At 40.8% G+C, this 121,335-nt stretch overlaps 2 protein-coding genes across 3 annotated transcripts; one reads left to right on the top strand and one right to left on the bottom strand.

Moving 5' to 3' along the window:
• Nucleotides 1–360: 360 nt before the first annotated feature.
• Nucleotides 361–2,954, top strand: rasl11b (RAS-like, family 11, member B). The gene is made up of 4 exons (XM_061683876.1): nucleotides 361–635; nucleotides 722–778; nucleotides 1,643–1,719; nucleotides 2,165–2,954. Exons 1-4 carry the CDS (start codon nucleotides 521–523, stop codon nucleotides 2,630–2,632), a joined length of 717 nt encoding a protein of 238 aa, XP_061539860.1. The 5' UTR covers nucleotides 361–520; the 3' UTR covers nucleotides 2,633–2,954.
• Nucleotides 2,955–4,682: 1,728 nt separating this feature from the next.
• Nucleotides 4,683–110,777, bottom strand: scfd2 (sec1 family domain containing 2). 2 transcript variants are annotated; one of them, XM_061684383.1, is made up of 10 exons: nucleotides 110,506–110,777; nucleotides 109,153–109,750; nucleotides 106,941–107,109; nucleotides 91,178–91,305; nucleotides 85,059–85,234; nucleotides 50,850–51,132; nucleotides 17,470–17,615; nucleotides 12,939–13,073; nucleotides 8,572–8,691; nucleotides 4,683–5,328 (listed from the first exon to the last, which is right to left on the bottom strand). In XM_061684383.1, the coding sequence occupies exons 1-10, from the start codon at nucleotides 110,725–110,727 to the stop codon at nucleotides 5,236–5,238; spliced, it is 2,070 nt and encodes a 689-aa protein (XP_061540367.1). In that variant the 5' UTR covers nucleotides 110,728–110,777; the 3' UTR covers nucleotides 4,683–5,235. The 2 variants fall into 2 exon arrangements, with proteins under 2 accessions (XP_061540367.1, XP_061540368.1); XM_061684384.1 differs by lacking the exon at nucleotides 4,683–5,328 and adding an exon at nucleotides 7,393–7,612.
• Between the last annotated feature and the right edge of the window lie 10,558 nt (nucleotides 110,778–121,335).

The following is a 121,335-nucleotide window of genomic DNA, read 5'->3' as shown; positions in this document are numbered from 1 at the left end:
TAAAAGGACTGTAGTAATTGGTGTCAAGGAAGTACACTTACACGTACCACTTTATTAAAAAAAAACTTTTTACATATAGTATACACGTTGGTTTTACATTGTTTAAACTTTCATTGATACGTCAAAGGTCCGTGTACGGGAAGAGGTGTTATTTTGCTGGTGAAAAGCTCAAAAGAAAGCTTGTTTTTGTCAGGGTGACCGTAGCATCAGCTGCCACCTGTCGGAGCAGGAACGGGGAGGTGCTATCCACGTGAGGGCGGGGCCAGCACGAACACGCAACCTCCGCCGTCAGCCAATCAGGAGGAAGCACCGCCGCCTGCCCTATAAAAACCGCGGGCGCCGCTTCAAAGCTGAGTCCACTTGAAGATTTGTTTTTTTTTGGTGTTGCTTCCTTTTCGCAATTATCTTACAAAAAGAAGGATTATTTGTTTCCACCACATGCAGCCGTTTTGCTACGAGTTTTAAAACACTTGGACGGTTAACAGTGAGTGAGGAAGAGAAGACAACAAGAGCGACAAACATGCGTTTAATCCACAACATGACGACCATCGCGGAGTGCGCGACGCCGGACTACTCGCTACCAAACCGGGCTATGAAAATAGCCGTGATAGGGGGAGGCGGCGTGGGCAAAACCGGTAAGCGACTAAATTTCAACTTCACGTCAAACATGACCGCATTACTAGTGAGTGGCATTTAAGGGCCGCTTGTGGTGCGTTTTCAGCGCTCGTTGTTCGCTTTCTGACGAGGAGATTCATTGGAGACTACGAGAGGAATGCTGGTGAGTTCACGAGCACCAAACTGGAGTCGGACATTTGGACACTGCGGAGTATTTCTTTTGGGTTAGAATATTATTTATTTATTTTAAAACTATCAAATACTTATGATTATTATTATTACATATATAGTTTTATACATTTCAATGCAAATGATGCCTTTAAAATAAAAACTAATTGTAATTATAAGTGCATGCATTAAAAATAAAACAAGCATGGTTTTAATGAAATAACACGTATCTGGAAATATTACATTTAAAAAATAAATGCAGTTAAAAGTATTTTTTGATTTTAAAAAAATAATTAAAATAACACCCCAGACCTTCTATTTTATTTATATATATATAACATTACAAATATTATATATATATATATATATATATATATATATATATATATATATATATATATATATATATATATATATATATATATATATATATAAAACATTACAAATATTTTAAAGTATAGTTATTACAAAATTTATGGCGTAATATAAAACAAAAATCAAATTTTTTTTATTAAAAAGGAATGCATTAAAATAAGTCTTATTTTCATATACATTCATTTGAAATTATATATTAAATATATTTTTGTACATTTTAATACAAAAATTAATGCATTACAATAAATTAAGTAAAATCAAACCACTCTTTGTAAATATGAAAAAATAAATGCATTAAAATAAAATGAAGTATAAAAACACTAACTTACAAAAGTGCTTGTAATAGAACACAAAATGCATCGTAGGAGAGCTCAATGAAAACCCAAATAAACTCATACAGTTGAATAAAAGTGTCATTTTCTCTCTCTCTCTCTCTCTCGCACTGTGTGTGTGTGTGTGTGTGTGTGTGTGTGTGTGTGTGTAGGCAACCTGTATTCGAGAGAGGTCCAGGTGGACGGCGAGCAAGTCAGCCTCCAGGTTCAGGACACGCCCGGTGTAGAGGTACGAGCTCCACCCTCATCTTCTCTTTGACTGCTCTCCCAGGGTGCAGAGGAAAGTAGCAATTGGTGTCAAGGGTAGGATAGGGATGTTTTAGGCTTTAAGTCAAATTTCAAGATGACCCTAAATTACACTGTAACCTTTACAGGTGAACTTGATTTGACCTTCTGATCCAATTCTGTGCCTTTCTCATTCTCTAAACCTCATGCTCTGGGATGTAGGCCCGATCAATGTTTGTGTCAAAATTGGAACTAAAACTTTGATTTAGTCCATTTGAAAGATGTATTTTCTCTATTCATTTTTCCACAAAGCTTAAGAATAACAAACAATGGAGTTGGCCCACTCTAGTTCTCAGGGGCTCAGTTGGTGTTAGGATCGGTTGATCAGGTCACCTGACATACCCCCCCCCCCCAAAAAAAACAAACTAACCTGGCTTTTGGTTTTCCAGATGAGCGACAACGGCGCAGTCCTCCCCGACCACGTGTCGTGCTCCCTGCAGTGGGCCGACGCAGTGGTGCTGGTGTACTCCGTCACGGATCGCCGCAGCTTCGACCTGGTGTCGCAGTTGCATCAACGCGTGACACGGTGCGGTAATAGCAGCGGCGGGCCCCCTGTGGTCCTGTTGGCCAACAAGGCGGACCTGGTCCACCTGCGCCGCGTGGACCCCCAGCAGGGCCCCCTGCTGGCCACCACGCTGGGCTGCGCCTTCTACGAGGTGTCGGCCAGCGAGGACTACAGCCGGGTGCACGACGCCTTCCACCGGCTGTGCTGTCAGCTGGCCAAGCAGCGGCCCCCCCAGTCGGCGCCGCCCGCGCCCGCCGAGAAACGGCGGCCCAAGTCGCCCAACATGCAGGACCTGAAGAGGCGCTTCAAGCAGGCGCTCTCCGCCAAGGTCCGGACAGTCACCTCTGTGTGAGGCCTTCCGCTTTGCAGTGGGATTAGTTTTTTTTTGGGGGGGTTTCCGAGAAGCTGCTTCTCAAGTGACGTCCTGAATGAGGAAGCCGGCGACGATTGTGAGGCGCTCTTCTCGTTTTGCCTGTCGAAAGGCAGCAGGCGTTCCTCCAGACTGCTCCGCCACCACACACACGAGGCGGGACACAAATGGCGGCGGGGTGTAGCATGGCAGCGTTGTTATCACTGATGCACTTTAAACACTGTGGGGCCCAAGGGCCTGTTGTTGTTGTTGTTGTTGGTGGTATTTATTTGTCAACGGTTCACAAGGTTTGTGTTCACAATAAAAGGATGAATCCGATTTTGTCTTTTCTTTTTTTCTTTCAACACTCTCCAATAATTATAATTTTTTTTTTGCAGAACTGTTTAGAATATTTTGGCCCTCGTGGCGCTAAACATGGGCACCAAAATATTTGAAACGGCTCAGTGTGGTGCAGTAAAACTACAATTTAAAAAGTTGAAAAGATGACCGTTAATCCCAACTGAGCATTCCTTTATTTGTATAACATTTATATAAAAAGGTACTAAATCCCCATTTTATATAATTATTAAAAATATACATTCTGGAAATATTTTTTTATTTTTATAAAAACTAATTACAATATATTTAAATTACTTTAAAGATGTATTCAAAATATAATTTTCATGTATTTATAAATTATTGTACTGACAATACCAAAACTGTATATTTTGTCTTCATAAAAACAATGTTCTACACTTCCAACTATTTTAAAAATATATAGTTTATAAAAAATATCAATTTGCTACACTGCTTATCCTTAATAGAATTTCAAATAACGTTTAGTTTGCTGTGTCGCTCCAGAAGTGCAGAAGAGCGTTACGAGGAGGCACAGCGCCACGTTGGACGATGATGACGTCTTGACAGACGGCCATTTCACAGCGCTGACCTTGCTTGTTTTGTGAAAGACTTCTGCGCAGAGAAAGGAGCGCTCGCTCTCCAAAGAAGACAAACAGAAAAAAAGTTTTGCCTTAATGCAGCTGTGTTATGACAGCTTCATGAGTAGGTCCACAAGTATTTGCTGAAGGACAAGACATATTATTTGAGACACCACTAAAAAAAAAATTATTTGAAAGTTTCGACATTTTCAAAAAGAAGCTGGAACCCATCCAACTAAATTGTGGCTGTTTTGGTGATTTTATACATGTTTTTAAATTTTCCATTTGTATTATAAAAATATGTTTACAAATATTTGTAGTGTATTTATTAAAATTTGATGTTTTCACTTTATTAATAACTAACCATCACTTTAGTATATACAGTATATTGTAATCTTTATTAAAAATTTTTTATTGCAAGTTATTTTTTTCTTTATCACTTATTTAAAAAAATGAAATTACTATTTTTTTAACCAGAATTTTTGCTTTTTAACTTACAAATTGTACTACTACTATTATGATCAATTCTGTTCAGTGTTTCCTTTATTTTTCATTTATTATAAAACATAATCATGTATATTTTAATTGCATATTCTTTTATGTATCCAATTGTTATTTAGAATTTATACACTATTTTTTATATTTTGAATTGTGTTTTAATTTTAAACTATTTCTTTTTCGTAATTAACAATTATTTCGTATTTATTTTAATTTATACTATTTATATATTTCATGATTAAATATTTCATTATTATAATGAACATTTGAATATTATTGCTATTATTGTTATTCGTAAAAAAAAAAAAAAAGATTTATATGAATAATTAATCTATTGTATTTTTTTGTATGGTCTCCTGAACTGCCATCTTCGAGATGTTTATGTACAAAAATAACAACAACAAAAAGCTGTAATACTATATGCATGCCAGGCTCGTAGTTGTCGATGCCCCAACCACGAGAACACGTTTTCCCTTGTTATGGGTTAAACAACCCCTTTAGTAACAAGTCTTTTTTTTTTCCCGGGGTTGAGGTGTTTCTGACGTGACCGTGACGACTTTTGACTTTTCTCCGCTTTGGTGTGCTAATGCTAATGGAGAGGCCTTCTTTCAATTCCAGCGATTCGCAACCTTTATTGAGCCGGGGCACATATTTCACATTTGAGAAATCTCACGGCGCACCGCCATACAAAAATGTCACAAAAAGTGGATAGACATGTCCATTATGTACTTTTTGCCATCTAATACGTAGATGAGTATTTATTTGTTCTGTCTGTCACTATACATCGCTGACATAGATTGATGAACAAAGATACATTATTTGATGTGAAAAAAAAAATTTCGACCATAAAGTGAAATTTGATAATTACCCACGGCACACCTGAAGAGCTCTTACGGCACCTTAATGTGCCATGGGCACACTGGTTGAGAATCACTGCTCTATTCACACCTTGGCCTCTAATGAGCTCTCTGAGCTGTCAATGCCACGTACAGCGTGCGTGTTTTATTGAAAACTGATGCATCCGATGACATCCCGCAGTTAAAGAATGCTCGGTGAATAATGGTAATTACATTTTAGTTAATCTACAGTTCAATGTGGAAGTCTTCTTTTTTCCCCATAAGTATCTGTAGTTTTACTTAAGTACACAGTGTAAGTACTTCTTTGGCCGGCACCTCATACGCCGATGTCGGGCGTCAATCTTTGGGCGGCGAAGAGCAGCTCGGGAACGTCGGCGGGTCTCAGCAGCCTGGTGGACAGGACCAGAACCTGCGGCGGAAAACACACCAGCGACACACTCGGCGATGAGACGCAATCCAGGTCCCCCCCACCCCACTTGTTCCAGCCACACGGCACAATTCAATTTGCAGTGGCGGAGTGAGAATCGCACTGAGAGCTGTTTTCAATATTTCGGCCCTCTTGGAGCAAAACAAATCAAGGGATTGCTGACAGACCATCAAAACTGAGCAGTAATGGCTTTGTAATATAAAGAAAATGTTTAAAAAAATGATTAGAAATTCTATTTTAAAATAAGTATCCCAATTTGTATTTTTATATATATTCTTAAAATATACTGTATGTATTCAACCTAAAAATAGTTTTATACATTTTAATTCACAATAAAACACCTAACTTCTGGACATTTAAAAAATATGTTGAAAATCAAATACAAAATAAAACATTATGCACAGCCCTAAAAATAAGAAACTATCTCTGCTGCATTTCCCTAAGAAGAGGACAAACTAGCCAGTGTTTTTTTCCCCCTAAAATGAACACAAACGTTCCATGTTTGCACTTTCCTAAATGTTTTAAAAATGTTTTTTTTAGGAAATGTAATCAAAATATGTATGAATATTATGACCACACCTTCCTAAAAATATGCATATTAAAAATACATATCATTCTTACACATTATGATTAAAAATAAAACTTATTTTATAGATTTTTTTAAAAATATGTATTAAAAATACATTTGTTTTAAAAAAACAGCCTTTTTTATTGAATTAAAATATGTACGACTATTCTCATTTTTATATTTCATTAAAAAAAATCTATATATTTTGCAAAAATATATGTACAATATTAAAAATAACATTTCAATTAAAAAATGCATTTAAGAAAAGCAAGATAATAGTTCTTTTTTATATTGAATAAAGTATTGAAACTCACATTCCCCACTTTACACATTCTTACTTTCAGTAGTTGATGGGACAAAAAAAGTATAATCAGAGGTAAAAAAAAACCCAAAAATGTTCTTAAATGCCTTCCAAATGCCGCACAACAAAAGTACAAATTTACCGGCTTGGCTTTTTCATATTGACCAGTTAATTTTTCATATTCAGCTCATATTTGCTCGCTTTGTCACGTCGCGTTGCGGACGTTCCCGTAGCAACGCTGATGTCATTTGCTTTGAAATGGAGAAATCGAGAGTAGCGTTCTGCTGCTGCGCGTGCTCACGTCCTTTTAAGGACAGGTCGCTTCAATCCGAGTTATCGTTTTCTTTTTTTTTAACCCCTACAAAGCAGATGAAAAAAAACCCTCCAAAGATTCATGTTTAAAAATGAATATTTTATGATTGGTTTAATGTTACAAATGTTTTTTTGTGTAGCCTGACCAGGAAGACCTCTTGGCAGCAGGTGTGTAAAATTGGGAATATAGACTACACCCACTAGTACCACAATTCAGCAAACTAGTAGAATGACTAGGGCACACTAGAAGGACAATTACGTGCTACTAGTGAAGCACTGTGCACTAGTTGACATCTGCACACTACTAGTACTCCGAGTGAAGCGCTAGATGTTAACAAGTAGAATTTTAGAATGTCACTAGCACACTATGGAAAGCAATTTGAGCATTTATCCAATAGCCTTGTTTATGTAGTAGTACGCTAGTTGTCCTCACTAATAAGACAATTCAACACTAGTGTAGTAATTTGAATAAAATGACTTAGGCACACTACTAGAACGAACGGCTTACGAATCATTTTTTCCCCCACAAGTCCATGACATTTCTGCACACTCGTAAGACAACCTTGGCATACTAGTAGTACAACTGCATGTTACTAGTCATATTGAATAAAAGCCGTTTTTAGGATTTATTTGTTATCCATCTTAAGGTTGTACTCGTAGGCAAAAAGAGGGGGGGGGGGCGAACATTATTAGTAAGACAAAGTCATCGTACTAGTGAGGACAAATAGCATACTAGTACATGGACCTTAAGCTGGACATGAAAGAAATGGAAAAAAAAAACCCTCAAACTGTTTTCCGGTCCATGTCTACGCGGTGTTGGCGCGACGACCGATAAATCAACTTTTGTGCTTTGACAAAGCTGCTAGAGTAAATACTGCGTGAGGAAAAGTTACATAATGTGTATTCTGTGATCAGAGTCCCTAAAGCTTTCAAAGCTCTGCTTGCTACTGGCCGCCTACGCGCTTGCTTGCCTTACAACGAGCCGACAAGGCCGACCTCGCCCCTGCCTGCATCCGTCTTTGCCGTCATCTGCAGCAGGCTCGATACTTGGGCTCATTTGCATACCGCTGGCAGACATCGGCGGACTGGAGAGAGATCCATCTGGGTATTGAGGGCAATGCTATGTGCACGTACTCACGTTTTCAATCACCAAGCTGGGAAATCGGGGCTGCTAGAATGTCACAACATCAGCGAAAATGACTGAAAATGCCAGGCCAGTATTTGGCGACATCTACACTGCCTGGCCCATTAGGTCGCAGAAATGAATACTTTTGTCAGTTTAAAGTTGATGTATGTGAGTAATGTAAGTCTCACACTATTGGATGCCAATCTTGTTTTGGTCGTGATGCGTCGCAGGCTCTGACATGAAACCTTTTTGAGTCCTGTCAGAAGCGCTCTTGGCCCCGTTTATCCATCCATCCATCTATCCATCCTTCCATCCATCCACCCATGCATCCATCCATTTTCTGTACCGGTTTATCCTCCGGCGTGCTGGAGCCTATCCCAGCTATCTTCGGGCGAGAGGCGGGGTAGACCCTGAACTGGTCGTGAGCCAATCACAGTGCAGCCCCGTTTATCCATGATATAATATGTTAAGTTCGTATTCGTATTTAGCATCTTTAAACTGTATGATTTAAGCCCCTTGAAGAAATTCTTAGTACCATTGCAAAAATCAAGGCACAAATTAATATGAATGCTTCAATGAATAAATCAATTACAAAATTATTAAAATATTTACTTAGCACTGATATTCTAAAAATGCACCACTCCAGAAACTCTTTTAAAAGAAGGCAAACAACGTATGCTGCACCTCTTAAAGAGATCCATGTTGCACAAAAAAAGATCGATCTATGTTGCACTTTCTGAAAAAGACGACAAACTACTGAAAATACAATTTCCTAAAACGAAAACTGTCCATGTTCCACTTTCCTAAAAAGAACAAAATCAATCCATGTTGCACATGCAAAAAAAGACATAACAGTATGGATGATGCAATTTCCTAAAAAGAAGACCAACTATCTGGCCCTGAATGTGTTCGGCTCACCTGACTTTCCGGTTTCAAGTTGGCCAAGGTCTCCTTGACGAGGCGGAGCTCCGAGGGTGTGACTCCGCCCACTAGGAAGAGGAAGACCAGCGGGTTGTCGCTGGGATGCGGGCGGCTCACCTGAGGGTGGGGGCGGCATAGGGGAGTGTATTAGTACGCAATAATTAACCAATTGCTACACAAAACATTTAGACCAAGGAAGAAGCAATTTCATTTGGGTGAATTTTCTTTTATTTCCCCCAATTGTCGCCATGTACCCAATTGTGCTAACAGCGGAACCCGCAACATGTACTCGTCCTGCTTCAACGAGTTTTGTGATGTAGAAAACCATTGTCGGGCAGTTCAGACTTCTTTTTTCTTCGGATTTGTTGCCAGATATGTAAAAAATGTCGACAGTCACCAGATTTTTTTGTTATATTTTTCTCTGGTGTTTTTACCTTCTTTTCGTGATCATGTAAATTTGTTTTTGCTGTATTTTTGTCTGCCTTGTCTGTTCTTAAAAAAAAAAAGTTTTTTTGTCATTCATTTGCCAGATGTGTGCACTTTTATGCCAGTTTTGTTTTGTCAATGCCGCCTAATTTAAAAAAAAAAAGTTTTTGAAGTAGTTTTAATAATTTTTTTGTCAACTCCCCCCCCCTAATTTTTACCATATTTCTGTCAGATTTTTGTAATTTTTGGTAAACTTTTTCAATTTGTCAGTTTTGTATTTCTTTTGCCATTTCTTTCAAAATTATTACTATTATTATTTATTTATTTAAAAAAAATGTCATTAAAAAAAAAATTAAATCAGGTTTTTGTCATATTTTAGCATTTTTTTGCCCATTTTTGTCCTTTTGTTTTGAAAACCCCCCTCCCCCAAAACAAACAAACAGATTTGCAGCAATTGTTTGACTTCTTTTTGTGACCCAACATGTACTCCCACGCCACTTTTGACCAGTTTGTTTCGTGTGTTTATTTTTTTAAATTTGTATTTTCTGTATTCTTGTCAGCTTTTTGTCTATTCTTTGTTCGATTTCTGTTTTGATTTGATTTTGTTGAAGATATAGTTTTTGTAGTTTTAATCAGGTTATTGTCATCTTATTTGCCCATTGTTTTGGTCATATTACTGTCATTTTTTGGCCATGTTTTTTTTTGTTTTTGCCAGATTTGTAAACTTTTCGGTTCAAAGTCACCCGAATCTTTACTTAATTAAGAACGCGCCTTAGTTTAAGGGGATAAGAATCAGCCGGTGGTGTTACGCCTGCCGCCTCCTGCCCGCATGCTTATGCGACCTGGGGTGCTCATTGTGAAGTGTAGGTGCCACACAAGGCTGCAAAAAAAAAAACCTTACTCTTCACACCCTGCTGTCATGACACGTGGACGTCTAAGCAGCTCTCATATAACACACACACACGCACACACACGAGGAATCCACAGAGAATCAACGGCACCGTGTGAAGTGGCAATTCAAGATGAACAGCAGGGCCGCTGTGGGCCGTGTGCGATTGGCCGAGGCGGGCGGGGGCGGCGGTACACGTGAAGCGACAGACGGCGGGGATGAGTCGACATGTGTCGCCAGTGTGTTTTGCTCTCTTGCTTTGTGTGTGTGTCAGCGGGCGCTCGACAACACGCAGCAGCCATGTGCAGGCATACGAGTGTGACCATGTGCACAACCATGGGACCTGCAGGGGGCGGAGCTTAGAGGAGGATGCGAGGTAAGGTGCGATATGCTTTTCATATTCTTTCATGCCGTACCCTTGATGTTCTCTCTATAGACAAATGCTCAATCAAATGACAAGATGGATTGTTTTCTAAGATATTATATTTTCTTTTTTGTTTTAATATATTATTTTGGCGGCACGGTGGAAGAATGGTTAGCACATTAGCCTCACAGTTCTGACGAACCGGGTTCAAATCCGGCCTCACCTGTGTGGAGTTTGCATGTTCTCCCCGCCCCTGCGTGGGTTTTCTCCGGGTACATTCCAAAAACTCTAAATTACCCGTAGGTGGTAAATTTTTTGACGTCAGTGTATGTATGTATGTATGTATATATATATATATATATATATATACACATACACACCGTATTTTCACGACCATAAGGCGCACTTAAAAGTCCTACATTTTCTCCAAAATGGACGGGGTCCCTTTTAATGCGGCGCGCCTTATTTGTGCACCGAGTTCCAAAATCTATAAATGTTGTTGAGTGATGATCGCTCCGCTTGACTGACTGGGATCATTTCCTGCCGACACGCTGCTTATATATAAAAGCGGACGTGGCTGAGGACAGCATGCGGACTTCAAGGGGGAAGGGTGCGCGTGAAGGAGGACGCTAAAGGCACGCCCCCAGTAGGTATATATTTTAGCTGTGTGCTTAGGGTCATTGTCTTTTTTTGTCTCATATTTTGTATTCTTCTTATTTTGTACTGTCTAATATATTTTTTTTAATTTTTCATCAAAAATGTTAGTATTTTCTTTCCAATATATGGGTATTTTTTATATAGTACTTTTTTTGTATGACAAGCTGAAAGTCACAAGAAAAGCACCAGATAAGATTTGTGCACACAATATTTATATCAAGTGGTTAACTTATTTCTATACTTGCATGACAGTTAAGAATTATTTCTGTAGTCCAAAAAGGTTCTATGATGGCAAAAATTCCTCCCAAACCAGATTATTTCAATTTCCACTGTATCCACTGGAAAAAAATGAACTGCTTGAAGGTAAAAACCTTAGCGGCGTGCTTCATGGATGGAAATGTAAAAGACTTTTGTGTTGTGTCAGCGTCCGACGCAGTCCAAACTGCGCACAGCGAGCACATAACGTGCTGACAAACGCATTCACTTGGTTTAAGATGACACTTTGAGGAAAGCTCCAGCAGCTCTCCAAGTCTCCGTACTTCATATACAATTGTATACAATATATGATGCTGTAGTAGATCCAGTTAAACAGAGGGATGAAGCAGTTTAGGGTTTACGATAAACCGCGATTACAGTAAGTACTGAAGTTTAAAATGTTCCTTATCGTTCCTACCGTTTTTCGCGTCTCTGAGGGTTGTAGTTGTCATTGGTCGTTGAGCTCACTATAATCGTTAAATGACATTTTTCCCATCGTTTCATCTCTCACTGAGGATGTGGATAAAAAAGAACTTTAACTGCTGTGTTTTAATGGCATAAACTGCCCCAAAGTTCACTTTTCTACCTTTAGCCAGTCTGAGCGGGTCCAAGTCTCTTATTAATTTGCCTAAAATCAGGCCAGAGTTATGCAAGCGCTCTAATTCGTCCTCCCCAAGGGTAATCATCACTTTAAGCAGGCCCAGATGTGGGATAAACACACCGCGGACGGGTATTTACTTCCCACTGGGCCGTAGTTACATGTATATTGCACGAAAACATCAGTGGCAAGAAGAAAAAATATTAACACAACCCACAAGTTGAGGTCTGCGCGTCCGCCACGGAGGAGCTCGACACGCCACGGAAGAAAAGCAGGAATAATCAAGGCGGTGTTTAACGGTGACTCTTACTTAGCGGAACACAATCCCGTTTGGTGTGTGGTCTCGTGTATTTCATCTATTGTACAGCATTATTACAAATTTAAATAGGATTATTTCCTGTTTGTTCATGTTCTAAGTATCTTTGGTTGATTTATGCACCATTCACAGAACTTTGGGGGGGTGCACTAGAAGGAAACAAACAGGTGTCAAGTTTCCATTTTTGGGGATTACTTCCACATCACTTACCAAATACACATTTTCACCTGAACGAGCACAACATTTGGTGAATTTATTTGGAAGGGAAAGCTGTCAAATGTGATTTTTTTGGGGGGGGCTAAGATTAGTACAAAGCACTTTCTAAAGGGCATTCACATCACTAAAATCTTCCTGTGTCTTTTCTGGCATGAGTTCTTGCCACTTTTTTTGTGTCTACTCATGATAGACATGCCTAACAAATTTCATGTTGCTTCGTGAAATTGGCTTTGGGGACTGAATTTTCAGAAAAGTATGGGGGAGCATTACCAAGCTAATTTCTTGGGGTAAATTTCTGGTTGCTATAAACCAAAATGTCAGACTTCCAGTGTCTTTTCAGGAATGGACTTTTTTGTGTGTCTACAGCTGGTATGCCTACCTACCTACCTACCTACCAGATATGTCTACCAAATTCATGTAACGATGTGAAACTGGCTTTAGGGGCAGAATTTTCAATAAAGTTCGGGGTTGCTAACAGAGCTGTTTTTTGGCCGCTTCAAATCAAAATGGCTGACATCCTGTGTCTTTTCGAGCATGGGTTCTTGAGACTTTTTTGTCGGCTAACTCAAGAAAGACACATCTACCAAATTTCGTTGCCAAGTGAAATTGACGTCGAGGACTGCGTCAATGTATATTGTTTGACCTTCATGAACATGCTGAAGCCTGTCTTCAGGAGATCCGCGAGGCCCCCGGACATGTGCTCGATGTCGAGACATTCGTGCCTGTCGGGGTGGAAGACTTCCTGCAGGATCTGTCGCAGGAAAGGGCGATAGGTAGCCTGCAAAAACGACAAATAAAAAAACACAATGAGAATGGGTGTCGAGGACATGCCGAAGCCATAGGTGGCGCTATTTAGATAGCGACAAGAACAACAGCGGCTTATGGATGAAAAGTGGAATCATATAATCGGGGTGATCGTGAACTGGGGTGGCCCAGTGAGCTAACTCAAATTGGCGTGTAAAAAAGGTGAATTAAGTTGAAAATTCCTCAAATCTCTTTAAAACGGCAACATGTCGTGAGCTCGTGTGAATCGAAAGAGTCCGCATTAAAGCACATAGTTAAGTCAAGTTATGGTGACCTAAAACACGGGGAAAAAAGCAAGCGATTCTACATTATCACCAACAATTCAGTGTGGAGGCGAATAATTTTTCCCACAATTTTTGACCAAATATCCCAAGGTTCAAGGATCACAGTACATTTTCTCCCGACTTTTTTCCTGTTTTGAGGGGGTGGTCCTGTCTCATGCAAATGAGCCACTGCTCACCCCGCCTCCCTCTACTGGAGGGCCAACACCAAATACGGCTTTTGTCATCATGATGAGTGAGGGCCGCGCTCGGATGTTACGACAAGGTGAACTCCTGCTACTTGTATCCTAGAATGTGAAGGGTAACGCGAGTACCCATAAGGGCAGTCAAAGCATGGATTGTATTTTCGCTCATGGACGCAGAACTTCATCACCAAGTTGCCCAATTACATGTTACTGTGACATGTTTACAATTGTAAATATACCCCAAGTATCAACAATGACAGCACTCACACTTTAAGCCTCCAGATCTTTTTTTAAGACTTCCCCCCTCGCTGCAAGTATGGTTTTCGTTACCATGACAATCGGGGATAGCGTTATGGGGTTTTGACAAAACGAGAGATTACTCCTTCAGCCCAGTGTGTGAAGGAAAAGGCAAGTACCCATAAAGACAGTGAAAGCATGGATTGAATTTTCATTCGTGGAGGCAGCACTTCCGAACACTTCGTCATCAAGCCACCGAATTACACTTGTCAATTTGTGTAGCAGATCTGTGCATGTGGTGCAGCTGTGCTTAGCTTTTGGTTTCGAGTAGTCCAGCCGGAGGAAATTCACAGTCTTGCTGCCAAGACACGGGCGGAGAAATTATTGAAAACCGACATTACAATTCAGAAAAATTCCGAAGGGCTCGCTCACGGACACTTTTTCAACAATAGGGAGCTCACAAAAGATTGACTTGGTTGGATCATTTCACACTTGAAGGCTGGACAAGCAATGTCTCCTTTAAATCACATCCTTGCACTAAAGTTGTCTGCTTCAAATATTTGCATACATTTCCACTGGACGGACTTTCTTGACACAGGATAAAAAAAGAGAAGTCAGCTGATATTCCTAAAAGGGAATACAGCTCAAGCCCCTGTACCAGGAATGCACCATTTATAGTCTCAAAGCTAACACGGTGACCATTCCAGGCTTTTTTCTCGATAACACCTGACACAGTTTGACGTCCTCGGAGACAGAATCCTAAAATAGTCAGGTAGATGACTCTCTATCTTATGCATGTAATTTACCGTGTTTCCCTTAAATTAACGGCATGTCCCAATTAGTCACAGCCAAATAAAAGCTTAGCTTTTCCTACGAGAAAAAAAATAGCAGTAAAGACGCTATTGTTCACACGTGGATGTTACGAAACAGCAGCACCTGACGAGACGCATAAACAAGTGTTAGCTAACGGCTAACTGGACCCTGGATATAGATATACATGGAGTTGGTATAGTTGTCTTGAGCTTAGAAACAGTTAGCTTCTATGAGCATAATGTCTGACTCCAGTTTCAGACACAATTCACTTCTTTTAGCATAAAGACTCTTTGGAGTTCAAATACAGTTATCGTAAAGATTAGCCAGAACCTTGGCTACAGTTAGCATGCCGAATATATGTAGTGGACATAGTGGTCTTGTGTTCACTTAAAAATTAGCTTGAACGTTTCCACAGTTAGCTTCTATTAGCACACAGACTGGCTGTAGTTTAGACCCAGTCAGCATAAAGACCTGCGAGAACCTTGGGTAAGAGTTAGCTGTTGTTAGCATACTGGCTATGTGGAGTGGCTATATAGCAGTCTTGAGTGCCTGTATACTTAAAAAAAAACCTCAAAAATAATTAAAAATCTTTGCTAAAGTGGGGGCACGAATGATGAACCGCAATATGGCAGGGTTCACTGTATTCCAAAAATAAAGTCCTTGCCTCTTAATAAACGCCTCTGCCCATCTGCGGTTCAGTAAATAAAGCCCTTGGCGGTTAAATGAAGGCAATGGATTGTTTAGATGATGACATATGCATACTGCTCACCGTAGTATGCAGTGCGAGCATCCCACTCGCCAATGGTTTCCATGACTAATTGCATCAACTAGCACTTAGCGACTTTGCAAAATGGGTCAAGTGGGAGGTAAACAAAACAACGGCAACACCACAACAACATCTGTCCCACTTGAATAACATCCCCGACAAAAAAAACCTCTGGCAAAAAAAAAGAAAAAAAAGAAAAAAAACCCACCCACAACAACAGTAACATGACCGACTCCTACCCGTTTCTGCTAGCAGCATGTGAGCGCACGTCCGTATCGCTTTTCGTCCCAAGCGGGATTTTTCTTGGCGCACAGAGACGTGGATTGGTGAAATTAATTCGATAAAAACAGCCCATTACATGAATATAGCAGGACATGAAACATGTTTGGGAATGGAATGTTCTAGGAGCTAACAGAACATGGTTGACATAGAGACAAGCCACAACTTGGCTACGGTTAGCACCTGTTAGCATAATGACTAACTGGAACCCAAATTTAGCTTCCTTGTATTAACAAAGTTAGCCAGCCCTTTGACACATCTTAGATTACCGTAATTATTGACTACAATTTTGATATGCACTGGTACCTTGACTTATGAGTTTAATTTGTTCCGTGACCAAGCTCATAACTCAATTTACTCATATAGCAAATATTTTTTTCCCCATCCATCCATCCATTTTTCTGAACCGCTTATCCTCACTAGGGTCGCGGGCGTGCTGGAGCCTATCCCTGCTGTCATCGGGTAGGAGGCGGGGCACACCCTGAACTAGTTGCCAGCCAATCGCAGGGCACATACAAACAGACAACCATTCGCACTCACAGACACACCTACGGGCAATTTAGAGTCTCCAATTTATGCATGTTTTTGGGATGTGGGAGAAAACCGGAGTGCCCGGAGAAAACCCACGCAGGCACGGGGAGAACATGCAAACTCCACGCAGTCGGGGCCGGGGATTGAACCCGGGTCCTCAGAACTGTGAGGCTGACGCTCTAACCAGTCGTCCACCGTGCCGCCTATTTTTTTTCCCCCATTAAAATGAATTGAAATGCCATTAATTCGTTCTGAACCAAAAAAAAAAAAAAAAAAATAAATAATTGTTTCTTGCATCTTTTTAATTACTAAAAATAGCACAGTATTAAATACAAATAAAAAGAGAATGTAATGAAATACACTGGTTTTACAAAAAGTAATTAGTGTACTTTGGGACAAGCCGAGTCAGAACAACAACTTCAATTTTGTATGTGTGCAATTAAGGGGCGTGACGCTAAGTTAGTGTTTGAAACTAACTAGCACCCTTGTGTAGTAAGATTGTTAGCTCGTTTTGACTTCTAGAAAGAAGTCTACCGAGTAGTTAAGACTACCTGGAGGCTAGCGAAGTTAAGTTAGAGCTCAAAACGAACTAGAACCCTTGCGTAGTAAGCTTGCTAGCTCGTTTTGTTAAGTATAAAGACTACCTGGAGGCTAGTGAAGTTAAGTTAAGGCTCAGATTTAACTAGAACCCTTGCGTAGTAAGCTTGCTACTTCATTTTGTTAGTGTAAAGACTACCTGGAGGCTAGTGAAATTAACTTAGGGCTAAAAACAAACTAGAACCCTTGTACAGTAGGCTTGCCACCTAATTTTCTTATTGTGAAGACTATCTGGAGGCTGGAGAAGTTCAATTAGGGCTCAAAACTAACCAAAACCCTTATGTATCTAGCTTTAGTTGGTATAAAATCCAGCTGGAGCCTCTTTATTATTTTTTTTAAGTTAGAAAAAGGACAAACAGAAGCCTGGATACAGTTAGTTTGTGTTTGTAACATTTACGTAAGATGTGACTCAACATTTACCCACATAAACAAGTTTGTGGAGGCTCACGTCGACATAGCAAGACAGTTTTTGTCTGTGAAACATTTAGAATTTTCAAGGACTAACCTTTTTTTTTCTCTTACTGTTATATAAAAAAGGATGACTAGATATAGACCAGGAGGCTGTTGAAGTGATGCAAGCATAAAATAGTAGTATTACACATACATGATTAAAAAGTGCTTTAATACTAGAATGTTCCAGGACTTCCCCTATTTGGAAATTTGCACGAGTTAGTCTGTTACCTGGTGGACGCCGTCGCTGGCCGTGTAGACGCGACGCAGTTGCTTGAGGTGATCTCGGGAGTGGCGCAGCCCGCGGAGGGTCTCGAACATACACTCCATCGCTGAGTGGACCCGCTCGGTGCTTAACTCCTCCGCCTGTGGACACCCTGGCAAAACAAAACAAGAAAAAAGACGGATAATTTTGAGAAAAAAGTGTGACTGTGAGAAAAAGGCATACATTTCAGAGAAAAAAAAATCTGTTTCAATGAAAAAAGGTATTATTTCGAGAATACCGGAAAAAGACGTAGTTTTATACTTGAGAAATAAAAGTAGCTTTTTAATGAAGTTGTATATATTTGAGAAAAGTATAAGAATATGTATATTTTGGAAACTATTTTTGTTGTCTTTTGTTCTTTAGAATTTTGAAAACACAGTGTAATTTTTTAAAAAAGTTGTACATTTTCAAGAAATAAAATCATATTTTTTAAAGAAAATAATTGTTTTTTGAGAAAAAGGTTGTATAATTTTTGGAAAAGAAGTTTTTCTGTTGCAACTCAAATTTTGTTTTTTGAGAACAGAAAGTCAGATGTTTCAAGAACAAAATTTGTTTGTATATTATTGAGAAAGGCGGCACGGTGGACGACTGGTTAGAGCGTCAGCCTCACAGTTCTGAGGACCCGGGTTCAAGCCCCGGCCCCGCCTGTGTGGAGTTTGCATGTTCTCCCCGTGCCTGCGTGGGTTTTCTCCGGGCAATCCGGTTTCCTCCCACATCCCAAAAACATGCATTAATTGGAGACTCTAAATTGCCCGTAGGCATGACTGTGAGTGCGAATGGTTGTTTGTTTGTTTGTGCCCTGCGATTGGCTGGCAACCAGTTCAGGGTGTACCCCGCCTCCTGCCCGATGACAGCTGGGCTAGGCTCCAGCACACCCGCGACCCTAGTGAGGAGAAGCGGCTCAGAAAATGGATGGATGGATGGATGGATTATTGAGAAAAGGTGGTATATTTTTGAGAGAGAGAAAAATGGTTATCTCATGTATTATATTTTTGAGAAAAGGAGTTATATATTTTCGAGGTTGTTGAGGTTTTAATCGTTGGCCGCGTGTCCCTGGTCCATAGGCAAAAGTACCGCCTGTGTTGTGTTAACCTTGGCACGCTTCCTTACAAACTGGCACACAAAAAAGCAACTACATGAAGGAAAACATTTAGATTGGCAAAAGGTTACAAAACGCTATGTCCTGAAAGTAATTATAAAGTAAAAAGATGGAAGCGAGAGGACAAGAACGCCTTTTCATTCACAAAGCAAACACTACCCCCGACACCTCAAGAAGGAATCTGATGTTGTTGGAGAGTGACAGAAAAATATGCATCAGAATAAATTACGACTAGGATTAAGGCAAGCACTTTTTTTTCCTTTGCTGATTGGCACTGGCAGGAATGTAACAAGCAATTAAAAAGACGCTCAGCTGTGTTGTAGTTGTATACGTGACATCGGTAACACGCTGCACGCTGCAACTGTGTCAGCATGTATTCAACATGGCTCACAAGCAACACTAATACTGATGACTGCAACACAACGGCTGTCAGGAGTGCACAAAGCAGCATTGTACACTGCCAGGTACTTCACTACATCCAAGCATGACTCCAGATATATGTATTTTTTTACATGTATTTTCTAGAAAGAAAGTTGCATATTTTCAAAGAACAAAAATCTTTAAATTTCAAAAGGACAAGTGGTAATCTTATGTAAAAATTGAGGAATATTTTCAAATTAAAAAAAGTCTAATTTCTTTGAGGAAATCTTTTTTTCCCCCCAGAAGACTACTCGTATATTTGAGATGAAATCTGTACATTTTTTAGATTAAAATTTCTATATTTTTGAGAATTAGTATTTTTTTTGATTAAAAAACAAAAAAAGATGTATATTTTCAAGAAATTATTATTTTTTTGTATCATTTCAAGAAAAACTATATCTTTTTTTCAAACATAGTTGCATATTTGCCATAAAACGAGCAAAGAAATTGAATTGTTTGTTTATTTATATATTTTTTTTCTCCATACTTTCCTACCCATTTCAAGAGGACACCAAGATACCAGAGCTCAAGCTGTGTGTCGAGGTGAGCACGACTATATCTAATAGGAACTTCTCAACCTCGCACACCAGCTCCGGCTGCTTCCCTGCCGGAGAGGTGACATTCCACGTCCCTAGATGCCAGCTTCTTTACCCGGGGATCGGACCACCAAGGTCCCTGCCTATATATACATATATATACGCCTATATATACAAATATATGCCTATATGTACATATATATATATATATATATATATATATATATAGAGAGAGAGAGAGAGAGAGAGAGAGAGAGAGAGAAAAAGTAGTATATTCATTCATTAATTTTACAGGAAAAAAAAAGTCATGTCAAAGCAGGGGTGTCAAACTCATTTTTGTCGCGAGCCACACAGTATTTACGGTTTTCCCGCAGAGGGCCGGTATGATTCTGAAACCATAAAATGCAATCACCTCTCACCTCATATTATTATATATACAACATATTGATGATAATAGTTTGTTTAGCTATTGTTGATGTTACTGTAAAAGGGGTTTTGTAACCCCGCCCTAAAAACACTTATTTCAATGTTATTATTTATTACATCGGACAATTTTCAATTTTGGTACAGATTTGAGCAAGAATCATGGAAGCTGACACACAATTTGGCGTCATAAAATGATACGGCGGGTCGGATTTGGCCTCCGGGCCTTGAGCTTAACACTTGTGTTAAAGTTGTGATTTTCTGAGTAAAAAGATCTATTTAAAAAAATAAATAAATAAAATAAAACGGCATAATCTTACGAGAACAGTGTCGTGGAATTACAGTTGCTACTAGGGCCAAAGAAAAAGCCTTTTTTTTTTTTTTACCTGTCTTCTGCCCCCATTGCCATCCACCAGTCACATGAAAATTGAAATGAAATTGGAGCTTACATAACACACGCCACATGAGCTCACATGTTAAACACGTCTTCAGACATTTATATATGGAATATAAACATAAAGTACGTGTGCTGTATATCCAATAGCGGTAGATAAGATCTAAAACACTCGCGTGGACGCCGATACATCACCGACACCCCTCGTGCAAAATAAAGATCGCTTTCATAACTTGAAAAAGTGACCTCCCTCACAAATACTTTGCCTCATTTTATTTGGCCGGCTCCATAGGTCAACGTCGGCGCGGTTAGATAATGCACAGGCTCGCAACTTGGCTTTGTCAGCCTTTAATCTGGCCTGTTTGTTCCTTTGCCTCCCTGCCATGTTGTAGAGGAGATCCAATTGAACGCGGCCAGGGTTTGTTTTGAGTGGCTGCCTGTCTCCAGGAATGTGAAGCGTCTGGCGACCGCCCGCCACCCTCCATCCACCCCACCTTCCCTGACGGCTGCAAGGTAAACTCCAGTCTGGGGACAAAGTGCAGGGCGAAACCACGGCGAGCGTTCATTCGGATGTGGGTCTTATCTTAAAACATTCGCACCAATCCAAGCGCCCTAAAATAGAAGCAGGAGTTGCACCTCCACCCTTTCGGAAGATGCGTGTGAGCGCTAATGAAAGAAGTAACGTGACAAAAATAATACCTACACCTCACATGTACATGTTATAGAATGTTATAGTGCAAACGCAATTATTATTCCATTACTCAATCGATTGGATTTTGAGCAGAATCCTAAATTTAAAAAAATAAAATAAAATAGCTGCAGTGCTACCAAATAGTAATATTTCCTGACATATTTCCTTGATTGCATAATTAAATATGATGAATTATTTGTTATTATTTAGATTTTTTAGGGTGTGGGCTAGAGCAGTTGAGTGCCGCATTTCTCTGTCAAAATTAGAAGACATTTTTATTTTCAATTTACAGGGACTTTAATCGGGTGTTCCTCCTGGTGGGTGCCCGTGCACCCGTAGGTTTTTAAATAGCCTTTGTCAGCATACATGTCTGGCTTTCAAATTGTACCAGCCTCCAGGTTGCAGTTTAAATGAGCGTTAGCATACGTTATGTATCCGGGGGGGTTTGCCAGGTACTATCAGTTTGACAGTTTCACAACTAAGCTAATTGAGCGGGCAATAAGACGGAGGCCTGCTGTGTTGCGTTGCGTGTTGCGTGTCTGTACGTTTGAAAACCTGCCAACACATACACGGATACCATGTTGACGATGGCGTCAACTGAGCCTGAGCGAGGCCCCCAGGTGCCGATTTGGGAGTGCCCCAGCTTGCCTGCTGGCCCCAAACACCTGCGAATCAAATCATCTCCACGCCACCCACCGTGTCGGTCCCAAAACGCACGCCTCCTCTGATGTCTCTCACGCAAGCGTTTGCCGCCGTGGTTGGACCATCAAGGCCTAAAACGCTATCAAAAGCGCTGATCTACATTTGCAACCTGAATGTGAATATTCTTTCCATGAAATTTTATTAATTAATTCCCAACAGTGTATTCTCTTCATTTTGTAGCATTTGTCTTCGCTGCACTGTTTCCAGTGAGTGTATGTGGAGGTTAGATTTTTTTTTTTTTTTTTGCCCAAATAGATTTGGGCTTGGGCCATTGTGTTGCCAGGTCTATCGAATCTGCCCAGGGCCTTAAGAATCAGTAGTGCTGTCTTATGTAACTTGAATTAATGTATACAGTGGTGCCTTGAGACACAAGTGATGAGTTTTTCGTGATACGGGTTGTCGTTCGGCAAAGCAATTCTTTATATAATAAAAAAAAATAAAAAAAGAGGCTTCAAGCTATTTGTTGCCACTCCTAGTTCAGATGTACTGTCAAACTAAATGTAAAACAACGAAATGAACACGTGCATTTAAAACAACCACCGCTTTGCTTTAGAATAGTCTGTTTAGTTTAACGCTAACGCAGCATACAAAACGACGGGCTGACAAATAGCATCTGTGTTGCAATGTTCTACCATTTGAGCAATGGATAATTGAACACAAACAGTGGACCAACACGTGTACTGTAGACAGACAATATAATAACACTCACTGGCAAATATTCTTTATCCTCTGCAAAGAACAACGAACATTACTGTCACTTATTTTGGAGTTTTGACTGTCTCCATGTACAGTACATCTGGATTATACTGCCCCCAGGTGGCCAAGGTGCCCACACCAGTAGGAGCAGCACAATGTCCATCAAATTGAAGCAAAAAAAAAAAAAAGTGGCAGTAACATTTAATCGTCTACACTATATTTATGTGTTTTTATGAAGTACTATATATGTTTTTTCGTGTTAAATATTGATTGTGAGCTGCCCTGCATGATATACATGCCACAGTTGCATGCTGTTACATTGCGCTTTTGGATACAGGCCGCATCAAACTCATTTGCAGAGTTTGACGGGAAATCGCAAGTGAGCGCATGCTGCTCGATTGCCCCACCCAGAGTCTACAAAAAACACGTTCGCACGCGACCCTAATATGACTCAGCACAGCAGCTATCCATTTGTTTGTGAAATTAAAGGACGTATTCATTGTGTGCAATTGAAATAAGAGATGGTGTGTGGTGAGTCACGGTTCCTCGGATGAGAGCTGTGCTAGTGCAGAGGAATAGATAACCCCTAGGGCATGAATTATTAGATTTGAAATAAGTAAAAGTGTAAAAATATATATATATAAAATAACATATTGGCCGTTTGGTGTCAGAATAGGGGTCCCAATTTTTTTTTTTACTATTCTGTTCTGAGTGTACATTTGCATGTGTTTATATTTGTCATTTCTAGCCGTGTATCCTCAAATGTTATAATGTCGTATCTGTTCTACCGATGATCCATGGAGCGTGGTTGTGGAAAAAGGAACATTGCGGGGCATTTTTCATTGAAAAATCGTTAATCGTTTTGGCCATTTTGGAAATGGAAAAAGGGTCCCAGAATGGATTCTCCTCCTTTTTAAAAAAATTATTTTATTTATTTTTTAAAAACAACATCACTGTTTCCATGTTAAGCTGATGAAAACTGTTATTTTAGATGTTTGTTTACGGGCCAATGGCATTTCTGGTGTCACAAAATGGGTCACAAAGTGGAAGTTGTTGATGACAATAGTGTGACCGTTTCCATGTAGAACTGATGAAAACTGTGTCGTTTTGGATGTTTGTTTACATTCCAATGGCATTTCTGGTGTCAGAAAATGGGTCACAAAGTCATAGGTATTGTTTTTTTATTCAATAGTGTGAACAGGTGCATTTTATGTCTTTTTTTTTTTTTTTTTTTTTAACAACAGTGTGAAACAGTGCATTTAACATAATTATGTTTTGTCATTTTGATGTAGGAAAATGGATCCCAAAGTGGATTATTATTTTTTTCAACAACAATGTCAGTTTTCACATAAACTAATGACGACTCTGTCATTTTGGCAGTTTGTTTATAGGTCAATGGCATTTTACAGTCGGTGTCAGAAGCTGAGTCCCAAAAGTGGATTTTTTAAAAATAGACAGACACATATAACATTTTGCAAAAACATGTATTGCTTTCACAAAAAGGATCCCAAGTTGAATAATAAAAAAAGCATCACAGTTTCCATGTGCACTAATAAAAACGGTAATTTCAGCATTTGTTTAGGGCGATGTGTATCAAAGTAAGTTTTTTTGTGTGCGAAAGGGTGTTATTTACATAAGTTTCTTTTGATTCGAAAACACAAACATTTGGCATCAGAAAATGGGTCCCAAAGTCAACTTTTGTGTTATGTATTTGTCTTAATACAGAACAATGTTAGGAGCCTAGTTGAAGCAGTTCAAGGTTGTTGGCCGACACACTGCACTTTTAAAGGGCCGTTGAGTGCGTAATTACATACACAAGAAAAAAAAAAAAAAAAAAAAAAAAAAAAAAAAAAAAAAACCTTGCAAAATCGGAAGAAGTCATTACGGCCCCAACATTTTTTTGCTTGGCCATGTGGCCTTGACAACGAAACGGACGGCGGAATAAAAACAGGTCATTTCCTCAACAACCCTCAAAACACTACAGCAACTCTGTGCTGCTGTGCTTATCAGCGGAATGCACTTATTATAAATACGCCTGCCTATTTGGAGGCCTGATCAAAACGTCTATTCTGGGGGAAAGAATGAGGGTCCGCGACTTTGGAAGCAGCGACAGTCGGAAAAGAGACTAAAACAACTATTAAAAGCCTTCTTATCAACCCTTTGAAAATGTCTTGAAGGTGGAAACGACAGGTCGGTCGCCGTTGCGCGTTTCCGAGATGTGACGCTCCACTTCCACATGGCGCTACCATGAGGCCGTTGTAAGCCAAGTGCTCTTATGTCGCTCTTTATTCCACCTCGGTGGCTTCAATTGTCAGTTGTGAGCTACTCGGCGGACAAAGCCCACTGAGCAAGGCAGAACGCTAACATGCTAACACCACGTAAACATATCACGATGTGAGTACGATTAACGTTAAGACAGGTCGAGAGGGATTTTATGTGATGTCCTGTCGTCGCGGTACGATTTCTGGTTGGTCTGCGAAAATATAGCAAGACTGCAAGCGGAGTATAAAAAGCGCTATGGTAGATTCATAAGGATTGTGTTGGATATTAAAAAGGAAAATGTGTAAAATGCTAACATGCTAACAGTTTGCATGCTACCATACATTATAACAACAGAAAACTTGAGTAGAGAAAGTCTTAAGGCAGATTGGTAAGGATTTTCACATCGTGCCTGTTTTTTTATTTCAAATGAAAATGAGCAAAATGCTAACATGCTAACAGTTTACACGCTAACATACACTATAACACCATTGAAAACTTGAGTAGAGAAAGTGCTAATTCAGATGGATGAGGATTTCCACCATCATGCCTGTTTTTTTTTTCCATTTCAAATGAAAATTAGTAAAATGCTAACATGCTAACAGTTTCCATTTTAAACACGTTGCTCCGTGGAGCTGGTTACAGCAGGTGTGCCTAATAAAGTGTCTTTTAGAACACTGCATCGCATTAATTCAAGGGTGAGCTGAATTCGGCTCGGACGTCTGCGGGAATTAAAAAAAGAAAAAAAGAAAATAAAACATTTTGTCACAGAGTCGCATTTTTCTTTTCCTAGAAATGCAACAGCTGAAAAGCGATGACACCACATGACTCGTCTTTCACCTTCACTTTGGCCGACGCGTGTAAGTGTGTGCGTGTAAGTGTGTATGAACGCCGCATACTTTCATGGTAGATCAGTGAAATCTAGCGCTCTTGACTCCACAGATTGAAGAAAAAAATTTGGACTTTGCACGCAACCCAACTTGAGACTCCTGCTTCACATGCGAGGGGGGTGGGTATTATGGGATGTAAAACAAAGCCACTTTTAGCACATCAGGCCTGTCTGTACAGTGTGTCGGACTTCCTGCTTGGGCTTTTGGCAGTTACATAAGCGCACCCTGGCAGAGGACCGGGTAATGATCAGCATACACTTTAATACACCAAGACTAGATTCACCATGGCAAGAAGCAGTGTATAAAAAGTGTCAAACTGTCAAAGTATCAAGAAAAAAATGCGGTTGCTAATATTGCATTCTTTTATATATGTTGTAGATTGTCAGTCATCCAGGTCATGATAATCCACAAAAGTTCGACTGAGGCAACTGGACTCTTCTTGTTCGTTGAGTTTGTCGTTTTTTTTTTTTCTTGTTTTCCGATTAATGAAATATGACTTAGGCGACTACGCTATTAGGAGAGGGGAAGTAGACAAAAGTATTGGGACTATTCCACATACAGTATATTCCAAAAGTAAAAGTCAAATGGTCAATCTGGATTTCCAAATTGTAAATCCCAAATGTAAGTAAATTTTCCCGAGTATAAAATTGCAAATTTAAATGAAAAAGTTCAATGTATATTTTTGAGAATTTGTGAGGTTTATTTCGAGAAAAAAAAACTGTGTTTTATTTTATGTAAAAAAGTATATTTTTGACAACATATTTATGAAAAAAGTTGCATATTTTCATAATGTATATTTAAAAAAATATATTTTTAAAAAGGAGAATATTTCTGAGAATATAATTATTTTTTTTAGAAGAAAAAAAAATTAACAATAATATTATTTACAACAGAATGTATGGCAAAATATTCACAATTAAAAAAAAAACTGTATATTTTAAAAGAAAAGGTTGTTTACCCAAAGATATTTTCGGGTTTTTGAGAAAAAGACAGTAAGGAAAAAAGTAATATGATTTTGAGGTAAAAAAAAATGTGTTTATCTGTGAGAACATGTAGCCTATTTTAAATAGAAAAACAGTATATTATTGCAAATGGTATTGTATATTTTAAAGAAAAAGAATTACAAGAAAAAAGTTGTATTTTGGGGAAAAAACAATTCCTTATTTTACAAAAAATGAAGTTGTATGGTTGAGGAAAATGCACATAACAGTATTATATCAAGAAACAAAGCTGTACATTATTGAGAAAAAAAGATAGCATATTTTCTAGAACTACCAGTGGGAGCATCATATCCTTTAGATGCCAGCTACTACTACTAGATACTACTACTAGAGCCTACTTTTCCAAATTCTGAAACCCCTCTAGTTCATCCCAAGGGTGTATGACTGGCTTGTTCTTCGACACCAAACTCCAAAATATGAGCCGTTAAGATTGTCCGACATCTAATAATTTGATTAATGAATCACTTATTGAACTGAATAAGCAGCGTGTCGCGAAACTTGTGTCCATACGGCGTACCCGAGCAAGAGTGAAACGGGAGCTAAAGTGGATGAAGAAAAGATTAAAGCCGAGTTCAGTAAAAAGCTGTACAAATGTCTGCCAAAGCTAAATTAACAATCAGCAGTTAAAAAGCGAGTACATACAGTATAAGCGCTCCACTGCCCACTGTTAAGTGTTTCCGAGTTGTTTGCTCGCTTTCAGCATCTTTTTAATTTTTTTTTATGCGTTCTCAGGGTGCGCGAGTTCACGCGTCGGATGGCGAAAGGCGCTTATCGGGCCACGTCTGTGGGATTTATGTCGCTCGCACGGCAACACTTGCGGACAGATAACGGCAGCCCCTCGTGTCCTAAATCATCGTGTGTTTTCAATTGGGCCGTACTGACTGCACACACAGACACACGCACACAAAAAAATGGGCATATTTGGATGGAAGTCAGCCTTTTTATTAAAAAAAAAAAAAAAAAAAAAAAAGTTATGTATTTCTGTGAAAACTAGTTGTATTTTTAGTAGAAAAAATATGTACATTAAATACAAGTGAATTTCCCTTGTGCATGAATAAAGTCTGTCTTTTTATCTATCGATCGGAGAAAGAAGTTATGTATTTTGTAGAAAAGTGGTACATTTTCAAGAAAAAAAGTAGTACATTTACAAAATAGTTTTATACATTTGAGAAAATAAATTTTGTTTTTGACAAATATGTAGTAAAATAAAAAAATACATTTTCAAGGATTACTATTATTATTTTTTTTTTTACAAAAAAGTATATTTTTAAATTAAGTTGTCCATTTTTTAGTTTTCTTTTAGAGCAGTGATTCTCACTGTAGTATTAGTACCACCAGTGGCACGCCACCTCCCTCTAGTGGTGGTGAAAGAATAACTTTTTACGTACAGATCAGTTGTATTCAACTTTCTAGTACAGTACATGATTTAATCTTCAAGAACTATTTGTTTTAGTTTTATTTAGGTACAATTGTATTTTAACTTTTATTGTATTCATTATATATTATTTTATATTTTATCAGGAAAAAGTAGCATTTTAAAAAAATAAGTATAATTTTTTTTGAGGAAAAAGAAGTATATTTTTTAAGAAAAAAGTTTCATATTTTTGAAACGTTTTCTTTTAGAAAACATCTTGTATATTAATGAAAGGTGTTATATTTCTCAAGATTTTTTTTTAAATGTACCTTTTATAGGAAGAAGTAGTATATTTTCAAGAAACAGTTGTATATTTTTCAGAAAAATGTTTTCCTTCAGAGGAAAAAAGAAAAATCTTGTATACTTTCAAGACAAAAGCTATACATTTTGGGCAAAAGTAGTATGTATATATGTTCAGGAAAATGCAGTATATTTTCAACAAAAATGTTGAATATTTAATTAATATAAGGTTGAGATGTGTTTTTTCAGGGGTTTTTGGCCAGACGTTCACACGCTCTTGTAAGCAACGTGACCTTAGGTCACTCATCACGCCACGCCCCTTAAAGCCACGCATCCAACACATTAATCCAGTAAAACTTGCATGTTCACGGTTCGACATTTGCTGATCTTGGGAAAAAAAAAAAAAATGGTGGCATCTTGGTTTTTTAAGAAGTATGGTGAAGTGAGATGAGGAGTTTCATTTAGTCATAAGTAGCGCATTGGTGCTATTTTGTGGCATCCATGGGCAATTACAAACTTTTATAGGTGTGGTGTAAATTATTCACAGATTTTTTTGCTGTTAGCAAATAGCGGGGGTTGAATGTACAAAATGAGAACATTTGCAAGCAGCAGCTGTGGGCCACAGCTCACGCCCAGACGCTCACACGCTGACTAACCGGGCAATCTGAGCCCAGCTCCTGATGTCACTCTCTAGGCCACGCCCCTTAATAAAACACATCTAACACATGGATGCTAGAGTACGTATAGTAATTACACTTTATAAAAGCACTATTTCTTCACATTCTTTTATTAGGTTTTCTACAATACGGTGCCATTTTTCTGTATAAAAACATTCAAAACATTAGTTTTTTGGGGGGCTGGATTTTAATTCATTTCAATGGGCAACATTGATTTGATGTAGCAGTAAATTGCGTTATGAAGTGGTCATCAACATCAACAAATTGAACGTCTTTCCTATGGCGAAAAAGTTTGAAAACGGGGATAAATTGGAGGCGGAGCCCGATCTTCTAGGGTCAACGTGAAACAGGAGCTCTGGAAAAACAGTGGCCTAATCAGAAAGCTTTGAATAGCTTTTCAGGAGCCAAACTTAATCGAGTGATTAATTGACTGCTAAATCAAATCAAAATGTTATATAAGACATTTCTTTAGTCAGCCAGTCTTACACAGCTAGGAAAGCATTCCACTACTTGAAAGCAAACTTGCAATCGCAGTATTCTTCCTCTGCAGCCATATTGTTCAATATATTGATTTTATTTTATTTTTTCCATGATTGACCTTGCTGGCGTTCAGTGGATGTCAATCACCAATTGTTTGTTACACAACCATTGTAAGCATGTGTGTGTGTGTGTGTGCGCGCGCGGGCAAAGGAATGTCATTAGCCTCGCGATGACTGAACACGTGTGTATGTGCCAGGTCACTATTATTATGATTATATGCTGATATACGCTGATGGCCAATGTTGGAGAGCAGGCCAACAGGTGTGCGTGTGTGTGTGTGTGTATATGTGAATGTGTGCTAACCGATCACAGAACCTTTTCAACACTCCTCAATTCCAAATGATTCCCGTGGCTCGACGTCAGCCAGCCGCAGACATCAGGTCATTCCTCAGCATGGAGGAGAAAATAGATTTGCATTTTTTAATATTTAAAATGCTTTTGATAGAGGAATCAAGTTTTTTTATGCAAACACAACTTGTTAAAGTTTTTTTTTTTATTTTTTTTTTTACCAAAACTTTGCAACTTTTCTCACGCAAATATATTATTGTTTTCTTAACAATATACATTTGTCTAATAACATACAACTTGTTTACTACATGATAAACATGTTTTCCCCTGAAAATAAGGGACCTTTTAAAAACACAAATTTGTGTGACTTTCTTCTCAAAATATGAAACTTCTTGATAACTTATGACTTTTGTCTTAAAACAAAAAACTTTTTACGAAAATATATTTATTCCTAGAGAATACACATATTTTAAAAATATACTGTTTTTTGATGTAAATACGCAACATTTTCCCAGGTTTATATATGACTTCAAAAATCAACATTGTTTATACAAAAATATATATATTGTTTCTCAAAAATATGCAACTCATACTGAATATGACTTTTAATGATTTTATTTCATCAAAATGATCAAGAAATCCAACAATAGGAAATTTATTTCAAAGAAATAGACAACATTTCTCAAAAACAATGTGTGTTGCTTTTCAAAAATGTGACACCCCCCCCCAAAAAAGAAACTTTTTTATCTTAATAATATATGACTTTTGTGTAAAAATTGTGCTCTCTAAAATATTTTTCCTCAGTATTTTTCTCCCTGGAAACACCAAAACAGTTTGCAAAAATACAGTATATGATTTTCCCCTCAAAGATATATACAACTTGTGTTCTCAAAAATATTAAAAAACATTCTAAAAAATAAACTTTTTTCTCAAAAATATACAGCTTGTTTTCTTCAATAAAATGTTTTATATTATTATGAATAAATATATAATAAATATAACCTTTTTGAAAAAATACAACCTTTTTTTTTTAAATATATCATTTGTTTTTGAAAACATGCGGGTTTTCCTGAAAGTATCAGACTTTTTCCCCTCAAAAATATACAGATTCCATCTCAGAAATCTATCACTTTTTTTTCTCTCTCTCAAACTGGCACCTTAACGTGCTATGATGGTGACCTGACCCGTGTAAGGAGCAAAAGTAGGACAGTACTGCCCTCTCGAGGGACACTGGAGGTACTACGCTCACCGGTACACCTGTCCGACTCATTTGAGACGAGTAAATGATGGAAAGAGCGCCCTCGGCCGGTCAAACAGAGACCAACTCCCTCAAAGTCAGCAATGTCAAGATACAATCCTATAAATAATAAACAAATAAATAATTACAATAGTGAAATGAAATAAAAACCATGAAGGCAAAGAATCAGTTAGATGCTTTCTTTTTAGAGGATTTTATTTCTATTAAAAAACAACAACTTTACGATTAAATAGTGTACGTGCGCAGTGTAATAATTATAACTAACTATAAGCAATAAAAAAAATTGGGTAAAACAAATTACAATTCAATTCAAATAATATAAAACAGGGTTGGGAAAACAGATTTACAGTATAAAATGGAGAGTTCAGCCATCTTATTTGTAATTAAAATAATAGATTAAAAACAATTAATTAGAATTTTTCAATTGTATTATTTATAATTTATTATATTTAACTGTCCAATTATTCAATATAATAAATTCACACATTAAACGTGCATGTAAAATTGTTTATTTTGTAAATGTTTTGTACGATCATTTAGAATAAATCAAATAACCAGTTACTTAATGAGATATATTAATATGAAGTAAATACACAACGAACAAATACATTTTAATCAACCAATTTTAGGGGGAAAACACCGCAGTTAAATTAATGCAATAAATATCAAAGGACTCTTCATGTAAAAATTCTCGGTGGGCCCGAGTAACGAACGGCGCGGGTCTTGTGTATATTTACCAATACAAGTTGAGATCAAAATATTAAATATTTTAAAAAAACTTTGTGTCACGAGCAGTGAACTTCACAAGTAGCAGCAGTTTGGCAGATAGTGAACAAGCCGTAAAAAAAGAGGCCAAGTGCTTGCTTCAAGTTGGTTATTGCATTTCAAGTTTAAAACTAAATAAACCACATAACATATCCTTCATAGTTCACTAGCTTAATGCTAACACAAAAAGGGAAATGCCTTATGAAAGTAGCTTCGATATGGGGGTAGTTGAAAACCTTTATATTATATAAAAAAATAAAATAAATAAATAAATTAAAAAAAAAACCTTATATTTGAAGCTTTGAACACAAGCAGTACACAGCGTATAGCACAACTCACAGGGCATATATTCTTTATCCTCTGCGTAAAACAACTCAAATTACTGCATCTCAGTTGTGACGCTTTTTAAAATCAATTCTACGTGTCGTACTGTATGTATTATACTGCCCACTGTTGGTAAAAGTGCGCACACCAGAAGTAGTAGCACAATGCCCACGGAATGATCACGATGCAAAAACTGTTTAATTCTTCATTCTTAACATTCTATTGACTGTAATTACTGTATGTTTTATGAAGTACAATACTGTAGAGTGCCATTATTTTGGAGGGCACGACTGGTTAGAGAGTCTGCCTCACAGTTCTGAGGACCGGGGTTCAATCCCCGGCCCCGCCTGTGTGGAGTTTGCATGTTCTCCCCGTGCCTGTGTGGGTTTTCTCCGGGCACTCCGGTTTCCTCCCACATCCCAAAAACATACATGCTAGGTTAAGTGAAGACTCTAAATTGCCCATAGGTGTGAATGCGAGCGCGAATGGTTGTTTGTTTGTATGTGCCCTGCGATTGGCTGGCAACCAGTCCAGGGTGTACCCCGCCTCCTGCCCGATGGTAGCTGGGATAGGCTCCAGCACCCCCGAGACCCTTGTGAGGAGAAGCGGCTCAGAAAATGGATGGATTATTTTGGAAGGGGCTGGAATGGATAAATGGCATTTCCATTCATTTCAATACGGAAAGATGATTTGAGATACGTGTGTTTTGAGTTACGAGCAGGGTCACCAAATGAATTAATCATTTAAGTCAAGGCACCACTTTATTATATGACAAATGTCAATGGTCAGTGATAAGGCCAAAGAGGGGTACTGTAAATAAGGAAAACTTCCTCCCGCAGGGTCCAAATGTGCAGCTGCACTTTGCATCACTGGCGTGGACGCATGCACACACGCGCACACGCACACACACACACACACACAAAGGACCCAAAAAGTGCCTGGGGGGCCCGAGGCCTACCCTCCCTGGAGTGCTGCCACACATTGGACTGGAGGAAGGGGGCCATCAATCAAAGAGGCTTCTCTAAAAACCGCCCCTCCGAAAAAAAGCAAAACACCCTTGCGTATAGATGCCACCACATGGCAGCAAAACACCTATAATGGAGAAGATCATAAACTATCAACACCATGCTTCTAGAATTTACACAATTATGAACCCGTGTTACAGAAACAATTGTATTCACTAAGTAAATTATTCAACCCAAACAAACCACCTTCACATAAGGCTCATCAATAGTATTAGCGAGCATACTAGCCTACATAACACGCTAGCACAAACTGATGTTGACATCAAACATGGCCAAACATATGCACAATAGCACTTGACACACGCGGCATTAAGTCATTAAACTCGTTTGGTATTTACACACAATAATAAATGTGAGGGAATATAGCCAAATTGTAACGGGAAAGTAGACTGACACAGAGAGTAGCAGAAACATACTATAATTTTTTTTTGTAGTATGTTACGTCCACGAGGTGCACGGAGGGGGTGGGGTGAGGGGTATTGGGGGGGGGGGGTCTGAAGGTGGGGGCTTTATTTTGACCGTCCGGGAAGCACACGGGCCTCCGCTCTGCCGTGTTTGTTTTCCAAGTAGAAACATGTGAACATGTGTTTGTTGCTCGTTGGGCTTGAGTTACACACCAGAATGCATTAACACGTGTGCTCGGTGGGGCGCGCTCACACACACACACACACACACACACACACACACACACAAATGGCAACAACAGGGTACAAATAAGTTGTGTCTTCCAGGGCACAATGACAACTTTATTCCCTTGCTGTGCTGCAAATACGGTGTAAGAAAAGACGCTAACATATTGGGCTGGGTGAACACATCTGGTCGCTGTCACGGGACATCTTTTACAATAAAAAACAGGTCTTCTTGTTGTTATGCAAGCCTTACAATTGGATGCATACATACCTAGATAAATTTAGAACTTTTTGAAATTTGAGAGCTTGTTCGTGGAACAAAATGGAACTTCAATTTGTACTTGTCGGTGCTCTTCACTGATGCAGTTATAGACTTGGCCGCTAGGGCGCACTGTTTGACAAGCAGGCAGCCGACAACATATAACACGCACCCCCATCCATTCACCCACCCGACTCTCCATCCATTGAAAAACAGACCTCTCTCTGCCAGGAGGACTAAGGAGCTGTTTTTTCACGCTCTCCTGAGGGGGATAAGCATCTTGGCTTTTTTTCCTTTTTGTGGCTGCCCAGATGTGAGGCACCAAACCTGCTTGAATAAAAAAAAGTCACTTTCTCTCCTCCTCCTCCTCCTCTACAACTATTCTCTCCATTTTTAACACAAGTGTCCAAGTTTTAAAGTGAATATCGTCCTCCGCCCTTCCTCCAAAATGGGCCCCCGTCTCCTTTTTCTTTCCTCGGCAGCGTCGCGGGTTCAACCTCCCAAATAAACGCTCTCAAACGCGCAACCCATGCGATGGAGAACAAAAAGCAATAAAGTGAGAAATAATGGTGAAAAAACACACACATGCAGACAAGTCACAGTCCCAATGGCCCACTGACAGACACATCATTCAGCCTCCTCCACTTTGTTCTCGGGCTTATTGTTCTGCTCGTAAATTCTCCACGTCTGTGTGTGTGTGCGCGCGTGTGTGTGTGTGAGTGACATGTTTGCGCACAACATTTGTTAATGCACGTCTGGATTTAGGGAGGGTGTGGTGGCTCGCACGATAAAAATCCATATGACGGAGAAATATTTTGAGAGGAACAAGGCAGAATGTTTTATAGCGCGTCTAGCCCGAATAACCAACACAAGTCGCACCAAAGTGAATTTGGGATTTACGAGGCAAGGCCGAGACTCCGGTAGGTGTGCTGTCTGCGTGGATTAAGACTCTTTTTTTTTTTTTTTTTTCCCCATGCAAAGATCCCACAAAATTGCTGCATTAAACGCGAGTAAGACTAGGCGTCCATTCACACTTTGCCTTTTTATTCAGAACACAAGGGAAGGGACAATAATCCGGGAGAGGTGAGGAAGAGTGATGGAGTGAATTTAGAAGAAATAAAATAATCCCCTCAACACCAGTTTCACCCATTGGCAAGAAATTTGGTAGACATGTATGTCGTGACAGGACACAAAGTCTTCAAAGAAAGTTTCAAGGACCCATGCCTGGAATTGAAAAGGAAGTCGGCCATTTTCGTTTGAATAAATAAATTCTCAGTGACGCACGAAAAAGTTTTGACTACGTTTTGATAAAGACTTATGTTCCAAAATGAACAGGCAGTCAGCCGTGGCCATTTTGGGGCGAATTCCAGGGCTCTTACTTTGATAAACTCCTACTAGGGTTCATGGAGCATGTTGTCAGAGTTTAAAGATCATTTCGAGGAGTCACTGTGAAAACGTTAGCAGCTTTAATTGGTATTTATTGCTAGGAATTGCCCTCAAAATATTGGTATAAATAAGTGAGTTGCAGAAGACCTTAATACATGAAACCCACAGAGCACAATGTTTGTTGCGAGACATGGTCACAAGCTGACGGAATGAATGTACGTGCTAAACAGTCACAAAACTCTGAAAAATATAGTTAGCTCTGATGCTATATGATGAGCTAGTCAACAATTATGCGACTAAATCAACCAAAGAACATCTGAAACAACAAGTTAGTATTTGAAAAAGTCATTTCGAAAATAAACCGGAAGGCTAACAGTTTCAGGCAAACACACACATACACACGGTCAAGCAAGATGATGCGATAACACACATGGCAGCCGAGCAGCCTCCAGTAAAGCCCTGCCGCTGCTCCGAGCGGCCACGCTACGCCATGCTAATGAAGAGCTGGGGGGGGCGGGGCCTAGCCGCGGGCGCAGCCTACTGACCAGCTCATGCCGGCCCATTGTCCATTTCCATCCTATGCTTGATTGCAACACCAACCAAACAAACATGGACGCCAAGAAGAGTTTTTCTGCGCTGGTTTGCATTGACGGTAAATAGCGTGACACCAGAGCGGTGGTGATTGGTCACGACTAGCAACACCTTCTCTGCAGATCAACGTTTACAACCTCAATTCTTATATTTATTCTATGAAATTGTATACAGTTTTTCCAGGGCTGTCATTATTTAATATATTTTTAGAATCAATCATCCTATAGATATTACGTCAAGTGTTCGAGTAATCGCCGGCCCCCCAATTATTATTATTATTTTTTTTACTACTAACATGCATTTTCTCATTTATGAGGGCTGGACTTCTATCCTTAAACTGCATATGTTGGTACTGAGTTTATGGTATAAACTGTGTACAGAATTTGAGACAACAAAATCAGCCTTTTAAACGGTTAGCATTCACGATTATTATTAGCACGCTAGCGATTACCATTTTAGGTAAAAAACAAAAACACAAACTACCTTCAGCTCACTCATACGTCACATTATAAGTACATTACACATTTAATAGTGTCTTAAAAATCACTTACAGACGCTCCTCTGTTGTTTTTGGGAATCCTTGTAAACTGGCCCAACAGTGCGTGCGTCTGCAACAAATGCCCGTGTTGTAAACATGGACAGTGGCCATATGGTTCCGGGTCATGCAAATATGCTTTTATCAATACTTTTTATTGCCTTCAGGCAGGCCTTCAGGCATCAACCAATTTTGTGGTTGACTTTACTGATTTTTTTTACAGCCCTAATTTATTCCTAACATGTTTTCATTTCATAGTGTTTTTCTTGGCTGTACTAATTCCAGTACAGTGGATTTTTTGTCCAATCAGATTTCAGCTTTTACGTATTGCTATGTCAATCAAATCTGCCACAGGCCTACAGAATCAATAGTGCTGGCCTAACATATGATAGTAATGGAACTGTTTCTTGAACCAATTGGATTTCAAATCCCGCCCTCGATGATGTCAGCATTTTTCCGTACCCTTTATGGTTCGTTTAAGCAAAACTTGTTACGGCCAACTTTCTGTAGCCATCTGCACACATTAGTACACTTAATAATCAGCATCTCCGGTAAGTATTTTTGTATTTTATATGACAGCGCCAGCATTAAAGAGTTGTCAGGCATGCGCTGTGTAGTCGTGCGGCAGCCATTTTGCGTCCCTGACCCATTTCATGGCTTTCAATGTAAACGTACCCCTCAACCGAATGCATAAGCACTTCCCATTGGAGTCAGCGTGGGGGCTCAAAAAAGGGGGGTCTCAGAGAACCCCCTGCTCCCTCTCTTGTTTTTCCACAACTTCAAACAAAAAACTATAAGGTACAACACGCTAATGGCATTAAAGAGATGTCGTATTAAGCGAGTTCGCTGGCGCGTGAATCACGTTTACGAGACTTAAACCAGCAAACACTAACAATGAAGCGTTGACGAGAGAAGAAACAATGGAGGAGAGTAATGCACGCAGCCATTAGACAGGAGGAGGACAGATAGAAGCGAGGGTGGTGCTGCTGATGAAAAGACATGATTAACCTTTGATCCTCACTCACTTTTTGTGCATGTGTGTGTGTCAGATGATAAGTGTGCTATGTGCACTGGCGCTCCCACGAGACACACACACACACACACACACACACACACACAGAGATAATGTAGATGCTGGTCAGATACGTTGTAATGCTGTGTGTGTGTGTTAGGTGGTAGTCGAGTCACACAAAAATAAAATGTGGTGCCAAAAATTGAAATGGTGAACTTTCAGGATTGATTTAAAATGCACTCAGTACAATTCAGTTGTATTTCACTTTTAAGTACTATACAATTTGAATTTCATCTGTAAGAACTGTTTGTTTTTTAAACATTTTGGTAAACTTGTGATTAAACCTTTATGTGCAATCCATTTTAAATGAATCACTAAGTACAGTTTGCATTTTCCTCTATGTAAGCGCAGTAATAATGTTGGGCATTATGGTACTTGGAAAGCCAAGTATTTTTGGGAGGTAGTACTCTGTGTAGCACTGTAAGAAGCGGGGACAGGCAACAAATGCTACTTTTCCAGTGTTCAAGGTAGTCTCAATTCATCTTAAAAACTGTATCAAATTTGCAATCAGATCAAATGCGAAGGACAATGGATTTTACATTTGAATTTATCATGCATGCGTACATTGTAGTTCCTAGGGACGCAAAATGAAGGTAAAATTAAACGCCTGGATAAAACACACTGACTCACACAGTGTATACTGTTCCACTAAGAGGTTGGAGGACTTGGTCGTGTGTGTGTGTGTGTGTGTGTGTGTGAGAGAGTGAGAGTGAGAGAGCGCGAGAGAGAGACTAACACTACGATGAATGATGAAGTGTCGCATAAGTCTATGCTTAACAAAGTGCAGGACTGACAACAAAGACACATCTTTTTGCAGCGTGTGATCAGGCCGACTGAAGACACATTCTTGTTAAGATGGAGCATCTCTTCTTCATACACACGCACGTACGTAGATGAGCGCGACAAGAAGACAGATGAGTGCAAGCAAGAGCACAAAAATAAGATGTTTCGCCTGGTTGTTTACATGAATATGGATGTCGTGTTGACTGTTTGTTCATGGAAAATGGATACAAACGGTGGTGTGTTGGCTGGTTGTTTGCAATAAAATGAATATAAAACGTGTAGTTTGGATTTTTTTTAAAAAAACCCAGATAAATTGTATTTTTTTGTTTGTTTTCATAAAAATGAATACGACCATTGGTGTTGACCGTTTGTTTACATGAAAAGCGAAACAAACGGTGTTTCGCTTTTCAACAAACGGTGTTGTTCTGTTCGTTTACATAAAGTTTTTTGACCATTTGTTTGAACGAAAACAGATAGAAACAGAGTTGTTTAAACTGTCGGTTCACATGACAACAGATTCAAATGGTGTATGTTAGTCAGTTTGTTTCATGAATTCTATTTTCAAATTCTGAGAATCCCAACATAATTGGAGGTTCCATTATATACGACAAGGGACGAGATACGGCGGCGACTCCTCCATGGAGGGAGGAAGCGTCCTATCGCAGGAAGTCCGATCCTCCTAATCGTGACTCTACTTCCTGGCTCACAAAGCCTCATCATCTGCAGACCTAAGAAGCCACGCAGGCAGCCGTCCCACACAAACATGCATTCATGCTGGGTTGGCGGCGCAAGTGAAAGTGGATTACAGGGCGGACCACCGCGAGCAGACGTAGCACTTAGCGTATTATACGCCGACACCGACGTTGGGACTTAAAAAACTAGCTAAAAACTGTCTGTACAAACTATAATTTAATTGTTTTCATCCAGTCTCTAATTAAAGAGAGAGAGAGAGAGAGAGAGAGAGAGAGAGAGAGAGAGAGAGAGAGAGTGTCTGTGTGTCACGTTCCAGGTCTGAGGGATGATGCTGGGCCAGACAGTGAGCCACAATAACCTCTGATGACGAGATGCTAACGCGTAGCATGACACAAATAACACACACAGCCTGGCTGAAACACACAAACCCTGATCATACACACCACTCCCACACACATTCCAACACAAGCTGAATGAGCTCACCAAAATATTACAAATAATAAAATGCGATAGAAGATTACAGTGAATCTTTGCTATCTTGCGGTTCATCGTTCTCATGTTAGCATTAAGCTATCAGAGTTCCATTGGAAAAATATTTTGGCGTTGGAATATACAATATTTCTGGTTTGTTTCCTTATAGACAGACAGATAGATGGATATTTATTCATCTACAAGGGGACGCAGACATCAAATTACTGATCAGATTAAAATATGAAAAACAACAAACACATCGATACAAGTCTTTTTTACCCTAATACATGTAAAACAGGTGTCATAATTCCAGTCGAGCTTCCCCTGAGAGAGTGAAGTCACTTAAGACTTAAGTCTTAAGTGACTTCACTGAGTCACTTAACTCATTCGCTACCTTGTTTATATCCGGCAATTGGTTTCCAATCCTTCACTGCCACCGACAAATATATACGTCAAGTACGTTTTTCAAAGCGGCAGGAGTGGAAACGGGCCTCGACCAGCTTGTCTGTGAAATTCAGGTTTGTAAACCACTTTAATGCCAAAAGATCCTTGACGTGGGCAGCGTTGCATTGCATTGGATTTGAGATCAGCACTGCTTGCTTGTGAGTTGAAGATGAAGATTAGGAAGTTGAATCTCAGCTTGTCACATCAATTACGAAGAGAAACTCCAAGAGGTTGGAACACAATATTCTGTGGGTCTTGAAAGATCAGTCAAAATGCTCTAAAATAGTTGCCAATATGGGGAACTCTGTTTTGAAAATGGCAGGCAGTGACCAATTTATAATAAATTGTGATGAAACGCGATATAGTGGTGGTTCACTGTAATACAAAATTTAAAAAATTAATTTATAAATGAAGGGATCAATGCACGCTATACGGCCTGAAGTATTGGGACAGAAAAAGATGTCGGACCTGAGAGAGGTTGCCATCTCCATTATAGTTCGTCCCATAGTTGTTTGGTGTGCTTGTTCTTCCACACCAAACTCCTCCACGTGACTCACGCATCTGCTCCATTTCTAATGGCTTTAAAGCTGGTCGTGTTTCTATCGGGGAGCCTCCAGTTTGTGTTGCGGGTCAAGGCCTTGTCGAGACGGACCCATACGAGGGCCAGGTCTCGCCTTAGGGCAAGGGCCAACAGTTGTGTAAGGTGTGTATGTGTGTGTGTGTGTGTGTGTGAGAGACTTCTAATCTGTTTATTTTCTGAGGTGGGGGCGCGGACAGCCATTATCGTGGCACACGTACACGTGCACGCACACACACACACACACGATAACACTAGCGACGACTCTCTTCAACCAAAAAGTTTCCCACGAGGAGAGAAACAGTGCTTCATTCATGCCTTCATCTCGGCACATCAGACACAGAGCGTCTGGTTGGAGTCGAGTTGGATGTCGGGGAGTCGACCCTCGAAGAACTGAACAGTCGTCATTATCGTGAGTCTAATGTAAGATAAAGGGTGAGTAATATAAAAAGGCAGTTTACATAAAAACGGATAACAAAAACGGTGTAGTTTTGACTAATTATAATATAATTATATATAAAGAATAAGATTGTGAATATAGTTTTAGTATATATTTTTAACAAGTAAATACAAATTAAAAAACAGTACATTCTGTTTTAGTATTAATTCAATTTTTTTGGCAGGATGTTTTTGTTTTATTTGTTTATATAACATAAAATTAATATTATATGGCAATAACTCTGGGTTCATTTAATATATTTTAATGTATTTATTAAATGAATCAAAGTAAAAATTCTACAAATATTTCTGGAGATTTATTTTTAGTGTTTCATTTAATATATTTATAAATGATTGATTATAAAATAAATACACATAAAAATAAAATATATTTTTGGGCATCTATTCTCAGTTGTATTTATGTAATACATTTCATTTATAATGTATGAATTACAAAGAATAAAAATGGATAATGAATCAATTATGAAATACATAAAAACTATTTTTATTTATTTTATTTATTTTTGGTATTGGTTTTGCTTCATTAATTTTATTTATAATTTATTAATTGTGTATCTTCGGCCATTTTAGTTTCATTTATTTAATGAATTTATCATTTATCAATACAAAATGAATACATTAAATACATATATTTTGGGGAATTAATTTTCCATGGTTTAATTGATTTAAAATGTATTTATAATCTGTTAATTGGAAACAATACAAACATATAATTTAATAATTAGAAAATAAACCATCCATCCATCCATTCTCAACACTGCTTATCCTGTTCAAGGGTTGCGGGACGCTGGAGCCTATCCTTGATGATAAAAAATAAATGAAAACGTGTTTTAGGGCATTTATTTTCCATTGTTTAGTGTATACATTCATAAATATTTAATTAGAATTTCAAATCAAATATTATAAATATATATTTTTTTATTATTTTTGTTTTATTAACTGTATTTTTTTCGTAATATATTAATTGTCAAGTAATAAAGCATTACTATTATTATAAGTATTAGTATTTATATTGTATAATTTTCAAAACTTTACTTGATGTATTAGAATTCAATGTTCAAAAAATAAATTCAAATAAAATACTAAGAATATTTTGGGGCATTTACTTATATTTTGTATTATATAATATATTTTTATAATTGATTAGTTAAGATAACAAAATAAAACTATGTAGTGACATTCCTTTGTATGGTTTAATTTATTCATAATGTTCGTGATAATATCGGGTTATAATATTCGGCGATGCTCTTTCTACGTCGACACCATTACAATAAAAATGCAGCTTTGCTGTCATCCGCGCTAACAAAATTCAACCCTAGAACCCCCCCCAAGTGTTGTCATGTCAACCCCATAATAAGTAGCGCACATGATAAACATACACATGAAATACACACAGAGTGTGTCCTCCCTCCCCGCTGCATGTAAACCAAGCCATGGACACAAACCACCGAGAGAACAATCGAGTAAGTACAAACATTTGGCTCTGTAGCCCAAGATAGGGGGACAGGGGTGTGGCGGTTGGGGTTCATTGGGTTTTTGGGACTCTTCATCCCTTACTATCTGCTTTTATCTTTTGGCTGGACCTGCATCCCCGTAACGGGGACACTTTGATAAGACCGAATATTGCCTTTGGGCTGATTTACGAAGTACAAAACCGAAAAGGGACGTTGGAAAAAGGGGCAAAAAGGGGGGTTTGTGGGGGGGGGGGGGGGTGTATTTGTTAGCTGATAGATGAGGGCGTGCAGGAGAACGAGGAGGAGGGGGAGGGGGGGCAAAGGGGTGGCGTCCCCGCTGGCTCGGGCCTTGATTAACACCAGGCCTCCTGACAGGAAATGACCGAGCGCCAGGAGAGCTTCCATCTGGTGCAGTGGAGGAGCCTCGGACGAATCCTCCACCCCGGAGAACCGAGACGAGAACAAGAGAACAAACTTCTGCGGCTGTTTGAGGGCACCGAGACAACGTGGAAATCCAGTTGTTCGAAAACTTTACTTTTCAATTCATATTGTCACTACAATGACTACCGTCATTTCTTAGTACATTTTTATAGTACATGTAAAGTCGCGCGCCTTCGGTGTAGTACCATGTTGTGCCACAACATGCCGGGCAGCAGTGAGCACGACTGGAAGAGACGCAGCAACATTAAGGAGAAGTAGAAGAGGCAGGAAAAACTAAGCCGAACCAATCTTCAGAAATACTTATTGGAAGACTCAAAATGATCCTGAGGTGTGAAGGTGATGGCGAGTGGTTGTATGTCTGTTTGTCTGGATGTGCCCTGCAATGGGCTGGGAACATACAGGGCAGGCTGTACCCCACCGCTAGCCTGAAGTCAGATGGGGCAGGCGTCAGCACCCCCACAACACTGATCAGGATGAGTGGGATAGAAGATGGATGGATGGATGTATTCTTACAAAAAACACATTTGGGTTTTTGAAAAATTGTATTCATTTATTGATCGGAAGAAATCTAAACAACACTTGAAATAAGCATTGTTGGGATTAGTTTTATTGTATTATTTTATTTATTTATAATAAATCAATCACTAAAAAATAAAAATCAGTATTTTATGGCATTTATCATGATTGTTACATGTATATATATATATATACATATATATATATATATAGTAGTTTTGATGTTTTAGTTATGTGATTTATTTATTTATCCATCCATCCATTTTCTGAGCCGCTTCTCCTCACTAGGGTCGCGGGCGTGCTGGAGCTTATCCCAGCTGTCATCGGGCAGGAGGCGGGGTACACCCTGAACTGGTTGCCAGCCAATCGCAGGGCGCATACAAACAAACAACCATTCGCACTCACATTCACACCTACGGGCAATTTAGAGTCTCCAATTAATGCATGTTTTTGGGATGTGGGAGGAAACCCGGAGTGCCCGGAGAAAACCCACGCAGGCACGGGGAGAACATGCAAACTCCACACAGGCGGGGCCGGGGATTGAACCCGGGTTCCTCAGAACTGTGAGGCTGACGCTCTAACCAGTTGGCCACCGTGCCGCCATTTATTTATTTATTTATTTATTAGGTGTATATCTACAGTATGAGTAATGTATACATAATATATATTGTTATATGATTGTTTCATTTATTATTATTAAAATTAATTATTATTATTTTATTTTTTAATTATATTTTTTAGCATTTATTTCACTTTTGAAAAATGTAGGAATTATACGGAATAAAAGTTTTTAAAAGTCTATTAAATTGTTTTATTTAGTTATGATGTGGTTATTATTTAAAAATAATAATGTTTTCAGCATTTATTTTGTTATTGTTTTTTTATTTTGTTATTTATAATGAATATATCACCCATCCATTTTCCGATCCGATCGCGGGTATAATTATTCTATTCATAATTAATAGAAAAATACCTATTTTTTTATCATTGGTCATTGTTTTATTTACTTAATGTAATTATAATGGATGAATCATTAAAATAAATAATTTATTAATTATTAAAATAAAAAGATTAATATATTGCATATGTATTCAAGTTTGTTTTATTTATTAATAATCTATCAATTATTACAATAAACAGGGATTAAAACAAATTCATTAGTATTTTGGGGTACTGTTTTAGTGTTTTATTTATTCATGCATGTGCGTGTGTGGTAATGTATTTTGGGCCCTTGTGTTGAACGTATTTGCGGGTGTATGTGCGCGCGTGGGCCGCCGTCCGCCGTCCATTTCTATCGACACGTCCCCGCAGAGAGACGAGCTGTTTTATGACGAGCATTTCCTATCGTAAATAAGACAAAGAGGTGTTCTAAAGCAAACAGCGGCGTCAACCGCACACGAGGATCCAAAAAAGCGACGACGACACGCTACTGCAGAAACTCGGATATGACAGACGAGGTTTTCTGGAACATCGTCATGTTGTATTTCTTTCAAAAAAAATGTGTAAAGGAGATTTATGAAGCAATTTTTGTCCACAATTCAAAACAGTTCCAAGGTGTCTTAATGACATGTCTATGACAAGATTTCATCAAAATAAGGATACAAAATTACAGCGCAACTTTTATTATTAACTGAAATGAAATGACTGTGTTTTGAGGGGGCGTCGTCTCATGCTTTGACTTGAGAGCAAAACATTGAGATACGACTGCTTTATGGTGACCATGAGCTCGACTCAACTCCATAATAAGCAGCAACATGGCAGATAGTGAACAACGCTTCAAAAAAGAGGCTTTGAGCTATTTAATGCCATCCCTAGTTGAAGTTGACTGTCAAACTAAACATAAAACATAGAACATTACATGTGTACCTAAAACAAGCACATAACTTTGGAACGTCCGCTAGCTTAATGCTAACACCCAATGCAATGAATAGCATTGATGTGGCTATGTTATAACCCTTTAAGCAACTGGTATTTGAACACAAACATATAAAACTTAATATATATTATATATATATTCCACAAGATGGCAGCAAAGGACTACTTTATCTAATTGAAGCTGCTCACCTCACCTCAAATTGTTTCCTTGGCGCCAGGCTGATATTGCTTTGGCCTAAGCACAAAAACAGTGAATAGATTTGAATTTTCAGGGGACACCGGAGGATAGATAAAAATGTAAAAAACTGCAAATTTGCAGGAGTTCACGACATTCTGTAAAAAAACAAAAAACAAACAAACAAAAAAACACAGCGATTTAACGGTACTCTCATCAAAACACCTGGGAACTGCTATAAATTGTGAAAACAATTACATCAAATGACTCCTTAAAAACATTGCCTGTACAGTTAATCACGGCTTTAGGATGGCCACACTCTCTTTCTTTTCCTATGGGAAAGCGGACACGAAAGAAGGCAACCACAGTGACCACGGTAGAGCCACGACCACAAAGCTCACCACTTGGGGACGTCGGGGGGTGGGGGTTGGGGTGGGGTCGTCGGGGGTGTCTCTGTCCACAGCTCGCTGTGTGGTCAGAGTCTGAGGAGCTAGACGAGTCTGTGATGGACCTCCCTTTTTAATTACAGCCTGTGCTCCGTGTCACCGGCTTATCTGATCAAGTCAACTAGCGGGAACAAGGCTAGCGGCTGCTTTGCCAATGTGTCTCTGTGTTTATACAGTGTGTGTGTGTGTGTGTTTGTGTGTGAGAGAGAGGAAGTGAAATAACGGCCGCCAATTAAAAATAATTGGGACTAATTTCATAAACAGGGTACATATATTTAATCAGGCGCGATCCTTGGACTGCTGCTCAACGTCCTCCAGCGACAAGCCCCTGGACCCTTTCGGGGCGAAGAAGAGAACGCTCCATGCTGGTGGAGGAGGAGGAATAAAAGAGTGCAAGCAGACCTGGAAAAGGAAATGAAGGAGAAGAAGAAAAATAAAGAGGAGATGGAAAAAAAAAAAAAAGTTTGAGACGTAAGCAAAATAAAACCGATTTCAATGTGACTCCTTTCATGTCGCCCGGTAGGCCCGTGCCAACGCAAACAGTGGCTTTGGGGGAGGTCCGGGATCTTGCTGAGACAACCCCCCTCACCTTTACCACCCCGTCCTACCCCCCACAGTCTTCCTTACAACACACACAATACAGGATGAAAAACAAACTCAGTGTTGAATCAGCGATAACTTTGCATCGCTTTCTTGCGTGTATCAGTTTATTTTCATGTTTTGTAGTGACAGTCCCCTTGCACCGGGGCCAAGTGGGGCAGTGAGTTTACGTAAGTGGTACGTAACCAATTTCTATGAACATTTGGAGAGGGCTAGCACGCGGGCAAAGGAAGAAGCTGTCTAATGTTGGTGCGGATCGAACAATTTCCGGCGTTACAGTCTGCTTGCATCGGGGCCAGGTGGGGCAGTGGCCCGCCAGATGGATCTGTGGTGAAATGTATGGGATTTAGCGTTTTTTTCAAAGGTGCACTGCTGCTACCTAGAGGACTGGTATGCCCATATACAAGATGCCAAGGACTGTCTGAAGTCTAATTTGGGTCAATCTATTGACTTAATAATATCTTCACTTTTTGTTGTTCCATTCCACTTCCATCGGGGCCAAGTGGGGCAGTGACCCAACATAAGCGCTACATAACCACTTTTTATGAAGCTTTGCAGAGAGCTGGCGCATCAAGAAAGAAACTGCTCAATTTTGGTCCAGGAACTTACACTCCGCTTGCATTAGGGCCAAGTGGGGCAGTGACCCACCAGATGAATCTGTGGTGACATATGCTTGTTGGGTGCAGCATTTAGTATATTATTCATGCACATTATAGTGTTGATATACTGTATATCGCAATTATTATTATTTTACTTTTATCTGCCAAGCAGGAACGAGCAAAGTTGCAGTCTGCTTGCATTGAGGCAAAGAGGGGCAATGACCCACCAGATCCAACAGACGGAGCAGTGGTGAAATAGGTCTAACCTTGTGCCAATCTACAACCCCAATTCCAATGAAGTTGGGACATTGTGTTAAACATAAATAAAAACAGAATACAATGATTTGCAAATCATGTTAAACCTATATTTAATTGAATGCACTACAAATAATTATAAAATAATATAAAATATAAATATAAAATAATAATATTTAATGTTCAATGCTGAAAGGTACATACAGCTTTTGGAGAAACATATGCTGCCATCCAAGCAACGTCTTTTTCATGGACGCTCCTGCTTATTTCAGCAAGACAATGCCAAACCACATTCTGCACGTGTTATAACAGCTTGGCTTCGTAGTAAAAGAGTGCGGGTACTCCCATTGAAAATGTGTGGCGCATTATGAAGCGTAAAATACGACAACGGAGACCCCGGACTGTTGAACAGCTGAAGCTGTACATCGAGCAAGAATGGGAAATAATTCCACCTACAAAGCTTCAACAATTAGTGTCCTCAGTTCCCAAACGTTTATTGAATGTGGTTACAAGAAAAGGTGATGTAACACAGTGGTAAACATGACCCTGGCCCAGCTTTTTTGGAACGTGTTGCAGCCATAAAATTAAGTTAATGATTATTTGCTAAAAACAATAAAGTTGATCAGTTTGAACATTAAATATATTTTCTTTGTAGTGTATTCAATTAAATATAGGTTGAACATGATTTGCAAAGCATTGTATTCTGTTTTTATTAATGTTTAACACAACGTCCCAATTTCATTGGAATTGGGGTTGTACTAACTATTATTTCTACCATTCCCATGTCGAGAGTGGGCATTATTTCCCATTCCCAGCAGTCAGGCTTCATCCCACTGAGCCCATGTCCCGGGGTGAGGAATTAGGAACGTTTTGCTTGGCACGGTCTCCTTCTCTCTTGCCGAGAAGAGAATATCCAAACGGAGGATGTTTGAGGGCGCACCAAAGACAACACAAACGCCACCGCGGCTGACAGGAAACACATCCGCGGGGCTCTGCGACATCAGCATGTAGACCGCAACGGCGGCATTTGCAAGCAGTGTGGCAACAGCCAATCAGGCTCCAGAAAAAAAAAAAAATTTGCCCGCGACAACAGTATCACCGATCGGCACAAAATTGGGTGGACGTGCCTATCATACCACGATGCGCGAAAAAGTCTCAAGGACCCTTGCCCGAAATTGAACAGGAAGTCCACCATTTGGGGCGAGTTCCATGGCGCGTACTCTGACGAACTCCAACTATTGCTCTCATGATGACCAGGTTACATTCAATGTCTGGTTCTCATTTTGGGGCTTTAATTGGGGGATCCTGGAGCGGGGGGATGGGGTGGGGGGCAATGTCACGATCAATGTTTTCTCCAAGAGCGTAGTGGGACGGCCGCCCGCCTCATGTTACTTCATAAAAACTCACTTGGCGCGTACTCATGGTTCAAAAAGGGAGGTCCGTGTATACGCACACACACACACGCACACACGCGTATATGCTGACAAGAAACACAGCTGGCACACCACGACGGGGTCACTTGCAATGAAGTGTTTACAACGGGGAGTCGGCGGCTTCGACGCGAGGCCCCTCACGGAGAACAGGAAGTCGGGACAACTCGTACGAGGAGGAAAAACAAAGAAAGAGAGAGAACTGAATGATACGCCTTTATTAGAACTTTACATAGATTTACCCCTCCTATATGTGCAATATGAGAAGTGTGTTATTTGAGGGTGTGTGCTAAGGTGCACGGGCAGGGCACAACTAAAAGTAGCTGTAATTATGAGGCAGGGGTGTGTGAGTGTGTGTGTGTGTGTGTGTGTGCAAACTCAAGGTTCAAGACGCTATTATTGCAGTGTGGCTGTAGACAATCCATCCATCTATGTGGTCGACCTTCATATGCTCCGCCACATACCAGACTATAAATACACATACTTTTGCAAGTTGACAGTACAGGTACATACCGTGCTCATTATTGCGGCAACTGAGGGCTTGTCGTTGCTAAGCTAAAGGGGATTATGGCGTGTACACACATCTTTTCATCGTTTGTGGCCATGGTGTTAAAAAAAGAAGAAAAGGGTGTGACGGCCTAATGCACTCCAGACACTCACAGCCTGTAAAAAGGCGGCATTTTTTCCCTTTATATACCTTTTTTGAACTGCACTGAAAATATTGGGTCGTCACATTCGTTTTGAAAATAAAAAAAGAGCCAAGTCAATTTATAATTTTTCAAATGAATACTGAAATGAAAAAAATCTCATAAAACAAATCACATGTTAAAGTAATTTGTATTAAGTACACTATTAAAATAAATATTAAAACTATTAATACAACAAAATTGCATTTTAATTAAGGTAATATTTATACTTAACTATAATACTTTTAAAATGAAAAAAAATATTGCGTAATATAATACAGAAAGTAACTTATGAGTACTAATAGGAACACTTAAATTTTTAAAATATTTTTAGAATAATGGAATAATTTTACATAAATATAACTTTAATTATTATAACTAAATTATAAAATAAAAATAAAATGAACAATACATAATTACAACTTGATAAATGGATGGTTGGATGGATACACCGTTCTATTAGGAATAAAATACTGAATTGCATTTTGATTATAGATTATTTTTACTATTAAATATGATAATACTTTTTAAATGAAATGACAAAAGAATTTGATTTCATCTTAATCAGTCAGTTTTAAATATTTGTTTTCATTGTAATTAATAAACAAATAACTACAAACATTCTGATGTACTTTTTATTAACGTTAAAATAAAAATAAAATGAACAAGAAATATAATTTTAAATAATTTAGGATTGATACTTTTTTATTTAAAAACATTCTAATTAGTATAAAATAAAATATATTTTAATTCAATACTTTTATCATCAAATATAAAAAGCATTTGAAATTAAACAAACATCTATACCAAAATAAATGTTTTACTTGTTAATCTGTCATTTTTTCAGTACTTATAATAGCACTTTAAAAAAAAACAGGAATAATTAATTACACATATTTTAATTTGTGCACTGTTTCAGATAATAAATGTTTATTTTCTTAATAATAAATCAATTCAAACTTTAATTCATGTAAACCTAGTCATATATTGTAATTAAAATATCATCCATTTTCTTCACCCCTTATCCTCACTAGGGTTGCGGGCGTGCTGGAGCCTTTCCCAGCTATCTTCGGGTGTTAAAATATCACATCATATTATTACAATTAATATTAAAATATTTTTTACAATTTTTTTTGCTTCATAGGACAGTTACTCGCTTGACCTAAAAGCTACCTAAACAAAACATTGGGGGATGTTGTTAAAATACTTATACACCATAATTGTGACTCTTAGTTGTGGATGCACATCTTCACCCATTAAAGTGAATGCGGATTCATGTCCGTACCTGTACTTGGTAAATGTGGTCAAATGAACAGGAAGTGTCTCACCTGTGAGTTTTTGCATCAAGGGGCTGAGTGTCGTCTCTCTGGTGATGGCCAACGTGAGCGCTCCGATCAGCTCCCTCTCCAGCTTCACCTGCGGCCGGACGTCCTCCCGTGTCGCCGGCTGGGCCTCGTCGGCCAGCGAGTACAAGTAGACAAGCAGCAGGATCAGCTCGTCGGGCCCGCACTCGTCCTCCGCGAAGCCGGCGCCGCCGTCCTGGCCTCCGCGGGGCTTCGTCAAGGGCAGCAGCTGACTCAGCACCGCATGGAAGTCGGAGTCTCCGAGGGCCTGATGCCAGCACACGCATACACGTTAATGTTGTGATGACCATATGAAAATCACTCAGTCGAGCGCAGAGCACCACCAAGGCCGAACTTAATTATGCCACTGATAATACCTCCAAAAGTTGGGAAATTACTGTATAGTCTTGATATTGTGACATTTTACAACCTAAAGTTATGGATTAGCTAATGTGAGTGGCTCAGGTCAAAATATCAGACATTAATCAAACGAGAGCAAAAGCGAGATTCTATGAAAATAAAAAATACAAAATAAAAAAATGTAGTAAAAATTCAGCAATGAGCACAATATTTGAGGAAAATATATAAATAAATAAAATATATAATAATAAATAAATATACACATTAAACCATAAAGATTGGGGAAATAATAAAATCCAAATAGGTGAAAAAAAACAGTATTGGATGAAAAATGGACAAAAACAATTAGAAAAATATTGGTAAAGATACAATCATTGGAAAATGATACAAAGTTTTAGACAAAACTACAATAATATTACATTTAAAAATATAGAAAATATTGAATGACAAATAGAAAAAAATATTGGATGAAAATAGAAAAATATGAACAAAAATATTAGGGTGAAAATAGAAAACTATTGGACAAAAAAAACAGAATAAAACACAAAACAGGCAAAAATACTATGATGCTGGATGAAAAATATGCACTCCTACACACAGAAAAGAAGAAAAAAATATTAGGAGGAAAATTTTTTAAATATTAGGTGAAAAAAGAAATTAGATTTTAAAAAAAGACAGCATTTTTAAGATAACACAAATTGTTAGACAAACTTTAAATATTGGATGATAGACACAAATAATTAAATAAAAACAAAAGAATTACGCCCAAAATATGAGAAAACAACGATAATTAGACCAAAATTCAATATCAGATGAAAAATAGAGAAATATTAAACAAAAATATACAATAATATATATGGCATCTTCGTCATGTATTTTATTAGATTTGCCTTAAAGCATTTCATCCTAATTCTGAGCAGTATGGTACTTCACGCGTCCACTTAATGTTCTTACAAAGCATGTTTTCTTTTTACAAGAATAAGAGAGTAGCAATGTAACTTTCTTTTGAGGGGGAGGCTTCACAAAATGTAAACAATAGGCTTTCACCATAAAGGCCACACTACTCTTAAATTTAGGCTAAACAATGCGTATTCAGTGCAAAATACAGTGTGTCAAGCCACTGAGGTGACACATCATTCATTCTCGTTGTGCTGGCTTTGTAGGGCCACTGAACAAACTCCACCCAGTGCCAACATTTCAGGGCAGTGTTTCAGACCAGCGATCTGATTTTTGGGAGGCGAGAACTTGAATTTGTCCTAAACACGTGCAGCCGGAGCCAGAGTCCAGTGTGCCGTACTGTAGATCACCAGACTGTTTATAAAAGGCTGAGCGCTCGCACAACAAGGATGAGCTCATAGGAATGGGAACACAAAAGGGTGTGGATGTGAGGCAAGAAAGAACTGAAACAAACAAGAAGCACAAAAAAAAAAAAAAAAAAAAAAAAAGCTGGTATTGACCATCTTTTTGTAAACAACAAAAAGCTATTGATGCAGCAAGCATGCTTGTCACTTGTGAGCAAACGTTACTCTGTATGTGTGTCATGTTTTAATGATTTGCTACGCTGGAGTCGGTATTGGCCAACTTTTTGTATTCAAAGGTTGCTTGTCTTGCTTGTCTATTGTGATCAAAAGGTGGAGTGTTTCATGTGCGTTATGTTTAAATGTTTTATGTTACAATAGTTGGGAATTCTCAGCCGGAGTCAGTATAGACCATCTTTTTGTAAGCGAAGGACTTTTCAATTGTGATCAAATGGTAAAGTGTTTCATGTGTGTTATCTCTTAAATGACATTAGCGGTGGATTCGTAGCCGGAGTCAGGAATGAGGTGTCTGACTGAGATGAAATGCGCGTTGAGCCAAAGAGGAAAGACTCAGTGATGGAGGGAGGCCAAAGCCCGACTGCGTGACCCTCATGAAGAGAAGTCACATGACTGCCAGTTGAGCAAGCCAACTCATCGTTTCCAAGGTAAGCTCTCCGCATTGCAACATGCCTCACCTCTCCAAGATGGACGCCAACGATGGGGGAATTTCCAGTGAGTCAGACAACGGGGGTGGGGGTGGGTGGGGGCGGTGGAAGTACTATGAAATGCTACATTGGTTCAAAACATTATTCTGACCTTTTTTTTCAAGGCCCTGAAGTAGAATTGCACAAAAACGTCATAGGCCGCACCTGTCACGTGAGACTTTGGCAAATCTCGAGAGACTTAGGCAAACACACGGTGATCTTCCATTTGCACAGTCGTTCCCCGCAACATTAAAGTAACTTTTCATACTGTGCTTAATTTCTTTTTCCACACTTAAACGACAGTTCAGAATGCAACTTCAAACACGGCCTCTTCAGTTAATAAAGATTTTAGAATGGCGACAGTGGAGTGACAAAGAGCAGGAAGAGAAGCTGTACGAGGAACCTTCCAGCGTCATTCATCAGCCAACACTCCAAGCTCCATCCAAAGTGTTACTTCCTGAATACTCCAAATATTTAATGTGCGCTCCACATTTGACAAATCGCCCCGTTCCAGTTCATAAGGACGCAACGTGTGCTCCTCGACACAAAGCTGTACAAAGGTTACGGCGTTTTCTTATTCTTGCTAGCATGCGCGCACTGATATACCTAAGCCTGTAATCACTTTTAAATAGCCATTTATTCATCCATCCATGTTCTATAGCGCTTGCCCTCATTAGCGTGGCAAGGAAGCTGGAGCCGATCCCGGCTGACTTTGTGGGGCGAGAGAAATGGCATACACCCTGGACTGGTAGCCAGCCAATCGTCGGGGCACATATAGACAAAGGAACATTCATACCCGGGGGCAACTTACAGTTTTCATTTAATATCATAAATGGATCCAGTAATAAGATGGAAATGGTAAAATCTAAAATAAATCTACTTTTTTTTGTCAAATACTGCAAAAAAAAAAAATTAATACAACTATAATGTGTAATGAAAATACATTGATAGGATGCAATAATACAAATTATTAATACAAATAAAAGGAAACAAAAATGTAATGAAAAATCTGTGACAAAATTAACAGCGTAATAATGTGAGATATAAATAGAATTTTAAAATGTAAAAACATTGTGAAAATAATTGCCAGAATGAATTGTGATAATATACACATTAAACATAAAACATTTGATGAAAACAATAATACTTAATGCGAAAAAAAAAAACAACATTATGTGTTTTCTGAAAATTGTGTTTTTTCTTTGTCTGTGCAGATTCTCAATCATCCAGGTCATGGCATCAGCAAAGGTTAAATCGAGGCAACTGGACTCTTCTTGTTTGTTGAATTTGTTGTTTTTTTCCCCTTCTTGTTTTCCAGAAACAAACACTATTGACAGTATTAGAATGAACCTTAAAAAAAAAAAAAAAGCATCACTCTGGAATTGGAGCACACAAAAGGTCATTTTTTATATAATAAATAGAAGACCACATCTCTCTCAATTTGTCGGTTCGGTCTGATCAATGCACACCCTCATTCTGCCGTCTGTTACGTGTCCACTTTGGACTGTGTCATATTTTCGAACATGGGCCGTCACTGGCTCTCTTCAGCAGCTCTATAAAAGCTGCTGTCAGCGCGGCCTGCCGTGATGGCGCCACGGCAGGAAATTGGAGGCCTTTGGTAGAGAGAAGCCAGCTTGAAAACCGGAGAAGCCGACCTCTTTCCAGCACAGCAAAAATGAAGCAAAAATCAACACGCACTTCAGGACATTGAAGGTGTGCTGCTGGGAAGGCGTTGAAACAGTGGCGCTAACCATGATACTTTGGATAGCACAAGTCAGGCTTTCAGACAATGTTTGCTTTTTACACTGGGGCCAGTTGGGTGTTCGGTTCGCCAGTTTTGCGGATGATATACCAGGAAGACTAAAGTATTAGGACATGTGGCCATAACAAAAAGTTACAATGGACACTGGGAACAGAAAAGGGCCCATGGCGAACGCTCAAAATGATCATGTATTGTACATGTATTCATTTCTAAAATGATGTGTTTGGTTTGAATTCTATAAAAGTGGGTTGCCACTTAATGAGTATTCAACCGATTGTTTTGAATAGGCTTTTACAGTGTACTTATTTAGTGTAATGCCCTCGCATGTGGTAAAAGAGAGCTACAGTCGCTGGTGCAGTCGTTTATTGAATGCGGTAAGAACAAGACAAGACAAAACACACACAAGCGGGAGTGGCTGTCGGCCACAGCTCACAACAAGACACTTACAGGTCCCGCCTCTTAAAGACACACAGACAGTACAATATTAAATATACATTCTGTGCTTGCAGTTGTTTTTTTTTGGGTGTTAAAATACAATTACACTCTGTAAAAAGTGCGCTTTAATAAGTCTAAATGTGTTTTAAGTATGTGCGGGGTAAACATTTTAAAACCATTGTTTCTTTTAAATGGGTCTCTGTATATTGCGGATTTTCACCAATTGCGGTTAGGCCTGGGCCGTATCCCCACGATAAACGGGTTACTCATCTAAACTCGAACAGTCTTCACCTAGCCTACGTTAACGAAAGCCTTCATTATATCCTCATAGCAACTCTTTCAAAAAAACAAAAAAAACAACGACAACGTACTGTATTTTAATTGCAGTTGATACGGAGCTATTGCCTCATTCCTGTAATAACAGGCATTATGTACTATTATAAATTCAACCATTACTGCTGCTATGCTGTAATGGGACCATTACACGTAATTATAGAAAAACAACAAACAATGCTAAAACTGGAACACGAAATTACTCAAACACAGCCGTTACTTGAAAATAACATTGGATGCCAAGTGTGAATGTCCAAACTTTTTTGTTTCAGATAGCTTGTCAGAGATTTTATCAAGCTGCCTCATTGGCTCCTTGCACCAATCATAATCACCCGTCCGCATGGGGTTTTTGTTTTAAACGTGCGCGCGGCTGATTGACCGACCACCGTTTGACCGTTCTTACCATACCGGGGTCCATCAAGGCTCAGCGTGGCCCAATCAGAGCAGGGCAAAAAAACAAAAAACAAGAAACCCTCCCCCCAGACAGGAAACCAGCTCCAGCTGCAACCCCTGGAGGAAGGTAAGCGTTTCACATGCAGCGCTAACTACAAGCAGGCCTCGCATGCCGCCTTCACAATGAACCATTTTTTTCTGGCAGGCGGGGGGGGGGGGGGGCATTTTCGAGAAGGTGGGTCGGTTGGTTCGGCTTGTCCGTCAACGCCAAAATGCTAAATTGCATTCTTTGACAAGCACTCTGCGAAGCACTTTATCGCAGATATGTAATCATATCCGCCTATCTGGAAGCCATACATGAGACCTCGAGAGACAGGCCGTAAATCTCGATGTCGGACTCAATCGTGAACAGCAGGGCTGCCGTTTTGCTCGACAAAACAAACGTGTCCTCACCCTGACACGTGACACGAGAGTCATGGTCGTCACCAGACGTGGCAAAAGCGCTCACGCTCTGTACTTAAGTCGAAGTACAGATACAAGTGACAAAAAAAGACTCTGGTTAAAGAAAAAGTACTGCTTCAACTCCGAAATGTACTTCAAGCACACAAGTAAAATTGAAGTTATGCTGTCATTTAATGAGGTGGCATACTGAACTTCCAGTGACCAGTATGAGTGTGACAACACCAATTCAATGCAACTGCTCCCCATTCACACCTGAAACAAGTCACATGACACCGGGCAGGTATATTGGCTAATGGGGCCCAATTTCGAGTGTTTCACTAAGGGGTGTATTTACTTTTTGTTGCCTTTAATTTAGACATTAATAGCTTGTATGTTGAGTTATCTTGAAGTGACACTACATTTACACTGTTGTACAAGTGTACACTGTCATTTTTACTTGTCACATGAAAGGATATGAAAATATATATACACATAAATGAGCGTGTAGTCGCTTTTATGAGATAATGCAAACAATACCCGCACAACAGGGAAAAAAAAACTTATTCTGCACTTTAATGCTCGCAAAACATATTCCCGTACCTTTCCAAATGTTGTGACCTGCCTAACAAAAAAAAACCAAATTAAAAAACCAAAACAAAAAAGCTAAATTTGCTCATGATAAAATAAAAAAAAACTCAAAATAAAAAAACAAACAAAAAAAAAAAAAATAAAACTTACTTTTTTTATTTTAGATGAGACTGAATTTCTGAATGCCAGAAGCTGGTGGTTTTGAGGTTGGCAGAAGACAGTTCGCCATGAATTATTTTTGTAGCCGATATCATGGAACGATTCGCTTGGATGGACGCTTCCCCATGGATGGGGAATATCTTGCTTCTCTGAATCTGCTGCATTGTTGTCCTTAATGCTTCCACCCCCCCGCCTACAACTTTTAAATCCTCAAGATCTGAAATCAATCAATAAAGATCTCACCGGCGGTTGAATTTACTGTAGATCTTTCCCCCGTGATGTCATCATTTGTAGATATCGGAAAAAGTAACAAGCGTGTTTCGATAAAGTAAGGAGCAGAAAGTACAGATACTTGTTTTCCAATTTAGAGAGTAAAAGTAAAAAGTCCAGGAAAAAAAAAAGCTCAAGTGAAGTACAGATGCTTGAAAAATCTACTTAAGTATAATTGCTGCCCATCACTGGTCACCATCATCAGCAACGTCATGATCATCGCGGTCGTTACCTGCCGCATTGACATTGATGAATTCGACAGTAGGGAGCTGCCGTTCCATAAAAAGACGATTTTCTTCCGAAAGTGGAGCGCGAACGGAAACATAACGTTTACTTTACGGCTATGAAAATCCAGTGATGGACAACATCCCCGTGCAGGCCACGGCGGAAATGTGTGATTTTAAACAGAAAGACTGCAAGTTATAAATCTGTGCAGAATTCCAAATATCAACAGTGGAAGACCAAAGATTAAACACATGCTAACATGTGAGTGTCAGCACAAATGTTTTAGACATTCGCCCGTGAGAACTGTTCCTTTGCAGCTCACATGGTTAAAAATAAATAAATAAATAAATAAATAAATAAAAGACCAAAGATTTAGAAGAGACAAATTAGGCATTTTCCGGCATCATAACACAGTTAAAAATTATTGTTTCTTCAGTTATTTGTTAATTTTTAGTGCCTGGTACAACTAAAGGTACATTTGTTTGGACAAATCTATACATTTTCCACGGTTTTCCCGATAACAATCAAAATGACTGGGAATGCAATTAAGTCTAAGCAAGTCAAATAGGAAATAAACTATTATGAAATCAGCTGTATTTTGTCATGTTCATTGTATTCTTGAAATAATATACCTTTAGGGGTACCAGGCTTAAACTGAACAAGAAATCGAAGAAACAAGAGTGGTCTAAACATTTTTTTCCATGACTATATGGCTGTGATATGCTTTCGTCAAAACACCCCAAGAATTAAAGCGCGCTTTTAACCTTTTTCGTTATCGTTACCATGACAACCAGGGTGGAAATTAGTGTCGCACGAGGTGAGAGGCTCAAAAGCAAAAAAGCGAGCCCCCAGCCCCATCAAGACAATAAAATCAGGGCTTTTACTTTCACTTCATCACCACGCTAATTATGCTTGTCAATTAATGTAACGCAGTGATTCTCAAAATGTAGTAGCACGTGGGCTCCCTCTAGTGGTACACAACAGAATCACTAATTTAAATATTCAAACTGCGTGTCAGTGGTTCAAAAATGTTTTTTTTTTTTTTTGTTTTTTTTTTTTAAATCCAGCTCCGAACAGTTCAGTTGTATTTAACTTTTAAGGACAATACTTCTGGTTTGCCTTTTGAGATCTAGTAAAGTACAAGTCATATTTCACTTTTGTGCACAACGCATTTTAATTGAATCTTAATTGAATCATTATTTAAGAAGTATTTTTGTAATGATTTTCCTATATTTAAGTGGCCTGTTAATTTTCAAACTGCATAACGTTACTGTCTTACAATAACATCCAATTTAAATTTTAAGGTATTTCTTTTATTTATTCAATATTTCAGTGTTGATCATGTTGGTGGTATTTGGAGAGCTAAGTATTTTTGTAGGTGGTGGCCACTTCAGAAGCTAATGCTAATGTGTGCTATCACTGATGGAGGGAAAAGGGTTTCCATCCTAATTCACATTTAAAAAAAAAAAAAAAAAAAGACAAAACCTGTGAAATTGTGAAAAGCACATAAAACTAAGGTGACCTCTTGCTACGGCTGTGTCTGTGTGTAAAGTCCGACATAAATCTCCTTTAATGGAGGCCTGACCCGCCACACAGAGTGGGAGCTCACTCTGTTTTGTTTCTGATCGCAGCATGCTAACATGTTAACAAATCAAAAAGGAGCAGACTGCACATGACCGGAGATACACTGGAACGTTCTCACCCTGCACTTTCCTCACTTCTGTGTACGATAGTTACTGTATAATTTAGAAGCCACTCACAGACACAAACAGCGGTCACTGTGGCGGGAACATCTGCTTGGCACACGACCCCCCCCCCCCCCCCCCCCCCCCATATATTACGTAGCAACATGGATGCACACAACGCTAGCTGGGTTTACATGGAGCCTTGTAGTCCGACTATAATTGGTTTAGAAGACCAAACCAAATGAAAATGCTCCATATATACCTCAATTGTAATAAGCAAGCTGACGCCGAATGGAATATTCCTTTTGCCAAACCGATCAGAAGGAAGTTTTCATCATGTAAACAGCGAATCGTAATGATGTCTGGCTGCGCATGCTCTGTCTTGACGTAAATAAAAACAATCGCGGATACTGCACTAAATAGACGACTGACCTCCATCTTGATAAAACACGTGACGCTTACACCAATCTGCGCATGTCACGTCTTAATACGGCTATTTTCGATTAAATGTAGTGGCCCGTGTAAACGCCAGATCGGAATAGATCACCTCGCATGTTAACAGGGGACCAGAGATCTTCGGTCGGAATGACAAAAAAGTCTGGATATGAACCCGCCTATTGTGGAGCGACTACAGTTTACTGGAACGCCGTTTCCACATATTGTAATATTTAAAATACGCAGTAAGACTCCACACTTGAAATCATCTGAGAGACTGTTTCCGTGCTGCTGTTTTAGTTAGCAACAGAGTTAAAAAAAAAAAAAAAAAAAAGTTCACAGGTGAATAGCCCCTACAAACACCGATGATGGTTCCTTAATAGTGTGCCACCGAGTGCGTGAAAAATACCTGAAGTCGCCCATTTAAGCAAATCCCCAAATAGCAGTCCATCAAAGTTCACGCCCTGGAATTCACCCAAAATGATGACTTCAAGCAAAATGGTCGACTTCCTGTTTAATTTCAGACATGGGTCCTTGAGACTTTGTCATATGTTCCGTTATGATAAACATGTCCACCTAATTTCGTGTCAATCGGGGTAACTGGTGTAAGGGGCTGATGTTTTATTTTGTTTCCAACTTTCAAGACCCGTTCATGTATTTTCACCAGAATACATACACTTGCAAAAATGTAGTTTTGAGGCACGTTAGGCAACCCCGAAAAAGGCATATAATTTGTCGGAAAAATCATAATAAACACAGAAAGTCTTCGCATCACGAACCCAACGGAAGGGTGCTAAAAAGTGGTACCCTGCACAACTTTTGACAATGGAAACCCCTCATGGGAAAACACATGGTCACCAACCGCAGCTCTTTTGCTCGACTCCGTCGCTACGAAGAAAGACAGCGTACTTATATTGCGGTACTTAATGAGCCTATGGATTTGCCGCGTAGGGCTGCGACACATTACGGCGCCCCTCCCCTTCCCACGCACACTGCGAGAATCTGTACGGCTCATCAGTAAACAAGCAGCCAGGACAGATACATGCCATCCTCTAATTGACTCAGGAGGCTCCAGCGTGGGGGAAAACATCCTGACTCGGTAAACACACGCTTGATTACAATAAACACACCAAAAAGAGACCATGCAACACTGTAAACTTTATTTTATTATCATTTTTTTATTTTTTATTTCTTCAAGCATGAGATGAGGTCGAAACAATACGCTGGATTTACAGTATACTGCAGATCCATGTGACCAATTTCAATTTAATGCCTTTATATGATTATTATACTTTTTTGTTACTATTTCTGGGGTTGGCAAATGTTTTTGCACAAGGGTCACATTTGATTTGTAAAAGGGTAAGATGAGGTAAAAATAAATAAGTAAACAAATCAATAAAAAGCGTGTATGTAAAGAAAAATTAATGTACAAATATATAGAATTGTTTGTTTTATAACAAAATTATCTTTAACTCTCATTTTTTGTAATGATCGAGAATTCAAAGAATAATAATTAATTAACCAATTATGTAATAAAATGAATACTAAATATAGTGTTCTAATTGTTTATTATACTAATATTTTTCATTTCATAATTTACAATACATCACTTAACAATGACTTTGTGAACGCTCACTACATTGCGGCTTGGAGTTTGGAATTTTGAGTATCGCTGTATGCTCTGTACGTGTTGCTCCTCCGTTTGTGTTAAAAGAGCAGTTGTTTGAAAGTTAATAATTACTGTAGGATCTATACTAGCCCATCTATGGCATTTGGCATTACATGTCAGAATTAAATTAGCGGACTATCCTTACGTAAAATGCGATGAGTTGGTTGAAAATATTGGTGTTTAAATATGCAATGTTTGCCTTTTGCTTTATGTGTGAGTTTGACGGCAAACCTTCAACTTGAAGTGACAAATAAACAGCTTGAAGCAAGCCCACTTTGCCTCTTATCTGGAGAACTGCGAGTACGAGAGAATCTTCTTTTCGTGTCCTCAAACTAATGATTTCTTGACAGCGAGAGAGTAAGAGCAGGCGCTAAAGAGTACTTTATAATATTTTGCTTATTCAATGATGGACACACCTCCAAAGTGGTGTAATTAGACGGTATTTAACAGTCTATCTTTTTGCAATAGTTAAGATTTACAGCGGGTGTTTTTCAGTGTTTTTATTTGTGCTGTTTGGACAGACCCCAATGTATTTTGATGAACTGTGCATCTGTGTATCGGATTTTTATGCATATTTGGAGGAGGTCTGACTCTGATCTGAAGATATCCGATTCCATGCTTCTATTCCCACCCATATTTACGCTTCCATTACGCATATATCCCAAATGTGCCACTTGAGAGCCAAACAATTGGAAGTATATCCCTTCAACCATGCAACGTAAATCCAGTCTATGCGTTCTTTTCATGTGCATGCTTCATTAACAATTGTGTATTTTGAGAGATTAAATGAGTCTGTTTCTGACTCGCATATGGAAAGCAGAAGGAGAAGGGCGGGGTAACTAAAAGTAGGCTGAAAGTGGGTGGGTGGGGGGGGGGGGAATAACGAGAAGGCAATTCGGAGTGATTTTATTCTCCCGAACATGACACATATGTGCAAGAGGAGTTTTTATTTTTATTTTTTTATTTCTTTTTTAAGACAACCCATTCAAACATTAGGGGGCAGTGTTACACCACGTCAAAGCCCACCAGAGTCCACAGAGCTCTGTAGTAGTTTCCCCTCCAAAACAAACGGCTTTCGGAGCGTTTCAGCCCATTAGCTGTACCTTAGGTGCGTCCCAGCTGTGTCGTTAGGCATTCTACAGTGCTGAGATCAGCAGGCGTTTGGAACCGGGCACTCGTCACCATCTACGTTCGTTTAATTGCAACAAAATGGAGGTAACGTGCACATCTGGTTGAAATCAACAGGGGTGTGAAAGCCTCAGCAAGGACCAGTGGTTGGAGGTAACCTAGTAGAAACACTTTGTTACGATTGACCAAGTTATCAAAACAGGTCGAGGTAGGTAGATAATTGACAGTAAAAATTCCTTCTTTTTCATTTTTACTTTGGAACTCAGGCTCGTTTTAGAGTCTGTACTTTTTTTTTTTTTTAACTTTTATTAACGTAAAGGAGTTGAATCAGTAACCCCCCCCCCCGGACACTGCACGATGTGCTTGGAACCCGATTGGACCGCATTAACGGCCCCAAAAAATGACAACTGGTAACTCACACCTGCACGTTGAAAAAAATAAAAAATAAAATAAAATGTGATACTTCATATACTGTAAAACACTAATTTTGTATGAATAACCCTCTCTACCCTCTTCAACATAGTTCCTTGGCAACATGATGCCACAAGATGGCGGCAAAGCACTACTTTTGCATAAATGAAGCTTTTCAACTCTCTTCAACATAGTTCCTTGCCACCAAAGCACTACTTCCGCCTAAATGAAGCTCCTCAACTCTCTTCAACATAGTCTTTTGGCACCAAGATGCCACATGATGGCGGCAAAGCACTCATTTTGTCTCAATGAAGTTCTGACTCACTTCAACATTGTTCCTTGGTGCCAAGATGCCAACAGACGGTTCCCAAGTAATACTTTTATTGTTTTGTCTTTTCGCTTTCTAAACAAGCATCTGTATTTCAACTTAACGACAAACTATGAGTATATTTGTCACCTTTGGCGAGGACGCAGCTGTGTTTACTTTGTTTCCATACGACTTATTCTGTGTGTATACACCCCGTATCAATTATCCCGACCTCTGTCACCGGCAGAGACTAATATGTCGCCTACACACAGCTGAGTTTCACCCAAACATTTAGAAAACTTAATGCGCAAACGCATTTAAGGAAAAAAATTTTTTTTAAATCTGGCTGGAGTACACACCTGGGGGAAAATAAATTTTGCGAACAGCGCCAAAAACCACAGGAATGTTCAAAAACTAAACAAAACGAGGACAGAAAGGGGGAAAGTAATCAAGTTTGGAATGATGGGAAGAAGAATTAAGATGGTATCGCTGCTGATGTGTGTCCTGTGACTCAGAGAGATGTTCTATTACAAGTCAATTACGATCAATTAAGATTATTTACTGTCTGAGACTGAGCTAACAAGCCGGGCATCCATGTCAACATTGAACGGACGATACGATCCCAAAACAAATTATTAAGTCGTACAGTTAAGTGTTATCCAGCATTCAAAACAGCTTCAATCTTTTCTTTAAAGGAAAGTGCAACATCAATAGTGTGTCTTCTATTTAGGAAAGTGTAGTATCAATTGTTTGTCTTCTGAGGAGAGTGCAACATCAATAGTTTATTATTATCATTATTTTTCAGGAAAGTGCAACAATGGTTGCTAGAGGCGGGCTAGAGCTGGTTTTGGTACTTTTAGACAAGACAGACAAGACTCCTCAACCGCGCCGCCGAGGAAGCACAAAAAACGGGTCTGGTAACATTCGGACACCACATTTCAAATCAATCTGACAGTCGGTATCTAGGTCAAACGTAGCGCCACCATCTGACCATGTGCGGGCCTGTTATTCATTCCCCGGGTTCCTGTCCCGAGCTTGGTTTCCAGCTCATGGCAATGCGATCCGCGGCGGAAGACAAACAATGACAATAAGCCAGGAAAAACACAATGGGACTCTGCAGCCGCGGGGCCCGACCAGCGCTTGTGAAAGCACGGACACATACATGTGCACACAATTAAATAAAGGCATTAATGAATACGCGTAGGCATAATAAACACTTGACGACTTATTTTCCCATCCTGGTTCCACACACACAAAAAGATAGCAAACGGTAGGAAATAATCAAAATTTGAAAAAATGAAATTACAATTTGTTTCCCACAGTATTCCCATAATTATTTGCCAGGGGACAGGTTTGACATTTTTTCCGAGCACAATTTCACACATGAATTCCCACCGTATGATGAAGTGTATCATGTCAACACGGCGGACTCTCCCTCGGCTCTTATAGGACTTAATATCGTCGACGTGGTGGCATTCCGTGCACACACAGCGGGCTTCTGTCACACTCACACGCCCACCAAAACATTGATGCCTGCACGCACACGCACACACAAAGATAGATGTGTTGCGCTTGTGTTTACTCGAGTGTCATGGGCCGAGTGGACACGACACGCAATGAAAGAGCGCACACACCCGCCGTAATCCTTCTGCAGCCCGCATGTCTGCACTTGTGCACTGCATGGATTATTAAAATGTTGAATTATCAAGGCCGTTAAGATAAGTCATATATTTTTTCACCAGGCTATTTTTAACCGTAGCTCTGCTGACGAATAGCATCTATGTGGCAGTGTTAGAACATTTTAAGCAATGGATATTTAAATGCAAATGGTGGGGCAACACGTATACAGACAACAGAGGCATATTTTCCTTATCCTCTGCAAAAAACGAATAATATTACTTCCGCTTACAGAGTCACAGTAGCTGTGAAACTATTCTTTGTTTGTGCCTGTGTGTATTATACTGCCCCCAGTGGCCATGTCACACATACCAGAAGGATCAACAATGAATGATACACAAACTGTTTGATTTGTTATATCTGTATAATTATGGTATTCTGTATGTCTTTATAAAGTACACAATTATAGAGTGCTATCTTATTAAATAACACTAACATTGTCTGGGGGGAGGCTGGAACAGATGAATGGCATTTCCATTCATTTCAACAGGGAAAGGATTTGCGATCGTGGTCAACCCATAAAGCCCCGCCTCTTAAAGGCACATAGATGTACGCAGACACTATTAAAGCCTTTTCACGCTGCACTTGATTTTCTTGGTGTTCCCCACGAGGCAGCGCGCAAGGACGACGCTGCCACGGTGCAAGCTTGCCCATACTTGGAAGTGCTTGCGTAGAAGCCAACCAGGATGTATTAGCGAGGCTTTTCCCGCTGGTTGGTCTCTTGCTGTTAGCACTCTGAAATCACTTCAACAGCCCTCTTCAACTGGATGCGCATTCTGATGTCACTGCAACGCCGCTCTCGAATTTAAATTTTTTATACGCCCACCTTGCTGAGCCGCGGTCTTCCAGACCTCCCGCTCACCCATCAGATATACAAGGAATGGGAATAAAAATAAAAAATAAAATAAAAAATCGACAGATGAATCAATTATTAAAATAATTGTCAGCTGCAGCCCTTGTTTAAAGCATGTAAGAATCTTTATCACATATTGTTACCTATTACAGGTGAATTACATTTCGCCTGTCATGAAATTGGGTTTAATTTGTAAACCTATTAGAGATGGCTGGAGACAAGCCGGGTGACAATTGCATGGATGGTTTTCCAATATGTGTGAAAAGAAAACACGCTCCTGTCATGTCGATAAAGGCTCAACACACACACACACGAACACACACACACACACACACAATGAGCTCGAACAATACAAACAACATCAAGCCAGGCTTCGGCTGCACAAACATTCCCAGAGTCGTAAGCCAGCCAGCTCAGCTAAACACACGATAGCGGGAGGGAACGACCAGGCCGACCTAATGCCCCAAATCCACCTCAACACATCCATCCTTCTGGTTGCGATTGTCCAACTTTTCCCCAGATTAATCGTCTACGCTCTTTCCTGTCTCTCGAACACAATGTCAGCGAAGTGAAGAAAAATGCAAATATGGAAATAAGCACATGCATCTCCAACACTGAGTCCGGTACCCATCTCAAATCACAGCAAACAATTCAATACACTCAGAATATGCGAGTAACTCATACAAAACAGTACGATTCCTCGATAGCTCAAAGGAACGCGTCATATCTACCTATTGTTCGTATCTACGATGCATGCGCTTGACCAGCTTACTTTCGGTTTCCGGTTTCTCTGCATTCTGGTTTTGACCCAGTCTTTTACGTCGCGTAAAAAGAAATACTTAAGTACAGATAACTGAAAAATGTAGTTGAGGTTTATGGGAACAGGTCTGTTGGTTCACTTCCTATGTTGCCATGACATACTCCTCTAAAAACTGGCATTTTCCTGACTAAATCGAAAATTTCTTCAACACACCATATAATGTCAAATAACTACAAAAGACAGTTTTACAAGTCCTGTAAGGCGAGAGGCGCTGATGCCTTGTTGGTCTGATCGTGTCAGCAAAGATGGATTGCGACACCAAATTCTGGGCAGGCAAAGCTCATTCCTCTCGTCTTCAGACTTTGTAATCCCTGGAGTCTAATGGATCACCTTCACTTCCTAGGACCACAGACTATACCAACCTAACACGCAGCCAGCATTATAAAATATAGCTTGGCAAAGCTAACTCACACTGGCTTCTATGAGGATGTACAAAGAGGAATATAAGCAGGGGGTGTACAATAGTGGTCAAAATAAATCAGGCTCATCACGCCAAGGGGCGAGTGGGTTGTTTGTGCACTTCAAAATTTGGCACATGAGTATTTTCTCAGAAAAGTCATCAGTTGAGAGCATTTGAATAGCAGTAAATTGTTGTTTGTCACTATTTAGAGAGGAGATTATTGTTCGTTTAGTTTTCACTACTCAGTTACATACAAAAGGGATGTGAAAGAACAATTGTTAACGTTTCGTTCCAGCATGATGAAGATTGGTGACAGTTATGTTCTGGGGCTGCTGTGCTACATCCGGCACAGTTGCAGGCCAAAATGAAATCTCAAGACTATCGAGGAACTTTGGAGCTAAACGTGCTGCCCAGTTTCAGAAAACTCTCAGCCTCAGATCATGGGTCCTCCACATTGTAAAGACCCAAGACATACAGAAAAGAAAACATAAAAAATGGCTACACTGAAGAGCCCTGATTGAAACCCTAGGTAGCTGACAAATGCAGTCTGGAGAAGATCCACTCCAAACCTAAGACAGCTGCAGTGTATTAAAAAAAAAGAAAGAGAATGACAACATACTGTACGCTCTGGGGCTGCTTTTTCCATCCTGCACAGGCTGTCTTGAATATGTGCAGGGTACAATGAAATCTCAAGACTATTAAGGTATTATGGAGCAGAATGCGCTGCTGCAATGTCAAAACGCTTGGTCTCAGCTGCCAGTGAACAGGATTAAGTCACTTTGGTTCTGGTTCTGGGGCTGCTTTGCTCCATACGGCAAAGATCGTCTTGAACCAATGCAAGGTACAATGAAAAGATTATTGAGGCATTCTGGAGCAAAATGTGCTGCCCAGTGTCAGAAACTTTGGTCTCAGCCTCAGCTCATTGGTCTTCCAACAGGATAAAGACCCAAACACATACAGAAGCTAAAAACATCCAAGGTTGGCTAAGAACAAAAAAACTGACTCTTCTGAAGAGCCCCTTCAAAAGTAATGCACACCCCCGATCATAACCATTCCCAATGTGAACCCATCCCTCTGCCTTTGCGGGGGGTTCATGTCCCAGGTGGCTGCTGTCATGCAACAAGTCAGCATCACTGACACTCCCTGACCTGTGTTCTAAATGAAGACTGTCAGGCTGCCATAGAGGCAACAACGCTGTTTGACGTGATGGATGATGTCTCGCGGTAAAGCCTCGGAACCTTCTCTCAATGCGTCTCTTCCATCATGTCCTGTCCTTCCTGAGCAGATGGTAAACGCATCGCTAATGCCTAGTCTGTCTGTTTGCCTAACACCTGATGCAGCGCAGACCCCCGGCCGCTAAACAACGCCTCGCGGACAGGGGTGGAAGGAGGCCCCTCTTCAAACAACACCATCGGCCAGCTGAGGAACGACATTGTCACCGTGTGCTTGAAAAGCGCCAAAGTGCAGCACTTAGCGTACAAATGCCACTTGTTAGAATAAGTCATTTTCACACTACTACTGTTTAAACTAGTCAGACAGGCAGCATTGTATTAAGCTGTCCTGGCTGGTACAGTAGTCGCTTAACTTGTGAATGCCCAAATTTACGAGTTTTTCTAGTTACAAGCTTGGTCGATTTTCAGATAGAAAATCAAAGAGATTGGTCGGGCTTCAGATACACTACCGCTCGATTGAGGTCAGAAAAAAAATGAAGCAATTCAGGTACTGTGATGCTCTCCCAAGGACAGCTTTCGTCGGCGATGCCGTTTTTTGAACGTGACAAACAGTCAAACACACAAATGCAAAATGAGAACCCTCGCAAGGAGCTGCTGTGGGCCACCACTCACATTCAGATACTCACACTGAACTTAAACCAACCAACCTGACTTCAGCTCCTGATGTCATTTCCGCCACGCCCCTTAAAGGCACACGTTTAATTTACTGTTTTTATAACATACAATGCTATTTTTATTTATAAAAAAAACAAACACAAAAGTGTGTATTTTCGGGAATTGAACAAATTCTAATTCATTTAAATTCATTATGAGCTTGCTCACGGAACGGATTAAACTCAAAAATCAAGGTACCATGATTTAAAAAAAAAAAACCACACATTTCAAATCCTAAAAACACAAGGTTAAAATTTATTAATTTAAATTATTTTCCATAGATACATATAAATACATGAAATGACGCAACCGTGACTAAATATCCTTGATTGGGTATTTGGAAAAGTAACAAGCATTTAATGGACAAATTTGAAATATTGATTAAAAACAACTATTCTACATGGAAAATACTAAGAATAGTTTTTTTTTCTAATCATATGTGTAGCAAATAGTAGAAAGAGTGAATCAACAGCACCTCTGCTCACAATTCATCAATAATTACTAAATAAGCCACATAAAATGGACAGAATTTTTGCCACTCGGTTAATCAATTAATTGATGATTATTATGAGGCAGCAAGGTGAAATAGTGAAGAACAGCAAGGCTCTGAGGTTTGCATCTCAGACTAAGTTCGGATAATTGAAGACTTATTTGCCCATACAGTCTCGGTAAATGTGAAAGGAAATGATTGTCTACATTGTCTACATGATTGTCTTTTGTGTCCCAGACGAAGCTTTTAATGCTTATCGTATGGGATAACAACTGTATCTATTTTTGTGCTAAGCCTTTACCTTCAGTCCCCTTGTGCTTCTTGGGACCCAAGAAGTTTCAACCTAACTTTATATACCCACAGTGTGCAGATGCAGTCACTGAAGGGCACTACCTGGGACTTCAGGTCAGGTCTGGAGTATCAAGCGAGGAATTTTCTCGATGTTTGCTCTATGAATCAGCAATCCGCATCATCGTTATGAGTCGAAGAGCTAATGACTAGACATCTTCAAAGGGATTTTTGGGGTGAGCGAGCCACTCCTCTTTCCTCTTCCCTTTCAGCTTGAACCATTAGGGTGCCTTATGAGTCTAAAAAGATGCCCCCAAGCTCTCTTCCAAGGTCTGGAAATGGTTGAATGTCTCTCGTATTTCGAGTTATTACTATGTTTCAGAAAAGTTTACTTAAGTCATTGTGATGTTTGAGATGACAACTGATCATGGGAAGTTCTTGTGGCTTGACCTGTTTTATCCATTAAGCAATTTATTTAACGGGGACATTTGATGGAAAATTTACTTTTTAATGGTTGTCTACAAATACAAAATCGCCGAACTGTGTATCAGACATGCTAACCACTAATTCAAAGTTTTTACTCACTAAAACCCTCTAGTCATGCAAACCGGGAGCCCAAATAACATTATTTTACGCATTTGTATTTAATAGAAATGGGGGACTTTTGTAAAGGGAGCCTGAGACCAATTTCGCTGATGTGAAAGTGCAGGCATCAAGCAAATATTCATAAGTGAATCTGCTAGCGAGGCCTAGCCATAGTTGCCAGAAAGGCTGCATTCGCTTAGCCCAATTACGACAAATGGAGACCAAATGCGCTCATGTCCGTAGATGAGAACGTATTTAAACGAGTAACACGTCCACAGGATCGCTTCCATGATGAACACGTGTACACCGAGCTCTGATTGGCCCGCAGAGGTCTGCTGATCAATTTCCACGGTCACGGTGCGCACCAGTTGGACCAAAAAACGCTAAGCCGATCCAGCTCACTGCACTACTTTTTCAATCCAACTCCTGTCTTTCTATCTGCTGATTTATATTTATAGTATTCATGTCGGGGACCTCATATGTCCTGCTTCTTCTTCTGGTCGCCTAATGTTGTTTGCTCGGTCCTATTGGGGACACATGTGGCTCTGTGCATTCGTGGACATTTAAGAATAGGGAATGAAAGTAACCCAAAACGAGCACAAACACTGAACGGCTAATAATGACCAGGAGGAGTGATGATATGCTCCCAAATCGCCATTTTCTCCATTGTTGTTTCTTCAAAAACAAGTTACTCCCCCTCGCTTTCATGATTTAACAGTCCTAGAGCAACACAGACTTTATTTACATGCCGTCTATTGTGTGTTCAACACAAACAGTAAAGCATGCGATTTTCTGTTGTTTGTTCAGTTTGGGTGGCCACAGGAGTTCATAGAAACTTTTAATCGGAGAGAAAATGAATGACTTTAAGAGCACAATAAATATGCGGACTCCTCATCCTCTCGTAAACAGAGCATGAAGACCATTTACAAGTGCCTGACAGTATACACATGTAATATAATGTAGAATCTAGCCTTCTGTAGTTGGAACGAACTGCCATCAAATACTATGCTAGAACAATGAAGAACATCCATCCATTAATTTTTTATAGTGCTTATCCTCATGTCTTCATCAGGATGCTCCACAGGTTCTAAATCGGGTTGGTGTCAGGCTATGATGGTGGCCACATTGAGCTTTTCTCTCTTTAGATACCATCCATCCATCCATGTAGCTATCTATCTATCTATCGATCGATCCATCCATCCATCTATCTATTTTTTATACTGCGTTTCCTTATTACAGTTAAGGTGAGCTAGAGCCTGTCCAAGTTGATTTTGGGGTAAGAGTCAGGGAATCCCCTGCAATGGTAGGCACTTAATTGCAGACAGTGACAAAAAAAAATAATAAAAATTGAGAACGCTACATCTGGAAAACTGGCACAAAAGTCCTCAGTTCATCAAGCAACTAAATGATCACGTAACCTTGTGTATTTTAAAAATATATATTCTTTCAATCTTAATGGTCATTTGTCCATTCAGCAATATGAGCTGCTTTGATTTTACACATTTGATCAATATTGTAGCCATATTGTTCACAACTGACGAAAGGTTCCACAATTTTCAGTTCTAAATCGTCAAATTTTTCTTCCCTTCTGATCACATTCAGCAAAGGCCCGACGTCTAAAAACGATTATCCTGAATGATTTTCGCGTGGTGTGGCGTGTGTTAAGGGTGATTTTTTTTCCCCTCTCCCCTATCTCCTGGATTACCTGTGGCACTGTGCTGCTTATCACAGGTCAGTCTTGGTATTACAGCAGAGATTTGGTTTGGGAGAAGAGACTGGCAATTATCAATGGAAAAATCGTTATCCATGTGGCGTGCTGCTCATCTTGAGTACACCACAGACACACAAACACACTTGCCGTTTTTTCATGTCATTTGTGGGGTTCTCTCACATTGACAACAGGTTAAGATGCAACGTATCCCAAAAGGCTAAAGGAAAAGTATAACACACCACCCAAATCAATGCACGAAGGACCTTTACAAAACAGCACTTTCCCGAAATGCTGGTCAATTTCCACATTGTCGGAACACAGACACAATCAAACACTCCACCTGATCACACAATGAACCTCTCCTACTGTTGAGCTATGAGGTTACTAGTAGACCAGTGCCCCCAGGGAACTGTGGGTAATTAATGACAGAGCAAGGATAACCAGCGTCTGTGTCCGATTGACCCAGATTGACCCTCCTTGGTTTGTTGCCATGGCGATGAGTTATTCTTCTCTCTGGGTGACTGGTCGAATCCCTGGGGCAACAAGGTGGGCACGAGGGGGTGGGGGACAGGGGGCTTCAGATGGGTACAATTACACGCTTAGAAAAGAGGAGTCCTTGTGTCACCTTTGCTTCACGACCTGAGGGGATTAAACCCCCTCCCCCACACACCCCTTATTGCCCCTTTTATCTCTACTGATGCAAATCAATGCTCACCCTAGGCTACAGGGGGCACTGTCAGACTACTGAACCTACTGTATAGAGAAGCATTCATCACTTGGCCAAGCACGAACTGACGTGCAGCCATCACTCCATGGGGGCTAATGGTGGGCCACAAGAGCAGTGTTTTGTTCCTGTTGACATCCATCTCAAACAACTTTAGCCCTGTTCACATCAACTAACATCGGTAAATACAAATACCCTAAACAACTTAAACGTGACGCTAAAGGATGTAGTATGGATACTAAGCCTGTAGGCCTATGTGGCGCTGTAACACTACCACAAAAGAATGCAGAGTTCCTAAACATAATACTGTATAGTAGGTAAGGGACAAGAAGTGTAACTGCCTTTCTCGCTAGCAACACTTTGACTACGCAAACAAAAACAGTGCAGCTCAGTCTCTGGCTAGTGGACGTCACAGTTAGCGATATGCATTTGGCAGCATGTCAAACTTTTTTAGGAATAAAACATCTTTCTCATGCTTGATGGAACACTTAGGCCTACTATGTTAGTGTATTTTAATGTTGGTCATTTCGGTGGTACAAGAGTTATTTTCTGAGGCGGTGCTTGATGTAAAGAGTTTGAGAACTAGTGCTGTAAATTATTTTGTAATCTTCAATCCAGTATATTGGAGAATTTAGTGCTACCAGTATACACAAAAGAAAAGCACTCTTACGTGTGACGTCAAGCCCAATGTAAATAATAGCTCAAGCTCTGGATGTACCCATAGAAGACCAACAAAAATCATTAATAATGAATGTGTCGGGTAATTTGGTTGATTTTCAAACAGGCAAATATTGTTTCTTTTGTAACAAAGTACATCTGTTTTAGCAGGAAAACAAAAGAAACTACATGAGTGGTACATTTTGTGTTTTTTGGCGTCTTGTAAAATAAGAAATAATTTTTTTCAAGGAGAGGTGGCCGACGAGTGTTTTAAGAAAATGAAAACGTTAAAGAGCAATAAAATAAATGTAAATACGTCACAGAATAATTGTTTGTTTGAGCCAGTGAGGGGTGCGACTCATTACATGGTACTATCTCTGCCTCAATTTGAGCCACGAAAAACCCTGAATTATGTCAGGTGAATTTTCTTCTGGGAGAGTGGAGAGAGGCTGGACTGTGACGTCATAAAATATTTAGTTCCCTCCACCACTCTGGACCTAAAATGCGCCTGTATTTTTATCTAATCTAACAAAAAGAGACAGTCATAGGTGTTGGAATGCCGCCGTCTCCATTTCAGATGGGACACAAAGACACATGTCCTACGGTCGGCTGACCTTTGCCGGCCCGCGCTCAGCAGGTAGTGACAAATGAGCTGATAGATAATCTGTCCTGAGGTGGAGCTTTTCGGCGGAGGGAGTGGGGGACAGAGGTCTTGTTTGTGACAACAGGAAGTTGAGCCCCCAGTTAGCAGAGTAAGCACGTTAAAAGGATGACTGCATGTATGTGCACACGGCTGCACACGCGAAGCTGAGCGGGGGTATCTTAGTTCAAAAATATTTTTATGGGGATATGAGAGGAAAGTAAACAGAGATGCCTTTACTTATGAGTTTCTGTAAAAACTGGTAGTTGCGAGCTGTCGCTTGGTTGATTTTTTTTTTTTAATCATTTGCGTTGTGAGACTGAATTGGAGGAACAAGCAACCTAAGGATAAACCTCTACTCAAGGGGGGGGGGAATGGAGCAATTAAATAATTTACCACCATTAGCTCCCCATATTGCTAGCCGTTTAAGAATATTTTGACTGATCTATCAAGACCCATTGAATAGTGTCCTGTGGCAATATAAGCACAGAACCTACCAAAAGAAAGAGTAGATTTTCTTCTTTCACCAGAAAAAAAAAAAAAAAAAGTGTACTTCTACATCTACTTTTTTTCCCCCATTCTTTAGTAATCAGCAGGAGAACATGAGCTGGTTTCACCAAATACACCAGTTTCTGACCAAAAAGCGGAGAATCTGAATCTGATTCTGAAAAGGGGCTGTTTGTGAAAAGAAACGTCGGGCAGAGCTGTGACTTTGACACTCATATTTTTTTGCTTTTCTGAAAGCTCACACTATAAAACAACAAAAACAATACTCAGGAAGGACTTTGATGGCAAAATAAGATTGTCCAGAAACATGAGCAACGGTGATATGGTTCGTGTTGAAAGTCAGTGGCTGTTTTTTTTTTTTTTTTTTTTTTTTTTTTAAATAAAGGTGTTCATCATTCACTCTAAAGGCTTCTTATTTATAATCTACAACACACAAATACTACAGTATGTACACTTACACTTTTCTCATAGCAGTTTGTTTCTCTTTTATGCGTTTCTACATTTACACAGCACTATTTCTCTGGAGGGATGAATGGCATTTCAATTAATTTCAATGGGGAAAATGAGTATAAATTAAATTACCAGATTGGTCAAGTGAGGTACAGTGTCTGACTGGTGAGTTCTGTTCAGGACACTGAGTCATTGTAGGGGGTTTCTCGCAACCGAGCCTCTTCTACGGACTCGTTTGTTAATCTTAAACGGTGAATGCGCGGCACTGTGGCATTTTTTGTTTCGTTTTTTTTCCACCCAGAAGTCTGCGGGCGTCTTCTTGGAGTATGCTCAAATGGAGCCTGACGCCACCAGGCCAAGTGAACAAACCACACTGACCCGATTCACCGAGTACGGAGAGCTTGGCGAGACCCTCTCCTATGAGCTTCCGAGACCACCTCATACAAATACCGCTTAGTGTGGCTTTGGAAACAACACCATGCCGTTGAAATATTACATGTATTGTTCATGTGGTTTTGCTTTATGGTGCTGACTATTGCTGCTGCTTTTATTGTCATTCTGCATGTATCCTATGCATGGTATTATATTTCCAGTGTTTAGTATAGACAATTTGTGCCACTTTTGATCACATTCTGCATATGCATAGTGTAGTTTTTGTCAGATGTTTATTTCAGTCTCAACCGCTTCTACAATATTTAGATTATTTATTGACATGGATAATTTGTTTGGAGACATAATGCTGCTGACTGTTCTTGCTGCTTCTTTCTCATATCTGCATGTCGTATGCATAGTATAGTACAGGTGATGTTTATTTCTCAAATGCTTATACATGATACATGTTTATTGTATTTATTGATTCATACTGTAAATTGTTTGTGATGCACAATGCTGCTGACTAATTTTGTTGCTTTTGCTCACATCTGCATATGTCATCTGCAGAGTCCAGTGTTTCCAGTTATATTTTCTTCGTAATTGAAATGTACGCTGTTAATTGATTCATACTGTGAATAGTTTGTTTGCGACATAGCATGCTGCTCACTACGCTTGCTGCTTTTGTTCACATCTGCATATGTCGTATGCATAGTGTAGTATAGTACTGCAGGTATCTATTTCATTAATAAACTGCTTCTATGCAGCCTATTTAACATACACTTCCATAAATACAGTAGCCATCCATCCATTTTCTACTGCTTATCCGGGTCGGGTCGCGTTGGCAGTAGCTTTAGCAGGGACGCCCTGAATTCCCACTCCCCAGCCACTTCATCCAGCTCTTCCGGGGGATCCCGAGGCGTTTACAGGCCAGCCGAGAGACATAGTCTCTCAAGCATGTCCTGGGTCGTCCCCGGGGTCTCCTCCCGGCGGGACGTGCCCGGAACACCTCACTGGAGAGGCGTCCGGGAGGCATCCGAATCAGATACCATACCACCACATCTGGCTCCTCTCGATGTGGAGGAGCAGCGGCTCTACTCTGAACTCCTCCGGGATGACCGAGCTTCTCACCCTATCTCTAAGGGAGAGCCCGGACACCCTGTGGAGGAAACTCATTTCGGCCCACTGCTCGTGACCATAGGTGAGGGTAGGAACGTAGATCGACCGGTAAATTGAGAGCTTCGCCTTTCGGCTTAGCTCCTTCTTTACCACAACGGACCGATACAAAGTCCGCATCACTGCAGGCGCTGCACCGATCTGCCTGTCAATCTCTCGTTCCATTCTTCTTTCACTTGTAAACAAGACCCCAAGATACTTGAACTCCTCCACCTGGAGATGGCACACCACCCTTTTCCGACTGAGGACCATGGTCTCAGATTTGGAGGTGCTGATTCCGCTTGGCCAGCCGGTACCCATCAGCTGCCTCAGGAGTCCCACAGGCCAAAAAGGCCCGATAGGACTCCTTCAGCTTGACGGCATCCCTCACCGTTGGTGTCCACCAACAGGTTCGGGGATTGCCGCCATGACAGGAACCGACCACCTTATGGCCACAGCTCCGGTCGGCCGCCTCAGCAATGGAGGCGTGGAACATGGTCCACTCTGACTCGATGTCCCTCGCCTCCCCCGGAACGTGAGCAAAGTTCTGTCAGAGGTGGGAGTTGAAACTCCTTCTGACAGGGGATTCTGCCAGACGTTCCCAGCAGACCCTCACAATACGTTTGGGCCTGCCAGGTCGGACCGGCATCTTCCCCCACCATCGGAGCCAACTCACCACCAGGTGGTGATCGGTTGACAGCTCCGCCCCTCTCTTCACCCGAGTGTCCAAGAAATGTGGCCCCAAGTCCGATGACATGCATCACTGCAGGCACCATAAAATAGAATGCACATTTCCAACTTAATACAAAACAATGCAGAGAGTGATTGGAAAACATTTTTGCTTCAGGGTGTGGTGGCATCCAATTTAACTTCTATTGCCTTTCGCAAAGCTCAAACTCAATTCAACAGCTATTAAAACCAAAGCATTTCCCACACAGTTTCAATTCAGTGAGGCGGGACATGGGCGAGATTAAGCGGAATGATGCTTAGCGGAACAATTAAAATGCAAGTGCATGCAAATGACAGTCGAGCTGCAAAGTGGTATAATATGAAGCGAGTTGATTGATTCTAGTGTTCATTGATTTTACCGGGGGACACGAAAAGAAAACAAGTGCGAACCACTGCCAGCAGAATGGCGAGGCGATTAGGGATAAGTAATAAATAGAGCGCAGCGAGCGAGGTAATGATAACAGGAAGTGAGATGAGTTTGTGTTGCCCCCAGGCCCGCCACTCCATCACCTCTGTTAAAAAGGTTCCCCCTATATAAACAGCCCTCTCTCTGCCTATTAAACAGATAGTACATTAGGCCTGAGCTGCGCTGAATAATGTAAACACAGCCGTCTCAAGGTACTGGGGATGTGAGGGGCGTGGGAGTAGGTGGGGGTAGGGGGGGGATGGGTATTCCGGCGGTCTTCCTGGGGAGTGAACTGCATCAGATGTGATCATCTCTGGCCAAAACACAGGAAGGAAGACAAAAAAGTCGCTTTCTTGATAAACTTCTTTCCCCCTTTTAGTATAAGGGAGGGTTGCTTCAAACACAGATGGTTGGATGTGCAACAGTTGGTCCAATGCGGTGTAAATAGGACAAAGGAAATGCAGAATGATACATGAAAGATTTTACTCAATTTAAATGGGACACATCATGAAGAACTGAATTTGAATGGCTTGTATTCAAATAGCTGAGACTCTGGAGTGCCTGCCCACACATCAAGTGTGAAATTAAACAACCAAATACATCTTCTGTTTAAGGCCTATTTCTGAGAATGTGTTTGTGAGCGAGCAGTGTTGGCTGCATGTGCCACATGCACAGATCCGCACTCTAATGGGCAAGGGCAATTGGCGGCTTGGTGATGAAGTGCTGCCTCCATGAGTGAAAATCCAATTGATGTGTTTTTTCATATTTCTCACACTATTTATTTTCTGCCATCGGAACATCAGTGAAAATGTATTTGTTGATTAATTGGTCATTAATATTCCTCTTAAATAATGTAAACTGTCGTCTACCTTATGAATGTATTTTTTTTGTTCTGAATTGGTAAGTGTACAAAGAAGTACAGCGGTGCCTTGAGATATGGGTTTTTCGAGATACGAGCTGTCGTTCACCGGATTTGTTTTTTTGCAAGCAAAAATTCAAGATACGAGTGCTGTGAACTTACTTCACAATAAGCAGCAGTTTGGCAGATAGTAAACAATTCTTCCAAAAAACTGGCTTCAAGCTGTTTGTTGCCACTCCCGGTTGAAGTTAATGTCAAACTAAACAGCAAAGAGAATTACATGTGTATTTAAAACAACTACATAACTTTGCCTTTAAGTCCACTAGCCTAATGCTAACACATAATGGACAACGCTGGAGCTGGTTAGCATCAGTACTCGCCTTGAAAGCAACGGATATTTGAACACAAACAGAGGAGCAACACATGTAGATAGACAATACAATAATACTCACAGCCACATGCGAGAAACGACTAATATTACTCCAGCTTACTGCAAATCTTTTGCTGTGTCTGCATGACTGTATTATACTGCCCCACGGTGGTCAAGTTGCGCACACCAGAAGTAGCTTGAGTCTATCCAAGTTGACTGGAAGAGAGACATTCTGGACTGTTTGCCAGTCAACCACAGTCCCTTTATAACCCATAGCAACTAAAGCTTCAATGTAATAAATCATTTGGAACGCATTTTCAGAGGCAAAATTGGACGAGACCGCAAAGTCATTGACATGGGTTTAACCTTTAGGCTCCTTTAAGCAGGAGATTGTTGCTTGGGGGCTACAAGGGGATGAAAACAAGAGGTACCAAATGTGGAAGGACGGGGGAGACAGTCACTTGTGAGGTTGTTAAACAGTGGGGCGACTGGAGGAGGTCAACGTTGGACAACTCGGGCCCTGCAGTCATTTTCACTCCTTTCTTACAACAATGCAACTTCCAAGTTGGGACGCTACCGAGATGGAGAAGTCCAGGGAATGTCTGGGCTCCAGGGACAGACTCCGAACCCTGGGGGGAAATCACTATTACAGACTTTAACCCCTCCCCTCCTGTGTGACTTGTCTTGTGGCATTCCGCTCAGATAAGATGAAAGTTCACTTTGGAACAATATCAACATTTTCCTGTGTCACCCGTCGGAATTATGCGATCCAGATGCTTCATATGTGAGCGGACGCAAAGCATTCTGGCCGATAGGCACGACCTCGTAAATCTTGAAATAACAGGCCAGTGACACGGGCTTTATTGTCAGTCAGGATGGCTGCTGGCCGTATACAGCAAGACTTTTTTACAGGTCAACGTACGTCCAGGAGAGAGGGGCAAAGGATAAAGGTGATGGGTCTGGCAATTACCCGGCAAAAATGTTGGTGATGTGTTTCTTTCAACAACAAAAAAAGCACTCTGTAATAATGTACCTTATAAAAACATACAGTAATCACACAATTAAATAAAATCTAACATCAAATGTTCAAATATCAGCGAGAATTGGAAGCTATTAGACTACAAAATGTTTATTTTCTATTTTTCCAAGGAGACTGCATATTATGGTAAAAACATTCAAGGTTTTGGAAGGCTATGCAAGGAGCAGCAATGTAATTATTGAGAAAGCATTTACAGACTGCTGTTTGTGATGTTGATTATCTGCGATGCAATTCGTCACACAGATTACTCCTTCTGAACACTAATGGTCCGCGGAGGTCACGGAGGCGCGCAAATACGAGTAATTGATGACTTCGACAGGGCAAGAGTAACAGTTTGAGATGATTTTGGATGCTTTTATCTGAGACTTTCCAGGAGTTTTTCGTTCAAATAGACATGTTGGATGGGAATCTAGGTTGAGACTAGAGTTGCAAAGGAGTGGAAATTTATGGGAGGTTTCTGGTAAATATTCCAAATTGGAAACTTTCCCTTGGGAATTCTGTGAATTTATGGGAATGTATGAGAATTTAATTGCAACTTAATGGAAAGGTATCACATTCAAGGATAAATACTGTATAGACATTTTGTTGTCAAAAGCAGACATCCGTGCAAAATATATAGCTCTTCTTGCCCACATGGGAATACCTTGAAGTCTCCACAAAATAAATAAATAAATAATTAAATCGACCAAGCATCGGCTTGTAACTGGAAAAACTCGTAAATTGAGGCACTCTTAAGACAAGGGATCACTGTCCTTGAATCATGTCTGGTTGTTTTAGTCAGGATTAAAAAATCCCCAAGTACAGTATATTGTAGTTCCTTTTTAAGAACCAATCTTTAGTACTGGGTTAATTCCCATGTAACGTTTCTAAATTTGAAACTATACTGCACATAGATGAAATATTTTCAAAGGATGGTTTTCACCAGTTTGTGATATCGCCCTGGCATGCGAAATTGCAGCCTTTTTCTGTACCTGTATGAAAGAGGCCACTTTGCAAATATTCTAAAAAGTCGTTTTCACGTGAACACACCCTAAGATAAGAAGAAGGCTGCAGTCACAGGGGCTGTTTTTTTCAATTTTGGCGTGCATATACACAACATTTCATGTCAAACACAAGACAGGCCGATAAGAGCCAGGCGGGCAGTTAGTGCGACCCCAAGGGAGACAAGGCGACACGGGGGCCTGTGCAGTCTTTGCATCTGCGCTGCACAGTGACCACTAATAACTCTTGAGCTTGAATGTTTGCAGAGGCATGCTCCCCTGCTAATCCCCGCAGAGTGATGCAAGCGGCCGCGCGGTGAGAGGTGAGCTCGCCTCCGCTGCACGGCCGTCGTCATCGTCGCGTTTGCCGACACACTCGCACCAGAGGTGGCAAAAGTACTCACATTTTGTACTTCAAATCTCTGTAAAGCAAAAAATAAATGTCCTCTAAATTTGACAAATCACAGAGAAGAGTGTTGTTAGCAACCCTGCCAAATTGGAATGATTAAAAAAAAATTGCCACGTCCGCTAAATGCGCTGACACCATGGCCCACTAAATTATTCGATAGATAAAAAAGACTAGTAAAAGTAGATGTGCTGATTCAACTCCTTTACTTAAATAATAAAGATACAAATGCACAAATTGTAAATTGTCATTAGGTAACGTCAAAATTAGTTTTACTCGTCAGTTGCATACAATACCCATTTTGATAACTTGACACAGCCAATAAAATTGGGGGGGAAAAAACGACAGAAAACTTTTCCTATTTCATTGACTTGCATGGTCCTTGTCCAGAGAAAAAATAAATAAATCACGGAACACAACTTTGCAGCAGGCTAAATTATGACAGGATAATCAGGACTCACCTGTTGAATCTCTTTTGACGCTGTATTCAAAACTGCTTTGTGTCTTTTGTTTTAATGTGTAAATATTGAACCGTGTCTGTCAAATCAAAATGTGAGCTGTGAGTGTGTGGGAGTGGTGGGGTTTATACAAAAGTTCAAGTATCCACCCCAACCTTTGGTTGTGCCCAATGTTTGAACTTGTGGAGTGACCAATAAACACGTTCATACGAAACACCTACGCCTCATTACATAAACTGGCAATAGGTCCTGCATAATAAATAGATCAACAGCGCTTCACCTCACCTCTCAACTATTTGTCTTTTTGATATTTTCTTTTGTGTCACCATCAAGTTGAAAAAAGTAATGAGGCTATTTTGACAAAGAATGTAAAGTTAAGATATGAGTTTTCAAATTTAGGGAGTAAAAGTAAAAAGGTCAATTGAAAAATAAATACCCAAGTCAACTATAGACACCTGAAAAATCTACTTAAGTACGCACCACTGACACACACACACACAAACGCGCACACACACAAATATGATGTAGCGTCAACATGTCTTGCCAGTCTGCGCTCTGTGGGTGGCTTGTTGCGGTAGCTCGTGTTTAGCTTGGTGAGCTCCGGGAGCACGGAACGTTGATGGGAAGCTCGGTATCGCGTGCCCTGCTGTGTGCTGGGAATTGGAGAAAGACTGCGTCTGTTGAGTTTCAACCCTAATGGCTGTGCCACCCATGTCAGGCGTCCACCCACCCTCCTCAATCCCAGCCTTTCAGACCGTGCCCTCATCTCATGGCAGTCCACCAGAGGAGGCTGTAGGTGCGAGGCGGCCTGCTCGAAGAGCTGTGGCCATCAACCGGGAGGCCATAAAATCCTACCAGAATAAACACTATCACATTGACCACATTTACGTCTTAGTTCAACCAGCACGCTGGAACCATTGCTTATGAGCTCACAACAGCACGAACCACCATGTTGCCTATGACTTAAAATCTGTAAAAGTCAGTCACATTTTGGTGTCGAAATATCCAATTCCTAATTCTCTTTTGTTCCGTGTGATTTTGACAGTAAACTTCAACTGACACATAAACAGCCTGAAGCAAGCATGCTGTGCCTCTTATTCGTAGTCTTCTTTTCCTCAAAGTGATGTGATCTGACAGTCTCTTAATAGTGAGAGAGTGGTAACGGCCGCTAAGGAATATTTAAAAAGTGTAAGTTTTAATGTCTGTAAAGTATGTGGGAGGGGTAAAACTAAAACATTTTTTTGTATGGTCTCCCGACAGTGCAGATTTTCCACCTATCGTGAGTAGATCTGGAACTTATGATTTCCACTTGGGAAAGAAATCCAAAGTCGTTACTGCTTCGTGTTCTGCCACATATCGGAGCGTAGAGAAGAGGGTGTGAACTCAAAGCCAAGCACTGAACTTGGTGGCCCTTTGCCTCAGCGGCCTGATGTGCCCGCTGCAAGGTCCACAGCTGGGGTGGGCCTGAAGGAACTTCCATTGTCCAGAAAGCGACAGTCGCTCCCACAGCGAGCCGAGTGGCAAACACACACCAACAGCCAGGCCCGACTAAAAGGAATTTTGTTGTGCAATTAATCCCCCGACACTCCTCAAACCCATTGCGCATACACAACTCATTACCCCTAATACCTCAATAAAAGGGAGGCCAACATCTACTTCTCGCATTGTGAGATTGGATTTGCAAAGCACGGCCGACGGCTAAAATGTTCTAACGTGGCAGTTAGGCTGAGAAAGTTGAAACTCAGGTAGTGCAGGCAGCCGGCCATGGGAGAGAGGATCAAAGTGGAGCCACGGAGTTAATGGACGCTGGAACTTTAAGCCCTGGAGTCTTCCTTCTCCTTTTAATAAAACAGCCACGGCCTCTTGCTGAGGGACGGGAGGTTTTTACGAGCATGTTTTCAAATTTCGACTTTTGGCACCGGCCCGCTTTATTTTTCCGTGATTGACTTTGATTAAGTCGGCTAAATGCTCCGTAGCCCTGCTTTAGTTTGAGAAGAACAAGACGAAACAAAGGAGAAAAGGTTTTAGGATGAGTTCAAGTCATAACTGGCATGTGTACCCCCTTACACTCTAAACATCATTGGACATTTTTCCCCAGCAGCAGTATTTACTGGAATGTGAATGTTTTCCTTCCAAACGACTTTGTTGACCAGGAGAGGAATCTGCATTTGTTTCTCCCACTCCCTCCGTCAACACGTTAGCCACCCGCGAACAAAACCGCAGACACCCACTTACCTGCCTGGTCCGAGGCACATTAAATATTTACTTAAGGAAAAGGTGTGAATAGCTAATTGCAAAAGTTAATTACAATTTGCTGCTGGTTGTTGGTTTGATTTACTCATAGCGGCATCTTTAATGTCATGCAGTGTGGGTTTTTGATAAAGAATATGCCACTAAAGCACACAAAATTACAATTTTCTGCTTTTTCTTTGGGTTTTGTAACACTAATAAGGCACATTAAATATTATTCTTTTTTTACCCAACAATTTGAAATCGTTCCCAGGTGTCTTAATAATGTCTTACATTAAAAAAGGATCGAGATTTACAGCACATTAGATGACATTAAATGGTTTCTTTGTTTGAACATTTTGATGTTTGAAAATAAAATGTTCAATTCTATTTGTGTTGCTGCTCTGTGTGTGTTAAAGTAGGAGGTTTTTGAAGGTTTACAATTACAGTAACATATATGCTAATTCCGGTTAGCCTGTCTATGGCGTTTTGTATTTTATCTTAGAATAAAGCTAGTGGTTTGGGTGAACATTTTGGTGTTTAAATATACTATGTTTAATTCCCTTATGTCGTCGGCTCAGTTTGTATATATTGCTTCTCTGTGTCTGTTAAAGTAGCAGTTGTTTGAAGAGTTACAATTAAATTAACGTAACATCTATGCTAATGTCAGTTAGCCAGTCTTTGCCATTTCAGATTTTTTGTTAGCATTAAGTTTGCAGACTTTCAACAAAGTGTATGTTAATGAATTTAAGTATGTTTAAAATGTGTGGGAGGAGTGAAACTAGCAACAACAACAACAAAAAATATCATATGGCCACTATAATGTGAATTTCCACCTATCGCAGGTGGTTCTGGAATGTATCCCTTGCAATAAACAGAGGTTCACTGTGAGCACTGACTGACCTGCAGCAGCAGCCTCTCGAAGGCCAGGCAGGCGTCCCAGCGGGGTAACAGGGGGTGTCGGAGGGTCTGCGCCGTGGCCAGGCCCAGCTGGAGTACCCCGCAGTGACTCTCTAGCGCCCCCGCCTCGCCTCGGAACGGCCGCGCGTAGGAGCACAGCTGTTCCGGGGTCACACGGCCTTGAGAGGGCGAGGGAGAAGACGGTGTTATCGATGCAACATATACATCATCCGAAACTTTGTGGCTTGAAAATAAACAGAGAGGCAAAAGTATGGAGAGGACACACAAAACGGGTAATGTATCCTGATGGGAACAGCGGCGTGTGGTAACAGTACAAACACATACAAGGGGATAAGCGACGCACAAGTGAGTCAACACAATGCCAAGGTGCACTAATAAGAGTGTGACTAATACGTATGAAGCTGAGCTGCTTTTGGATTATTTACAGAGAGTCCCGTGAAGACACGCAGGGACACAGGAAAGCAAGACGAGCGGATGGACGGTGAGGCCTGGCGGTACGAGGACGGGGGCACGAAGTAACTCCCCCGTAATGACCACATCTTCATGTTGATGCTCTGAACCAGCACCAGATGTGGGAGTATTTCCTGTTGGACTCGGGCAGCCAGTGTTTTCTTTAACGGGGCCAAACACATGCAGCGCCAGGACACATGGGAGAAGAGCCTTCTAGAAAGCTGAATATATGCAGGGAGACACAGCTCTTCAGCCACCGTTAGGGTTGGTCTCATTGACCACATGCAGATATCTCCCACATATTCACTGTTCAATAGTCGCAAAATTCACCTTTTTGCGATGGCACCAAAGCTCTGACTTCAAAAGAAAGTACAAGTAACAGTTTGGTTTTAGGAAGGTATATAATCAATTTTAAAAAGCGTCTCTAACGATAATTAGCGATGAGAATAATTAGCAGCAATTCAGTTCGCTGTTTGTAAAATTCCAAAGAGGAAACAGCATTTTAAAAAATGTCAAGCACCTGTGGGAACCCGGAATACATGACATTTTTTATTACGTGGGCCAGAGAGAATACTTAAATTTCCTGGACCAAAATGGGAGCGTAATTACAAAACTAAATCATTTTAAGGCAAACTGACAGAAAAACACACTTTCCACTGAAACAATCTGTGTGTTTTGAGGCCAAATACGGGCGCCTACAAAAGGTAAGGTCAAGTTTTGTGCTGAAATTAAAGCATTTTCACATAATAAGCTTCAGTGCGAGAGCCTGAAAAGCTCTATTGTGAATATATCCCACCGTTAAAAAAAAAAAAAAAAAAAAAAAAAAAAAAAAAAACCTCCTTGGCAGCGTACACCTTTCTGCTTCACCGGCCTTGATGTGCCAACCATAATTCAAGCACAGAAATTCATCCAGTGCCAGGGCCAAGCAAAACTCCACCGGCTAATGGACGACTAAAATGGTGCGCTGTGTGTCGAATGGAATCAACCTTTAATGGCAAGGCCCCCGCCGACGTGTGCAAAACTTCCCGTTATCAAAGACCTCGCACTGAACCGTCGCTCTTATCTATGCTAATGAACGTTCCGAGCAAATCATTTCGGGCCGACTTTCAAAGAAAGTATCGAGGTTTTAGAAAAAATAGAACCGGGGAAAGCGGGACTCCATGGAAGATCTTCCACTAAGTGATCTGATCGCAAACGAGTTCGAACTTGCCGTCTCAATTAGCTACATTAGCTAATGAGGAACATAGCACACTAGAATATTGTACTTCAGATAAAAAGCTTCTTAATAAATGAATGTAAAAAATTGGTGCGTCATGATTAATGATTAATTAATAATTGTGGCTCCTTCTTGTATGTGTGACTTGGCCACTTGGTGGCAGTATAATACAGTCATGCAGACACCAAGGAAGAAGAGTTACACAACTACTAAAACTGACTTACTACCTGCAGTACCTAAGAGTAATTTTTCATAGAGAATAAAGAATATGACAGTGTTGTTATATTTTATGTCTACATGAGTTGCTGCACCATTTCTGTTCAAATATCCGTCGCTTAAAGGATTATAACACCGCCACATAAATGTTATTCGTTAGCCTGTCTATGGCGTTTAACATTGTGTGTTTGCGTTAAGGTAGCCGACTTCAAAGCAAAATGTGATAGTTTTAAATACACAATGTGTCAAAAAAAAACGACGGACAACGGCTCGTATTTCGAAACTACTCGTAAGTCGGGTCACTCGTATCTCAAGACACCACTGTTCATAATGCTTAATACTTTTTTTTCATAATTTTTTTTGTTTTTACATTAATGTGTGAAAAGTGTTTAGCACAAGGTTTTATTTATAAGTAGGGATAGGCACCACAATTCACCGCCAGCTTCTCGAGCCACCCAAGAATCGCATCAACAACTGATTTAACCAGTAATTCTAAAAAAAAAAAAAAACATGAAAATGAGAATGTAAAGAAATACAAATGTGATGTTTTATAAAGTCAAATTACTGTATGCACTGTAGTATCTGCGTGTTGATTGTGTTCCTTTAAGGGACGAGGCCTAGTGAGTGACTGCAGGAGTTGGGAGTCGGGTTGGCCGGTTCGTCTGCATGTGAGCATCTGGGCGTGAGTTGTGGCCTACAGCAGCTCCCCGTGAGTGTTCTCATTCTGCATCGTCTGTTTGACTGTTTGTCCCATTCAATAAACGGCTGAAAGTGCATAGAGTACTGTGGTACACCTTGCCCATATGCAAGAGCGTTACAGTACAGCATAACAGTAGCTTAAATGTTGGCACGTAACACCAAGCAAAAAAAAATGACCAAGCGACGGCTCATAACATAAAACAAATCAGTAGGTCAATGAATCAGTGTATTGCGCTATAAATAAGTGGATGTGCAGCCTACGATCAAAGTCTTGAGGGATGCAAAAAAGGGCAGAAGTACAAGCGATGATTTAGTCCAGCTACTTGAAGACGACTGTAGGTGAGCAAGGGTGAGTTCGGGGCTAAGCGATGTCGGCTGTTTGCGTGCGGGGGGGGATTGTGGCCTACCTGAGTGGCCGGACAGCCTCGTAAGTAACTCTCTCTGGGGGACATCGGGAACAAATGAGGAAATTTTATTTATGCACCTAGAGAGCGGAGAATTCAAAATGTTATGCGTGCATGCCTGTTGAGGCCCCTTTCAAAGCTGTAATATGCGTGATTGGAGATCACAGGCTAAAAAAGAGGGCAGCGTGGATACAGTTCTTCAGAGTTCTGTGTTTTGGCTTTTGTTTGGGATTAAGACATTTTTTTCATCATTAGAGTCATTTTGCAAATGAGCAACAGCACCGCCCTCCAATGAGGGGTGTGCCAATTCAAGAGAGAGCGAGAGAGAGAGAGAATTGTAAAGTACACGCAAGCTCTCAAATAGAGCATGAACTGGATCACCAAGGCACCAAATCACACATCAATTACAGTTGTTAAGCAGAAATGTGCACGTCGCACTTTACTAAAAAGAAGAAAAACGATTGATGTTGCATTTTACTTTCGAGAATACAAAATATTTATGCTGCACATTCCTAAAAAGAAGACAAAATACTGATGTTGCACTTTCCTAAAAAGACAGTATTGATGTTGCACTCTTTTAAGGATGCATCTTCAAAGGAAATGACTAAGATGTTATATCCATTTATTTATTTACATATGCACATATTTTTGGTTTACTTTATATCTGTTTATTTCAGATTTTGTATTTTATTTTAAATGTCATTACATCTGTTTACACAAAAGAACAAGCCATTTTTATGTGTTGCATTTTGTTCTCTTACTTGTACCCTGACCTTATTGTTACTAATGTACTGAACTGTGATTTTTGGCGTACCGTTACACCCCTAATAATTCCAAAAGATAATACAAGCGCAAACAGATACGGACATATGAATAAATGATGATATAGCTGTTCCAGAAAAGTTCCCAAAAGCAATAGATGAACACCGGACACAACTCCATCCACACACAAATGCGCGCACACGTTCAACACAGCGGGGGAATTTCATCATCCGATTGTGCAGTGAGAAAGCTGACAGGTCAAGCGGAGGCTCTGAGAAAGGGATTATTTTCCCGTTCTCTCGGTGGATGATCTTATCCTGTCGAAACGACAACGAGCCAAGTTGGGCTGCAGTGGATGTGAGAATGTTGGCGTACTGTGTAGTGAGTTGGACACTCATATTTAACTCGGGTGCTGTCCATTTCTTCTGATTATCCTTGAGATGGTTCTACACCTTCATTGGAGTCCAGCTGTGTTTGATTATACTGATTGGACTTGATGAGGAAAGCCACACCCCTGTCTATATAAGACCTTGCAGCTCACAGTGCATGTCAGAGCAAATGAGAATCATGAGGTCGAAGGAACTGCCTGAAGAGCTCAGAGACAGAACTGTGGCAAGGCACAGATCTGGCCAAGGATACAAAATAAAATGTCTGCTGCACTTAAGGTTCCTAAGAGCACAGTGGCCTCCATAATCCTTAAATGGAAGACGTTTGGGACAACCAGAACCCTTCCTAAAGCTGGCCACCCGGATAAAAGAGTAAATTAAGGTACAAGTTTCGATACGGAATGAATGATACATAAGTCAAGGTACCACTGTAGTTAGATGTAATAAAGAATGCTTCTTCATTGACGCGGACATTCATGCACATTAAGTGCGGCAAAACTGGACCGGTTAATCTTGTATTATTATTCTGCTCCTCGCCCGAAAGGAGATTTGTGTCAGATGTAAATCGACTTTTAAACGGCGAGTTTCTCCCTGAGGTTCGCGTCTGTTGGCATCTTACATCGGCGGCCTGCCACCTCATTGATCGCTGTTAAATGTTCGGATCGACCACAAATTGCGCCTTTAAGCACAAACGTGTGAAAGAAAAACCACCGTGTGTGTACAAAAAAAGCTTGGCAGTGTGTGTGTGTGTCCCCTCCAAACAAATCACACAACCTGCTTGTTACCCGACACTTTTTTTACTACACACATTACAGGAGCTGAGGGACCAAAGAGCGCCCTGCCCATTTTTGTGCCAGATGCTAAATTCACACTAAGTCTGAATTTGTGTGCTGTGTGATCATCAGTCATGCAATGTGAGTCAGAAGGTTGCATAAAGGTGAACATGCACGGTGGGACTCATAGACCTGTGTGTTGTGTGTGTGTGTGTGTGCGTGCGTGCGTGTGCGTGTATATACGTGTGTGTGTGTGAGTTGACTTTATTTTTGCATGCCAACACATATTTTTATCCCTCGCCTCGGCCTCCTTTGCTTCATTAACAAACGAAAAAAGTTTGCAAACGTACATGCATGCATGCATGCGTGTGTGCGTTTGCGCCCGCGCGTGCGTGCGTGTCACCGTTCCAACATGTGGTTCACATTTTCTCCGCAGCCACATGTGCAAACACAGAGTCCCAGCGAGGAATTCGACTTTGACTCAGTAGGTGGCGCTACAGAGTTGTCATAGGGTGCGACGACCCTTCTCTTGGAGTCAATTAGAATTTTGTGGTTAGCACGCCTGCCTCACAGTCGAATGTAGCTGCCTCACAGTCGAGAGGTTCTACGTTCAAATCTCGTTTTAGCCACGTAATTTGGCTTCTTCCCACATTTTAAAAATATGCATGTTAGACTGTAAATTGTCTAAAGGTGTGAATGTGAGTGTGAATACACTGCAGTTGGACGGTGACCATTCCTCAGTGTACCCACATTCTCTTTCCAAAGTCAGTTTAGGTTCATTAAAGACCCTGTACATTCATTTTCGGGTTTTGTTTCTAAATACATTCAATATGTTTGAAGTGCTGAAAACGTGCAAAGACTGAGAACAATTTAGTACTGAACTGTTGAGATACAGCATAACTCGTTTTCACCATCTCAATTGTACAGATTTTTTTTGGGACGGGATGAAAATGGTACACACTTGGACTTCTGGGAACAGTCGACACTCCACCACTATATAAGGACCTTCAGTGGCTATTGGGCGCAATTGCTACTTCCTTATTGATAATAATTTAGCTAATTTCTACCACCATAGCAGCGACACAGATCAGCCCCCCCCGATCAGATTAACCCCCCCGATCACATTAAAGCAGCTACATTAATGAGGACAAGCGAGCCCTATAGAAAATTGATAGATTGATGGACAAAATCGTACCCATGCTCATCTTGATGGGCAGCTTCTCCTTGCTGGCCGCTTCCACAAGCTGCCGTCGGACCTCCATCACGCCTTCCTTGTGCTTGCCGGTGAGCATGGCCTCCCACAGGGAACGGGCTACAGGCGACCTGGCAGCAAACAAAACAGAAAAGAAACATATTAAGCATTGGATGTCTGTTATTTGTGGTGTTCCAGAAGGCTTGGCTCTTTGCCCCATTTTATTCTCCATCTATTTTTCAGGTGTCCAAACTATGGCCCTGGGGCTATTTGCGGTAGACCATCCATTTAGCAGCCTACAGCATATGCTAAAAAGAACATTTGACGTCCCACTCTATTGATAGAGAGAGAGAGAGAGAGAGAGAGAGAGAGAGAGAGAAAAAAAAAGATGGGGTTGTCACCCTAAAATCTGACAAAAAAATCCTAACCAACTGAATTTTCCTGTCACTTTAAACAGACTGCTGTGAATCAGAATCAGAATCATCTTTATTTGCCAAGTATGTCCAAAACACACAAGGAATTTGTCTCCGGTAGTTGGAGCCGCTCTAGTACAACAGACAGTCAATTTACAGAACACTTTGGAGACATAAAGACATTGACAAAAAACAATTGTGCAAAAAGATGCAGAGTCCTCTAGCAGTTCGAATGACTAATATTGCAATAGTGCGGTGCAATGACCATTGTGCAAAGGGCGCTGAGACTTCAAGGAGCGTATGCGGTTTAAAGTGACGAGTATTGCGATCATCTGGGACAATGTCGGTTGTGCAAATGTTACAGATACTCCTCAATCAGTGTGCAAATGGAGCAGATGCTACTCTGGCATGAGTGGCCAGTATATGCAAATAATGCAGCATGGCGAGACAACTACAGTGAGTGCACGAGTAATACATAATTGGCCCCACAGAAATGTGACAACGAACTCAAGTCAGAAAATTGCCAGCTTATTGTAATTGAATTATAGGTTAGGTGTTTAAGAAGTTGATCGCAAGAGGGAAGAAGCTGTTGGAATGTCTACTAGTTCTAGTTTGCATTGATCGGTAGCGCCTACCTGAGGGAAGGAGCTGGAAGAGCCGGTGACCAGGGTGCGGAGGGTCCGAGAGGATTTTGCACACCCTTTTCTTAGTGTAGCAGTTTTTCCAAAAACATTTAATATACTGTACTGTGCAATTGCCAGATGGACTGGTTTTAGTGTGTTTAATAAATGAAAATGGAAGAATGTTAAAGTTGCCCTTGTATCCGTAGATATTTCTGTATATGACCCTTGGAGAAAAAAGTTTGGACAAACATGATCTACATAATACCATTTGTACAGGTTTTTACCAATTTTGATGTCCATACATACTTTTTCTATCGCGCTTGCCCTCATTAGGGTCGCGGTTGAGCTCGAGCTATTCCCCGCTGACTTAGGGGAAGAGGCGGGGCACACCCTGGACTGGTCGCCAGCCAATTGCACTGCACAAAATCATTTGTACTCATGTTTACACCTCTGGACAATCTAGAGCACAGGTGTCAAACTCAAGGGCCGGGGGCCAGATCCGGCCTGCCACATCATTTTATGTGGCCCGCGAAAGCAAATCATGTGTGTCAACTTCCATGATTCCTGCTAAAATCTGTTCCAAATTTTTGTATAATATTCATATGTAATAAATAGTAATTAACTATTATAAGCATGTTTTGCCTCCAAACCCCTTTTACAGTTACTTGAACAATAGTGGAACAAACCATTATCCTTGACTTCTGATTTCAAAACTAGTTATCCATCAATTTGTTGTCTATGTGTAATAATATGATGAGGCAATTAAACATTGATATGGTTTTACAATCATAATGGCCCTCTGAGGAAAACCGTATCTACAATGTGGCCCGTGACAAAATGACAAAATGAATTCCCAGTCAATTGGCGAATCAGGGGCGCAAATGCAGAGTTAGAACACTTTCACATATTGCACAGATGTGTCGTTTAACGCAGACCCTGCATGGGCAAAATGGATGAGACTGAATTTGTCATTCTGATAGTCGGAGAGCATCGACTCTCCTGTGGGACCACGCGCAGGAAAAAGACAGAATTAACACTGACTCAACATTTGGAATGTTCTCTCCATCTGTGTTAATACTGTTGTTGCTGCGGAGAGCAAAGCTCCTCTTGATTGCATCTCTCCCTGGTCTCCTTATCTCCACGCTTACGGAACACTCTGATCCGCCTCGCTAATGGGACCTTAGCACAGGGCATATGTGTATGACACGATCAACATCTGGCAGAATGAACATCTGGGAATGTGACCTAGGACTGGGCGATTAATCGAAATTGAAGCGTGATTTCGATTTTGGAGTCTAAAAATCATAAAAATGTTAAGAAAAAAATAAAAAAACGAACAAAAGAAAAATTATTAAATGTGCAGCAGCGCGGGTTGTATATACAAGGTCCTACTGAACGCACCCTGTGTTGCTTGTGGCAAGCATGTGACACGATATTCCGCCTTCCCTGAGCGTGCTTTAAGCTGTTTATTGATGCCCCAGTTGGAGTTTATTGTAAAACTAAACGCACAACAATAAGAATTACACAGATTTAATATTTAAATACAAGACACATTGTTTTAGAAATAGCCAGTTTATGCTATCAGTCAATGGAAAACCCTATTGACGGGCTAGCTAACATTAGCATTAGACGATGGGAGGGATTTTCCTTCAAATAACGAAGATTTACACACAAAGGCCGTAGTAACACATACAGACAGACCATGTAACAATACTCACGGGCATATATTGTTCCTAATCTATGAAAAAAAAACGAGTTTTATTAAGTTTTACTGCGACTATCTTCTTCTACTCTCTATGCAGCTTCATGCTTTCATCCCACCACACTGCCCCCAAGAGGCCAAGGCGCGTACAGAAGGAACAGCAGATACAGTCATGGCTTTGTACAAAAAGACAAATGTTCCCCCCACCCCTCTATTTTTAGTTAGCTTTTTTATTTCTATTCTTTAAATATTGTTTGTATGCATTGCTGCTCCATGTGTGTTAAACTTGCATTCATTTGGAGTTTTATAATTACCGTAACATTTATGCTAATTCCCATTGGCCTGTCTATGGCTTTTTGAAATTATATGCTTGCATAAAGCTAATGGACTTGCACTAGAAATTCTATAGTTTGGTTGAAAATTTTTGTGTTGAATTTTATGCAATGTTAAATTCTCTTGGGCGGCACGGTGGACGACTGGTTAGAGCGTCAGCCTCACAGTTCTGAGGACCCGGGTTCAATCCCCGGTCCCGCCTGTGTGGAGTTGGCATATTCTCCCCGTGCCTGCGTGGGTTTTCTCCGGGCACTCCGGTTTCCTCCCACATCCCAAAAACATGCATTAATTGGAGACTCTAAATTGCCCGTAGGTGTGAATGTGAGTGTGAATGGTTGTTTGTTTGTATGTGCCCTGCGATTGGCTGGCAACCAGTTTAGGGTGTACCCCGCCTCCTGCCCGATGACAGCTGGTATAGGCTCCAGCGCGCCCGCGTGCCTAGTGAGGAGAAGCGGCTCAGAAAATGGATGGATGGATAAATTCTCTTGATTTATGTGCAGTAAACTGCAACTGGGAGTGATAGTTGAAGCTAGTGTGCGTTACCTCTTATTTGGAGAACTGTGCAAGCGAGAGCGTGAGAACAGGCGTTAGTGTTTTAAAAGTTGTTTTTTTTCATTTGGTCTGTCTGTATCGCAGATTTTACCTTTTGCGGGTGGGTCTAAAACGTATCCCCCCCGGTTTGTACACTGCCCATGTGGTCTTCATAGGCGAAACGCAAGTCCAAAACACACCTGGCAAATCAAAATGAAACTGAAAGGACTCCAAAGAAATTAAAAGGCACTCGATCTCATTCAATTGCATTCAAGCATCAATGACATATTTATTGAATTTCTCCTCTTTGATTCCCTCCATTACTGACAGTTTGTTGTTGAGGGAATAAACAAAGACAATTCCCATCTTTTGCGCCTCTCTTACGCAATATTCCGAGACGGCGGCGAGTGGCGAAAGAAGCGGACAGTGAGGGAGCGAAGGTAGATGGAGGGCGGGGGCGCTTGTTGACAAATGCGCTGCCTTTTTTTTTTTTTCTTCGTCATCGTCGTCTTTGTGTTTTCTAACTGCTGCCATGTGTTTAATATCAGATGTAATCTGTTCCAGACCTCGGGGCTGGAAGAGGAGGAGAGTGGGGGTACCGCATTGGGCTGGCTGCCATCTTTACAGAGGAGTAAAAAAAAAAAAAAAAAACATTTTTTTAAATGAAAAAAATAAATAAATAAATTTAAAAAAACACCAAACACGACCCAGGCTGTGTAGTCATTGCGAAAAAAGTAGACGAATATAAATCAGCTATTTCCCAACAATGTGCATGTTTGCCTATGTTGTGGGGAATTCCAGACGTTGGTCCATACCGATGACACGATTTCATTTCTGGAGAACATTATTATTATTTTTTTTTTGAAGGGGCAAATCATGAAGTAACATCCCGCGTGCTTGACATGTTTGAAATGCTACGCCTTGACTCGACCGCATCCAGGGACGCGTACGTGTGCATCTTCTTCTCTGGCGTGTTTGCAAAACATCTGAGTGTGTGTGTATGTGTGTGTGTTCCCAAAGGACCAAAGAAGTGAGTGAAATATGGTTCTCATTTGGCTCTGTGCCCACACACACACACATAAACACCACACACACACACACACACACACACACACACACACATCACTCCTTGACGCCTTCCCTGCTGGCCCATTTGGTCAGACAGGGGGCGGGGTTTCGGGTCGAGGTTCATTCTGTTCCTGAACTAGGTGAGCAACTTGGGAACACTGGGGGGCGGGGGGGGATGACAATACTGCCTTAAACCGCCTTAAGGGGGCACTCTTGCATTCCTACTCACTTTCTCAGGGTTGAGATTGTGTGTGTGAGAGCGTGCGCATGTGAGAGAGCACTATAAAGGTAGCTGAACATCACAGTGTAAAGCAGGCGGCGGAATGAGCAGGCATATTTAAGTGATGAAATAACAGATGACTGTCTGCATGCATTAATGAGTGCGGGGGGGGCGGAGGAGGATGGTGGGGGGGATTTGTTCCTGGAAGTGGGATGAGAAGGCAAAGAAGAATGTTTCTATTTCCTGTGTGTGTGTGCGTGTATATATGCAACATTTTTTTTTGTAGTACAGTTGAACCTCTAAGAATGGTCGGCCTTCGATTTGGGAACAATTTTACAAAAACTGTCTCTGTGAAAAACACAAACATACGTAAGTGATGACATAATGCCGTAATACTGGAAGAAGTGGCGCAACAATGCCACCAAAAAAATTAAAACGAATAAAAAGGTATGTGGAGCGTTAGGGTGCACTCGCACAAAGCAATTCGTACCGAATTCAAGCAAAGTGGACACTTACAGCTCATATGCAGCATTGTTTGAGTGGTCCTTAGTGTTAGTGGGTTTGGGTTAGAAGTAGGATTAGGGTTCGGTTTAGGGTGAGGCTCCATGCCGTGATCAAGCACAGTTGACACCTAAAATCTGGATTGTTTGACTAGTACTTAGGGTTATGGGTATGGGTAAGGTGTTGGGGTTAGGGTTCAGGATAGCTTCAGGCGTTTGGGTTAAGGTTAGGGGCAAGCTCCATGTTGAGCTCAAACTTTGTATTGTTTGACTCGTACTTTGGGTTAGGGTAAGGGTTATGGGTTAGAGAGCGTGGTTAGGTGTAGGGGGCGGCTCCGTGAGGTTCTCAAGGAGTTGACGCCTACAGTTTGAATTGTTTGACTAGTACTTAGAGTTAGGATTATGGGTTAGGGTTGGGCCCCTTGCTGTTATTAAGCACAGTTGACACCTAAAGTCTGCATTATTTGACTAGTATTTCTGATTATGGGTTAGCATGATGGTGAGGCTGCGTCCCCCGCTCAATCACAATTGACCAAAAGTCCGTATAGCTTGGCTAATACTTTCCTGGTGGGAAAAGCGGTCGATTTGAGGGAGGCATTTATTTTGTCTCCTATCGAACAACACACCCGGTGAGAATGTCCGTGCTCGAGCGTAGTACGGGACAACAGAACCACCTCGAGGGGGCTCTAAATCCAAGTTTGAACCTGGATAGAGACAGTTTTACTTTTATGGACATTCGCTTGAATGCCGACGACTGTCCGACAGGAGAGGCAGTCGGACTGTCTTCATTTATGTATGACGCACTCTTGTACTTGCATGCAAAGTTCATGTCATGATTCATGAGTGAGTCACACCGCATAAATACCATCCCAAAACACCGGCGGGATAAGATTCAAATTTCTTGTAGGGGTCCATTAGTTTTTACTTTCCCGCTCACCTCTAACGCAATAATGTTGTCTGTTTGGCTGAGCTTTCTGCCGCAGCTGTAACACACAATTAAGTTTCCGGCGTTTTCTTTGTAACAGGCAACAGAACACAACGAAAAAACAAGGTCCAATAAAAACCATAGGGGGAACCGCAACTGGAGTGAGAACATGTGTTTGTGTGAGTCCTGTCCAAAAACAACACAGCTTTTACGTCGCCTTTCATTTCAGACAGTTGTTGACCTGTCTGTTGTTGACAGCTGAGAAAGTTCAGAGCACGGCGCTTAAATCCTTCACTTTTCAGGGCGGTTTGGAGTGTGTCAGCACCTACGTACGTCACACCTCCCGAATCCTGACCCGAGTGCATGTGAATGCAAATTCAATACAACTGATGTTGTATTGAATGTTCCGGATGAAGTTGCGCTCTGAAGTTTGTGCAAGAGAAGTGTCACGAGAGGGAGACAAGAGGCAGAACCCCGACCTTGAGTGCCTGTGTGTCCTGGCAAGAGCGACAGAAAAATGACCGAGCGGATTTATGGAGGGAGGGAGGGAAGGAGGCAGGGAGGGAAGGGTCTGGAGCAGGAAGTGAGGAGGAGGAGGGAGACACGACTACAAATAAAACAAACGCAATGAACGGGCCCTCGTTCCACCTTTTTCATGGCGAGTCCTTGAAAGGATCATCAAGCTTTTCCCACAATGGGTGGTTTTCACCCATTTATCTAGGATAGCTGCTTCTGATTGGGGCTTATTTGGTCAAATTCCCTTTTAGGAGTTCCTAGGAGCCTTAGAATTTGTCTAAAACAGCTGCTTCAAATGACCAATTTCCTGTTCACTTTCAGGCATGGGTCCTTGAGACATTTTTGTGTCTTGTTACGAGACATGTCCACCCGTAAAATTGGCACAAATAGGCACAAATTTAGTGTTGTCCATCTATCTAGGATTGCTGCTTCTGAACGGGAATTCCGTAATAGGAGTTCGAGTTCGTAGGAGCCCTGGAATTTGCCCAAAATGGCTGGTTCACTCGTCAATCTCAGGCATGGGCCCATGAGACGTTTTTGTTCCTATTTTATGAAAGACATGTCCACCCAAGGCGGCACGGTGAAGGACTGGTTAGCACATCTGCCTAACAGTTCTGAGGACCGGGGTACAAATCCCGGCCCCGCCTGTGTGGTAGTTGGCATGTTCTTCCCGTGCATGCGTTGGTTTTCTCCGAGTACTCCGGTTTCCTCCCATATCCCAAAAACATGTAGGGTAGGTTGATTGAAGATTCCAAATTGCCCGTAGGTGTGAATGTGAGTGTGAATGGTTGTTTGCATATATGTGCCCTGGCGACCAGTTCAAGGTCTACCCCGCCTCTCGCCCGGAGATAGCTGGGATAGGCTCCAGCACGCCCGCGACCCTCGTGAGGATAAGCGGCAGGGAATGAATGAATGAATGAATGTCCACCCAAGGTAATTTCAATCAGTGAAATTGCTGTCAGTGGCTTATTTTTTTCAAACTTTCAAAATGCTCGAAATGATCACCCGACTTTGACGGCAAACTTCGCCCAAATCAGATTTAGGATAGTGTAGGAAAACAATCTTGACAATTTAGCGTTACCTGCTTCCTATTGGCCCTCATTTAAGGCAAACTTTCTCGTCGCAGTCTGCCAAAGTATGAGCCTTGGAACTCGCCCAAGATGGCTACTTCAAACTAACATGTCTGACTTCCTGTTGAATTTCGAGTATGTGAGCTCAAGAGTATGTCTGCATCCTGTTATGATAGAAATGTCCGTTGAACTTCATGTCGATCGGTGAAACTGGTGCAGGGGTCTAACGTCCTTTTGCGTGAGTCTTGGGGCGCTATCATCACGAACCTTGAAAAATATACATCTTCCCAAGTATACGTGAGCCAGAGATGGCAAGTTGGCAACCATGTATTTTGATCAGGCAGTATCGTCACCACCAGAAATTTTCCTCAGCCTGTGGGTTTGTTGTTTGGTGAGCCTGCAGGCGTCGCAGTTTTTTTAGATCCACAAGACGAGGAGCTATCTGCTGGTCGTTTGAAACTTGGCATCTCAAGAGCTAGACTTCTCGATGTTGGAACAATAGAGTCTTTGCATGCAGCGGCAAAAGTTGTAGTAGTAGTAGTACTGCATAAGCGCACGCAAAAGTTTAGGAGTTTGAATCGAAAAAGGCGATTCATTTTAAATGGCTTTTAAAAGTACAGAGGTCTAAGTTGCTAGCCTAAACAGGGAGACCTACAGAAGCACGTGAACAGTCTGAGATTGATTATAGTGCAGAGTCATACCGCATGTGTTACACAAGTCCCCTGGATTCCTTAGAAAGTAGCACAGACTGTCGTATACAGTGAACCACGCTGGAGATGCAATACAAACCCCTCAGCAATACGTGAAAATCTGCAATACAGACAGCCCATATATAAACATTTGAAAAATAGTTTTACCCTTCCCACATGGTTTAAAAATTTACAACCTTAATAAACAAATATTTTTTTAAAAGTATTCTTTAACACCTGTCTTCACTCTCTTGCTCACATAGCTCTCCAAACAAGAGGCAGGGCGCTAGCTTCAACTTTATTTGACACTCCAAGTTGGAAGTTTCCCGTAAAACTAACAACAAAAGGGAATTAAACATTGTATATATTCAAACACCAAACTGGTCAATCAAAGCCAATAATTTAATCTAACGAAAGTCCGCTAGCTTAATGCTGACATAAAATGCAAACCACCATAGACGAGCTAACAAGAAATAGCATAGATGTTTAGGTAATTTTCAAGCTTCAAGCAACTTTCAAGCTTTAACACAGCTGGAGCAGCAACACATACGAACAGAGCAGACGATACTCACAGGCACGTATTCTCTCTACTCTGTGGGAACAACTATGACTCGTTTATGGACCTTCTCTGGCTTTTCTTCTTGCTTCTTAATTACGTTGCATCTCTGTCAGTAGGCCTCAACTGCTGTCTGGCACATTGCGATACAAAGTGGTACTATACTGAAGGCATGAGAAACTCAATTCCAACTTGCCGGTATACAGTAAAACCCCATAAAAAATAAATTAATTAAAAAATAAAACAAAAGGGGCGAACGATGGGCCGCGATACAGCCATCCAGCCATTCTCAGTACCGCTTATCCTCACTAGGGTCACGGGTGTGCTGGAGCCTACCCCAGCTGATTGTAGCGACCCATTGTAAATGCAAATAAATGCTACGATCAATGTCAATACAAATACAAAATGAATAGAAGAACGCTTCATTGCAAGTACTACGGAGGAAGTTAGACGAGGGCTTTTAGCATTTCAAATGAAAGGCACGAAACAGCGTGGGCTCTTTGAAAGAGCTGGGCATAAGGATCTGAAGTGTTATCTGGGCGGATGTTTGAGCATCGTGTTTCTGAATAAATGTGCAGTGTCCTTTGGTGACATGCAATAAAAGAGCATCAAACGGACACAAAAATAAAAGGCTAGATTATCTCGTGCTTGACAGAAACAAGCTGTTCAGGTGAAAGTCGTCCGCTGGCTTCACACATGGCGAACATCCTCAGCATGTGAGGAGACCAACATCAGGACGGCTAAGACATCCATCTTTTCTGTATTTTATATCAGTCTTATCTGAAAGTGAAGCCAACACTGTTGATTAAATCCCTGTTATAAAATCTTAAAAGCTAAAAAAAGAAAGAAAAAGAAAAAACTGGCATGGGTTCTCTGTTGATACGATAAAGGGAGGATTTTATAATTAAACTGTACTAATTCTGTTTAATACTTCAATTTATGACAGACACAAAAGGAAGCTAAAAATAATAAAGCGATTCTGTAAACGGAATGGCAAATCACAGCTTGAAAATGACGCGGTAGGATAGGACATGACAACCTTCAGTAGATTAATAATGTATAGTGTTTCACAAACTTTATTCAGCCAATTCACACAGTATTTTACATCGGAAGAATCGCGCAGCACACCACCAAACAAAAATATCACAAAATGTATATACAGTGGTGGTGCCTGGAGATACGAGTGACCCGAGTTACCAGAGTTTTTCCAGTTACGATCCGTCACTTGGTTGTTTTCTTGCCTTGAAACAATGGAGCACCTAAGGGACTGCGATCCCCTCGCGGGTGGGCAAGGCGGGTTACAGTCGCCAATGTACTTTCAGCTGTTGGAACAACCAGTCAAACAAATTGAAAATGAGAACCCTTGCAAGGAGCTGCTGTAGACCACAACTCGAACCCAGACGCTCACACGCAGACTAACCGTCCAACCAAGTTCCTGATGTGACTCACGAGGCTACGCCCCTTAAAGACACGCATCCAACAAACGGACACTACAGTAAGTACTGTATTCGGACTTAGACTGGCTATACTTTCTTAAAAAGAAGACAACTTTTGACATTGCAGTTTCCAAAAAAGAAGACAAACTATTGATATTACACTTTAAAAAAAACAAAAACAAAAAAAAACAGTTACATTCTCTTTTATTACATTTTTAGACATTTTTGATACAACGCCATTTTTCTTTGTTAAAAACCACACAAAAACAATTTGGTGTTTTTTAGCGGGCTGGAAAAGATAAATGGCATTTCAATACATTTCAGCAGGGAAAGATGTTTTGAGAAATGAGTAAATTGCTGACATGATCTCACTGTCCGATCGCTGGATGCGTCAGTTTCCCATTTTGTTGGGTTCTGTGTAATAGGCAAGTGCCAATAAATACCAGATTTTCTATTGTTGCACTGATGTGTCTTATTTTTTTGTGATAGACTTAAACTTTGTGTCGGTACCGTTCACACCAACCTCTGAGTATGGATTGCGTAGCATTGAATGACTGTGGCCCGTTTCCTTCACCTCTGTGAGTTTGTCTGTCATTAGCACGTCTACCTCTTCTTTACATGCCGCCAATACTGCATTTTATTATTTTTTTTCTTACCCAAGCTCGTGTACCCCAGCGTGGGACAGAAATAGGTATTTTTCACCCGGTGTAATATGCCAGGCACATTTGAGGGAGATGGCAGCCTCACCGTGTGTTTTCTCATGGCTAGGGTGCGGTCGGATACGCGGAACCAGATCTCCATCTTGGCCACCCATGCACTCACACACACACACACACACACACACACACACACACACACACACACACACACACACACACACACTCCCCTAACAGGATCAAGGTCCGAGAAGGAGCCAGGTTTTGGGAAACTCTGTGCCCTCTTCAAATGGGATTCAAACGCACCACACAGGGCGAGGAAAGGATTTTCGGAGCCAAGCACAGCACAGACATGGCGGCAAAGGTAGCCGACCACAAACCTTCACTTCACATTGCACACGTTTATTAAACTCTGCACTCTGGGTTTATTCAACAGCTCAGGAAACGTGAGAGAAGGTGTGCGGAGACTCGGCGGCGGGAGTACGAGAACCGCAAAGTTAAAGGCGGGGTTGGCAGGCTCCTAACAATCCCCCGGCAGGTTACAGACAAAAACAATATGACAGTAATTGCAAAGTAAGTGTGGAGTATGCCCACCACCCAGCGAGTATTTGGGGACAGAGGCCACGCTAATCTACGCAAAATAACCTGGAATCACCCGAAGGAAATATCATGCTACGCTAACCTAACATTTAAAGGTTTGAGGTGCTTTGCGCAAAAGCAACAACATAAAACCCTCCATCAAAACTCAGCGTGGTTTAAAAATAACCGGACAAATCATACCGTAGGTGTGTCAACATCCAGTGGGAGGAAACGCTTCATGGAGACTCTAAACGCCGCAGAGACGACGACTGGGTTTAATAATGCGCGGCAGTCCATACAGAGTGTAGACTTAAGGCTGAGCAGCAGTGCCAGAGAGTTGTTGATTTCTTACACCTAGCAAAGCGACGAATGTAGAAAAAATATTTAACAATACTGAACGGTTTAATTTTCTACTTTTTTAGGAAAGTCCAATATTAATAGTTTGTCTTTCGGAAAGTTTAACATCAATACTATGTCCTTTTTTGAGGAAAGAGCAAAATCCATACTATGTCTTAATTTTCGTAAGCTGTAACATGCATAGTTTACCTTCTTTTTAGGGAAGTGCAACATCAATTTTGTCTTCATTTTCAGAAAGTGCAACATCAATTGTTTGTCTTCCAGTTTGGAAAGTGCAAGATCAGTAGTTTGTCATCTTTTTAGGAAAGTGCAACATCAAATATTTCTCTTCTTTTTTGGGAAGTGCTACATCTACAGCGTGTCTTCTTTTAAGTAGAGTGCAACAACAAGAATTCGTTTTTTTATCTTAGGAAAGTACATCATCAAAAGGTGACATTCTGTTCAGCAAAGTGCAACAGCTATAGTTAGTTTTCTTTTTCGTTTTGGGATTGTAAAATCAGTCATTTGTCTTCTGTTTGGGAATGTGCAACAGCAAGAGTTTGTCGTCTCTTTTGGACCGTGCAACATCAATTGTCTTTTTTAATAAAAGTGCATTGTCAATATAGGTTGTTTTCTTTTTAGGAAAGTCCTACATTAGTAGTTTGTCTTCATTTTAGGAAAGTGCAAAATCCATAATTTGACTTATATTTCAAGTGCCACATCAATTGTTCGTCGTGGGTGGGGGGAGTGAAACATGAACAGGTTGTGTTCTTTTTGGGAAAGTGCAGCATCAATGTCAACTTTTTATAAAATTGCAGTAGCAATTGTCCTCTTTTTAGGAAAGGAGTTTGCCTTCTTTTTTAGAAAGTTCATAAATACTTAATCGTCTTCTTTAAAGAGAAGTGCTACATCAATTGTTTGTCTACATTCTAGTAAAATGTAACACGAATAGTCTGTTTCCTTTTAAGCAAAGTTAAAAATCAATGGTTTGCTTTCCTTTTTCGAAAGTGCAACATCAAAGTTTGAGACCTCAACAAATTATCGTGTTTTTTTTTTGTTTTGTTTTTTTTGGGGGGGGGGGGGGGGGGGGGGGCAACGTCAAGATATTAGTTTCTCCGTTAAAAGAATTCATTTGTTTCATGTCAACGTGAATGTCGGAGTAAACACAAGCTGCCTCCTTTTAAAGGATTTGCACGAGAACATCAGAGGGCATTGTCTCGGAGGCGGCACTCGATTAAATCGGGAAATCTGCGTCTTGTTGCCGTGTTTTCTCTCTCGAACATCTGCGACGAGGCTCGACCGGGACATCTGTTCTGCAAAATGCGAGGCCATAACATTCCCGCTGATCGCTCATTATGGCTGCACACTCCAAATCATCTTCATTTTAGCAGATTTGAACCGGCTAAATCATGGCTACGTCCTCGACGATTTACTTGGCTTTGAACTGTAAGGAGGTTTAGACAACATAAAAGCCACATCATTCCCTCAATACGAGAGAAAATACACTATTTGGGAGGTGATATATTAATATGTTTGCCCCAGACTTGATCCTTCCTCCCCGTTGCTTAAGAGCATGCTAATTCTACTGGTAACATTGCAATGCTGAGAAGAAGGAAATATCCCGCATGGGTCCAACATCAAAGCCTTCAAGTCCCACGTTTACAAAACAAACAAATACATGGTTGATGATGAGGACAGTGGGCACAGTACCATAATTTTTCGATTAGAACATGGAAACACGGACTCCATATTTTCATGATTTTTACCTCAATACACACACCGTACTCGGATGTAACACAAATTTTGCCCAAACCGTACTGTCTCACACAACTCAAAAATGTATTTTATTTAACTTTTTAACCAATGACATTTCAGTATTTTCACAACAAATACAAAAAAAATTTTAAAATCTCAAACAGATGCTGAACTTTGAACTACGTTCTTCGAAGGTGCAATAAAGGATAGCAATAAATGTATGGATCACAATACAAATGGTTCTATTGGTCATCAAATTTTTCATGCTCAATATTTGAACAACACAATCGATACTAGTTTACAGATTACATACAGATCATTAAGAATTGTCTTTTGTATCACTTGTGTCTTTAATTGCTCTGCTCCTAAAAAACATCGAATGACGAGTCAGAATCTAAATTAAAAAAAAAAAATCACTCGATGTTTTGCTGTCTTTCTGCGTCTTCCTCCGGTGTTTCTTTTTCCTCCAACCACAATTGTTTGCTTCGTTCATGTCAAATTTCCAATCAGCTTCTCTGTTGCTTTCTACCTCAACCACTGCAATCACCTTTCTTTTGAACGTTGCTGAAAAACTCTTTTTTTTTTTTTTTTTTTCCCCCCCTGCATTTTCGATGTTGCTTTACCAGTATATTTGATAGATAGAGAGATATAGAGATAGAGAGATCGATCGTTCGATAATTTTATGATATAGGGATTCATCTATACAGTGAAAATGTATCTTAAATTATTATTAATTTACAGAATAACAAAATAGAATAGAATGGACTAGAATACACTTTAATGTCAGCTTCGTTTCAGTGAACTGTTCTATTTTATATACACTTACTATACAAAGGACAAAATAACTGGATCTCAGGCAAAACTATTGCACTAAAACCTTTAGAAGTGATTTTTTTTTTCTTCTTTTTAATTACATTTTTGAACCCCTAAAACTCCAAAACGATGGCAGGTGGCAAAATATAGAGCTCACATATGCGGCATATGAACTTAGTGTGTTTGTGTACGTGTCGCCATGCATTCCCGCGTTCTCTTCCAGGGACTAATAAAGTCATAAAAGCCACAAGACGTCCTCTCGGTCTCAGTCTCCCTGCGACCACATGAATGGGGTGCGGCGGGAATGGAACAAATGATGTGTGCCTGATCCCGGCCATATACAACACGTGTTGGCCGCGCAGCTTGACACGACCGCTGGCACCTCGCTTGTGGCGCTCATGGGCCAGGCAGGCCTACTTGCTGTGTGTGTGTGTGTGTGTGTGTTAGGCATTATGGGCTCTCAAGTGGAAAGAAAATCCTCACAAATGACTTCATTTGGGCATATTGGGTCAGTCTAGCGCCACTGCCATTAGATTAGTAATGATTAGTATTGTCAATAACAAATTCTGGTTACATTCCAATTTTTCTTTTGTATACAGTGAAGCCCCGTTCATTGGAGGGGATATGTGCCAGACCCACCCGCAATAAGTGGAAATCTGTGATATAGCGAAACCACATCATAATAATTTTTAAATAGTTTTACCCCTCCCACGTGCTTTAAACAATTGGGAGTGATAAATAAATAGCCTGAAGCAAGCACGCTTTACCTCTTATTTGCAAAAAGTGTGAGCAAGAGAGTGAGAATTGGCACAAAGGAAAACTTTAAAAACTGTGTTTTCGTAAGTTTAAATGTGTTTAAAGCATATTGGAGGAGTAAAACTATGAAAAACTACATTTAAATGGCCATTATCTATTAGCACTATTTGCCCTTGTGTGGCAGTATCACAAAAAAAGCTTAAGAAAAGCAAAAAAAGAACATACTTGGTGGACGATTGGGGGCCAAAGCTAAAAAAAAAAAAAGGGAACTAAAATATGAAACACTCACCGCGTTTGTGCCAGGCAGCCCGGTGCCACGCAGCTTTCTGAACCAGGACTGATCAGCACGCTGGTCAGTTCTCGCATGTCGACCTGCACATCCGTCATGTGACCAGGCAGAGGTTTCAGCACTGTTAAAATCTTCTCTGCCAGGCTGTCGCCATGGTGACCGACTGCACCTGATTTTTATTTTATTTTTTTTTACAATTTATGGGGGGGAAAAAACATTGTTAGAGCATCTGCCTAAGAACTAGTTACATACAAGCCCAATTTAATGACGTTGGGACATTGTGTTAAACATAAATAAAAACAAAATACAATGATTTGCAAATCATTTTTAAGCTATATTTAATTCAATACACTACAAAGACAGGATATTTAATGTTCAAACTGATAAACTTTATTGTTTTAGCCAATAATCATTAACTTGGAATTTTATAGCTGCAACACGTTCCAAAAAAGCTGGGACAGGGTCATGTTTACAACTGTGTTACATCACCTTTTCTTTTAACAACATTCAATAAATGTTTGGGAACTGAGGACACTAATTGTTGAAGCGTTGTAGGTGGAATTATTTCCCTTTCTTGCTTGATGTACAGCTTCAGCTGTTCATCAGTCTGGGGTCTCCGTTGTCATATTTTACGTTTCATAATGCGCCACACATTTTCAATGGGAGACAGGTCTGGACTGCAGACAGGCCAGTCTAGTACCCACACTCTTTTACTACAAAGCCACGCTGTTGTAACGCGTGCAGAATGTGGTTTGGCATTGTCTTGCTGAAATAAGCAGGGGCCTCCATGAAAAAGACGTTGCTTGGATGGCAGCATATGTTTCTCCAAAACCTGTATGTACCTTTCAGCATTAATGGTGCCTTCACAGATGTGTAAGTTACCCATGTCATTGGCACTAACACAGCCCCATACCATCACAGATGCTGGCTATTGAACTTTCCGTTCGGATGGTTCTTTTCCTCTTTGGCCCGGAGGACACGACGTGCACAATTTCCAAAAACAATTTAAAATGTGGACTCGTCGCATCACAGAACCCTTTTCCACTTTGCATCAGTCCGTCTTAGATGAGCTCGGGCCCAGAGAAGCCGGCGGCGTTTCTGGGTGTTGTTGATAAATGGCTTTTGCTTTGCATAGTAAAGTTTCAAGTCGCACTTACGGATTTAGCGCCGAACTGTATTTACTGACATTGGTTTTCTGAAGTGTTTCTGAGCCCATGTGGTGATATCCTTTACACATTGATGTCAGTTTTTGATGCCTTGCCGCCTGAGGGATCGAAGGTGACGGGCATTCAATGTTGGTTTTCGGCCTTGCCGCTTACATGCAGTGATTTCTCCACATTCTCTGAACCTTTTGATGACAGTATAGACCGTAGATGATGAAATCCCTAAATTCCTTGCAATTGTACGTTAAGGAACAGTCCTTAAACTGTTGGACTATTTTCTCACGCACTTGTTCACAAAAAGGTGAACCTCGCCCCATCATTGCTTGTGAATGACTGCGCAATTCAGGGAAGCTCCTTTTAGACCCAATCATGGCACCCACCTGTTCCCAATGAGCCTGTTCACCCGTGGGATGTTGCAAACAGGTGTTTGATGAGCATTCCTCAACTTTCTCAGTCTTTTTTGCCACCTGTCTCAGCTTTCCAGGAACATGTTGCAGCCATAAAATTCTAAGTTAATGATTATTTGCTAAAAACAATAAAGTTATCAGTTTGAACATTAAATATCTTGTCTTTGTAGTGTATTCAGTTACATATAGGTCGAACATGCTTTGCAAATCATTGTATTCTGTTTTTATTTATGTTTAACACAACCTCCCAACTTTATTGGAATTGGGGTTGTAATTTATGTATTATAGAAATCACAAGAAAAAAAGGAAAACAGCCCACTAGAACATCTGAAATTTATAAGGGTGGTGTGTGCTGACTCCCATTTAAGGTAAGTTTGAATGTAACTGGTAAATTCTGAACACAGTCACATCCCAGTTGTAAGAAGGTGTGAATTATCTCAGTTGTTTATTTTTACTTTGCCATCTTGAAAATATTTTTTTCAGTTGATTTTTCCACGCTATAGGTCACAATAGTGGAAAAGGTTTTGAAATTACTCCTCTTGGTCTGATTTATTCATATCACAAAAACTTGGTATTTAATCAGGGTGTGTAGACTTTTTATATCTACTACACGTGACCTGGAAAAAGCTGTAAAATACGTACCTGTAAGGTCCATGGTGCGGTCCACAAAGATGATGGAGGCCTTATTGGGGGCCGTTTTCCTTCGGGTCTTGGCCTGGGGGTGACCGGCCAGTTCCCCTGCAATGAGGCGACTCATGGGGCCCACGGCGAAGCTCTCCTCCCTGGTGCCGGTGGCCTCAAACAGGGCATTCAATGCTCCCGCCAGCGCCTTAATCTCCAGCTGAAGCTCGGAGGGGAGTGCGTGCACGTCCACATCCAGAAGGCTGGCGAAGCGCTTCTTATCTGGCCGCGTGGCGTTGAGGGCGCGCAAATCGGGCGGCAGCAGCGGGAAGAGGCGGGCAAAGGCGGGCACCAGGAGCAGTTGCCGGGACACGAGGGCGAAAGACAGCGGCACGTGCAGGACCTCGGCCGTGTAGTTCATGTCGCCCATCCACTCGCACAGCTTGTCCTCCAGCTGCTCGAAGACGGGCGTGGCGCCGTCCGCTTCCGCCGCCACGTTGTTGGCGAGCAGGTGCAGCGGGTGGGACACGGCCGTGACCACCACGCAGTACTGCAAGTGGCTGAGCGAGATGATGTCCTTTAGGGTGTCCACGGTGCGTCCCTTCAACAAGGTGCTCACCTGGGGGTGGAAAAACATTAATAAGTAAGTTTCCAGAAATGTTCATGGGTCAGTTTGACCCGCTCTATGTTTAATCATTAGGGATGTTTGATACCACTTTTGATGTTGGGATGTTTGATACCAGGGAATTACGAACAGTTCCAAATACCAGTGAGTTATCTTGGTCTCACAAAGACCTGGTATTTTGACGGGGTTGTGCAGACCCTTTTTTTAATATCTACTGGTATTTTCAGGGCTGCTTTTTGCTCGGCAGAGTTCATGGGGTAATGAAAAAAAAAATAATAATTTGACAAGATACATTTTTTTTTGGATTCGTTTCACAAGTGTGCACACCTCTTGCAGTGTCTCTGATCAAAACCAAATAAAGCTCAGATGTAGGCTTTTTTTTTTTTGCTTTCTGGTTGAAGGTTTTATCCCAACACTGACTGGTATTTGGAACTGTTCATAATTCCCTCCATCTTGACTAAGGCCCCACAGTTCAATCTGAAAACCTCCAACACAACAGGTAGTTTCAGTCCCCCTGAAACTGGACACTTTCCATGGGAAATAATGACAACAAATGTGAATTTACTGGACATTTCGCGTAGTTTATACAAACAGATATTCATTTCTTCTCGTCTTAGGTTGCCTTTTTTTAGGCTAACTTGCAGTTGTGCTCATTTCCTCTTTACTCATGACAATTCCTGAACATATGCCACACAATTCCGATGGTACGTTTTCCAGGACAACTGTTTGTTATTCTTATTATTGCTCACCACAAACACCGCTTTGGGCTCGTCCTCGCTACACGACTCAAAGCTGGAGAACCGCTTCACGTTTCGGGCTCCGGCTTCGAACAACGCGGCGGCTCCCCCGGCGCTCCAGTGGAGGACTTCCGCGGAGGGGTCGTCCATGAAGACCACCGCCCGGTTCACCTTGGACAGAACCCGGTCCCACATTTGCACCGGGAAGTCCCACACCGCCTCCGGGGTAAGCATTTCGGCCACACAAGACAGTCGGCGGCCAAACGAGTGACAGCGCAGCCCGGAAGACAACAAACACGTTGATGACGTATCAGTGACGCGTCGCGTGTATTAAACGTCACACCAGCGCTGCAGCGTTGTCATGGCGAACCAGCATTACGCAACAGCATGAGAGCATGACTGACTGACAGATTAGTTAGTTAGTTAGGTAGGTAGGTAGGAAGGAGTGGAAGCAGCAATAATGTTATGTGCCCAGGCTACATTTAAACATAAAAGACATACTGATGATGATCATACGCTATAAATACACTAAAGAGTCCTGTATATAATTTTAATTGATGTGGTTTTAAATTATATATTTTCCTCCAGGTATAGACTGTGTTTTATGTATTTACTCGATAAACACCGTTATTGTTATATATTAATTTTATAATTTTAATAAGTACTTCATATATAGTCATTATTATTATTAGTAGTAGTAGTAGTCGTATATATTTTTTTATTTTTTATACATTTACTTTTATATATTGTGTTTAAGCCTATGCATAAAGTATTTAAATAATTTGCGCCTCATATAGCTAAAAAGGAAGCCAAATTATAATTCAGTGCAGTTGCACACCACTGCAAACAGCAATAAGAAACATATTGTTCAATGAAAACCTCGGACAGTCTCAATCAGTATAAGCTGTGCAAGTGTACCTAATTTTCTGCCCACTGTATGTTCTTCAGTGTGTGATATAGTCGGTAGGTAAGAGGGTTTAATTCAAATGAACACGCCCTCCTTCTGCTGACGTTCAATTTCATAACATAAGTGGACGTCGGTCAGGTGTATTTCATTTTTAAAGCTCGTTGTAGTTGCCATATATATGTGAGTGACTGCAACCCCCTGAAATGCATCAAATGCTGAAACAAATTACGTGTGGAACAATGCGAGCTAATTCAAGTCCCGTTAAATCCTCTACAGCGGGCCCCATCCCATTAACACTTAATACTTCCAGCTGGATTTGAGTGCCATTGAGCCGTGGTGCGTTCAGGATATATCACACCGTAGGAGAGAAGAAAAGCGCCTTGACATAAGTTGCACCTTTAATTTATGTCTGACATGTAAATGTTCGTATTGTCCCTCTGTATACAATGGTGCCTCGACTAATGAGTTACATTTGTTTTGTGACCACACTTGTAACGCAAAACACTCATATTGAATTGAAATGCCATTAATCCATTTAAGCCCCACAAGACCAACAAAAATGTTTGCAATGCACCGTTTGTGTTTACATATCTGCTGCCGAAAGGGTTAAAACTACCGCAAAATCGATGCTGGGTTTGTGTAGCCCGTCTATCGGTGTTTCGCATCCTGTGTTAGCGTCAAGCTAGCGGACTTTCGTAAAGTAAAGTTATGTGCGTTGGTTCAAGACACAACATGTCATTTTCTTTGTTTAACCTTTCGTTTTACAGTCAACCTCAACTGGGAGCAGCTTGAGGAAAGCATTCTGCAAGAATTGTTCACGATCAACACAAGACAAAAAAAATAAAAAATAAAAAAAATGGCTGAGTGATGGCTCGTATCTTGAAAAAATCTGCAAGTCGGGCCACTCGTCAGTGGAGGTACCACTGTATTTATTTGTATTCCCTGCGCTTGACTAACTAATCCTGACAGAAAGGGGTTTGTGTCGCTTCTGTGTGCGTGTGTGTGAACATGCTTGGCGGGCGTGTAAATGTGATGACGATAAAGAGCTTGTTTGGCGAAGACGAGCCAAGATGACCCAGTTAAGGAGTTTTAATGCGTTAATGGAGCCGCGGGGGTTGTCATGGGGACGTAAGGGAGCGAGATCAGGACGTGGCCTCTTTTCTATCTGTTAAAAAACAACAACGTTATATAAATGCGCGTCTGACATCACACCCGGACGTCATTCAAGGCGGACGCCATCAATTCCAACTCTGGTTCAGATTTGGGAAAGCATTTTTCCAGAGTTAAATTATTGTCATTGCGAAACGCATCAACTGCTATTTTTAAGTAATATTTTAACAGTTATTAAGCCATTGTTGATAGTGAAACAAAAATAAAACAGTCTTCACATTGACAATGAATGATAGAGGCGTATTGGGAATAATGTGATTTGTGACTGTGTGAATTTGTTATTATTTTGTAATATGTGTAAGAAGTGTAAAGTGTAAAATTAACTACTGTTCATAGAAAAATGCAAGCTATAAATAAGATAGACATTAATATTTCTTTTATGTCCCCAGGCCTACATTTGAATAAGAGTATGTGATGACTGTTGGACACTACATTAGGTACACCCATATTATCATTTGAGGTCCAATACTGTGCTTTATTGTTGTTGATATTATTTTAATTATTTTGGTTTTATATTTATTTATTTTTATTTTAAATCAGATATTTTGCTCAATGCAATTATTTTATTCATCTTATTTAATCCAAATGTTTATATACATTATAATATTTACTGATTTATTTACAATGCGTTTTATTTTAAATACATATGTCTTATTGTACCAGTAGTTATTTCATGACATTTAAAAAAAAAAAAAAAAAAAAAAAGACTGGCATCCAATATAACCATTTCATTTATTATTTATATTTTTTAGCGGCACCATGCATGGAGCCACTACAGCCTAGCTACACTAACGGATAAGAAACTCCATGGATTGGTGATGAAGTGCTGACTCCACGAGAGAAGAAACCATCCTGGACAGGTCGCCAGCCAATCACAGTGTACGTATAGATGAACAGCCATTCACAATTCTGCTCTTGATATAACATTACTTTACTTAAAAACCGTGTAAGGCACCAGTGAATTCAAGGCCGCGCAGTAAACAACGGAGATGTTCTTTATTTGTGGTGTTCCACAAGGCTCGTTTCTTTTCCCCATGCTATTCTCAATGTACATGGTACTACTAGGCCAAGTTGTTCACAATTATGATAGATGTCCAGCCATCCATTTTCTATACTGCCTTCCCTCGTTAGCGTAGCAGGTGAACTGGGGCCCATCGTGCACATAGACAAGCACTTATACTCACATTCACACCTATGGACAATTTAGAGTCTTCAACAAACTTAACATGCATGTTTTTGGAATGTGAAAGGAAGATGGAGTACCCGGACAAAACCCACGCAAGCACGGAGAGAATGGGAAGGCCAGAGCCGAGATTCGAAACCCGAACTTCAGACTGTGAGGCAGATGTGCTAACCAATATTGCACGGTGCTGCCTACTAAGAGCTCATTTAACCATTTTCAGAAATCGACAGATATCAAAAAATTTACTTGGGTTCATGATTTCACAAATGATCCAAAAACCCAACTATTTGTATACGAGATATTAAAAACTCAAATTTCCATAATATATCCTCTTTAAATTGCGGGGGGGGGGAAATACCACTTTTAGCCACACAACTGATAAGTAAGTGTGTTTTGCGTTTCTTTTGGTCTTCATGATGAACTGTTTTAAATGTTGTTTGCTGAGTGAACATGGAGCAGCCGCACTGCACGAAGCGCTGGCACCAAAACGGAGACGACAATCACGTTAAATAGCCTCGAAGTGGATGTGCAGCGGCCAATTCCATTTGTAATAATGCAGAATTGGCTAACGTTTGATTCTTTTGTACCACAGCCTCGTGATTTAGCAACACCTCTCACAGCCTGGGAGACGGACTTAATGTGATTTTCCTCTTATGATGCTTTAGGGCTGCTTCAGGGCCTCCTATATTTAGCTATACTGAAATAATAGCGGTAGTTCGAGTACAGTGAACCCTCACTATTTGCGGGGGGTGGTGGTTAGGGACCAAGCCCCGGCAGAATAATTTGCAAATAGCAGACGCCCCCCCCAAAAAAAATCCCCAAATTAATTATAATTGCCTATATTGATGGTTGAAACACTACATACACACCAAACTGTGGTCTCCAAAACACTTTAATTTAATTTCAAACTCTCCCTAAAGCATTACCCTTAAAAATAATTCGCTTATGGAGTATTTGAATCAGAAAGAGCGATTGTTTGGGAATCGTGACGGTGCATTTTACAAATACTGTATATTCATTCCTAAAATGAAGCATTTTCTTGGATAAAAATCATACTAAATACATTTCCCCGTTGTGCCACTTACTTTTTCTTTCCGATAAAGCAGACTGAGTCAAAGGTTCTGCTGTAAACGGCCCTGTGTGTTTTATTAATGCCCACGTTGCAACACAATCACTTCATACACACACACACAGAGCTTCCTTTGAAGGCACAAATAGTCACTCACATCTGGATACCATCCCTTCTCTATTCTTTTTCTTTCCACAAAGACCCCTGCTTAGCATGAGCAGCAGTTTATCGGCCACACGAGGAGCACTGAACGGTTTGAAACCAGAGAAAGAATAATAACGGTTCAATGGTGAACATGGGGGGAGAAAAAAAAAAAAAAAAAAAAGAAAGTCCAGCAGAGTTGAAAGCAGGGGTTCTCCAAATTGGGGTCTGGGAACTGTAGTTTGGGAGTACACAAAGTAATCTGCATTAAATTATTATGATGTATGGTATAACATTTTTTTTTATGAAAATCAATTGCATACCTACATAATCATTAGCGTAACAGCATACAATAATTGTCTAAATAATTTTTGAACATTTTTGGAAGACCAAAAAATAAATAAATAAATAAATAATTTTTTCCAGCGGACTTCATTTAGATTAAATGGTTTGGTGGAACATTTTGGTGTTGAAATATTTGTTTAGTTCAGTTTTGTGTCAGTTTTACACCAAAACCGCAAAGGACCTGAAGCCTGTGGGTTACACACGCACACTCACGCTGCGGTTAGTGTGAGTAATTGTTTCCTACCTGTGGTGCTTTTGCAGTGAATGTTTGACGAGGGGCACAAAGTTGCATGCTTGGCAGCGTAAGAGAGCGCTAACTGCTCAGGGCTAATTGTCGCCCGAATGTGCTTGCGTGGCTTCTCGGCCCTCTCGTACTCATGCTTCACATAGCACACTTGGAGATGGAGATGATAGATTTCACGCGGGTGTGAGGTGAACGCTACCGCTGCCAACACAACGGGAACATGTGCACCTTGTTTGACTTTCAAGATAGCTTGTATCCATTAAACTATGTCGTGGATCAGACTAACTCATGTAGGCATTCAATTTATTATGGGCTGAGAACAATGCCTGGTATGAATCTTTTCCAGATGAGGCGGACCCAGGACTAAGTCTTATGATGCCCTGGTGCCAAATCCCTTGTGAATGTAGGGATGTTTCCCAAGTGGATCCACGGTCTAATCCTATGTGGATCAGGAGCCAAATCCCTTCTGGACTTGTGGCCGTCTCCCATGAGGTCTTGGGGCTAAATCCCTTCTGGACCAGTGATTGTATTCCATATGGAACTAGGGGCGTATCCCATGAGGTCCTAGGGCTGTATCCATTGTAGAGACATAGCTGACTCGCCACAGGACCTCAGGCCAAATTGTATGTGAACACCAAGGTCAGAGACCATAAGGTCCTGGTTTGAAATCTCTTGTGGATCTCGAGAAGATTTCCATATGGATTTGTGACCAAATGCCTGAGAGGCTGCCATGAGGCCCTCGAACCCAATTCCTTATGGAGCTCGGGAAGATTCCCATCTGGACCTGGGCACTATCGCTTGTGAACCCCTGGCTGAATCTGATATAGAGCTGCCGCCAAATCCCTTGTAAACCTGGAGATGATTCCCATTTGGACACAGGGCCTAATCCCTTCTGAGCCAGGGTTCATATCCCTTGTGGAACCAGGGACATATTGCATAACGTTCTAGGTCCAAGTCTCTTGGGGACCTGGAGAAGATTCCCATGTGGATCCATGGTTGAATCTCATATAGACCAAATCTCACGTAGCCCTGGGTTGCCATTTGGACCCAAGGGTGAAATGAAAGAAACATTCATTCAGAAAGAACACATGCTTCTAGAGCCAAAGTCAATTCAAGTCAAGTCCATTTTATGTATAAAGTGCCAATTCACAACAGTAGCTATCTCAAGGCACTTCACACATTCAGCAACTCAAGAACCACACTCCTCAGACGTTAAAGAAAAACGACTGAACCCCACCTGAGCAAACACTTGGCAGCGGAGTCAAGAAAAAAAACTCCCTCTAAGGAAGAAACTTCAAACAGCATCCAGGGCCTGTGGGGTAAATCGGTCTTGGCTGGTTGGGTTTAGATGGAGAGACAGAGTATAGCGTCAGATTAAACAAGATAGTGTGGTTGAGCAGTCGGGGGAGGGACAAGAGAACAATGGGCACAACGACAGTGATAGTCCCACGATGACAGCACCAATGACGTTAATGGTCCGCTCCCTTCACCACCATCTCCAGCTTCGCCACCGCTGATAACAAGCAGATGAATGTGAAGGTGCAACAGCACTGCCTTCAAAGCAGGGAGCACAATCACAAGGGAGCAAGAGAAAGACAAAGTGAAGTAGGTCCGTAAAGGGCCTATCTCATTGGCCAGGAGACTAGTTTGCGACCTGATGGCGACTCAGGACTCCACTGGTTGTGGAAACATCCCGGTGACGTCTACTGACCAGGGAGTCGCAATAAATTCAAACGTCAGATTTCTTTCGGACACCTTTTGGAGACTTTTTAAAGTCTCGACTGCGTGGACGTCTCTACGACTATGCGGCGATGTCTCCGCGGCGATGTCGCAGTGTCCTCCGGGAAAATCGGTGTCCGTGAGGTGTCGCCATGGTGAAGGCGCAAGGAATATTTTGGTCTCCCGGGTCACTGCGACTGATCAGCCGCGGCAGTCACCACGACGTCTCTGCCAGTGAGCTAGGCCCTTTACATACGTAATAGCAGTATCCACAGAAATAGTCGTGGTCATTTTATACATCATAAGCTTCCCATCTGGTCCTGAGGTACTATCCCTTGTGGATGTACTGAAGTATTTGTTACTTGCCACCAGTGGAACTGGGGATCCCTTTATTATTGTGACCCAGAAACTGAGGGGCTTCTTGCATACGTTCAAATCCAATGCGGTCACAGGGTTTGCAGGAGACTGCAACTGGCTGCACAAGCTCAGCCTTGTATGACGCATGTACACCAAAGTCACAAACAAAAACATCTGACAAAAAGGAAATTTGCCTCTTTTATTTTGCTCCTGGCTGGGTCCCTGTGGCGGGCCTGTTCAGCACATTTCTCCCGGTGAAAACGAAACCGTCAGCGCTTTTGTTTTTGTGTGTTGCAGGGGGCTATTTTTATCACCAAAAAAAAAAAAAAACCCAGGAGGCAGGCTGTATACCTTCAAGAAAAATGGAGAGTTATGGATAAAGGTGATGCAAAGGCTCTTTAAAAAGGGCCTTCTGCGAGATGTTTGGCAGTTTAAGTGCTTTTAGCGGACTCTTGGCACGCCTTCACCTGCTGGCAACATGGCAACTAACAGAGGGTGAAGGAGGCTTGGAGGGGATAAAAATAGGGATTCTATTTCGGGATCTTTTGAAGATAAAGATGTGATCTTCCTGTGAAGACTTCCTGGATCGTCTGTGGATTCACTCCAGTGAGCTTCAGTGCACCTGGTTTCAGGAAGACATACAACCCCCTCTTAATGCACACCATCCCCCACGGGATTGTTTATTATGACACTGCAGCGTGTGCAACCCCGAATTGCGAATCAGTCATTTTTGCAGCTGCGTGCACGCATGACGTGACCCCCGAGATGTTCTTGATCTCCAAAATTGAACCCCATCGTCCCCAAGGGTCTCCAATGACAACAATCGAGCTGCACGTGAAGAGAGGCATCAATAGACCTTTTGGGTCCGTAGAGACTGAATAAGTGTGTTTAGATGTGTTTACCTTAAAAAAAAAAAGACATTGTACAGAGCAAATGCAAACACACAGAGTGCAGTATGCATGCACAAGGTCTTCGGACTGACGCGGCGCCTGCTGCATAGTTAATACTAAAAGCACGTGATGACAAACAGACAATCGTTTCCCCATTCCACTTCTGACGCCGTTTGGCAGAAAACTCAAACGATACCAACTCGCATTCCCCTTCTGACGCTGTGATCCGAACGCTACGGCTGGAAACTAACCATCCCACTTCTGACACCATCACATCCCACTTTTGACACAGTTTGGACTGAACTCGAAGGATGTGGACGAAACATCCTACTTCTGACACTGTTACACCCCTCTTCTGAAACAGTGTTAATGAACTCTGAGGATACAGATTAACGATCCTACTTCTGATACATTACATCCCACTTCTGTCACAGTTTGTACCGAACTTTTTGGATGTGGACTAAACATCCCACTTCTGACACCGTTTGTACAGAATCAAAAGGATACAATCGAACCATCCCACTTCTGACTTCAGTCCCATCGTACTTCTGATCTCATTTCACCTCAAGATCACAAACACAATTGGGTACTCCACTCCACTTCTGCCATCGTTGCCTTCGCACCCCTTGCACCATTTGTCGACAAACTCTGAAGACACTTTTTAACCATCCCACTTCTGACAACGGCACCCACTAACCATCCCAATATTGAGGCTTCACATCCCCCTTCTGCCACCACTCCCGTCAACCACTAACCAACTAAGCACCCCACTTCTTCACCGGTGTGCCGGCTAACGAGCCACATGCTGCTTCACCACCGCCCAAGCTCACGTATCTTATCATCCGACGATACGTAGCGGCCTGTTCTGCTTAATATCTCACTTTTGCATAAACGCATGGCCGTGAGGATTATATTCTGCCGGCATCATTAGCAGTTTGAACCTCCGCCAAGGCTTAAACGTGTGTGTGTGTGTGTGTGTGTGTGTGTGTGTCTGAGTGTGAGCACGCACACACACATCCACACACAGTGGGTGACATTAGGACGTAGGGAAGAACAATCTATAAATATCTCTTATGTGTCTTTGTCACGCACACTGGTCGCCCACTTCCCCTCAGCTGACCCACGCGAGCGTCGCGGCGCATTAGCCGAGCGCTTTAAGAAGCAGGCTCGAGGCCGACGAACAAGCGCAGAGTTCCAAATACTGACTCGATTTTCTTTTTTCTCTCAAAAGGATGTCGACTAATCCTTCCATTCTGATAGCTGGTCACAAGAGGAAAGAGAGAATGATCCCACTTCTGACACAATTTTTGTCACACAACTCAAAGGATGCTCACTAGCGCTTCCGACGCCGTTACCGTCCCACTTCTGACAATGTTTTGTCGCTGAACTCTACTGGTACCAAATAGAGTCTCTTTTCTAATACATACAAATCATACAAATCTAAGGATACTAATTAATCATCCCACTTCTGACAACTTGTTCTTGAAGGATGCCAACTAACCATCCCACTTCTGACATAATCCTATTCTACTGCTAATGCGGTTTGTCACAGAACTCTGAAGATGCCAACCAACAATCCCACTTCTGACACCATTTGTGGAAAAACTCTTATGAATACTAACTGATCACTCCACTTCTGACACCATTACCATCCCTCTTTACACATACAGTCTGCATAGTTTGTCACAGAATTCCAAGGATATTAACTTACCGTCCCACTTCTGACAATGTTTTTCACAGAATTCTTAAGGGTACAACCTAACCATCCCACTTCTGACACCATTTTCCAAACACCTCTAACGACCACCAGCCGACTTCTGATATCCTTTGAGTACAGCAACTGTCCCATTTCTGACACCATTTACCACATAACTCTACTAACCATCCCACTTCTGACACAACTTGGCTGACACTTTAGAAAAGTACCTCAAATATACCTTTTGAGTAGTTTACTACTATGGACGTCTAAACATTTGTGTAGATTGGAGAATTCTTGTTTTGTTGCCTACATCTGAACACATAGAACGACAGAAAACCGAGGAGAAATTGGAAATGTGGAAACTGGTGAATGCGCTTGTGAGGGGATTCGCCTCGACGTGTGTTGGCAAACATTTGATGAGAGTAGCTTCACTTCACCTGCAGTTGACTGTGAAGTCTCTGTGTACGTGACGAGCCACGCATCCGTCGTCCTCATGTCCAGCCTGAGTCCGTTTGACTCGGAGCCAGACACACTTTTATAAAAAAAAAAAAAAGCTTTGAAGGCCGTTGTTGTGCTCTCTGATTCATCTGTTTCGATGTTGGCTCGCTCCTTCTTTCGTCTGGCATTTCCTCAAATGAAAGATATATTGCGAAAGCTACCGCTAATGGGTAGAAGGGGGGGGAAAAAACGACGACGACGTGGAAACAGCGTCGAAAGTCATAAAAGCAAGTCAAACTGGGCTTTCAATGAAAACTCAGCATAAAAATATGATTGATATTTTAAGGTTGATGCTGAAATTGCAATTTTTCAACCGGTCCTGACAAAACTCATACTTCCAATTACATTGTCATGGCCTTCTCGGTTGCGTTCACGTCTCGGCTGGATTGCCGAAATACTTTGGAGTCAGTCAAATGTCTCCAGTTGGTTTAAAATGAAGTTGTTTGCCTCTTAACTGGAACACGTAAGAGGGAGCACAAATCTCCCCTCTTACTGGAGGCACCGAAGTTTAAACGGAACCTTAGAGGAGACAGACAAGCACCCTCACTATTCATTTAGACAAAAACAAACATGTTTTTATTCCTTGACTTGTTTTAGCATTTTCTAATTTTTTTTTATTA

Source organism: Phycodurus eques, chromosome 8, assembly GCF_024500275.1.
Source record: "Phycodurus eques isolate BA_2022a chromosome 8, UOR_Pequ_1.1, whole genome shotgun sequence".
NCBI lineage: Eukaryota > Metazoa > Chordata > Actinopteri > Syngnathiformes > Syngnathidae > Phycodurus > Phycodurus eques.
This window is presented reverse-complemented; position numbering and strand designations above follow the sequence as displayed.

Coding starts and splice junctions, on each gene's coding strand:
- rasl11b (XM_061683876.1), top strand. CDS start 521: ATGCGTTTAATCCACAACATGACGACCATCGCGGAGTGCGCGACGCCG. Junction 779..1,642: donor AGACTACGAGAGGAATGCTG/GTGAGTTCACGA, acceptor GTGTGTGTGTAG/GCAACCTGTATTCGAGAGAG. Junction 1,720..2,164: donor AGGACACGCCCGGTGTAGAG/GTACGAGCTCCA, acceptor TTGGTTTTCCAG/ATGAGCGACAACGGCGCAGT.
- scfd2 (XM_061684383.1), bottom strand. CDS start 110,727: ATGCTTACCCCGGAGGCGGTGTGGGACTTCCCGGTGCAAATGTGGGAC. Junction 85,235..91,177: donor GCCCATCAAGATGAGCATGG/GTACGATTTTGT, acceptor CGCCCTCTCAAG/GCCGTGTGACCCCGGAACAG. Junction 8,692..12,938: donor GCTTCAGCATGTTCATGAAG/GTCAAACAATAT, acceptor CCCCACCCTCAG/GTGAGCCGCCCGCATCCCAG.